A 122,203-nucleotide genomic window follows, 5' to 3' on the forward strand; every position below is an offset into this window, starting at 1 on the left:
AAAAAAAAAAAATTTGTTTTTTCAGAGGGAAGAAGTAAAGCAGGAGGAAAAACACGACTAATCAGGAAAATAGTTTGAATAAAACAGGGGTAAAAGTAAATCAGTGCAAAAATAAAACATCAAGGAATGTGTCTGGTCCCAGAGCTGAGTGTACCCACCCCCAGGTGTGTGCCCAGTCCCGGGGGTGTGTGTGTGTGTCCATCCCCAGGTGTGTGCCCATCCCCAGGTGTGTGCCAGTCCCGGGGGTGTGTGTGTGTGTGTCCATCTCCAGGTGTGTGCCCAGTCCCGGGGGTGTGTGTGTGTGTGTCCATCTCCAGGTGTGTGCCCAGTCCCGGGGGTGTGTGTGTGTGTCCATCCCCAGGTGTGTGCCCATCCCCAGGTGTGTGCCCAGTCCCGGGGGTGTGTGTGTGTGTGTCCATCTCCAGGTGTGTGCCCAGTCCCGGGGGTGTGTGTGTGTGTCCATCTCCAGGTGTGTGCCCATCCCCAGGTGTGTTAACCCCCCCGGTGCCGGCTCCCCGGGCCCCGGGCAGGCTCGGCCGTGCTGGCCCCGCGGCCCGGCTCAGCGCCAGCTCGGGGTCAGGGCAGTGCCCTCCCGGCCCTCATTAGCCATTAACGAGCCGAGCGGAGCCACCCTGTCCCCGCACCCACCCGCCCACATCCCCAGCCCAGCGTGGGGGTGCTGAGCACTTTCTGGGGGTGCCGAGCCTGGCCAGGGCTTCCTCCCGCACTCCTCCTCCTCACCCTCCTTCAGCGGGCTCTGCTGACTCCTGCATTCCGGGGAGGGTCACAACCAACCTGTCCCCTGTTCAGGGACACTCAGGGGCCTCATCCGCACCCCTGACCGCGGTGCCCGGCTCCACAGAGTCCCCACACGGGCTCTGGGGACATTCCGGGACAGACAGACAGGAGGGGCTCTGATCCCGGGCCACCCCGACCCCATCCCCAAACGCCCCCCAGGCAGCCGGGAGGGCTTGGGGCTGAGCCCTGCTCCTCCTTCACTTCCCCGGGGCTGTTCCCTTAAAATACAAGCTGGGAAAACATCAGCGTGTGGGTTAAAACCCATGGGGAAAGAGCAGATAACGGGTTTTGACCAAAATCACATTGTCTGGCCACAAAACGGCCTCTGGCCACCTCAATCCTGCAGCAGTTCCCGGGCCAAACCCCTGTCCCGGAGCCGCCGTGCCCCGGGAGCCGCGGCCGCGGGGCCTTTCCGCCGCTCCTGCCCCGTCAGCAGCTCTGCGGTGCCCGCGGCGGCGCTGGGGAGGCTTCCAGGGTGGGCAGAGCTCTCCTGGGGCTCCTGCCAGGGGTCTCAGCACCTCGGGGGGGATCTCCGAGTGCTTGGGAGGTTTTGGAGCAACAGGAGGAGCCTGAGATGTCCCAGCCCTGCCAATGTCACAAGCAGCAGAGGTGTGGGGACCCCCGGGACCCCCAGGTGACCGTGGCCTGTGTCACTCCATGCCAGCCCGTGCTTCAGGTCCCGGGAGCCTCTTGCTGATGCTTTCCCCTCCCACCATTCATCTTTTCCCCCACCCCCTGTTCTCATCCCGTCAAAGCACCTTTCTGCAGTGCCAGCACCCACTTGGGACCCCAGGGGGGACTCCCGGGTGCCCCCACATGAGGAGCAGAGGGACCCTCCTGGCCTGAACCCAAGGGCAGGGAGACAGAGTTCAGCTTCTTTCCTGCATTTTCCAGGTGCTTTTACAGCACACAGAGCACCCAGAAAAAGTCAGGGACAAGGGACTGTGGGGTGTAAGTGCAGAGGGAGTGGGGACTGGTGCTCCTCACACCCCCCAGCAGCCCGGCATGCTCCCACCTCTGCCCCCCAGCTCTGCCACAACTTCAAGCTGCCATCATCCAGCTCCAGGCACCCTCTCCTGTGCAGCTGTGGAGCTGCCTGGAGTACCCTGGAGCATCCTGGAGCACCCTGGAGCAGGCCAGGGACTCACTGCCCTCAGCACCCCCAAACCTGGGCACGGTGCCCACCCCTAAGAGCAGCCTCCGGCCTCAAACACCCCTCAAATGTGACCATAATGACAGTGGCACAGATCCAGCAGGATATATATAGGTCCCACTTCCCTGGGAAGGGGATGTGGACCTGGGAAACCCCCGGCTGCTGCTGGGGAGAGGAAGGGCTAGGCTGAGTCAGCTCTCCTCGAGGAATCCTGTTTGTCAGCAAACAAGGCAGCAGCTCAGCCCTGGCACTCGCAGAACGCTCCCAAATCCCCTCCTGCCCTTGCCACCCCCTTGGGTGAGCCATGGGGGCATTCACCCTGCACACCCCATGGGCTGGTAGGGACCCAGGGTGATGTGGGAGGCCCTGGCATCCCCCTGGAGATGTTGGATGTGTGCAGAGGGAGGATGTGGGGCTCCCCTGCTCCTGGAAAGAAGGAAGGGAAGCAGGGGGAGCAGCAGGGGGGGAGGAAATGCCTCTTCCAGGACTGTCACTCTAAGCAAAGTGCTCCAGGAAACTTTGCCTCAAGTGTGTTTGCTTTAAACAGCTGCTTCCCAACCATTCACACAGATTTTGGGGGGGCCCCAGCACCAGAGCTGGTGCCTGGAGGTCTCAGCAATGCCAGCACAGCTGGGGCAGGAAGGGCAGATGAATCCCTCTGTCCTCATTCCAATGACCATGAACTCCCACATGCATCCACAGGGAAGCAGGTCAGGGTAACACTACCAGGAGTCAGCCCCAGTCACCCTCCCAGGGATCCCAGGGCTGAGACAGCTCAGTCCCCCCTTGCATCCCAGACTTGCACCAAGCTACACCTCTCTGTTTATTAATAATATTAAATATACAAGTTGTTTTCCATTATTTTCTTTAAATAGATTTTTAAATGCCTTTGTATAAAATATTTCAGGATTTCATTGTATAAAAAAAAACCCATCCCAAAACCAACAAAAAGCCCCAACCAAACAACAACAACAACAACAACAAAAAAGGCAAAATAAATCCAGCATGGGTAAAGGCAAGTTTTCTCCCCTAGGAGCAGCTCCTCCACAGTGTAAACTGGTGACTTACACCACCAGGAGTTTGGCCCCAGACTCCCTGCTGCATCAGGGCTTTTATCCTGATTTACACCAGTCCCTCGCCCAGGAACCCCCTCCTTCTGCCAGTCATAAATACACACACACACACATATATATATATATAGATAGATAGATAAACCCCCAAATTAATAGTGATGCTTTCTTTAAAAACAGTTGGGTCTGTCCATATTTTCATCCTTCATATAAAAATAATGCTTGAAACTCCCAGAGCAGAGGGGGCCACGCTTCATCCGGGGCTGGAGGGAGCCATTGGATTTTGGGGCATCTCCAGGGCTGGTGTGTCCCAAACCAGGCTCTTCCCAAAGCCTGGGAGTGGGGCTGTGCCAAGAAGCCCCAGGGTGCCCAGCTGGGGCAGTTCCAGCTCTTATACCCACGTGGATCCAATCTTTCCCAGCCCCATTCCCTTCTCCAAAGCGCAGTCACCAAAGAAATGGGATCCCAGCGAGGCCAGCTCGTGGTGAGGACCCTGTGAGGGGCACACGGCCCCCCCAGAACACTTGTGCAGGATAAAGACTTTCATCCGCTCTACTAAAAAATAAAAAATAAGCCCTAAAAACAGGAGGGTGGGGAGGGACTGGGATGGTGCCAAGGGTCACCCCAAACCCAGCCCTGTGCAGGGACATGGGCACGGGTGGGCTTTAAATATTCACAGTGTGAGGGTTTGAGTTGCAAGTCAGGGCTGGGGGTCTCAGGACTGGCCCCCCAGAATTCAGGATGCTCCAGTTGAAGCCTCAGGAAAGGCAGGGTGAAGGGGGCCATGGGTGCTGCTCCAAACCCACTCTGCTGGGATGGGAGAAGAGCCAGAGGATTTGGGGAGCCAATCCCTTCCATCTTCATCCAGCTCTGGCCGTGTCCAAGTGGGATCAGCTTCCATCACCCACATCCAGCACCTCCATGGTCCTGCTCAGCACGGCGGTGTCACACCAGCCCGCAGGCGTGGCTCCAGCCCTTCGCTTCCCAGTGCCCAGGGGTCCCACTCAGGGCACATCCCTCCATCCTTTTGTCCCTGCCAGGCAATTTTTTGCAGTCTCTGGCCACCGGCACGGGGCAAGGGAAGAGGGAGTGTCAGCATCACGGTGGGATCGCGGCGAGGCCGGCGCGTGCCAACCCTCCTTCCGTCCGCATCCGTCCCCCGAGCAGCTTCACATCCTGCCTGGGGCCCTGGGAAAAGGAGGAGAGAGATGAGCAGGAGCTGGGGCTCTGCCAGGGAGGGCAGTGTGGGGAGAAACACACGAAAACCACAGGAAAAAAAATACTATGTATATTAAGAAAGTGCCTGTAATGGATTAACGAGCTGCGAAACCACATGCTGGCAGCGCCGGGGCGCAGACCTGCTCCTGTCTGTGTCTTCCCACCCAGAATTTCCCTGCCCATGGCCAAGGTCAGCACCAATGGGGACACAATATTGTCCTCACAGCTCGGACTGGAGCCCTTCAAGGTCCCACCCAGCCCCTGATCACCTCAGAGATCCTGAGTCTCCAGCTCTGAACATTCCCTTGCTTCCTGCAGCGCCCTGTGACAGAAAGATGGGGGGTTAGAGCAGAGTCACCCAGGGTGGGGGTCCCCAAAGCCCTCTCACTCAGGATGGTGTCACACCCACCTCCTCTCTGGCTCCTCGGGGTCACAGCCTCCATCCTCCAGCGGCCGCTCCAGGACCTGTGTGGAGGGAGGGAAATAAGCCCGGGGGAAGGGGAGGAGGCTGCAGCGGCAGGGTGGCAAATCTCCCAAATAACATTCTCCCACCACTCTCAGCACCACCAGTTAATTGTCCCCCAGTCTCAAAATTATGGGGAAAATGGGGCTCAACCCACACTGGCCAAGAGACAAATGGGGAAACTGAGGCAGGAGAGAATCATGGTGTCCCGGGAGGAGACGAGGTGGGGTCTTACCCTGGATTTATACTTGTAGAAGAGCAGCCCTCCCGTGGCCAGCAGGACGGCCACCACACTGGCCACCGTAATGTAGATGAGGGGCTCCTGGCGGCCCTCCCTGGCGGGCGGCTCCTTCCTGCGCTGCTCTGCGCCCAGAACAAAGCCAGAGTCAAAGCTGGGCCCGGCCCCGCCGCCGTCCTCGGGGCCCCGCAGCCGGCTGAGCCCCCAGCCCCACGCCCTGGCCCTGTCCCTGGGGCTGCCCGGGGCTCGCAGCTCCGGGGCCATCCTGGAGAAGCGGAGCTGTGTGACGGGCTCGGCCGCGGGACGGATCCTGGCTGCGCCGCCCGTGGAGCCAGCGCTGGGCGATGCTGTCGGAGGGGTGGTCCTGAGCCCGCCGGGCTGGTCCGGGAGGATGGAGCCTCCCCACTGCTGGCCTGGATCTTGCGGCAGGTGGCCGGTCCGCCACTCCACCAGCTCTCCATCCCCGCGAAGGACGGGGATGTCACCCAGTGCCAGGCTCAGCATCCCGGCTGGATCCTGGAGGGCTTCGGCACTGCTGCCTGGAGCTGTCTGCTTCATCCCGGGGGCCAACGCCAGCGCTGTGTCACCTAGCCCGGCAGCCAGGACCTCCTCGGTCCCTGAGCCCCCGTCCGTGCTACTGGGGGGCTGAGATGGGGCCTCTAAGTCAGCGAGGGTGGCATGGAGGAGGCTGGAAGGGACCCGGGTGCTAGCGGGTGCCATGTCCCTGCCAGTGGCAGCAGAGAGGGAGGGCTGGGTGGCAGAAGGGAGGGCAGGGGACAGGCAATTGCAGTCAGGATCTGTCCCCACACCTGAAAGAAGGAGAGAGAAGAGACAGCCGTGGGGTCACCAGCCTCCAAGAGGGGCACAGGCAGCAGATCTGAGGTCGGGGGTACTGTCCCCGTCCCTCCCCACAGCCCCGGGCAAGCGGGTCAAACAGCCCCTCAAAAAATGGGAGAGCCAGGGAGAGGCAGGGAACAGGCAGGAGCAGGCAGGGCAGCCTGAGGGTGACAAGCAGCAGGTGGGATGAAGCAAACCCGAGTCACCGGGTCCCCTGAGCTGATGGCAGTGGGTTATTCACAACTTGCAGGAGCCAGAGAGCCACGTTTAAGGTCCCCACGGCACAAGGACAGGGCACAGCTCCAGCACGGGGGTGACAGTGGGACATCTCCTCCATGCAAACACAGCACGGGCGCTCGCGGAAGCGCGGACGGCAACACAGGGCTCCTCCAGCCCGGCAGCAACACTCGCCCCAAAGGCTTGGCCAGGGGAAACTGAGGCACGAGGCAGCTGAAGTGACACAGCCAAGGTCATGCAGCGTGTTGGTGGCACAGCAGTCCCTCCATTTCTCCGTGTTATCCTCCATCTGGCATCAGGACTTTGAGACAGAGCCTGATGCCTTCTTGGTCCCCCTCACCTTCAAATGGCAGCCAGCCCCTTCCCCCCTGACACTGATGCAGAGCTCACTGACACAGGAAAGAGGCCAAGGTGGAGATGTGCCACACCCACAGACACACGACTCTTAAGGTGCTCCATGCAGGCGAGCCCAAGCTCCCCAGACTGGCACAGGTTTACTGGGCAGAGGCCAAGCCTTGGCATCTCACCTGGTGAGGATCCAGCCTTCTTGGGTCCCGGGCACACCCTGCGGTAGACTCGGCTGCAATCCTTCTCAAAAGTCTCCTGCTCCTGCAGCAGACGCTTGATGTCCTGGAAGAAATCCTTCACCAGCACCAGCATCTCGTAGGGGGACGTGGTGAACTCCTTGAAGCACATCTGTGAGAGCTGGAGGAAGCACCAGACTCAGCACCAGCTCCATGACCGCCCAGTGTCACCCCCACAGATACCACAGTGCTCCCAAGGCAGGACCTGCTGGCTCCTCATGGCTCCATGCACACCCCGGCTCTGTTCTGCTCCACAGCCCTGCCCACACACCTACCTTAGCATGCTCTGGACACCCCACTTCACCCCAGGATGCTCTGCACATCTCATTTCACCCCAAGATGCTCTGCACCTCCCATTTCACTCCAGCAAGCTCTGGACACCCCATTTCACACCAAGATGCTCTGGACACCCCATTTCACCCCAGGACACTCTGCACATCCCATTTCACCCCAGCATGTTCTGGACACCCCATTGCACCCCAGCACAGTCTCCATACCCCACTTCACCCCAGAATGCTCTGGACATCCCATTTCACCCCAGCACACTCTGCACGTCCCATTTCTCCCCAAGATGCTCTGGACACCCCATTTCACCCCAGGATGAGGACCCAGGCGCAAAGCCCCAGCGGGCTGGGGTCACTGTACCATTCTCTCCTCATCATCCTCCTCCCTGATGCAGGGGTCCACACTGTCATCGATGCGCTTGTACATCTTGCGCACCGTCTTCATCTTCTGGGCATTGCTTGAGTTCTCCTTGAATTCTATTCTCTCCAGGATCTTGCCCATCAGGGGAAAGGCAGCTTTCACATAGCAGACGGAGTCATTCTGCAAGGACACAGTGACAAAAAGTGACAGCAGTTACCAGATTGGCATCCCACTCTGCCTGGGGGAAACAGAGGCACAGAGGCACCAAATGCCTTTCTACAATCCCACAGGGTTCCCAAAGTGGGACTTGGCAGCCACCTGGCCTAGCAGGATGGGTGCCTCTTGGGCTGTCTCCTGCAAAGGGAGATGAGAGGGGAGACTGGGGATCTGGGAACCTCCTACCATGCCCAGCCAGCCCTGCTGCCTGTCCCCTACTGTCCCCAGCAAGAAACCACTCACCAACTGCATCTTGTCAATGAACTTGAAGGAGACCCTGCCCGGGTGCTGCATTTGGGTGTCAGCCTGGAAGGACAAAGCAGGATGTCACCCCACATCCCCAGGGACAGTGCAGGGGCTGAGCTGCCCCAGATATGCCATGCTCTGGGCATAGGGTGCCTGAGCCCCCCAAATCCACAGGGCTAGCAGGACTTTGCTCCCATTCCTGCTTCAACCCATCCCACACTCCTCCTCCTCACACAGGCACATCCCTAAGGTTGATGCAGTAGCAGGAGTGAGATCAGGATTCCTGCTCCCATCAGGATGTTGCACTCCCCAATTCACAGACCTTCTCCAGCCTTTCCCTGCCTGCTCCCACCCCGCCTCTCTTCCTCCTCCTCCTCCTCCTCTTCCTGCCAGCACCACAGCAGAGCCCAGCCCTTTTTAATTCTCCTCGGGTCTCTCCCGCACCACTCTCTCCTCTAAATCCAGGCTGCAAAAGAGCATCCTGCGGTGCAGGAGGTGGCCGTGACACCAGGGTCACACATTCTCCGGGATCACACAGCGCCGGGGTCCCACACGCAGCGCTGCCGACCGCCCGTGCCACGACCCTTTCCAACGGGAGGAAAACCCATCCGAACCAAACGCTCTCCCTCCGGGCTGCCATCCCAGGCTGGGGGCGCGCGGGCTGGCAGAATTGCCGGCCGGCAATCCTCCTAGCCTGGGATGCCGTCCCGGAAACAATTGCTCCATTATCCTGCAGGCGCTGGAGCGAGGGCCAGCTCCTCGGTCGGCGAGGAGACGGCTGCAATCCCCAGCAGGAAAACCACATCTTCCATTCAAACCTGCTCCGTCCCCTTTCTCCCACAGCCGCGGACCCAATTTTAATCCCTGGGCGGAGAGCAAAGGCTCCGAGGATGTGTTGTGCAGAGAGGGCTCGGGCAGAGGAAGCCGAGCTCGCCCAGAGCGGCTCCTGGCCCCGCAGCTCGGTGGTTAAAGAGGAAGAGGTGAAGCGAGCCCGGACACGGCGGTTACACCGAGCTCGGAGCGCAGCAGCTCTCGCGGACTCGGAGGCGCCGTTCCCGTCTCTCGCCCGCACACCCCTCTTGCTGCAGGCACAATTTAATCTGCGACAACCCTGCAAATCCCTGCGTGCCCCCGATTCCCGCTTCTCCCCTGAACATCCGCGTGATTCCCCGCTCGGAGGTGAGCCAAGGGCCACGGAGAGAGAGATAGGGCCCCGGCAGCTGTATCCCATGGGGCCAGGGCTGGCCGCGCTGCAGGGCGGCTGCCAGCACCCCAGAGCTGCCCACGGGCTACGCGGGATGACGGCCCCATCGCCCTGCCCGATCGGCTCCATCGCCCGGCCGGGCCCCCCTCGCTGCCTGCCACCCACCCACAGCCCCGTTGCCAGCCCAGCTTCCAGGCAAGCAGCTGGACTCAGGAATGCAGCCGGATTCCTCTGCTTAACCCCTGCGCAGCCGCCCAGAAAGCACCGCAGCCCGCAGCGCCGGCCCCTCCACTGCTTCCCCCGCCCCCCTGCACCCATCCAGCCTCACTCCTGTCCCCTTCCCGGCCTCGCTCCTGCTTCCGTCTTCTCTCGTTCCTCCTGGCGTCACTTTTCCATGGCCACCCTTGATAAAGGCACGACATCTGTCACCCCCCGGTGCCCATTTGTCCCTTGCGCCCAGGGATGCTCAGCTCCTGGGTACCATCACTTCACTAGGGGAGCTTAAGATCGCCCCATTTCCTTATTTCAGCACTAAAAAAGAGCTGCTTTGTGCCCGTCTGGCCCCAAATGAGCCCCCGTCCCACGGCACAGCCCCGGCAGAGCACTCACCAGCTCCTCCAGCTCGGCCAGGTGCCCCTCCGTGATGATCTGCTGGCAGTAGCTGTTCTGCTCCGTCTCATGGATGCGGAGCAGGAGGAGAAGGAGGCACGGCAGCAGGGAGCAGCGGAGCAGGCACACCTGAGCACGACACGGGAAGAGTTTGAAGCAGGGATCACACACACACACGCCAAGCCCCCGTCCCCTCTCCACCACCCCGCAGCTTGACCACCTCTGTGGTAGCCGGGACTTGGCCACGGTCCAGCAGGATAATCCCACTGTGGTCCTCCAACCCCGTGCCTATCCCCATCCTGCTATTTTTAGGAGCTCCAGGTCAGCAGGGAATTTCCCAAGGCCCAGTGACACAAGCCTGGATGTGGTTCTTGGCCACCTCCACATTCCCGATCCAGCCCCTCTCCCCTCTCCCGCACCATTTCTCCGTCTCTCCTGCAAATCTCCTCCTCCGCCCTGGCTCTCCAGAGCCCATCTGACACACTGACCCACCCATCCCCAAAAATCCTCTTCCCACCCTCCAGACCCCACCAGCTGCACCCGCCGGGCTCTTTCCATGCAGCAGCTTTGGCCTCGTCCCAAATTTCCCTCCCAATCCCCCTGCAAAGAAGCGGGGAGGCCCTGATCCGTGGCGGGACCCCGGTGAGAAATGGGGCTTGTCCCAGCGCCAAGACTTCCGAGGAGGGGTGGAGGGGACCCTCGGGTGGGTGTGCACCCCCACCTCCCGGGGCACCGGCAGGGAGAGGGTGCCTGGGTGATGGGTGGGGGGGAATTTCCCTTGGGTGATATCCAGGAATCCTCCCCTCTTGTGAAACTCCAAGATGCCGCCCGGGCCACCGCCGAGATGTGGCCACGGCTGAACGGAGCCTCACCCCGCCGGGAACGGGCTGGGGACGGGGCTGGAGCCGGGAACGGGGCTGGAGCCGGGACGGGGCTGGAGCCGGGGACCGGGACGGGGCTGGAGCCGGGCTGAGGGTTAGAGCCTCATCGCGCAGGTCCGGGAATGGAGTCGGGGCTGCAGCATCCCCCCGCCGGGGACGGGGCTGGGGCCGGGGACCGGCCGGGGCTGAAGCCGGGGCCTCCCCACGCCGGGTCTGGGAATCGTGACCGGACTGGAGGCGGGAACCGGGAATCGGGAACCGGGAAGCGGGGCTGGAGCCGCGGCTTCACCCCGCGGGTCCGGGGCTGCCCACCACCAACCGAGGCGGAGCTGGAGCATCCCCCGCCGGGAGCCGGGACCCCCGGAGGAGGAGACCCACCACGGGGGCAGGGGACACCCGGGGCCGCCTGTCCGGCGGGGACCCGCACAGGTGGCAGCGGGCGCCGGGTTGAGGGGGTCTCCGCGGCCGCGGGTAGCGGGAGGGGCCGCCGTACCTTGGCTCCGAGGCGGGGCATGGGGGCTGCCGTGGGACCAGGGCCGGGAGGAGCGGGCGAGACGGCGGCAGCGGCGGGGCCGAGCGGGGCCGGGCTGAGCCGCCGCCGCGGCCGCGCTCCCCTTTATAGCGCCGCGGCAGCATGTGGTTTATGAGAAAGCATTGGCGAGCGGCCAGGCCCCGCGGGGCCCGGGCCGGGCCAGCACCGGGAAGGCACCGAGCGGCACCGGCCGGCACTGCTGGGTCCCATGTGCACCGCTCGGGTCCGGGCAGAACCTCTCAGGTCCGATCGGAACCGCTCCGGTCCGATCGGAACCGCTCGGGTTGTACAGTCGGTTCGACTCGCCACCGCTGGACTCGAATCGGCGCCGTTCGGGTCTGGCTGGAGCCGCTCGGTTCCCATCGGATTGGCTCGGCTTTCCCGGAATTGGATCAGCTCGGCACGGCTCGGCCCGGGGCAGCGCGTGTGTGACCCCCCGTTATCACAAACACACGCGGGTGAGCTCAACTGGGCTCACACACACATCTGCACAGATGTGCCAGGGACAGACACCAGCCCTGGATGGCCGCGGTCACCCCAGGCACCGGTAGCCATGGGCACACACACAGCCCTGAGCCTGGCACAGGTGTGTGCACACACACAGCTGTGCATGCATGCACACACCCTCGGAACATGCACGTGTGCTCACACACCCCCGTGTATGTGTATGGTCACCCCTGGGCACTTGTGAACGTGTGAACATACACACAACCCCCCTGGATGTGCAGGGACACCCCTCAGAGCACACACACAGCTCTGGGCCTGGCACATGTGTGTGCTTGCTCATCCCTGGGCACACACACACACACACACAGACACACACACAGACACACAGACACACATGCAGACACACACACAGACACACAGACACACACATGCATACACACACACACACACACAGACACACACACAGACACACACACAGACACACAGACACACACAGACACACAGACACACACACGATGGACACCCATCAGAACGTGCAGGGCTGGATGCATCAGCAAGGGTGTGCATGGACAGATCCATGAGCATTGATCAGCCCACGTGAGCACAGATCCATCTGCATGGATGGACCCACACGTGCACAAGCAGATAGATGCATTTGCAGGGATGTGCATGGACAGACAGCTGCATATGTGTGCATGTTAGATCTGCATGGACATGGACAAATCCCTGTGCATGGATGGGTCCACATGAGCATGGACAGATCTGAGTGCATGGGTGGATCCATGTGTGCATGGACAGATCCATGTTTGCTTAGACAGATCCATGTGTGCATGGACAGATCCATGTTTGCATGGACAGATCCCTGTGTACATGGGATGGACCCATGTGTGCATGGGCAGATCCATGTGTGCATGGACAGATCCACATTTGCATGGACAGATCCCTGTGTGCATGGACGGATCCATGTGTGCATGGGCAGATCCCTGTGTGCATGGACGGATCCATGTGTGCATGACTGGGTCCACGTGTGCATGGCTGGGTCCATTTGTGCACAGATGGATCTCCATGTGCACAAGCAGATCCCTTTGCACAGGTGCAGATGGATCCCTGGACAGATCCGTGCACAGGGATCTGTGAAGGGCTGGATCTGGGGCCAGCAGAGCCATACCACAAGCCCTAACAAGCTCTGGGATTTTCCTCTTTGCTGTCTGTTTCCAGGCGACTGGAAGTGATTAGTGGCCACGAGGTGATCCATGGCAGTGCCAAACACTCGGCACTCTGACTGACTGGAAACCGAAAGCAAACTGCCCCACACACACGGTGGGATGCGGCTGCAACAGGGGATGGTGACAACGGCGGGGCCACGTGTGGGTGACAGCCACCACATCCGAGCATGGAGGGATCAGCAGGATCTGCTCCCCGGGGCCGGAAGCCCTGCTGGGGTTGCAGAAGCTGCTGAGGGGTTTTCTTGGAGCTGAGAGCTGATCCCGAGAGTGGAGAGCTGGGATCAGTGACCTGCTGGAGGAGATGGGGAAGAGCTGGGAAGCAGCTGGAGTTGGAGACAGCAGTGACAGCCCCAAGATAGTATCAGATTTGCACCAGCACCTGGGTGCCACAGGTCTTGTCACCTTCAGTGTCCCTTAGCAACAGCAGCAGATAAATGTCTGAAGGTGCTGAAGGTGACAGGTCGGGAGGGAGGGCGCTGCGTTAGAAATCAGCCATCCTCCCCAGATAACCCCTTTCCCCCCAAAACGCTGAGGCATTACCCTCATTTTTCATCACAAGCTATTCTGGGAGCCTCACAGCTCCCATGGTGGGAGGACACCAGGGTGGACACCAAGGGACAGGGTAGGTGACGCCAGCACCAGGGCTGACTCACGGGGACCCCGTGGCAGCGCGTGAGGCCCTTTCACACCAGCTGAGGCCACGGGCTGCTCATGTCCCACACACTCATTGCCCTCTGCTTTAAAGGGACAAGAAAAGTGTCATATGCTGGGTCATGGGACAAGCTGTAGGGCAGGGACAGGAGAGCAGGACAGAGGGACGGCAGGATGGAGGGACGGGTTAATATTAATCCACTTCATGCATGACAGAGGGCGAGAGCAGCATCCGCCTCTTTTTTTTTTGGCAGGGAAGTGGCTTTTGCCCCTCCTCCCTTCCCAAACCTGCCGAAATCCCTGAGTCACGGGGCAGAAATGGGGCTGGTGGCAGAGGTGACGGAAGTGACAGCTCTTCTGTGCCCACGCTGTAGCCAGAAAAACTGGGGGAGGCAAAATTTAGGGTGGTTTTCCCTCTCCCAGTTGCAAACTGGGACCAACAGCACTGTCACCACACTGGTGACAGCAGCCACCCTCTCCCCCTCAAAGGCACTGCCAGCCAAGGGGGAAAGGTGGAATGAGGCTCTGGGGCTTCCTGGGCATCCTGGGGGTGCCCACGTTTGCTGGCCCCAGCACAGAGGATGCAGGGCTGGAGGCAAGGCAGGGCAGGATGGTCCCTGCTCCAAAGGGCCTGGAGCAGCCACCAGCACCACCCCCCTGCAGCCACAGCTCCACCGTGGCCAGGGCTGGAGCATCCCTCAATTCTCTTGCTTCAGCAATTCCCTCTCTTCCCACCCCCCATGGGAATGAGAGCATATCCCAACCAATCCCTCATTTCAGGAGGCTTTTTCCAGCCTGCAAGCCCCAAAGCAGGGATAAAACCTGTGGCATATCCAATCCCCCCAGCTGCATCCTAGGAGCAGCCTCGGGCTGCCTCTGTGGAGAAAGTTATTTCCAGCAGGAAAATGTTGCAAGGTTTTAATCAGTTCCTTCCCGGTGATTCACCAGAGGGCCAGGATGCTCTCCCACAGTCTCCTGGGTGCTGCAGTTGAGCCAGGACGCCACCAGCCAGATCCAAGCTGCAGCCATGTGTGCCCAGGCTGGAAATCCCCGTGGGAAGGTCCCGAGCCAGTTCCTTCAGGAGTGGAGGAATGTGGGTTGGAAGGCACTTCCCCCCCCCAGCCTGCTGCCAGCGGGGGGGACTCAGGATGTCGTGATGAGGCTGGAGCCTTCATCCCACAGCAAATCCCCCTCTTCCCCTCCTCCATCCATCCATCCCTCCATTGCTGCCTGCTCCACATGGGGACAGAGACAGACAGACACACAGACAGGAACATCCATGGGGACACTGGAACACCCTAGGGGACACTGGAACATTCTACCCAGCTCCCATCGGGGGGGATCTCAGGGTTCCCTGGCAGCAGCCCCCTCCCCACAGGGTCAGCACCCACGGGAGCAGAGCCCTGGCTGATGCAGGCCCAGGAATTCAGCCAGGCTGGGAGCGAGGGAACCGCAGGGTCAGGCTGTGTCCGGCGCCTGCAGAGAAAGTCCCTGCTCAGAGTTATCATAACCCGGGCTCCTCGACCACAGAGGCTCTCGGGAGACCTCCCACCACCCCAGCACGTGCTCGGGGGTCCTGGGGCACTGATAAAGCCCAGCCCTGGGGTCAGGGAGGGGCGCCCATGTTGGGGGGTGGGGGTGCCAGGTGGTGAGGAGGGACCAAAGACGGGTGACAGCCCCGTGTGGGTCACCGGCATGTCCCCAGTGCTCGTGGCTGTGGCTGAGTCACGTCAGGCTCCAGCTCCACTCCTCCCTCCACCGAGGAATGTGGCAGGGCCAGAGCCAAAAACCTTCCAAACCTTCCCAGGCAGCTGCTCACGGGCACCCGCAGGGTCTGGGGGAGACACGGGGCAGGAGGTGCCAGCAGCTGCGGGTTCAGGGTGGCAGCGAGACGATGCCCACCCTGGGGCAATGTCCGTGTGCTCCTGCTCTGGGGGACTCCCCAGCATCCCCAGCACACCCTGAACGAGGGTGCTGGGGGGCCACAGTGCCCAGTGTGCCCCATTCCCTGCTGGCCTCACCCAGAGCTCACAGTGTGGGGGCAGCCCTGGCTCAGCCAAGAGGGTCCTGACCCATGGCCAGGGTCCAGGGGCTGTGCCAGGATCAGCTGGGCACAAGTGGGGGCAGCCTGGGAAACAGCTTGGGAATGCCCCAGGGAAGCCAGGCCCCAGCACCACCTGCGGGCTTCCTGTCTGTCACTGTGGCCAGGAACAAGGTGACATCCAAACCCTTCCTGGGATGCCACAGCCCTCTGACCGTGTGATGGACTGTCCCTGACCTCAGCACGTGTCCGAGGGACTAAATCCCACTTTAACCCCACAAACTGGGAATGTGACCCTCACACATGTCCAGCTGCAGGCTGATGGGGTGACAGCCCTGTGCCACCCCCCGACACGGGGCTGGGGTGGCTGTTTGGAGCCATCGAGGCTGGGCCACGGAGCGGCAGAGCCCGGGGCCAGAACAGAGGAGCTGTTTGTGCTCCCGCCGGGGCCGGTTGTTTATCGGCAGCCGGAGCTGTTTACATCAGCCGCTGGCCCCGGGCTCCGCACGGACACCCAGACGTGGGGCCGGCCCCGGCTGCTCCCCGCGGTCCCCAGGTGCCGGCGGGGCTTTGCTGGGAAGGAGGGGAAGCAGGGATGAGGCTGAGGCTGAGTCACGGCCTTATCTTGCTCCACACCCGACAGCAGGATCCAGCCCCGGAACTGCTGAGCTCCTTTCCCTGCTTGCCCCCATCCTTGAAAGCTGCAGGACCCCCAGCCCTAAGGGACAGCCTTGCCAGCCAAAGGGACGCCTTGGGAGACAAGGAGTGTTCTCACAGGGCACGGTGGGGCTTATGCACATCATCTTCTGGAGGGGGACAAAGATGGACAGACAGACAAGGAAGGTGACGAAGATGGACAGACAGAGGATTGGACAGACCCTCAGGAGTGTATAATCTCCATCATCCCATTCCCTGACCCCTGAAGGGCAGCTGGGGGTTAATGGGGACAGGGGGGGACAGCAGTGCCTTGCTTGCTGGAGAAGGAGACCTTGCCTCTCAAAAGGAAGCAGCTCCTGCCAGGAATTCGAGGCATTACTCAGCTGGCAGCCATAGATCAGCTGTTTGGCTGCTTGGAGCCTGTTTTTCATTAGCAGCAGCAATTTTAGCACCGTAGAGCTGCCTCCTCCCTCCTGCCAACAGCTCCAGGATGGCCCTGGAGAGCAGGAGCTCTACCTGGCAGGTGGGATGCCACAGCAGGTCAGGGATGCCAGGAGTGGTTTATCCCTGATAAGCCTTGACTGTGGGAGCTCTCCGTGGCTCACCTGAATCCAGCCCAATCCCGTGGCAGGGATGAAGTTCAGGAGGGTTTTTGGAGGGATGGTTGTTTGGAGGAAGCTGGTTGTGGCTCCATACCTGCGTTCATCCCTTTCCTGTGAGAGAGATGAAGTTAGGGTTGGTTTTTGGAGGAATGGAACTCATAGGGGAGCTGCCAATGGCTCCACACCTGGATCCATCCCTTTCCCAACATAGGGATGAATTTCAAGCAGGTTTTTGAAGAGATGGAGCTCCTGGGGGAGCTCCCAGGACACACACGCTGTGCCCTCAGCTATGCTGGCAGCCCTGGCTGGGGCCAAGTGGTTCATTTTGGGAGAAAACGAGAGATTTTGAATTTTCAAATGCTGATGGGAGGAGGGTGGTGATTAGGGGGTGAAGAGGTGTTTGGGGGCTCACAAAGCTCTCTCCAACCTCTCACTTGTCCAGCTTGGGAAGGGTCAGGAACTCAGCTTTATTAAAATAATCTTTTCACCTCTGAAAAGCCAAATGATTGTGATACAAATATCAACTCCATCCCCCTGCTCCCAGGCAGCCTAGGTACCATGGGAAGGGACACATGAGGATGGAGCAGGGACAGAGCTGTGCCGGCATCTCCCGGTGCAAACCCCGCAGCTCCTGCCGCTCCCACGCTCCCGGCCAGGGCTGATGCTAAATCCAGCCTTTCCCATCTCCCTCACAGCTGGACAAGGAGCTCCCATCCCCATCTCAGTGGCCTCATCTTCACTCCCAGGGGACATTCCCCATTCTCTTCCCCCTGCTCATCACAATTCCAGCCCATGCCAGAATGGAGCTGAGCAGCTTGCAGGAATGGGGTGAAATGGCTCCAGCTGCTTGCGTGTGATTGGAGACTCGAATTTTGGTGTTTGCTGCTTTCTCCAAGAGAAGGAATGGTCCTTCCAGCAGGTGAGCTGCATCCCTGCTCCTCCAAGGATCAAAAGCTCCGTCCAGCCCTGGGTGGTATCGGTGCTGTGGGTGCAAAGGAGTGGTTTGAGGACTGCTGAAACGTTCTGCTCATGCAAAACTGGTAAGAAATAGGGTCCCACAGCAGTGTGGAGGGGGCTGCAGTGATGTTTAGGGCAGTGATGTCTCGGGATAACCAGGATCATCCCGCTCCCGGCTGATAGCAGCGTGTGTGCCCGGAGGCTGCTCTTGCACCTACGCCAAGAGCATTGGATCATCCCTGGGACAGCACAAACAACCTTCAGGCACCACCAGAAAAACACAGGCTGATGCATCTTGGCATGTGCTGCTGCGCCTCCGCCCATCATCCCGCCCGGCAGCCCTGCAGCCCCCGGCAGAACGGCTCCTCTGGCCCCTCAGAGCCCTCGGAGCAGCCTGCCACCCCAGCGGGGGGAAACGGTGCCCAGAGAGGCTGAAGAGCACAAAAACATGATAGAAAAGCTGCCTGGGCTGTTGTGGCCCCAGAGAGTGAGCAATGCTCAGGGGACCCTCAGCTGGACCCTGAGTGTGGGGCATCTTCCATGCACTGGCAGGGGGAGGATGCAGGAGTGGGGTCAGGCTGCATCCTCCCCTGCATCCAAGGGCATCTGAGCCATGGAGAGTCAGCAGCTCCCAGAACTATTCCTCACACCCAGAGGAATGTAATGAATCAAGGGTCCCCAAGGATCTTGCAAAGGTTCAAGTTTAGGGCCTGAGATGAGCCAGACAAGTCCCAGCTGAACAAGGAGAGCGTGAGGCAGAGCCATGACACCCCAAACCCATTTCCAGTCATGGGGAAGGGGTTCCACAGTGCTCCCCTGCCGAGCACCGCTGCAGAGTCGATCTGCTGCTGCCACCCCCACTTCAGCACTCATAATTAAGAAAAATCCATCAGAATTTCATCCCATGGCTGCTGCTGCCACATCTGGAAGCCAGTGTGGGCTGCTCGTAGCTGTGCAGGATTTCCAAGGAACCACAGGAGTTTTCCATCCTCTTTTCATTAGCGCGTGGTTCCCGCCCCAGAGCTCCAAGAAGGGCCAGCAGCCCCACACTCAGCCAGGAATGTCGGGCCTGAGAGGTCCCCAAGCAACCATGGGCTATTAAAATTCATGATGTCCCCGTGGCTGGGCTGTGCCATCCCCTGGGTACAGCTCAGCTCCTGCTGGAGGTGGTGGCATAGCAATGGGGCCCTGGATCCTGTCAGTGAGTGATCCTGCTTCCCAAAAGACAGCCCCAGGATGGCACTCGGCAGTGGGCATTGCCCCACGTCCTCTGAGGCTGTGCCACACCCCGGGGCTGAGGCTCCACAGCCTCTCCCCGAGGACTGTCCGTGTCAGCCCTGCCTCGGGGGCAGCCCCTGCAGAGAGCACACTGCCACCCGACAGGTGGGACAAACCCCCAGCAGCTCCTGACTCTCAGGCCCGGCCACCGACCAGGTCCCCGCTGCTGTCCCCGTGTCCCCGAGCCCCGGGCAGCCCTGCTGATGGAGCCGCAGCTGCTCGGCCACATCTGGGGCTGATTTTCAGCCGCGGCCGCCGGGTGGCTGAAACCGCGCTGGGAGCCCGAGGGCTGCCTCAGGATGTGGTGGCTTGACCGGGAGGAAAGTGGAGCTGGAGGGGCAGTGGGGGCCCGAAACTCCCCCCGCACCCCGCGCTGGCCAGAACCGGCTGTGGCCCTGGGGACGCGATTACGCCGAGCCCGAGGCATGTCCTGCGGCCAGCCCAGCGCTCCATGACCTCACCACCACGTGCCTGCGACGAGGAAGGAAAAGAGGAAACTCTACTTTTTTTTCAAGAATAACTCTTTCCTGAGCTTTTCCTGGGGGTGAGAGTGTGACCCGTGGCCAGCACCACTCACCTTTTCCACGAGAGCATCACTCTGGGGTGACGGCCGAGCCTCCCAGCCCACACACATCCCAGGATGAGGGGATGGACACCAGGAGCTGCAATCCACCTCCCTAAATGTCCCTCAGCCTTGTCCCCAGCAGCACAGCCACCCTTGTCATGGGAGGGGGTGTCACCCACGGGTGCTGCACCCCCCACCCACTGCACATCCTGGGTGCCTGTGGAGAACTTGAGTCCTTCACTGGGAAATTTGGACAGAGGAAGTTGTTGTCTGTTATGGCCAGGCCATAAACACATCGAAACTGTCTGTGGTTTCCACATGGGTCACATCCTCCTTGTCCCACCCCTGTGGGACATGTCCCCAGCGCTCAGAGCCACTGGTTGAACCCCCATCCCTCGCCAGGGCTGCAACCACCAGGATGCAGGAAGGGAAATGGGAATTAAAAATAATGAAAATATTTAGAAGGGCACAGGCCTGGAATGGAGCCCACCCCAGGGATGCAGCCCAGCTCCAACTCTAGGGCTGGATCCCACCTCCAACCCCAGGATGCAAAAGTTCCACCTGGCTGCAGCAGAGACCAGGATGGGATTTGGAGCAGAGACTCCCAGGTTATCCCAAGCAGCTGTGAAAAAGCAGGACATGAGCTGGGATCCACTCCCTGGGAAAAGCCCAAACCACCAGAGCTGCTGGTTCCTGCTGCCCTGTGCCAGCTCTGCTGGACAGGACAGCCCAGGATGGTTTGGCTTCCCTGGCAGCCCTTCTGTGCCACTGAGGTTCCTGATCCCACAGCAGCACCTTCACTCTGGCATGAGGAAAACCAAGCCAATCCCAGGAAAGCAGGAGACATTGGCACAGGATCACCCCAGGATACAGATTGAAAAAGAACACATTTAATCCATACCCAGGAGCTGATGGCTCCTCCATGTGCAGGGAATGAGCAGGACCTGAGCTCATTGCAATAGAGATGGATTACAATTGGATTAGGATTGGGATAAGAACCCAACAGCCTCCCTTCACGTTTTCAAACCTTTCTGCTGAGCCAGGGGGGCAATTTTGTCCTCCCTGGTATCAGGACCAATGCTGGTTTTTGGCTTCTTTTTCCTGCCTCTGTCGAGGTCAGGACTGAAGGCACTTGAGATGATAGTTCATGTTTGGACTCAGGTGTTTATTATTTCTTATCAGTAAAACAGACTCACTACTGTGAGCTCAACAGTCTCATTAGCAAGGCACAAAAAGGCCAACAATCTCTTGTTACAAGGTCTTTTAAGGCTAAACTATCCAATTAAGAAATGACACCTAAATTATTTTCAGTTTTAACCCAATAATTAATCACTCAAAGTTGGCAATGCAGACTTTTCTGTCCAATTACACAAAACTACCCAAACCCATGGAGAAGAAGGTGAAGAAGAAGGTGGAGAAGAAAGTAAAGAAGAAGGTGAAGGAGAAGGAGCAGCCTCTGCCCTAAAACCTCCCTCTTGCCCCATGTATATTGCTAAATTCCAAAACCTTAAACTCTTGAATTTTCCACGTTGTGATATCACACACTTCCATTCAAACTCCACACCCACAATCCCAGTTCTATCATTCCATTTTGGAAGCTTCTCCACGACCTCAGGTCAATGCAGTGTTCTCTTGGGGGGCATATCAGTTTCTCTGGGTCTGGGCTGAAGGCACCTGAGATGATAGCTCATGTTCAGACTCAAGTATTTATTATTATTTATCAGTAAAACACTCTCACTACTGTGAGTTCAGCAGCTTTTCATTAGAAGGCACAAAATGGCCAACAATCTCTTGTTCCAAGGCCTTTTAAAACTAAACTATCCAATTAAGAACTGACACCTGGATTATTTTCCCTTTTAACCCAATAACTGATCCCACAGAGCTGCAATGGGGACTTTTCTGCCCAATTACAAAATGCCACCCAAACCCATGGAGAGGAAGGTGAAGAAGAAAAACCAACCACTACCCTAAAACCTCCACCTTGCCCCATGTATATTGCTATATTCCAAAACCTTAAACTCTAAGTTTTCCACCCTGTGATATCACACACTTCCATTCAAACTCCACACCCACAATCCCAGTTCTATCATTCCATTCTGGAAGCTTCTCCACGGCCTCAGGTCAATGCAGTGTTCTCCTGGGGGTCAGTGTCTGTCAGCACAGAAAGTCTGAAATTCTCAGCATCCATAACCCTTGGCAGCTGGATCCCCTCATCTCCCAGGGACCAGCAAGGGCAGGATGCAGCTGGGCATCACCAGAGCATTTCTCCCTTGGGAAAGAAAAACCAGATGCAGGGGGATGAATTTGGCCTTCCCCAGGAAGGGGCTAGATTTGGAGGTGCCCAGGCAGGTGCATGACATGCCAGAGTCACAGCCCACCCTCACAGCCCCAGGATGCTGCTTTTGGGTTGTTTTCCCCCAATCTTCACACATTCCAGCTGGGCTGGGAATGTTTGGCTGAAGGAGGAACATGGGACCTGCCAGGGGTCACAGGACCTTCTGGTCTCCTGCCCCCCACCGCAAGGGGAGACCCATGGAACCTCCCCAGCAAGGAACAGCACTGGGTACCCCAATCCCAAAGCATCATCGTTAATGGGGCACCCTCATTAATGGGACACCCTCATTAATGGGACACCCCAATCTCAGGGCACCCTCATTAATTGGACACCCCAATCTTAGGGCACCCTCATTAATGGTGGGACGCCCCAATCTTAGGGGATCCTCATTAATGTGGTGTGGGAAATTGATTTGTAGGGAATTCTCAAAGCCTGACAGAGGGCTCACAGTGTGCATCTGTATGCAAACCTTGAGATAAGAAATGTTGACTGAGAAATGCCAAGAAACACTTATAAGGCATTCTTATAATTAAGAAATAGCTGGCTTCTAATTGAAATGGTATGAATTATAACATCTGTAGTGCCTCATCCTTCACATGTGACTAAAAATGGAATAGAAGTTTTTAAAACACCTCTCAGTTGCTCCATCTCTGGGTCAGAAAATGGCTTAATCTGACAATGGGGCATCCACATAAATTAGTCACCTCTTCCTTGGGGTGCCCTCATCTTTAAGGCACCCCCATTACAGGGGCACCCTTGTTTTTAGGGGCATCCCACCTCCATGACACCCTCAGTAAGAGGGCACCCTCATTAATGGGACAGCACCATTAATTGGGGACCTTTGCTTCTGTGCTACCCTGGTTTTCAGGGAGTCCATATTAATGGGGTGTCCTCATCTCTGGGGCACCCTCATTAATGAGGCAGCCATGTAATTGGGGACCCTCACTTCTGGAGTGTCCCCTTGTCTCCAAAACACCCTCATTAATGGGGCACCCCCATCTCTGGGCACCCCTATTAACCAGGCACCTTTATTAATAGGGGAGGCTGATTGTGGGGCCCTCCCAGGACACCCCCTTCCCCTGGGAGCCCCACAAGTGCTGCACCCCCACAGAGCATCCCATGGGAATGGGGCTGGGCACCCCAAAGGCAGACAGAGCTGTGCAAGGCATGCAGGGCACCCATCACCTCTCTGCCCCCCAACTGTGGTTTGGAGAAAAAAAGGAGGAAAATTTGAGTTTTCCTCCTCTGTAAGAATGAAACTGAGGGAAGGAGAAGCAGATCTGGGTCCTGGAGCTGTTGCTGGACTTTCCTCCCTGGGGAAGGATTTTATTCAGCTGATACAAACGATATCTGGGGCTTTTTTGATTCTGGTTTCCTCCCGGCAACGGGTGGAGATGAGTCAGAAATCCAAAATAAAGATAAATAAGTTTAAAAATAAAGGGAAGCAGAGGCACAACTCCCATCCCACTTGTAAATAAATGCCGGAGCTGCTGGATGGAGCTGCAGAGGCTGGAGGCAGAGCAGGAACGAGGGCTGGGTGGTGTCCCAGGACAGCTCCGGAGGGATTTTGGGTGCTCGGTGATGCCGGGCTGCATTCCCCGCTCCCTGCAGGCCGCACCGAGTGCGCTCCTCAAGGGGAATGCCCTGCCTGGATTACCGTTAATAATCCAGGATTTTGGACCCTGGAGCTGCAGTTTGGCACCGTGCCGCCTTTGCTCAGGCTGGAAAGGAGCCGGCTCTTCCCGGGATTCGGCGAGGCTTAACCCCCGCGTGTCCCTCAACATTCCAACGCCACCGGACACTTCCACGGCCCTGGGCGGGTGGTCCCGGCAGGGATTGGGGAGCAGCCAGCATGGCTTGGCCAGACACCCCGCCCGGCGCTGCTCCTCATCCTCACCGCCACCACAAACCCCATCCAAACCCCGCTGTCCCCGCGGGGCTCTGCTGAGTGACCCCGGGGCCGCCTCCACCGCTGGATCCCCAGCCAACATCTGGGCAGCGCCTCTCGCAGCTTCCTAATTAAGGGATTCATTAAAACACCTCCCTCCCGGGGAGAGGGGGTGTCGGCGCGGGGGCCGTGCGGCACCTCCAGTGACGCTCTTTGCAGCCCCAAAATTCCCACCACGGCCGTCGGCGCTGGATTTTGGCAGCAGCAGCCGCTTACTCAGCCTGGAAGTGAGCCGGCTCTTCCCGGGGCAGAGCCCTCGCCCCTCCGGTTGGCCGGGCTCCGGCTCAGATCCATCCCTCCGGCTCAGATCCATCCCTCCGGCTCAGATCCATCCCTCCGGCTCAGATCCATCCCTCCGGCTCAGATCCATCCCTCCTGCTCAGATCCACCCCTCCGGTTCAAACCCACCTTCCCGGAGCCCCTTCTCTCCCGTGGGTGCCCCCTGGGTGCTGCAGGGTCCTGGGCACCTGAGATCCCCGATTCCAGTGGTGGAGCCAGGTGGATCCTGCTCCTCCCTGGAGCATTGGGATGTTGCTGGAGAATTAAATGCAAAAGAGGGGGAAAACCCCAGTAAAACAAAAGAAAACAGCTCTAAGGGTGACGGCAGGGATGGTGCTGCATGGAGCATCCATAGGGAATAGGGTCCAGGATGCCGTGGGGAAAGGATCTCCTGTCCCTCTGCCCCATGGACATGGGTCCTTGTAGTTCCACCCCCTAGAAGCTAGAAACAGGTTGTATTTTATTTTATTTCATTTCATTTCATTTCATTTCATTTCATTTCATTTCATTTCATTTCATTTCATTTCATTATTCTATTCTGTTCTATTCCATTCTATTCCATTCTATTTCCTTTTAATTAAATTAGTTAATTAAATAAATTTAATTTCACTTTGTTATCCTTTATTTAATTTTATTTATCTTTTCTATTAAATTTATTTTCATTATGTTATGTTATTTTATTTATTTCATTTTATCTTATTTATCTAATTTCTTTTTTATTTCATGTACTTAATTTTATCTTTCTTCATTTCACTTCCTTAATTTTATTTTATTTTATTTAAATGGCAGCAATTGCTCAAATTCAGCCTCTAGACCCAGAAATTCCTTTTTTAAGAGTGGGGGTGTCTCTGAGTCCAGACCATCATGGCTGCTGCCCTCAGCCCTTCACTGAAGGGCCCCACGAGAATCCTGCAGGGGCTGAATCCTGATTCTGATCCCACATCCTCACTCCCACCTCCAGTGCCCGACCCTGGGATGGCTCAAGGACTGTCCTGGGTGGGAAGATGGGGTTTGGGGGTGTTCTATCATCATCTGTCAGAGCTGGGGCAGTTCTCTGCAGTTCTCTGCAGCCTTTGCCCACTGCATTCCCAGAGGAGCAGCTTTCTCCTGCCCTGCATTCCCAGAGGGAGAGCAGGCCCATCTCCAGCAGCCCTGGAGCTCCAGAGGAAAACTCCCCCCTTGTGCAGGATCCCTGCTCCAGCAGAACCACAGCTGGCACTGCAGGAGGGCTGAGCCCCCCTGGGATGGGGCTGTGCCACCACCCTGAGCCCCCCTGGGATGGGACTGTGCCACCACCCTGAGCCCCCCTGGGGTGGGACTGTGCCACCACCCTGAGCCACCCTGGAATGGGACTGTGCCACCACCCTGAGCCACCCTGGGATGGGACTGTGCCACCACCCTGAGCCCCCCGGGGATGGGACTGTGCCACCATGGGATGGGACTGTGCCACCACCCTGACACACAGGGACCAGGGCCTGTTCTGACTCTGGCAGTGCTTTGGTTTTGTACTATTTTATTTGTATTTTTAATTTTCCTAATAAAGAGTTGTTATTCCTGCTCCCATATCTTTGCCTGAGAGCCCCTTAATTTCAAAATTAGAACAATTCAGAGGGATGGGGTTTGCATTTTCCATTTCAGGGGAGGCCCCTGCCTTCCCCAGCAGACACCTGGCTGTTCAAACCAAGACAGGGACCCTCAGCTCTCTCCTGGCCCCTGGCCCAGCCTTGGCCAAGGCATCTCCAACCAGAGCAGCTGGAGGGCTGAGGAAGAGGAGGCACCAGCTCAGGTCCTGTGTTCCCCCAGCTCAGCTGGTAGAGCATGGGACCCTTCATCTGAGGGCTGTGGGTCGCACGTTGGGCGCCAGCTGTAAGGTTGAGCTGGCTGCAGTTCGGGTCCAACCCAGCTAGCCATGGACCTGAGCCCTTACAATGTCACACAGGACAAAAGCAAAGGATGGGAGGTGCTCTTCTTCTCGGGACCAAAGTCCTAGTTTATTCCTAGAGAGGAGTCACCTCTGTTTTATTCCTAGATAGGAGTCACCTGTTTTATTCCTAGAGAGGAGTCACCTGTTTTATTCCTAGATAGGAGTCACCTGTTTTATTCCTAGATAGGAGTCACCTCTGTTTTATTCCTAGATAGGAGTCACCTCTGTTTTATTCCTAGATAGGAGTCACCTGTTTTATTCCTAGAGAGGAGTCAGCTCGGGATTCAGGCGACGTCCCAGGAAAAGAGGGGGGGAATGCCTCATTTTTAAGAGATTTTAAGCTCGGGGGAGTGGGGGATGCCAGAAGAGAACCACAGCCAGTGGGATAAAGGTGAGGAAGGGGCGAGGGGAGGGGTAAACCTGGGACAAACCATTACCATCAGGGCTTTTGGGAGGAAAGGGGAAATGGGACAGACCATGTACCAAACACACAGTGCAAAAAACAACAACTAAATAAACTGTTTAGTGCAATACAACACCCCAGGACCACCTACATCCTGCAGAACAACAAGGATCCCCCTGGGAAGCTGCTGGGAGCATCTCAGGAGGCATCAGCCACATCCCAGCTCCATGGACCTTGGCCTTCAATCTTTCCTGTCCCTCAAAAGCCACTTTGAGACTGACCAGGACTGGGGGATGTCCAGGTGACAATTTCCCCCATCCCAGGGGATGCAGATTCCTCTGGCCCCTCCTGACCAGGGAATGGGCACTCCCAGGATGAGTTGTTTCTCAAACCATCCATGAATCACCCAGCATCTTCCAAACCAGGGTGAAAAGTCCCAGGATTTGTGTTGGATTCAGGCTGGAGATGCTGCCTGGGGCTGGCAAACCACAGACAAAGCCAAAGTGAGCATCCATGACTCCAGAGGTTAGATAATCTTCTTCAAAAAATTCACATTTTGGACCGTTTTTGGACCTAATCAACCTGGACAGAAAATGGTCCTGGATATTCACATCATCCAAGGGCACAACCCTCCTGATGTCCAGCACTGGCTGGAATAGGATGGGTTCCTCCTCCTGCTCAGCTTCCCACAGGAGCCAAACAATAGGGAAGGTCAAACACTTCCCATTCCTAATATTTATCTGTTGAATTCTGTTTCCTGGCAGGAGTCAGTTGCTTTTTGGAGGGGAAAATACAGCTGTTTGTGTCCCAGTAAGCCTGGACCATGCTGGAAGCAATGCTGGGAGGCCTGAGACACCTGGACTCCCATCCTGTGACTTTGGGGGGGGGTCCAGGGGTGAGAGGTGGCACCTGAGGGCAGGAGCAGCAGTTGCAGTTTTGCTATAACGTGTCACATGCAGATTCTCGTGCTTCTTTTCTGCCAAGGTCAGGAGAAAGTGTGTGAGATGGTATTTCTTGTTGGGACTCAGATTTTTATCAGCTCTTATCTCTGTCCCAGTCTCACAAGCCCAGAGTTCTACAGCACTTCACTCTAACAAACTAAAAATGGAGCCCTGTCTCTCTCTCTCTACAAGGCCTTTTAAGGATAAACTGTCCAATCAAGAAATGATAAATTAATTATTTTTACTTTTAACTCAATAACCAACCACCCATGCCCACAATGTGGACTTTTTTATCTGATTACATAAAACCACCCAAACCCATGGAGAAGAAGGTGAAGAAGAAGGAGCAGCCTCTGCCTTAAAACCTCCATCTTGCTTTATATATATATTACTATATTCCAAAACCTTAAACTCCAAGTTTTCCACCCTGTGATATCACACATTTCTGTTCAAACTCCACACCCACAATCCCAGTTCTGTCATTCCATTCTGGAAGCTTCTCCACAGCCTCAGGTCACTGCAGTGTTCTCCTGGGGGTCAGTGTCTGTCAGCACAGAAAGTCTGAAACTCTCAGCACCCAGGGTTCCAGCAGTCACAGTGCTCCTCACCCTGTCCAAACAGCCCCCAAAGCCCTCCTGGGAGCCCTGTGACTTTCTGCAACCCCGTCCTGCCCAGCTCCCACCCGAGGGAGGAAGGACCCACAGACGGCTCCGATGACGTGGCAGGGGGAACCTCCCACCCCAGCTCCTGGGAAGCTCCTCCGTGGGCTCTCCCCGCTCCACACCCCACTGACAGCACCTGCTCCCCCTTTCACAACTTCCTCCAGAGCTTCTCCCTCGAGTGCAACACCCCTGACCCGTGCTGGGTGTCACGTTCTGCACCCATCCCCCTCCCAGGGACCTCGTGGGGGTTCCTGTGGGAACCCTGGGTGCTGAGAATTTGAGACTTTCTGTGCCAGGCACTGACCCCCAGGAGAACACTGCACTGACCCGAGGCCGTGGAGAAGCTTCCAAAATGGAATGATAGAACTGGGATTGTGGGTGTGGAGTTTGAATAGAAGTGTGTGATATCACAGGGTGGAAAACTTGGAGTTTGAGGTTTTAGAATACAGAAATAGATAAAACAAGATGGAGGTTTTAGGGCAGAGGCTGCTCCTTCTTCTTCACCTTCTACTTCACCTTCTACTTCACCTTCTTCTCCATGGATTTGGATGGTTTTGTGTAATCAGATTAAAAAGTCCACATTGTGGGCATGGGTGGTTGGTTATTGGGTTAAAAGTAAAAATAATTTAGGTGTCATTTCTTGATTGGACAGTTTATCCTTAAAAGGCCTTGTAGAGAGAGAGAGCCAGGGCTCCATTTTTAGTTTGTTAGAGTGAAGTGCTGTAGAACTCTGGGCTTGTGAGACTGGGACAGAGATAAGAGCTGATAAACATCTGAGTCCCAACAAGAAATACCATCTCACACACTTACTCCTGACCTTGGCAGAAAAGAAGCAAAGATTCTGGAGGTTCCAAACCCAATCCCATCGCCCACGGGGTCTCCAGGAATGCTGACTCAGCAGCACATTCCCATGGGAAGGGAGCCCACCCATTCCACCCCACCACAGCATCACCCTCCTGGCTGCAGCCTCCACAGCCCAACCAGCTCAGGGCCACGAGGCCCGGCCTTCATCCACCTTCATCCTCCTCCCTGGAAAGATGCTGTGGAAATGTTTGCGGTTTATTTTTCCCCTGGAAAATCTACCACTTGCACCCTTGATCCCATTCTGCTCCCCATCATGGCCACAAGCTCAGTGTCCTTGGGTTTGTCCGTGGGGATGTTGGGTTTGGGTCTGAGCAGCTCCAGGTGATCCATCCAGCCAAGGAACTCACCTCATTTTATTCCACGGAAGAGTTGGGATCCTGAGCTTTGCTGAGCACCTTTTGTGCCATTCCAAGACCCCACTCAGATCCCAGGATGGAGGATTTGGGGCTCATCCCTGAATTTTGGGGGATTTAGAGTTGGATGAACATTCCAAGGCTCAGATCCCACTACCAGGGAGGTGCTGCTCTGGCAGAGCAGGTCAGGAATCCTTTGGATTAGGTTTGCCCCTACGTGTGGAAATGATGAGGAGGAGGGAAGGGCTGGGAAGCAGGGTGGAAGGGTAAAGAAGATAGCAGCTCTTCCATGAGGGAATTCATGCCAAATGCCAAAACTGGAGGAGAAAAAGGCAATTTCTAGCTTTCCTTCTAGCTTTCTTTCTAGCTTTCTGGGCTCACTTGTGTCCCAGCACATCAGGGGATCTCCAGCATGTCCCATGCTGGAGAGGAACATGGAATAACTGTGGAGCTGTGACCTCCCTGCCCTCCCTCCCTGCCCTCTCCCACCCAGCCATGGCTCCCAGCCCTTGCTTACCCCAACATCCAACCTTCCCCTGGCTCCTGGAGCGTGGGAAACGTGGGAAACACCTCCAAACCCTCTGAGGATCCTCAGGGGCTTGGCCACCCCTGAGCAGGATTTAACCTGCTCATTTGCATGTCCTCATCACCTCTAATTAAATCTGTGTGGTGCCACAGTCCTTTCAGCCCCCACTGCCCCTGGAAATCCCCAGCCTGTGCTGCCAGGATGATGGATGGTGGGAAGAAAACAGGATGGGTCCCACACACACGTTGTTTTTCCCTCTTCACACTAAAAATAAGAAGGTTGGTGCAGGTTTGTGGCCAGAGCCATGGGGCTGTGGAGGAAAACCAGCTCTTTCTGTGGCCATAGGGCTCCTGGCCTGTCCCTGGCCTGGGATCGTAGCCCAGGATCACCCAAGTGATGGGTCCCCAACGCTCTGCAGCACAGACAGCTCCCTCACTGAAATCCAAAACAATTCTATTTCAACCTCCTCAATACAAAAAACCGATGGTGTGAAGGTCACGGGACTCCAGCCAGGAGCCACGAGCTGTGTCCAGCTGTGCACACCCCTGGCTGAGCCAGACATGGGCACGTCACTGCCGGAGTCCCCCAGATGTCACCCACTCAGCACCTCCATCACCCTTTGGAAATGGGAGAGGGGAAACAAATCAGCCTCCAAGGATGTCACTGTGGGGTTGGGGAGCCAAAGGGTTAAAAAAGCCCCAGGGACTTTGTCCTGTTGCTCTGAAGAGATGGGGTCAGCAGCACCCTGGGAAAAGCAGGATCAGCAATAGCCATGTGGGCCAGGAGCCCCAGGGCTACAGAGCCCACAGGGCTGAGACCCCGAGGGATTCTCTTGGGGTGACCCCAAGGGTGCTCCCAGGGAATGAGGGGTTCCCTGGCAGCACTGAGATGGGACCTTCAGGAATGGGAGAGGAGATGCAGCACCCAGTGACAGCCACCATGAAGGGACCATCGGGGTGACAGGGACCAGCAGGGCTTTGGGGACCTAGCAGGTGACAGGGACTAGCAGGGTGATGAGGCTGGCACAGGGATGGGGACCAGTAGAGGGACAAGGGTGACAGGGACCAGCAGGGGACTGTGCCAGGGTGACCATGCCAGGGTGACCGTGCCAGGGTGACCATAGACCAGGGAGACAATGCCAAGGTAACTGTGCCAGGCTGGCCGTGCCAGGATAGCAATGCCAAGGTGACAATAGACCAGGGTGATCATGCCAGGGTGACCATGCCAGGGTGTCTGTGCCAGGGCGGCCGTGCCAGGATGACAATGCCAGGGTGACCATGCCAAGGTGACTGTGCCAAGGTGACCACAGACCAGAGTGGCCATGCCAGGATGACAATGCCAAGGTGGCCATGCCAAGGTGGCCATGGACCAGGGGCAGACCAAGCAAGACATGGAGGCAGGATGACAGCAAGGTGTCACCGAGCATCCTCTGTCTTCTCCTGTGTCACCCCAAAACAGGGTGTGAGCCCAGCAGCTGTGGCAGTGGGACATTGGCTTGCCACTGCCACCACCAAGGAGTCCCCGTGGAGGGCAGGACTTGTGGATTTGTGCATCTCTGGGAGGCACCACCCTGGGCTGTGCTTCGTGCCTTGCCATCTGTGCCATGCCACGCCACTGGTCTTGCCCAGGGACTCTGATCCAACAGCTTCCCAGCCCCTGAGGGGTTAAACGTCCCCAGCCATCCCCAAATGACGAAGAGACGCTGGTCCCCAGCAATTAGGTGACAGATCCGGGTACACCGCAGCCCGGGCTGGTGACGTGAGGACGGATCCAGGCTGGCTGGCGGTTTGTCCCTGGCTGGCACCCAGCCCCCGGAGCCACAGCTGCTTCCCGGCCCCGCGGCCTCGTGGCACCTGGCCGGGAGCGATGTGTCACCGGGAATTCCAGAGCCTGCTGCCTCTGTGGTGCCCCTGTGCCTGGCGACCCCCCAGAACGCCCCGTGCTTTCTCTGGGGTGGGCATCATCGGGTGTCCCCAGCGGAGCACGGTGATGTCCCCACAGCTGTCCCCTGCTGGGTGCGGAGTGCCCTCCCCAGGAGCAGAGCAGGGCCGCAGGTTGAGGCCATTCCCCTCCCTAAAGCAGCTGCGCTTTGGGGTCAATTCACAGATTTTGCACATTTTGATGCTGGCGGTTTCAAAATCTGAAAAGGGAAAAGATTTCTGAGTCTCCAGGAGGCTCCGAGCGCCTCCCTGGCTCTTCCCAAGGGGTTTGGTGTCCCCTGGGGACTTCCCGAGCCTAGGGAAGGGCGAGGGCTGCCGGGCTGGGGGTGTGCAGGGAATTGTTGCCTCTGGCTGGGAATTGAGGAGAAAAACAATAAAAAGGGGGTTTGGAGTGAATCTGCAGCCAAGGCCGCTCCCAGTTTACCCAGTGGGGTGACTGGGAGGAGCTGGGACGGGGCGGGGCGAGCTCTGTCCCTGCCGGGGGTGGGAACGGACGGGCCGCGCTCTTGCCGTGCCCTGGCTGCTGCCGGGGGGGTTCGCAGCAGTAAATCGGGGGGAGGGCTTGGCTTTTGAGGGGATGTAACCCGAAATCTCCCACGGGGACCACAGGCGGCCCTTTGTGCCACCCTGCCCCGAGAAGTGTCACCCAAACATCCCCAGCGCCAGGCTGGTGTCAGAGACGCTGGCAGGACCCGGGACCCTGCACATCTGGGGCTCTGCATCTGGGGGTGTCACATCTGGTGGGGTCGCACGGATGGGGAGTGGGCTGCACAAATCGGGAGATCGATCACACATCTGGGGGGGTGCCACACACCTGAGGATCCCCATGCAGGGATCGTGGCTGCACCGCTGGGGGAAGCTGCACATCTGGGGGGTCCCACATCTGGTGCTCCCTCCATGCGGGTCGCACCTCTGGGGGGGGGTGACACACCTGGGGGTACACACCTGGGGGTGACACACCTGGGGGCTGGCACACCGGGTGGGGGGGACACACCTGGGGGTGGCACATCTGGGGTGGGGGGGGGAGGTTTGTGACACAGCGGGGGCCGCGGGCACGTGCTGCCCCCTCGTGGCCGAAAAGGGGACTGCACCCTGCCCCCCCCCTTCCCCCCGGCCCGGGAAACTGAGGCACGACCGGCACCCCTTCCCCGCCCCCTTGGGGGGAATTCACAGCTCCTCAATACCTGATCCCCTCGGTTCTGCCCGTGCGTGGCTGCCGGCCGTCCCCGAACACTCCCCGAGGGGGTCGCCTGCTCCGTGTCACACTGGGGGATGCAGAACGCCAGGGTCCCCCGTGGTGGGGTCAGTTTGGTTCACAAACCTGGGGAAAAAAAGGTGAGCAGGGATGTGACAGCCTAGGGGACTGAGGAGCACAAATGGGACCCTCGGAGACACAGCTGATCCATGACCGCCTAAGTTGCACCAGAGAAGCGAAAAGGCTTAAAATGAACCCAAACCTCACAACCCTGTGCTGGGACAGGTTGTTCAGTGGGTCACTCCAACCCCACAGACACGATCCCTGGCCACCCCGTGTCCCCCCGGCCACCCCGTGTCCCCCCAGCCAAGCTGACCCCAGAGCTCTACATCCATCCTTCACCCAAATCCTGGACCCTCACCCCGGATCCGGCCCCTTCCTGGGTACAAACCACCCTGGGAGGATTTGCCTGGCAGTGACAGCTTTGGGGTGAGCCCAGGATCAGCCCGCGCCAAGGGCGCAGAGTCCTGCGGGTGGCAGGTCCCTGCCGGGCGGGACGTCACGGCCACCCAGCCCAGGGGCGGGGGACCTTGGGCTGGGGACAGCCCGGGCCACGTTCCCCGCTGGGTGCTCCGGGGCCAGCCCGCCCTGCTTCGGGGTGGGGGACCAGGGTGGTTGCGGAGGTGGTGGCGGTGCCAGCTGCTTGTGTCCCCAGCGTCCCTCCCCCGCTTTAACGAGAGGGCAAAGAGCAGCTGGGTGCGGTGCCGACGACAAGCCCTGTCCCCTGCCCTGTCACCCTCCGCAGTCACGGCCCGAGCAGCAGAGCCAGCACCGAGGTGAGCGGGAACACCCCGGGGCAGCGATCCCATCTCGGGACATGGTGGGGACAGGGCACCCCCGAGGAGCCGGGATGGAGCGGGGGGACTGGGGAGGGAGGGTCGGGGCGGTCCCGGTGGCCACCAGAGCCACGGCACCGCCCGGGATGGGGGGTTGGGGACACATTGGGGGTGACACAAGGACCATGCCCAGGATCCCACAGCAGGATCGAGACGCTCTGGCTGCTCCCCGGCAGGATGGGAGACCCCTTCGGCCGCTGGGGCAGCAGCCCCTCCCGGTGAGCGGCCACCCTGGGGATCCCCGAGGGCTGGAGGGGACAGGGGGCAGGGCGTGTAAGTACCCCTCTGTCCGTCCAGGAGCGAATATGACGACAGGACCCCGCTCCGACGTTCCAACAGCTTTGTCCGCCTCACCGGGAAGAGCATCTACAGTGAGTGAGGGCTGCACCCCAAAAACCCCTTCAGCCCCCCCCGCTACCGCCCCCAGCTTGTCCCTGTCACCTCACCTTGCCTGTGCCCTCAGACCAGCGCAAGGACTACGGGCAGACCCTGCTCAAGCTCCAGAACGATTTCCAGCACCACGTTGAGGTAGAAACCCCACAAAGTCCCCCGCGCCCCCCACCCTTACCAGGGGCCCTTGTGACACCGTGTGACACCGTGTGACACCGTGTCCCCCCCCCAGCACCTGCTCACGATGCACCTGGAGCGGGAGCTCCGCAGCGCCGAGGATTGCCTGGGGCGCCTGAAGGAGCTGGAGGAGCAGGGGCGGATCTGGGGCCAGGATGTCATCCTGGAGGTCAAGGACCAGGAGCTGGTGCTGAGCGATGTGGAGAGCAAGGTACCCCCCGGCCCGGGCACCCCCAAAGCCTGGCACCCTCTGGCCATGGAACCCCTGAATCCTGGTGCCCCCCGAGCAGGGCACCCCCAAAGCCCAGCACCCCTCAACCAAGGCACCCCTTGAATCTCAGTACCCGCCGGCCAGGGCACCCCCAAACCCCGGTACCCCCTGGCCAGGGCATCCCCTGAATCCTGGCACCCCCCTGGCTATGGGAACCCCCAAATCCGGGTACTCCCTGGCTATGGAACCCCCCAAATCCCGGTACTCCTTGGCTATAGAAACCCCCAAATTCTGGTGCCCCCTGGCCAGGGTATTCCCTGTCTCCTGGCACCCCTGGCTATGGAACCCCCCAAATCCCGGTATTCCCTGGCTATGGGAACCCCCAAATCCCGGCCGCCCCCTGTCCAGGTATCCCCAAACCCCAGTCGATCCCACTGCCCCCCACCCTGGCAGCTCATACAGCCCTGGCACCCCCAATCTGGGCACCCCCCCAGCCTGGCACCCACACCCCTTCCCCACTCCCAGACTCAGCCCCCAAACTCTGCTATCCCCCTCCTCTGCCACCTCACACCCCACAATCCCACCTGCACCCCTTTAACCCTTTCCTAGCCACTGATACCCCGTTTTCCGCCTTGCAGGAGGAGCTGGAGGCGTTCCCGCTGGGAAGCGTGAAGGGCTGCTCCGCCGGGCTGGACAACGCGGTGCTGGCCGTCAGCGTGCAGGAGAGGAACCCGCCGAGAACCAGCGTGCTGCTCTTCCAGTGCGAGCGGCTGGGGGTGAGCCCTGAGGAGGGAAAAACGGGGGGCAGCCGCCGGGATGGGGTCTGATGGCAGCGGCTTCGTTCCAGGCAGAGACGCTCAGGAACAGCCTGGAGAAGGTGTTGAGGCAGAGGAAGGAGGAGCAGAGCAATCACTACGGGCACAGGTATGGGGGGTAAGTGGCTCTGCGGCCCCTCCCTGGAGACAGCTCGGCTGGGCCCCCAAGTCTCGCTCCCCAAAGTTGTGGTGAGTCTGCCGGTGGGGTCTCCTTGTGGTCCCACAGAGCCCCAAAGCCCCCCAAATTCCCCCCTGCCTGTGGGCACATACCCCCACCTGAGGGGTGAGGGGGGGCCCTTTTTCCCAGTGCCTCAGTTCCTGGCTCAGGCCCCCCATCCTGCCCCCCCCCCATGAACACAACCCCCCCACCCCATCCAGGGGCTCAGCCTCCTTCCCATCCCTCCTACTCCATCCCCATGGGCCCTACCCCCGCACCCCATCCACGGGCTCTGTTCCCCCTTCCCATCCCCTCTTCCTCATACCCGTGGGCACAGACCCCCCCCCACGGCACCCACGAGCTCGGTGTCCCCTCATCCCCTCGGGCACAGAGTGTCCCCCACCCTATTTCCCATCACTGGCCTCAGACCCCCTTCCCCTCCTCCCTCCTCCCCCACACCCACAGACCCCGCACCCCACTCTCGGAACCAGCCCCGCTCCTGCCCAACACCCACACCCAAACCCCTCTCCCTCTACCCCCGCACAGCCCCCCCGGGCTCAGCTCACCCTCTCCTTCCCCTCCCCTCCCCGCTGGTCCCGGAGCAGTCCGGACACGCCACCGAGCCCGGCCCCCCCGTACGGGGCCCCGGAGCGCTGGGCAGAGCCCCCCGAGCCCGACCCCCACCCGCCCCCCCGGCGTGGGCTGATCTCCTCGGACTACCGTGAGTCTGGGCCTGGGGAGGGAGGGACCGCGCCGTGCCTCAGTTTCCCCGGGAGCAGGGATGACGCTGGGGATGTCGCCAGGTGCGCCGGAGCCCCCGCAGGTGCCCCGGAGCCGAGCCCCCGTCCAGGCCGCGTCCGAGGCGGACCGGGATGTTGTAAGTCCCGACCGGACCGACCCTTCACGGGTGGGGTCACCGCGGCTCCCACCCAGCACCCACCGCCCCCCTGCACCCACAGGAGATCCTCAACCACGTCCTGGGCGACCTGGAGCGCTTCGTGGGCCAGCTGAAGACAACGCTGAGCTCGGCCAGCACGAAGAAGAAGCTGAAGAAGTCAGGTCGGAAGGGAGGGGAGGGTCCCTGGGGGGCTGCTCGGGGTTCTGCTGTGCCCAGCCCGGTGCCAGCCCCAGCTGTGCCCCTCCAGCGCTGCCCCCAAAGGATGGGTACACGGATTTCTTCCAGAAGGTGAAATACGCCCTCAACCTCCTGGTAGGTGCCGTCGGGCTGGAGGAGGCGGCTGGGGGTGGGGGTATGTGGGGAAGGGGCTAAATGGGAATAGGGGGGGCTGCGAGGGTGGGGGGACTCTGTGGGAACAGGGTGGGGTGTGGGGATGGGGAATTGCATGAGAATGTGGGGAGTGGGGCTGTGGGGGGATGGGGGCTGTGGGGTCAGGAATGGGGGGCTGTGTGGGGTGGGGGAGGTGTGGGTGAGCTGAGGGGTTCTGTGGGGATGGAGGGGCCATATGGGGACAAGGGTCTGTGTAGGGATCAGAGGTGTGGGTGGGCTGGGGGGCTCCGCGGGACTGGGGGGGGGGGGGGGGGCTGTGTGAGGATAGGGGGGCTCCGTGGGGACACCTTCCCCCCCCGCCCCCCAGGGACGGAGCCACCGCTACGTGACGGACCCGGATCCCCCCGAGCTGCTGCGCCTCATCTTCTCAGCTCTGTCCTTCGTGAGTGCCCCTAGAGCGGGTCCCATGCCCAAAATGTGTGACACGGGTGGGGATCACCCCTCTTTGCCCCATCCTGGGGGGCTGCTCCATCTCGGTCCCCTGCAGGTCCTTGGCCACTGCCCCAGCCCCGGGCTGGCCGCGGCCGTGCAGAGCCCGCTGCTGCTGCCCGAGGCGCTGCAGTTCCTCGAGGAGAACCTGGGCGATGACGACTATGGCGTCTGGAAGAGCCTCGGCACCGCCTGGAACAAGTCCAGGTGGGGTCCAGCCCCCCGACACCGAGAAGGGGGCTCTGGATTTGAGGGGGTGTCCCAGCGCCCACCGCGGTGCCCTCCCCAATGTTGTAGGGCCGAGTACCCCAACAGTGACCGGGTGCCCGCGTACACACCGTTTTTTTCGGACGGGTGGCTGCCCCCCGTGATGGAGCAGGAGCGTCGCGGGGGCCTCCAGGACACCCCAGCGCCTGCTTCAGTTTCCCCAGCTCACTCGCGACACCCTTCCCGGTCCCTGCCCCCCGCACAGGCACCGGCCACCGGCTGGAGGGACCAAGAGTGAGTGTCCCCCTTTCCCTACGCCTGCGGAGGGTCGGAGCAGGATCTGGGCACTGATGCAGCCCCTCTCCACCCGCAGATCCCGGCTCCCTGCCCAGGGGCTGGTCCGAGCCCTGTACGACTTCCAGGCCAGGAACTCGCAGGAGCTGAGCGTCAGGAAGGGGGACACGCTGCAGGTGGGAGCGGGGCGGCCCCTCCATGGGTGGGGGCGCAGTGGTGACCCCGCGGCCCTGCCCTCCAGCTGCCCCCCTTGTCACCTCCCCAGGTCTTGGACCAGCAGAGGAAGTGGTGGCTGGTGCAGGACGAGCGGGGGGACAGGGGCCACGTCCCTGGCAACATCCTGGAGCCCCTCCCGGAGCCGGGGCACAGCGCCAGACAGGTGAGAGACCCCTCTCCTCTCCCTTCCCCGCTCCCCTCATCAGGAGGGGGTGGCCGGTGGCTACCGCGCTTTGTCCCCCGCTCCAGGACAGTCCCCCCACCCTGCACCCCAACTCCTCGCCGGCAGAGGTGACGGCCTGGCTGATGGACAAGGGCTTCTCGCGGATGTAGGTGGTCCCTTGAGTCCCCTCCCCCTCAAAGCCCGCGTGGGTCCATTTGGGGCTGGGGGCAAGCCCGGCTCACCCCTGGCGCCCCCCGCAGCACGGTGCGGACCCTGGGGGTGCTGCGGGGACACGAGCTGCTGCAGATGAGCCCGGCCGAGCTGCGAGGTGTCTGTCCCGAGGAGTGGCGCAGGGTCCTCTTCAAGCTGTCCCCCATCAGGACATCCCTGGGGGTGAGGCACTCCCACCCCCGTACCCCCACCCCATCTCGGGACCCTCGGCCCCACGCCCCCTGCCCACCCCCGGGGCTGGCCTTGCGGGAGCCCCACCGCCCACCCTGTCTCCGGCCCAGGGTGTCCCTGGGGGTGTGGGACCCCCGGCCCCCTCCTCACTCCTGGGGGTGAGGGAACCCCGCCCCCCAAGCCACGCCCCAGCCTGGGCTGGCCATGGGGGGGAGGGACCCTCTTCCCCACGCCCCTTCCCCTCGCCCCCCCACTCCTCCCATCCCCTTCTCTGCAGATCGGTCCCAGGGACTGAGCCACCGAGGTGACGCCGATGTCCCCATCACGTCCCTGCCCCGGATGCAGCACCCTGAGAACGGCTGGACTTGGGGGCAAACCCACCCCCCAACATCCTGCCTGGCCCCCCAAGGCAGAGAACCCCCCCCCCAAGAGAACCTTGAAATCAGAGAACGGCCCCCCAAAAGAAGGAGGGGGGCAGGCACCCCCTCGGCAGGCTCGGGCGCTGTGAGGGAACTTTGCATCCCCAAAATGTAAAGCAATTGATGTGGAAAATAAAAGTGACAGCAGTGAAGTGTGCAGAGTCTGGGAGGGCACCCCGGGGGCAGGGAGAGGGCCAAGGAGAACAGGGGAATAGGGATAAGGCAGGGAGAGGGCCAAGGGGAATAGGGGAATAGGGAGAGGGCCAACGGCAGGGAGGGGGACCCAGCATTTCACCCCCCGCAGCAGCCAAGGCACACTCCCGGTCCCCATCTCTGCGAGCTGATGGCAGCGAGTGGCCCCAGGGGACAGGGCTGTCCCCAGCCCACCCCACTCAGCACCCTGGGTGGGTGGCAGGGCACCAACGCTCCTTCCCCCGGCCTTTGACAGGGCTGCCTCATTAGAGCTCATTAGGAATGTGCTAATGAGAGCGGGGGCGGGAAGAAGGGGGGCTCGGGCTCCTTCCCAGGGCAAGAGGGAGGGCCCTGGGAACAGCACCGGGCTGAGCTCCTGCCCCAAACCAACCCAGCCATGCCAGGACTGGGCCCATGGGGCAGGGACCCCCTCACCCCACAGCCACCAACCCCCAGCCACGGGTAGGGGCCACCTCAGTGCCCCCCAACAGCACAAGGCTTGTGGGGGCTCAGGGTGCCATATCTAAAAAGCACTTTATTGTCTTGGGAGGCGTCATGCCAGTGGTGTTGTCCCCCCCTAAGGACGGAGAGTGCTGGAGGGGCTGGGTTAGGACTCCCCCCACCCTATGAGCCCCATGCTGAGCTCCTACACCTTCTTGTTGCCCCACTTGGCCATCTTGTTGTTGATGGGCATCTTCTGGAAACGGCTGGACTTCAAGTAAGCAGCCACCTTCTCCAGAGCCTGGGGACACACACAGAGGGTCAGGGGTGCCTCCACCGTGGCAGCCCCCACCCAGGGGTGACCTCGGGGTGCCCCTGCTCACCCCAAAGTGCTCCATGAAGTCCTTGAGGTTCTTGAAGGGCTCCAGGCACTTGGGCTCAAAGATGCGGTTCTGATCCAGCACGTCGAACATGAGGAAGTCCACGAAGGTCAGCTGGGGACATCAGGGGGACACAGTGAGGAAAAACCCCCTCCCCAGCCCCTCAGCCCCCTTGGGAGTCCTGGCAGTACCTTCTCCCCTGCAAACCACTTTCTGTCCCCCAAGAAGTTGGAGAAGAGCTTCAGCTTCCCTGGGAGCTGCTCCAGGTAGCCCGGCTTGAGCTTCTCCTGAGGGAGGAAGGAAGGGGTGAGGACGGGCAGCCCCAGCCTGCCACCCTGGGGAGCACCCTCCCAATCTGGGGTCCCCAATGCTGGCACGGGGTCCCCCAGCCTGCAGGACACTCACAAAGTCAGGGTTGTAGCAGACCATGACAAGGCTCATGCGGAAATCCATGATCTGGTTCTCCAGCATGTCCACACGCAGGGTCTCCTCCTCTGTCTCACCACCTGCACAGGGGGGTCAGCACTGGGGGCCCAAACCCTCCGTGACCCCATCCCTGCTGCTCCAAACCCTCCCTGACTCCAGCTCTGATGCTGGCTGTGGGTCCCTTTAAACTCCAACCCCATGCTCACCCCCACTCCAACCTGCACCCCAATCCAGCCCCAACCCCAAACCAAGCCCAGCTGAACCCCAATTCAATTCCAACCCTACTCCAATCCCATTCCCAACCCTACTCCAATTCCAGCTCCCAACCCAACCCTAAGAAAAACCCTACTTCAACCCCAAATTTAATCCAACCCCAACCCCACTGAACCCTAATCTAATTCCAATCCCACCTCCAACCCCCACTCTAAGCCCAACTCCAGCCCCACTGCAATCCCAAATTTAATCCAACTCCAAGCCAAACTCCAGCCCCTCTCCTAGCCCACTCACACATCTTGTGCTTGCGGGCGATGTAGCGCAGGATGGCGTTGCTCTGGGTCAGTTTGGTGGGGCCATCGATGAAGTAGGGCAGCTGGAGGGGACAGAGGGACATGGAGACACCGGGACAGCGAGACACCCCCAGCCCCCCCAGCTCCAGACACCTACGTTGGGAAAGTCCAGCCCCAGCTTCTCCTTCTCGTTGATCCATTGGCTCTTATCGTAGTCGGGAGCTGGAAGGGAAGGGGAGGGTTGGGCGATGTTGTGTCCACCCCAAAAACCCCAAAAGAGGTTGAGGGTGGTGTGGGGACCCTCTGACCCCCCTCACCTTCCCCACAGCTGTAGAGTTTGTCCTCATAGGGTGTCTCTGTGTACTCCAGGAGCAGGCGGATGGCGTGGGCGAGCTGGGGAGTGGGATCGGTGAGACACCCCAAAAACACCCCCCAAATGTGAGCCTGCAACTGGCTCACTCATGGGGAAACTGAGGCACAGGGAAGGACAAACTGCACCCCCTTCCCAGCACCCCAAGTTAGCACCCCCTGGCACAGGGGGATCCCCCCCCAAAAGCAACATCCTCCCACCCCCAAATGCAGCAGGACCCCACAATTCATCCCAGACGATTCCCAACAGATCAAGGAGACCTCCCAGAGCTTCCCCAAAAGACCTGAGAGTCCTCTCCAGACCCCCCAAACACCAGAGGGGCTCCCACAGCTCCTCCCAAGATTAGGAGGACAGCCCAAGACCCCCCAAAACACCAGAAGGACCCCCACAGACTCACCGCAGCCCCCCCAAGACTAATGAGGGGGCCTCATTAGAGCTCATTAGGAATGTGCTAATGAGGAGTGGGGGCAGAGGAGGGGCCAGAGCCGCCTCCCCAAAAGACCAGAGGGACCCCAACAACCTGTCCAAAGACACAGGAGACCCCCAAAGACCCCCCGCAAACCCCCAGAAGCTGGGGGAGACCCCCGGAGACCCCCCAAAAGTCCAAAGGGACCTCCCGCAGCCCCCCACAAGATCAGTGGGACCCCCCACAGACCCCTCGCGGTCCCCTAAAAGCTCAGTGGGATTCCCAGAGCGCCCCCAAGCCAAAAGAGAACCCCAGAGCCCCCACAAGCCCCCACCAGAGTACAGTGGAACCGCCACAGGCCCCACCCACAAAACCAAAAGGGACCCCACAAACCCCCCTGAACATTCCCCAAAGACCAAAGGGACCCCCGAAACCCCCCAAAAATCTGGGGGGAACACCAAAGGACCCCTTAAATTCCCCAAAAAGCGCAGGGGACCCCCGAACCCCCTCTGGGGTACGCGCAGCCCCTGCCCCGCGCGGGGGTGTCCCCCGGGCCTGGCGGGTCCCCACTCACCCCGCGGATGTCCCAGTACCCCAACACCGCCATGGCTGCGCGCGCGATCGCTGCCCCACCCCCACTCGTGAGACGGCCGCGCCCCGGATGGAGGCGTGGCATGGGCGAGGCTGGGGGGTGGGGTAGGAAACAAAGGGGCGGGGCTAAGGGCGGGGCTTTGGTCATACGAGGGCGGGGCTTTGGGCAGGACAGGGGCGGGGCATAGCTGGACGGGGCCCCACGGGAGTCCCCCTTCTCCCGGGGTTCCGTCTTATCCCGGAGGTGCCCCTTATCCCGAAGATCCGACTCATCCCGAGGATCCCCCTTATTCGGGTGGTCCCTCTTACCCCGGGACTTCCCCTTAACCCAGGGGTGCTCTTTATCCTGGGGGGACTTCCCCTTATCCCAGAACTCCCCCTTATCCCGGGACTCTGCGACCCCCCAAGCTCAGCGGGGTCCCCCTTAGCAGGGGGTTCTGTGCCTCCCGCCTGCCCGCACGGAACCCCCTTATCCCGTGGGCTCCACAACCCCACAAACCCCATGGGGTTCCCCGAAACCCGAGAGTTCTGCATCCCTCCCATCACCATGGGAACCCCCTTGTCAGGAGGGTTCTGTGACCACCCCGACCTCCACGGGTCCCCCTTATTCTGGGGTGTCTGAGGCCACCCCAAGTTCGATGGGGGTCTCCCTTAACAGGGGCTTCTCTGACCCTCCTCATGCCCGTGGCTTTGTGACCCCCTAAATTCCATGGGGTCTTCCCTGTTCGAGGGGTTCTGTGACACAGCCCCATCCATCCCCACGGGACCACTTTATTCCGGGGGCAATGCAACCCCACCAACTCCATGGGGTCCCCTTGTTCTGGGGCTCTGCAGCCCCTTCAATTCCTTTCAATTCCTCTGCAGCCCCTTTCAGTTCCTTTTGGGTTCCTACTTTTCCTTGGGGAAATTTGCAACCCCCCCAAACTCCATGGGAACCCCCTTATTCTGGGAGCCATGGGTCCCTCTGTGACCCACTCCCCCCCAAGCTTCATCGAGGTCCCCCCCTTTCAATCTCCTCAGCTGCAGGGGGTGTCTCTATTCTGGGGTGGGGATAGGGACCCCACCTTGCTTCCCAGAGCCTCCACGGGGTCCCCCTTATCCTGGGGATGCCCCCAGGAATGGCTTCCCCCATCCCAGACCCAGGAGGGTCCAACATCCCCCCCAGGGGTTACCCCACAAATGAGGGGTTCCCTCAGCTCCCACCGCAGCCCCTCGGCAGCTCAGTGCACCCAACACAGCACAGACAACAGGGGAGCCCCCGAGGTTTATTGAGGAGTCTGGGGGTGGCCTAGGAGGGTGCAGGAGGCTTCAGCCCCTCACTCCTTGGTGTTGCACCACTTGGCCGTGCGCCAGAAAATCGGGGTTTTCATGAAGCGCCCCGAGCGCATGTAGGCAGAAATCTTGACCAGAGCCTGGGGGACAGGGACACGTGGGGACAGTGGAGACACCATGGGGACAGGGGTGGGGACATCGGGGTGGCTGGGATGGGGAGAGGGACAAGTGGGCACACCGAGGTGTTTGGGACAGGGATTGGGATACCATGGGATCAGGGACGGGGCCACTGGAGTGTCTGAGATGGGGACAGGGACACGGGCCCACTGGGATGTCTGGGATGGGGAGAGGGACACTGGGGTGTTTGGGGACAGGGATGGGGACACTGAGGTAGCTGGGATGGGCACTGGGATGGGGACCCACAGCAGTGGAGGGATGTGGGCATTTGGGGTGTCCCCCTCACTGCCCCAGGACAGCCGGTGACCCCTCCCAGGACAGATAGGGGAGAACGCTGCCCCTTAGAGGGGTCAAGGTCCTTTTATAGGGGGGGATAAAGGGTTCAAGGTCTTTTTATTGGGGGGGATAAAGGGTTCAAGGTCCTTTTATTGGGGAGGATAAAGGTGACACCCCCCGAGCTGACAGGAGAGGGTGGGGGCGGCAGTGGCCAGACACACTGCCAGTGGGGGCGTCCCCCCCTTTCTGACACAGCAGGAACGAGGGGGCTGGGGGCGTGAATGGGGGCATTTGAGGGTCACACCACCTTGGTCCCTTCACCTGGGCAAGGGGCAGTACTGGAGCTCCTGGTAGGGGGTCTCCGTGTACTCCAGCAGCAGGCGGATGGTGTGGACCAGCTTGGGGGCACAGCACCCACTTTTGGCACCCCAAAGCCCTCCTGGACCTCTCCCCCACACCCCAGGTTCCCTAGCACTGCCACGTGGCTCTGGGACTTTCAACCCCCCCACTCCCATGCCCACCCCAATCCCCACTGTGCCACTGCCCCCCCTCGATGCCACTCACCCCACGGATGTCCCAGTAGCCCAGTGTGACCACCATGGTGTCACCTGCCCAAGGCTCTGTCAGAACGAGGACTGCAGCGGACCAAGGCAGGACCGGGGCAGGACCCTCTCCTGTCCCCTCCCCGTGGCGTCAGCGCTGCAGGCACGGTGCCATGGCATACTGCCAGCACTGCCACTGCCACCACTGCCACTCAGAACCTGACCCCTGACCCTCCCACAACACCTTGGGGACACCCAAACCCAGGGCATGAGGGGACACACAACCCCCTTCTGTGCCTCAGTTTCCCTCTGGAGCTGCGCTCCCTCCCTCCCCTCACTTCAACTCGTGTTTTACATAAATACTTTTATTTTTCATGCTCAGTTAGGTTTTTTTTCTCAAAAGTTTGTTGTTTTTATGGTCGCCACCAGGTTTTCCCAGGAATGCCGGCTCCAGATGCAGATGAGCAGCACTGGGATGGGAGACTGCAGGATAGAGGGGGCAATGCCCCACCGGGATGGGAGAAGCCTGGTCCAACCCAATCTGGGCCACAAAGAAACATCTCCTGGGAGTGTTGTGGACAGGGACACATGTCACCTGCTCCCCTTTCCCTTCATGCGCGAGGTGGTGATGAGGAAACATTCCCTATCCCACCCCTTGCCTTCCTCCCTGCAGTGATGAGGACGGAGTGTCGCACGTCCCAGCTAGTTGGTGACATTTGGGGGGTGACAGTCCCCCTCTTTCGGGGCTCCGCAGAATCCCAGCTACCAGTGGAGGCGCAGCACAGAACAGAAGGCCACAGCAGCAGCATGGGCCTGGGGTGGCACTGGGTTACTTCATCTGATGGGAAACTCCCCACGTCTCAGGGTCCCAAGAAATGAGCAGGGGAAAACAACAGCCTCTAAAGGGGGGCAGGTCTCAAGGGAGGATACAATGTTCAACTAATCAAAAGCACTGGGGGTGGAACACAAGGCAGGAAATACAAGGGAGGAAAACTGCTTGGGACAGGAAGGGGTTAACAACTGGATGTGGGAGGAAGGGGTTTGAAATGTGGCAGAAAAGTAGCTAAGTAGCAAAACGAGAAGACACCTGGCTCAAGTGAACAACAAAGGCAGGTCTGTGTCCCTCCAAAATCAGGGGGAGAAAAACCCCAAAAGGACAAATCAAACAATAACCTTCAAAATAAAAACACACTGCAACAGGAAGGAAAAACATAAAAGGATAAAATAAAACAACGCAATACACTAGAACAACACTGACAGAGTCAGAACTCAACCTGACACCGTGTTGGTCAGGGTGCTGGTAGCAGTCCAGTTGGAAAAGTGGCTGCAGTCTTCCTCAAGTGTCAGGTGTGGTTCTGTTGGAGCAGGGGGCTCCTGTAGAAAAAGGGTGTATTCTTCCTCCGCAGATCTGTGGAAGTAGAAGCAGCTGCTGCTCCCCTGGGGAATCCAGTCAGAAGCCGTGCTGGGGTGTCAGAATCTCCAGATTATATCTGGGTAGCAATGCTTGGCTCCTCCCTCTGGGCGGAGCGTCTTCCAGTGGGATGTTATAGTTCTTATCAGTCATGCAGTGTCATTCAATAGCCTGTTATCAGCAGATGTCCCCTGCCTAGGGAGGAGTGATTGTGATCACTCAGGGAGAGAGATAAGGAGAATTGCCCACTTGACACCAGACAACTGCCATACAGATGGTAATAGAATGCATCATGCCTTGCAATCTGGAACAGACACCCATTATAGCTGTGATTTAAAGAGTTGTATCTCAACTTTCACCAACCCAGGTGGGGGGTGGATAGAAAAAAAAAACCAACTCCCTGCAGCTGGCAGCCTGACAAAATTAGAGAAAAAAACTCTCAGCTCTGCAGGTGAGCCTAAAAAAACATAGGTAGGGAAACACCCCTCCTCCCGAAGAGGGGAGGAAAACAAGAAAAGGTTACACTTACCAGTCCAGATGTAGAATGGGAAGGAAGGGGTTTCTGGGATGATGTCTTCCACCTGAAACTGACCCTTGAGGGTGCTTCAAGAGCTACCAGTTTTCATCCACAGAAAGACCCACTCAATAAAACTGACTGTGTTCTTACTGAGGTAACGTGTGGGCCACAGGCTTTCATGAGCAGTCTGAAAGAATGTCTGAGCCCCATCCGTGAGCTCTGGAGGTTGACTCAGTGCCACGCGTTGGGCGCCAAAATGCCTCTGTCCCTCTGGGACCCTCTCAGGATCCCCCAGCCAGGCCCAAGTCGGCAGACACGGGGGGAGCAACCCCGACACAGCCGACTGTGGGGAGACACTCTCTCGTGCCCCGAGGGTGCTGAGGGCAGCTGGGCCAGTCGCCTTTGCAGCAGAGGAGACACCAGAGACATCGGTGGAAGGTAAAGGGCCGACTCTTAGCAGGGGTTAACCCAAGGTTTTAGTCAGGAGCTCTGGGGAGCTCCGGCACCTCAGGGGGCCTCCTGCTGAGAGCCCCGGGAGATGTGCCAAGGTTACATTTAAAGGGAGGTCGAAACCAGAAGTAGATAACATTTTACCAACCAATAAATGACCCAAAGGGATGGGTACTGGGCGATAGACATTTAGGATAGCGCATAAGGCAAGTCTCCCGGGGCTGACCCCTGGACCCTGGCGAATGACTTGACGTCTTGAACTGAAGCTTCTAGATGAAGAAGATGGGATGCTGACTGATTGACAGAGAGCCATGGTGGGCATCTGGGGATGATCCCAACAAGGCAGAGGAATTACAGACGTAAAGGGAAAGTGGGGAAAGTCTGGGGTAAATTATTTGGGAAAACTAGAGGGATACAAAAACCAAACTACTTCAAAGTATTACAAAACATAAAAACACACTACAATAGCAGGAATGGGGGAATTGGGAATATTCCATGTCCTTACCGCCGGCGGTGCTTGAGCACCCTCATGTTGGCATACATGTAGTACAGGTAGTAGGAGTAGGGTGGGTTGTCCTCCTCCACCCAGTTGCCTGTCCAATCTGAAGCCAGGGGAGACCCCGGAGACCCCCCAAAAGCCCAAAGGGACATCCCTCAGCCCCCCACAAGATCAGCGGGACCCCCCACAGACCCCTCGTTGTCCCCTAAAAGCTCAGTGGGATTCCCAGAGCCCCCCCAAGCCAAAAGGGACCCCCAGAGCCCCCACCAGCCCCTACCAGAATTCAGGGGAACTGCCACAGCCCCCACCCACAAAACCAAAAGGGACCCCACAAACCCCCCTGAACATTCCTCAAAGACCAAAGGGACCCTCCAAAACCCCCCAAAAAACTGGGGAGAACCCCGAAGGACCAATTAAGTTCCCCCAAAAAGCACAGGGGACTCCCGAACCCCTCTCTCGGGTACACGCAGCCCCTGCCCTGCATGGAGCTGTCCCTTGGGGCTGGCGGGTGTCCCCCGGGGGTGGCAGGTGCCCAATCACCCCGCGGATGTCCCGGTACCCCAACATCGCCATGGCTATGCGATCGCTGCCCCAGCCCACTCGTGAGACGGCTGCGCCCTGATGGGGGCGTGGCATGGGGGCTTGGAGGTGGGGCTTAACTGGGTGGGGCTAAGGGCGGGGCTTTGGCCGGGACAGGGACGGGGCATAACTGGACGGGGCCCCACGGGGGTCCCCCTTCTCCCGGGGTTCCGTCTTATCCTGGGGGTGCCCCTTATCCCGGGGATCCGACTCATCTCGGGGATCCCCCTTATTCCGGGGGTCCCTCTTACCCCAGGACTTCCCCCTAACCCAGGGGTGCTCTTTATCCTGGGGGGACTTTCCCACATCCCAGGACTTCCCCTTATCCCGGGACTCTGCGACCCCCAAGGTCAGCGGGGTCCCCCTTAGCAGGGGGTTCTGTGCCTCCCTCCTGCCCGCACGGAACTCCCTTATCCCGTGGGCTCCACAACCCCCCAAACCCCATGGGGTTCCCCGAAACCCGAGAGTTCTGCATCCCTCCCATCACCATGGGAACCCCCTTGTCGGGAGGGTGCTGTGACCGCCCCGACCTCCATGGGTCCCCCTAATTCTGGAGTGTCTGAGGCCACCCCAAGTTCGATGGGGGTCTCCCTTAACAGGGGCTTCTCTGACCCTCCTCATGCCCGTGGCTTTGTGACTCCCTAAATTCCATGGGGTCTTCCCTGTCCAAGGGGTTCTGTGACATGGCCCCGTCCATCCCCACAGGATCACTTTATTCCGGGGGCACTGCAACCCCACCAATTCTATGGGGTCCCCTTGTTCTGGTGCTCTGCAGCCCCTTCAATTCCTTTCAATTCCTTTCAATTCCTCTGCAGCCCCTTTCAATTCTTTTTGGGTTCCTCCTTTTCCTTGGGGAAATTTGCAATCCCTCGAAACTCCTTGGGAGCCCTCTTATTCTGGGAGTCATGTGTCCTTCTGTGACCCCCCACTCAAGCTTCATCGAGGTCCCCCCCCTTCAATCCTTTCAGGAATGGCTCCCCCCATCCCAGACCCAGGAGGGTCCAACATCCCCCCCAGGGGTTACCCCACAAATGAGGGGTTCCCTCAGCTCTCACCGCAGCCCCTCGGCAGCGCAGTGCACCCAACACAGCACAGACAAGGGGGAGCCCCCGAGGTTTATTGGGGAGTCTGGGGGTGACCTGGGGGTCGCGTGGTGGGGGAGGGTTCAGCCCCTCACTCCTTGGTGTTGCACCACTTGGCCGTGCGCCAGAAAACCGGGGTTTTCATGAAGCGCCCCGAGCGCATGTAGGCAGAAATCTTGTCCAGAGCCTGGGGGACAGGGACACGTGGGGACAGTGGAGACACCATGGGGGCAGGGGTGGGGACACAGGGGTGGCTGGGATGGGGACAGGGACATGTGGGGACACCGGGGTGTTTGGGACAGGGATTGGGATACCATGGGATCAGGGACGGGGCCACTGGGGTGTCTGAGATGGGGACAGGGACACTGGCATGTTGGGGACAGGGACAGGCCCACAGGGATGTCTGTGATGGGGAGAGGGACACTGGGGTGTTTGGGGACAGGGATGTGGACACTGGGGTGGCTGGAATGGGAACAGGGACACCAGGGCATTTGGGACAGGGAAGGGGATACCAGGGTCAGGGATGGGGACACTGAGGTGGCTGGGATGGGCACAGGGATGGGGACACTGGGGTGTCTGGGATGGGGACAGGGACATGTGGGGACAGTGGAGACATCACAGGGGCAGGGGTGGGGACACCAGGGAGGCTGGGATGGGGACAAGGATGGGGACACTGGAGAGTCTGGTATAGGGGCACTGGGCTGTGTGGGATAGGAACAGGGACACTGGGGTTTTGGGGACGGGGATGAGAACACTATGAGGTCAGGGATGGGGCCACTGAGGTGTCTGAGATGGGGACAGGGACACGAGAGTGTTTGGGACAGGGATGGGGCCACTGGGATGTCTGGGGTGGGGACAGTGAGATGGCTGGGATGGGGACAGGGACATGGGGGTGTTTGGGACAGGGATGGGACACCAGGGCGTCAGGATGGGGGCAGAGATGGAACCTGGGGTGTCAGGAATTGTGACAGGGACACTGGGATGTCAGTGATGGGGACACCGGGGTGTTAGGGACAGGGATTGGGACAGCAGGGGTCAGGGCTGGGGTCACAGGGGTGGCAGGAATGGGATGGAGACAGAAACAACAGGGATTTAAGGGCAAGACTTGGGATGGGACAAGGACACAGCACTGAGGTGTCAGGAATGGTGATGGGCACAGCGAGAATGGGGGATGGGGACACCGAGTGACAGGGACCGAGATGGGGCCGGGACACCGCGGTGGCCCCGGGCTGTCCCCGGCCTCACTCACCTCGAAGCGCTGCAGGAACTGGGCCAGGTTTCCCTGCTGCTCGAGACACTCAGGCGCAAACATGCGCTGGTGGTCCAGCACGTCGTAGGCAAGGAAGTCCACGAAGGTGAGCTGGTGGAGGGGCACGGGGGGTCAGACCCCACAGGGACTCCCCAAAAACCCCCCCAGCATCCCCCACCTACCTTCTGCCCTGCAAACCAGGGCCGGGAGCCCAGGAACCGCGACAGCTCCTGCAGCTTCTTGGGCAGCTGCTCCAGGAACGCCGGCTTCAGCTTCTCCTGCACGGCAAGGGGGGCACAGTTCGGGGGGCTGCTCCCCCCAGCCCCCCCAGAACTCAGGGGCATCACCCCAAGTGCAGCCAGGCCAGGGATGTGCCCCTGTGCCAGTGGTGGCTCAGCCCCCGTGTCCCACGTTGGGGGATGTCTCTGACATACTTTATGAAAAATCCCTTTGCCAGGATTTTTTCTCTCCTGAGAAGCTGAGAGGCCTCGGAAACGAAATGTAAACAATAATTATCTGGTTGCTTGGAATGTGGCAGGTGCATCTTTGATTGGTCTCATGTGGATTGTTTCCACTCAATGACCAATCACAGGTCCAGCTGTGTCAGGACTCTGGTCAGTCACAAGATTTTATGATGATTCTTGTCTAGCCTTCTGATGAAATCCTTTCTCTTTCTTTAGTGTAGTTTTAGTATATCATTTTCTTTTAATATAATATATATCATAAAATAAGAAATCAGCCTTCTGAAACATGGAGTCAACCTTCTCTTCTCTTCCCTCGTCCTGGGGACGCCCAAACACCACCACAGGGGGATCCCCTGGGGGCTGGGGGGTATCTGTCTCCACGTGACCCTCCCGGGGGTACTCACAAAGTCAGGGCTGTAGCAGATCCGGGCAAAATTCATTCTCAAATCCATGAGATGGTTTTCCAGGACATCCACACGCTGCTTCTCCTCCTCTGTCTCACCACCTGCGGGATGCGGAGGTGTCAGCCCATGTGAAAAATGCGTGTTTTATTTTGGGATTTTCACAAATATTAAAATGAATATTATATGTGTTATGGTAGAAAGTTATGCTGTATTAATTTTTTCAAGTAGTGTCTTAAATATAGTTTAGGTTATAACATAACATAACATTACAGTAGTGTATATTTTAGGTTAAAATAGAAATCATGTATGTGAGATATTTTTTTAAGAAAGGAAGGAGGTACTTGCACCAGATAGCAGCCACAGGCCACCTAAATCTTTAAGAGAAAGGGAATTTATTGCTCCCTTATCAAAAGAAACGAACTTCTTCCTGCTTCATTCAGCCCTGATGATGCCGTCAAGATACAGAAGAAGAAGCTGACACTGCCCAGACAGAATCCTGTGTTTGAATGGAATTTGTGCATCATGGATGAGGTGTGTTGTAAAAAAGCCACAGGGGCCAGCTTCTTAGCTGGATAGCTGATTCCCAGTAGGGTCAGAGTCCCAGGCAAGCAGTATTAAGGCCGAATATCTCAGCCCTCAGGGGGCTGGGTGCCTGAGCCCGAACTGCTGCAGAGCCGTGGCCACCTTAGCAGGCTTAGTGATTGTCAGCTCTTAGTGATATCAGCTCTTTTATGGTTTCAGCTCTTAGCTTGCCAAGAGGCTTTGGCTGATCGTGGCTTTCAGAAGAGCAGACGAGAGAAAGAGAAGGCGGCATCTGCTTTTCCACGATGGATTTTTCTGAGGGATTTGTGAAGGGTCCAATTGTAAGGATTAGGGAAACTAGCCTATGGAGTCACAGAAAGATAAACAGGCCAGGAGGATCAGATTGAAGACTTCTGGTTCAATTCCTATGACTTGGCATTTCCTTATCTGTAAACTTCCGTTCTCCACAGGGCGGGGCAGTAGCTGGCCCCGTGTCTGCTACAGTGCATGAATATGCAATAGGCTGTGGCTTTTAAGCCAATGCCTATTGCTAATGTGGGTCCTTTTTCAGGCTTATTTTGCCCAGAAAAAGGTACCCGTACTGTCCGTAACTCTTTGTTTCTATTGTCTTGTATTGTCCTAGTCCAAATTGTCCGAATTATTATTACTCTAATTATATTACTATTTTTATAACCGTTTTATTATCATTAAACTTTTACCATTTTAAAAAACAAGTCATTGGCGTTTTTCACAGCCCACGACCCACAAACCCCGGGACCCCCCACTCACACATGTTGTGCTTGCGGGCGATGTAGCGCAGGATGGCGTTGCTCTGGGTCAGCTTGGTGGTGCCGTCAATGAGGTATGGGAGCTGGGGGTGCCAGGGCTGGGGGTCAGACCCGGAGACACCCCCTCACACCGCCCCAAAACACACACCCCCCCCATCACCTACGTTGGGGAAGTCGAGCCCCAGTTTCTCCTTCTCGTTGGTCCAGTCGCTCGGGTCATAGTCAGGGGCTGGGGGGGCAGAGAGTTTGGGGGGGGGCCTCCACCAGACCTTCTGCCCCACTCGTGGCACCCACAGCAGTGGGGGGATGCGGGCATTGGGGGTGTCCTCCCCCCTCGCCCCGGGAGAGCCGGTGACCCCTCCCAGGACAGATAAGAGAGAACGTTGCCCCTGAGAGGACTCAAGGTCCTTTTATTGGGGGGACAAAGGTGATCCACCCCGAGCTGGAAGAAGGGGGTGGGGGCAAAAGTGTCGGGACGCGCTGCCAAGTCGGGGCGTCCCCCCCTTTCTGAAACAGCAGGAACGAGGGGGCTGGGGGTGAGGGTGGGGGGATTTGGGGGTCACACCCCCTCACCCCCCCTTTACCTGGGCCAGGGCGGTACTGGCGCTCCTGGTAGGGGGTCTCCGTGTACTCCAGCAGCAGGCGGATGCCGTGGGCCAGCTGGGGGGCACAGCACCCACTTTTGGCACCCCAAAGCCCTCCTGGACCTCCTTCCAACACCCTGGCATCCTCAGCATCCCCACATCGCTCTGGGACTTCCAGCCCCCCACAACCGTGCCCAACCCCTGTCCCCAATGTGCCACTGCCCCCCCTCGATGCCACTCACCCCACGGATGTCCCAGTAGCCCAGTGTAACCACCATGGTGTCACCTGCCCAAGGCTCTGTCAGAACAAGGACTGCAGCGGACCAAGGCAGGACCGGGGCAGGACCCTCTCCTGTCCCCTCCCCCGAGGCGTCAGCGCTGCAGGCACGGAGCCAGGGCATCCTGCCAGCACTGCCACTGCCACCTCCGCCGCCCAGAACCCGCCCCCTGACCCTCCCACATCACCTTGGGGACACCCAAACCCAGGGCATGAGGGGACACACAAGCCCCTTCTGTGCCTCAGTTTCCCTCTGGGGCTGCGCTCCCTCCCTCTCCTCACTTCAACTTGTGTTTTACTTAAATACTTTTATTTTTCATGCTCAGTTAGGTTTTTTTTTCTCAAAAGTTTGTTGTTTTTATGGTCGCTGTCAGCTTTTCCCAGGAATGCCGGCTCTAGATGCAGATGAGCAGCACTGGGATGGGAGACTGCAGGATAGAGGGGGCAATGCCGCACCAGGATGGGAGAAGCCTGGTCCAGCCCGATCTGGGCCACAAAGAATCATCTCCTGGGAGTGTTGTGGACAAGGACACATGTCACCTGCTCCCCTTTCCCTTCATGCACGAGGTGGTGGTGAGGAAACATTCCCCATCTCACCCCTTGCCTTCCTCCCTGCAGTGATGAGGATGGAGTGTCGCACGTCCCAGCTAGATGGTGACATTTGGGGGGCGACAGTCCCCCTCTTTCGGGGCTCCGCAGAATCTTTATCTGATGGTAAACTCCCCACGTCTCAGGGTCCCAAACTATAGGAATATAATCCCAATCTTGCTGAGTGGAACGTGCCTGGGCTCGTCCGGCCCTAGAGCTAGGCCAAAGGTAGCAGCTGGAGATGTTTCACCTCAGAGACACCTTTGGCTGGCTGGCAGTTGCAATTAGGCACTTGGAATGAGTCCATGCATGGTAGAAACTCAGTTTACCTCTAGTGGAAAAAGTTCAGGCGATGGTGAAGAGAAAGAGAACGGATACCGCTGGAGGTTTAAATGCAGAGTTTATTCCAGGGCGACAGAACTCTGAATCTCGGCAACAGCTCCAACAGAAAAACGACTGCATGATTTCAGTGCCTTTTAAGCTCACAGGGAGGGGGGAGGGAAAGGAGAGGTGAGCCACCAACCAGGTGGGAGGGGGAGGGTCTCAAGGGACAATGATACCTGGACAGGCCAATGACCCCAGGTCTGAGAAGCATCTTTTGAACTTCTGCCAATCACATGACGCCCTTACAGGAATGTGGAACTTGATAGACAGCAGTTAGGAAGAAGGCAAGTGGGAAGGGGGAGGGGAAGGAAGTTGGCATACCTGAGGGACAGGATCACACTGCAACATCTCCCCCTAGTTTTTTTTAAAAAGAAGAGGACTGGGTTAGTGGTGCAGAATGTTTGCCAAACCAAGGTTGGTAAATTGGCTCTCCCTCTGCAGGAGGGTCAGTGTTTTCCACTGAGGCTTCTATGTCATCTGTTGGAGCACTAAGGGCTTCCAAATGGTAAACTTCAGGAGCTGGAGGTGAGCTTGAAATCAACTTGAGAACCATGCGTTTGATTAGTCTAAAAACAAGTCTAACAACTACAGTAACCATAACTAAAATAAACAGTACTAAAACCACAGTTTTCAGAGTAGACCTCAACCAGCCCGAGAGTCCCCAGCCTTTGAACAATCCACTCAGCCAGTCGTCAGTTTCTCTCTTGATGCATGTTCGCTTTGGGCTGAGGGACTATCCAGGAGATCACTGGAGGAATGATCGCCAGTAGGACAAGGAGCAGGCTCGGTCTCATGGCGTCTCGAGACTGCGCACAAACAGCGGGATCTACACTGGTGAAAGGAAACTTAAGACAAACATATTACAAACTATTCCAGATAGGAGGCCTAAATGGAATTTCTTCCAGAGAACGCATGCGGCATTTTCTTCTCCAGGCAGCATTAGCAACCTGGGGCGCTTCTGTAGATTTCTCTGAGACTTTGGGAACATAGGGCTTTACCCATTTGGAAGGGATCCACCTTAAACCAGAGGGGGTGGACACAAAGGCGTATCCACGTCCCCAAGTAACCAATTTGTAAGGTCCCACCGTTCTCCAAGTCTCAGGGTCCTTTACTAAAACTGGAGGCTTTTCTTTCATCAACATATGACTGCTCCCCCCAAAGTGGCGTAGGATGGGCGGATTCAGGCTGTCAAAAGAACAATTCAGAAAATTGATTGTGAACAGTGCCCTGGACAACCGGATGTGGGGAGGTTCCACTTTCAGAACCTGATGTTGCTGATCCAAGACTCTTTTGATGTCACAGTGAGTCCTTTCTATGGCTTGACCCGTAGGGGAGTAGGGGTTGCCAGTTTTGTGCCCTACTCCCCATTGCTGCAGGAAGCTCCCGAATTCCTTGGATTTGTAAACAGGTCCATTATCAGTTTTCAACTCCTTGGGGATGCCCATGAAAGAAAAGGCTTGTAAGAGGTGCTTAATGGCATTGATAGATGATTCTCCTGTGTGGGCAGAAGCATAGACCGCTCCAGAAAAGGTATCTACATTAACATGAACATATTTCTGCCGTCCAAATGACTGTATATGTGTAACATCAGTTTGCCACAGTTCACAACTGTTCAATCCCCTTGGGTTTGCTCCTGTACTCACTGTAGGGAGTGCATGTTGTTAGCAATTTGGGCATGTGTCTACAATCACTTTGGCCTGTTCTCGAGTGATGTGAAACTGACGAACTAGGCCAGGTGCATTTTGGTGGAAAAGCTGGTGGCTGATTTTTGCCTGTTCAAAAACATTTGGGAGAGTGGCCATCTCTGCAGGCGCAGCGAGAGCATCTGCCCTTCTGTTGCCTTCAGCGATAAACCCTGGCAAGTTGGTGTGTGACCTGACGTGCATCACATAAAATGGTTGCTCTCGGTGGGTGACTAACTTTACAAGTTTTGAGAGCAATTCAAAAAGTGCGATGTTAGACACTTCTTGCAGTATTGCTTGATCTGCCCTGGATATTACTCCTGCCACATATGCAGAATCTGTAATCAAATTGAATGGTTCTGAGAACTTTTCAAAAGCTCTAACAATTGCAGCCAATTCCGCAACTTGAGGTGAACCTTCCACCTCAGCAATGTCCGTCTCCCACTGCTGGGTTTGAGGATCTTTCCAAGTCATAACAGACTTGTGAGACCTCCCGGATGCATCTATAAAGACAGTCAGAGCCTTTTTTAAAGGTCTCCTACTTAGAGCACTTCTCAATTTCAGAGTGAATTGAACATCTTGTTCGAACATTTTGTGGGCAGGCCTCTGGACAGAAATTTGTCCTGAGTAGGAATCCAGAGCAAACTGCAACACTTCATTTTCTTGAAAAAAATTGTTCCAATATTTGCATAGTATTTTGGCCCGATTTTAACTCAATTGGAATGTGAATGCACTCAAAGTCACGTCCTGCTAGCTCCCTGATCTGGGTCCTTGCTTTCCGGATCAGTTCTGCTACCAGCTCTTGAGGCTTTGTCATTTCTTGGACCTTTTGTGACTGAGGAAAACCCATTCTATGATCAAGAGAGGGTCCCTCTGGTCTTGGTCCTTTTTTGGTGTATCCTTTGCCTTAGGTGTTTGTTCTTCTTCCCACTGGAAAATGATTCCATGGAGGTATGGCAACTTACCTAAGATGATAAATTTGAATGGCAGGTCAGGCCGACATTGGTGGGCCTGTCTTGTGGACATTGCAAATCTGAACCTTTTCTAGAGCTTTCCGTGCCTCTGGGGTAAGAGACTTAGGAGCACCCGGGTCCTCTCTCCCTTTCAATAAATCGAAAAGAGGGGCAAGGTCTTTGTTTGTCAGACCTAGCCATGGCCTTACCCAGTTTAAAGACCCAGACAACTTGTGGACATCCGCAAGGGTCTTGATCTTTGGATTTATTTCTAATTTTTGAGGAACAATGGTCCTATTTCCAATTTTTAGGCCCAAATATTTCGAAGGTGGTGTCTTTTGAATTTTCTGTTCTTGGAGCTCAAACCCTGCAACAATCAATGCATCGATCGTTAGGTCAAGCGCATGTGTGAGTAAATCATCATTGGAGGCACACACAAGGATATCATCTATATAATGATAGATGATGGCCTTTCCTGCAGCTGCACGCACTGGGGAAAGCAGGGAGGAGACATACTGTTGGCAGATTGCTGGCGAGACCTTTAGTCCTTGAGGAGGAACAGTCCAATGGTATCTTTTCATAGGGGCTTCCATGTTGATGGTAGGGACCGAAAATGCGAAACGCGGTGCGTCGTCAGGGTGTAGTGGAATTTGGGAAAAACAATCTTTTCTATCAATAACAGCTAATGCCCAATCTTGGGGAAGCATAGTTGGGGATGGCATACCAGGTTGGGGAGAACCCATATCTTCAATGACATCATTAATTCGTCAGAGGTCGTGGAGGAGCCCAAATCTTTTTTTGTCAGCTTTCTGAATGACAAACACAGGAGAGTTCCACGGGGACATGGTCTCCACAATGTGACCCTTTTTTTTAATTGCTCTTCCACTAGCTCCTCGAGCGCCTTTATTTTTTGTTTACTGAGCGGCCATTGTTTCACTTCAACTGGTTCATCTGTTTTACACTTCAGTTTATGAGCGGGGTGCTGTTCAATGACCGCTGTACAAAAATCCTGTGAAGAGTCTGGAATATCAATTGTGACACCCCACTGGGCCATTAAATCTCTCCCTAACAATGGTTCTGAATAATCTAACACAAATGGACAGATTATTTGCCAAGTGTCCGTTTGGGCCCTCAATTTGGGTGACGCTCTTGGATCGTTTTGCCAATTGCAGACCTCCTACACCTTGAACGTGACCGGCAATGTCTTGAAAAGGCCAATGTGCTGGCCAGTCTTGTGCTGGGATTACTGTGCAGTTTGCACCCATGTCTACAAGCATTTCAATGCGTTTAGACTCCTCACCCCCACTGACATTACACCAGATTTTGGGTTTGTCTTTCCCAATAACTTGAACCTGGGCGACTGTAGGCCCTTGTTTCTCGGTGCCTTCAGGTAAACACAGCACACGGATAGCTTGAGCAACAATTTGTCCTTTGGGAAGAAACAGGGATGGGTGAAAACGGTGCAGCCCGAGAACGAATTGCTCAGGATCTGATGTTGCCATTCCTGGAGCAATTTCAATCTCTTGTGGTGTGTCTTTGGTGTCCCCAACAACGATGTACTTACAGCGAATTTGGTGCCAGGTACCCTCCTGTTCTGGATTGACAGAGACAAAATGCCAGTTAGTGTCTTTCAGGGGGAGTGATTCTGTCAGCTGCAACCTGTAAGGCTCATTGACAGAAGATGTGGTTAACACGGGTTCACTTAAATCATAACAAAGGTTATTTTGTTTCACTTGCAACAATGGACCAGCAGACGTGGTCTTTGGAGCATCTGCTTCACTTACAGAAATAGTAACATCACCGAGCACTTGGTTTATTTTGTTTCCCTCATTCCCTTGGCCTGCTCTTTTTGTGTCTGTGCGCTTGGCAGGCTGGCGCTCCCTTTTCAGTTTTTGTGTTGTTGTTGACTCTCTGGGAGTGCTTGTAGTTCTCCTCCCCTGCTATTTCTAAATTCATCAAATTGCTTTTTCAGGGGCCACTGGCTATGCCAGTGCCCAAGGCTGTTGCAACAGGCATGGCTTTGTGAGGTCAACCATTGTTGGTCTTCGCTGCTGCCCAGGGTGCTGCTGTTCTGAGGGAATGGGCGCAGGGCTGGCAACAGCGACAAGCTGAGGGAGTCTTGGCAGCAGCCTTGATCTGGTGTCTTCAGCAACACTCATCAGAGGCACTTTCCTGTTACAGACTAGAAGCATATCTTTTAGTGTAGGTGGGGGTTCTAGGGGAAGACTCAAAATTGCCGCTCGACACTGTTCATTTGCATTTGTAAATGCCATTTCCTCTAAAACCTCTTCCCTTGCATTTTCTTTTTTAACTTGTATTTCAATAGCCCTAGTTAACCTTTCTACAAATTTCAAAAAAGGCTCTGATGGTAGCTGCTTGATTTTACTATAAGGCTCAAAAGGCCCCTAGGGTTTGAGGGGAAAAAATGCCTTTTCAGCTGCATCTTTCATTTTCTCAAGTGTTTCTACAGGAATTAGTGTAGCTTGGATTGAGGGTAAAGACCATTGGCCCTCACTGGAGAGATGCTCAATGGTAATTGGCAAGCCATTGGTATCTTTCGCTGTGTTTGGATCAGCCTGCAAGCATGGGAGGGCTTCTTTTAGCAGTTGTTTCCATGCTAATTCCCGTAATTTGAATTCTGTAGAGGTCATGAGGCATGAGAAAAGCTGTTTTAAATCATGTGGGACTACTACAGTCCTACTCAGTTCAGAATTTAAAAGGCCACGGAAATATGGACTGTGTGGGCCATACTCTTTATGAGATTTACAGATTTCCTTAATGAATTGTCGTCCAAAAGAGCTCCAACTAGCAGTTGGGGCTGCTCCCCCTTGTGCTGCAGGCTGATACGTAACAGGAGCGAATTACAAAGTGGGACCCTGAATTGGGTCTGCAGTTTCCTGCCCATTATCACTTGAATCGGAAGCTTTGGGAACACCGATACGACTGTGGGGAGAAGCAGTGGGCGTGCTCCCACCGTGGGAACCGGGGAGGGGATGGGGAAACAATGGGCACAGGGGGCAGAGACAGGGGGCTGGCAGGGGGCGGGGACACCATGGGAACAGGGGGCAGGGACACCATGGGAACAGAAGGCAGGGATGCCTGGTGATGTCACATCAGCAGACGCCCCCTGGGAGGAGTAGAGGGGCGGAGCTGAGGGTACAGCAGGTAAGGGGGGGAAGGGAAGGTGTCGTGAGGAGCAGAAGGGGAGGGGGATGGGGGAGGAATTTTGGGATACTTAGGAGGATCTTGGGAAGAAGACGACCAGGTATGGGAAGGTGCCACGTGGCATCCTCCATCTTGTGGACCCCCTAGGACTGGGGGCCATTTTGGGGATCACTGCTCTCCAAAAAGCTAACATGTGCTCTGGGACTCAGAGCAGGGGATGCAGGGTTTTGAGAGAGATTCTACGCAGTCTGGCCAGGACTTTGTGGAGAAAGGGATTTAGGCATTTTAAAATGCTCAGGAAGTCGACTTTTCTGAGCATTAGCAGAGTGTGCACGCTTTAAAATACCAAGTTTTGGGGTAAGAGGTTCAGAAGTAGGAGTAGAGGTAGGGAGAGCAGAGGTATATTGCTTGTATTTTGGCTTTTTCTCCAATTCCTTTTGTTTGAGCAAGGCTGTTCGAACTTGTAAGCTCCAGAACACAAATTTATCTGAAGTTACATCTCCAGACTGTCCCAAGGTTAACAATTCATTTTCTACTTTATCCCAAAAATGAATATCATGGACTTCTTCAGGAGAAATTTGTGGGAAGTGTAGAAAAAGCCACCTTATAAACGGCTTCAATTTACCTTTAGAGAACTTAACATTACCACTGACTAAAATTCCAACAATATGATAATACACTCCTTTTTGTGCTGTGCTTAAATTTGAGCCCATTTTAGATGTAAAAGGCGCAATACACAAAGTCCCACAGACCAAAAACAAAGCCAAATCAACTACCGATTTCTAAAAAATCCACAGATCAGAAGCGATAACAAGCAGACGTTAGCTTTTCACAACACAGCTGCGTACACTGCTTTTAAAATTGCTGCGGCAGCACCTCTTAATTGGGAACTGCCCTGCCGCTGTGGAGGATAGACAAAGCCACCCCTGCCAGCTCCACAGGGCGAAGCCAAAACTCGGGCCGCCCCGCGCAGCGTGTAGAGAGCGAGAAAGTACCCCCCACGCGCCGTGATGCAAAAACCACCCCCCTGCACCGAGAGAGAGCAGCTCCCCCTGCTCCACGTGTAGAGAGCTCCCCTGCACTGCACCAAGAGAAAGCAGCACCCCCCGCACCGAGGGAACCCCCCCAAACCGAGAGAGCTGAGCTTGCCTCAGTGCCAAGCCAGTGGGGAAGGGCAGGGAGAGCTCTCCTGCTCCTCCACCGGCGCCGCAAATTATAAAAGCGGCAAAAACATGCAGCAGTGAGCTATGTCTAACAGGATATCGCTCCCGCTCCGCAGGGCTGTGCAGCCTAAATGCAAGACCAAAAAGGAACAGTACATACAGCAGAGACTGTTGTTTTGGTGTTTTTGTTTGTTTGTTTGTTTGGTCTTTTATTTTTGTTAGGTTTTTTTTGGTTTTTTTGAGCAAGAGCAAAAAAGAACAGTACTCATGGCAGAGACTGTTTTTTGTGGTTCTACCCCCTCTAAAGAGCAGAAATACTCACCAAAATCGGAGTTGTTGCTGGCAAGGTCAGGCAGGATGTCTCTTCACCAAAACAGGACCCCCAAGGGCAGGAGGGGGCTCCCTGATTCTCCCCTGGAAAAATGCTCACCAGAAAGGAGCTGCACTTTCCACGGGCGCCGAGCAGTCCGCGAGACTTCTTGCAGATTCAGTCTCAAAATCTCTACTGAGGGCAATGCAGCCAAAGCTCGTTGAGTGGGGGCTCGGCTGCCTTGAAGCTTTTCCGAGGTTGTGAGATTACTTCTTGGGGCTGCAGATTCAATCAGCCTCAAGTTTGGGCGCCAAATATAGGAATATAATCCCAATCTTGCTGAGTGGAACGTGCCTGGGCTCGTCCAGCCCTAGAGCTAGACCAAAGGTAGCAGCTGGAGATGTTTCACCTCAGAGACACCTTTGGCTGGCTGGCAGTTGCAGTTAAGCACTTGGAATGAGTCCATGCGTGGTAGAAAGTCAGTTTACCTCTAGTGGAAAAAGTTCAGGCGATGGTGAAGAGAAAGAGAACGGATACCGGTGGAGGTTTAAATGCAGAGTTTATTCCAGGGCAACAGAACTCTGAATCTCGGCAACAGCTCCAACAGAAAAAAGACGGCATGATTTCAGTGCCTTTTAAGCTCACAGGGAGGGGGGAGGGAAAGGAGAGGTGAGCCACCAACCAGGTGGGAGGGGGAGGGTATCAGGGGACAATGACACCTGGACAGGCCAATGACCCCAGGTCTGAGAAGCATCTTTTGAACTTCTGCCAATCACATGACGCCCTTACAGGAATGTGGAACTTGACAGACAGCAGTTAGGAAGAAGGCAAGTGGGCAGGGGGAGGGGAAGGAAGTTGGCATACCTGAGGGACAGGATCACACCGCAACACCAAGCCACGAGCAGGGGGAAAACAACAGCTTATAAAGGGGGACAGGTCTCAAGGGAGGATACAACGTTCAACTAATCAAAAGCACTGGGGGTGGAACACAAGGCAGGAAATACAAGGGAGGAAAACTGCTTGGGACAGGAGGGGTTAACAACTGGATGTGGGAGGAAGGGGTTTGAAATGGGGCAGAAAAGTAGCTAAGTAGAAAAGAGAAGACACCTGGCTCAAGTGAACAACAAAGGCAGGTCTGTGTCCCTCCAAAATCAGGGGGAGAAAAACCCCAAAAGGACAAATCAAACAATAACCTTCAAAATAAAAACACACTGCAACAGGAAGGAAAAACATAAAAGGATAAAATAAAACAATGCAATACACTAGAACAACACTGACAGAATCAGAACTCAACCTGACACCGTGTTGGTCAGGGTGCTGGTAGCAGTCCAGTTGGAAAAGTGGCTGCAGTCTTCCTCAAGTGTCAGGTGTGGTTCTGTTGGAGCAGGGGGCTCCTGTAGAAAAAGGGTGTATTCTTCCTCCGCAGATCTGTGGAAGTAGAAGCAGCTGCTGCTCCCCTGGGGAATCCAGTCAGAAGCCGTGCTGGGGTGTCAGAATCTCCAGATTATATCTGGGTAGCAATGCTCGGCTCCTCCCTCTGGGCGGAGCGTCTCCCAATGGGATGTTATAGTTCTTATCAGTCATGCAGTGTCATTCAATAGCCTGTTATCAGCAGATGTTCCCTGCCTAGGGAGGAGTGATTGTGATCACTCAGGGAGAGAGATAAGGAGAATTGCACAATTGACACCAGACAACTGCCATACAGATGGTAATAGAATGCATCATGCCTTGCAATCTGGAACAGACACCCATTGTAGCTATGATTTAAAGAGTTGTATCTCAACTTTCACCAACCCAGGTGGGGGGGTGGAGAGAAATAAAAAACAACCCCCTACAGCTGGCAGCCTGATAAAAATAGAGAAAGGAAGCCCTTGGCTCTCTGCGGTGAGCCAAAAAACATAGGGAGGGAAACACCCCTCCTCCCGAAGAGGGGAGAGAAACAAGAAAAGGTTACACTTACCAATCCAGATGTAGAACAGGAAGGATGGGGTTTCTGGGATGATGTCTTCCACCTGAAACTGACCCTTGAGGGTGCTTCAAGAGCTACCAGTTTTCATCCACAGAAAGACCCACTCAATAAAACTGACTGTGTTCTTACTGAGGTAACGTGTGGGCCACAGGCTTTCATGAGCAGTCTGAAAGAATGTCTGAGCCCCATCCGTGAGCTCTGGAGGTCGACTCAGTGCCACGCGTTGGGCGCCAAAATGCCTCTGTCCCTCTGGGACCCTCTCAGGATCCCCCAGCCAGGCCCAAGTCGGCAGACACGGGGGGAGCAACCCCTACACAGCCGACTGTGGGGAGACACTCTCTCGTGCCCCGAGGGTGCTGAGGGCAGCTGGGCCAGTCGCCTTTGCAGCAGAGGAGACACCAGAGACATCGGTGGAAGGTAAAGGGCCGACTCTTAGCAGGGGTTAACCCAAGGTTTTATTCAGGAGCTCTGGGGAGCTCCGGCACCTCAGGGGGCCTCCTGAGGCTGAGAGCCCCGGGAGATGTGCCAAGGTTACATTTAAAGGGAGGTCGAAACCAGAAGTAGATAACATTTTACCAACCAATAAATGACCCAAAGGGATGGGTACTGGGTGATAGACATTTAGGACAGCGCATAAGGCAAGCATCCCAGGGCTGACCCCTGGCCTCTGGCTAATCACCAACGTCTTGAACTGAAGCTTCTAGATGAAGAAGATGGGATGCTGACTGATTGACAAAGAGCCATGGTGGGCATCTGGGGATGATCCTAACAAGGCAGAGGAATTACAGAAGTAAAGGGAAAGTGGGGAGAGTCTTGGGTAAATTATTTGGGAAAACTAGTGGAATAAAAAAACTAAACTACTTCAAAGTATTACAAAACATAAAAACACACTACAACACCAGGGACTTAACTGGCTGGGGCTAAGGACAGGTCTTTGGGTGGGATGGGGCAGGTCTTTGGGTGGGAGAGGGGTGGGGCTTAACTGGACGGGGCCCCACTGGAGTCCCCCTTCTCCCGGGGTTCCATCTTATCCCAGGGGTGCCCCTTATCCCAAGGATCCTCCTCATCTCGGGGATCCCCCTTATTCGGGTGGTCCCTCTTACCCCAGGACTTCTCCTTAACACAGGGGTGCTATTTATCCTGGGGGGACTTTCCCACATCCTAGGACTTCCCCTTTATCCCGGGGCTCTGCGACCACACAAGTTCAGTGGGGTCCCGCTTAGGAGGGGGTTCTGTGCCTCCCTCCTGCCCACACAGAACCCCCTTATCCCGTGGGCTCCACAACCCCACAAACCCCATGGGGTTCCCCGAATCCTGAGAGATCTGCATCCCTCCCATCACCATGGGAACCCCCTTGTCGGGAGGGTTCTGTGACCACCCCGAACTCCATGGGGTCCCCCTTATTCTGGGGTGTCTGAGTCGACCCCAAGTTCGATGGGGGTCCCCGTTAACAAGGGGTTCTCTGACCCTCCTCATGCCCGTGGCTTTGTGACCACCTAAAATCCATGGGGTCCTCCCTGTCCGAGGGGTTCTGTGACACAGCCCCATCCATCCCCACAGGACCACATTATTCCGGGGCAATGCAGCCCCACCAAGTCCATGGGAACCCCCTTGTTCTGGGGCTCTGCAGCCTCTTCAATTCCTTTCAATTCCTCTGCAGCCCCTTTCAATTCCTTTTGGGTTCCTCCTTTTCCTTGCAACCCTCCATACTCCATGGGAACCCTCTTATCCTGGGAGCCATGGGTCCCTCTGTGACCCCCCCCCTCAAACATCATTGAGGTCCCCCCCTTTCAATCTCCTCAGCTGCAGGGGGTGTCTCTAACCCGGGGTGGGGATAGGGACCCCACCTTGCTCCCCAAAGCCTCCACGGGGTCCCCCTTATCCTAGGGATGCCCCCAGGAATGGCTCCCCCCATCCCAGACCCAGGAGGGTCCAATATCCCCCCCCCAGGGTTTACCCCACAAATGAGGGGTTCCCTCAGCTCCCACCGCAGCCCCTCAGCAGCACAGTGCACCCAACACAGCACAGACAACGGGGAGCCCCCGAGGTTTATTGGGGAGTCTGGGGAGCACAGGGGGGTTCAGCCCCTCACTCCTTGGTGTTGCACCACTTGGCCGTGCGCAAGAAAATTGGGGTTCTCATGAAGCGCCCCGAGCGCATGTAGGCAGAGACCTTGTCCAGAGCCTGGGGGACAGGGACACGTGGGGACAGTGGAGACACCACGGGGGCAGGGGTGGGGACACCGGGGTGGCTGGGATGGGGACAGGGACACGTGAGGACACCGGGGTGTTTGGGACAGTGATTGGGATACCATGGGATCAGGGATGGGGCCACTGGTGTGTCTGAGATGGGGACAGGGACACGGGTGTGTTGGGGAAAGGGACAGGCCCACTGGGATGTCTTTGGTGGGTATAGGGACACTGGGGTGGCTGGAATGGGGACAGGGATACCAAGGCATTTGGGACAAGGAAGGGGACACCAGGGTCAGGGATGGGGACACTGAGGTGGCTGGGATGGGCACAGGGATGGGGACAATGGGATGCTGGAGTAGGGGCACTGGGTTGTCTGGGATAGGAAAAGGGACACTCTGGTATTGGGGACAGGGATGAGAACACCATGATGTCAGGGATGGGGCCACTGAGGTGTCTGAGATGGGGACAGGGACACAGGAGTGTTTGGGACAGGGATGGGGCCACTGGGATGTCTGGGATGGGGACAGGGACATGGGGGTGTTTAGGAAAGGGATGGGACACCAGGGGGTCAGGATCGGGACAGAGATTGACCTTGGGGTGTCAGGAATTGGGACAGGGACATTGGGATGTAAGTGATGGGGACACCGGGGTGTTAGGGACAGGGATTGGGACAGCAGGGGTCAGGGCTGGGGTCACAGGGGGGGCAGGAATGGGATGGAGACAGAAACACCAGGGATTTAAGGGCAAGACTTGGGATGGGACAAGGACACAGCACTGAAGTGTCAGGAATGGTGACGGGCACAGCGAGAATGGGGGATGGGGACACCGAGTGATAGGGACCGAGATGGGGCCGGGACACCACGGTGGCCCCGGGCTGTCCCCGGCCTCACTCACCTCGAAGCGCTGCAGGAACTGGGCCAGGTTTCCCTGCTGCTCGAGACACTCAGGCGCAAACATGCGCTGGTGGTCCAACACGTCGTAGGCCAGGAAGTCCACGAAGGTGAGCTGGTGGAGGGGCACGGGGGGTCAGACCCCACAGGGACTCCCCAAAACCCCCCCAGCATCCCCCACCTACCTTCTGCCCTGCAAACCAGGGCCGGGAGCCCAGGAACCGCGACAGCTCCTGCAGCTTCTTGGGCAGCTGCTCCAGGAATGCCGGCTTCAGCTTCTCCTGCATAGCAAGGTGGGCACAGTTCGGGGGGCTGCTCCCCCCAGCCCCCCCAGAACTCAGGGGTATCACCCCAAGTGCAGCCAGGCCAGGGATGTGCCCCTGTGCCAGTGGCAGCTCAGTCCCCATGTCCCACGTTGGGGGATGTCTCTGACATACTTTATGAAAAATCCCTTTGCCAGGATTTTTTCTCTCCTGAGAAGCTGAGAGGCCTCAGAAACGAAATGTAAACAATAATTATCTGATTGCTTGGAATGTGGCAGGTGCATCTTTGATTGGTCTCATGTGGATTGTTTCTACTCGATGACCAATCACAGGTCCAGCTGTGTTGGGACTCTGGTAAGTCACAAGATTTTATGATGATTCTTGTCTAGCCTTCTGATGAAATCCTTTCTCTTTCTTTTGTGTAGTTTTAGTATATCATTTTCTTTTAATATAATATATATCATAAAATAAGAAATCAGCCTTCTGAAACATGGAGTCAGGATTCTCCTCTCTTCCCTCGTCCTGGGGACGCCCAAACACCACCACAGGGGGATCCCCCGGGGGCTGGGGGGGTATCTGTCTCCACGTGACCCTCCCGGGGGTACTCACAAAGTCAGGGCTAAAGCAGAGCCGGACAAAATTCATTCTCAAATCCATGAGATGGTTTTCCAGGACATCCACACGCTGCTTCTCCTCCTCTGTCTCACCACCTGCGGGATGGGGAGGTGTCAGCCCATGTGAAAAATGCGTGTTTTATGATTGGATTTTCACAAATATTAAAATGAATATTATATGTGTTATGGTAGAAAGTTATGCTGTATTAATTTTTTCAAGTAGTGTCCTAAATATAGCTTAGGTTATAACAAAACATACATTACGGTAATTTATAGTTTAGTTTTAAATAGAAACCATGTATGTGCGATATTATTTTAAGAAAGGAAGGAGGTACTCTCACCAGATAGCAGCCACAGGCTACCTAAATCTTTTAGAGAATGGAAATTTATTGCCGCCCTTTCAAAAGAAACAAATTTCTTCCTGCTTCTTTCAGCCCTGAAGATGCAGTCAGGATACAGAGGAAGAAGCTGACACTGACCAGACAGAATCCTGTGTTTGAATGGACTTTGTGCATCATGGATGAGGTGTATGAATATGCAACAGGCTGTGGCTTTTAAGGCATAATCTTCAGTTAACGTGGGTCCTTTTTTGGGCTTATTTTGCCTGGAAAAAGGTACCTGGACTGTCTGTAACTCTTTGTTTCTATTGTCTTGTATTGTCCGAGTCCAAATTTTCCAAATTATTATTACTCTAATTATATTACTATTTTTATAACCATTTTATTATCATTAAACTTTTACCATTTTAAAGAACAAGTGATTGGCGTTTTTCACAGCCCACCACCCACAAACCCCGGGACCCCCCACTCACACATGTTGTGCTTGCGGGCGATGTAGCGCAGGATGGCGTTGCTCTGGGTCAGCTTGGTGGTGCCGTCGATGAGGTATGGGAGCTGGGGGTGCCAGGGCTGGGGATCAGCCCCAGAGACCCCCCTCACCCCCCCCCAACACCACCCCCCAACCCCCCCCCATCACCTACGTTGGGGAAGTCGAGCCCCAGTTTCTCCTTCTCGTTGGTCCATTCGCTCGGGTCATAGTCAGGGGCTGGGGGGCAGAGAGTTTGGGGGGAGGCTCCCCAAAACCTTTTGCCCCACTCATGGAAGCCACAGCAGTAGGGGAATGCGGACATTGGGGCTGTGCCCCCCCCTCACCCCGGGAGAGTCGGTGACCCCTCCCGGGACAGATAAGGGAGAACGTTGCCCCTGAGAGGGATCAAGGTCCTTTTGCTGGGAGGGACAAAGGTGACCCCCCCCCCCCCGAGCTGAGAGGAGGGGGTTGGGGCGGCGGTGGCCGGACACACTGCCAAGTAGGGGTGTCCCCCCCTTTCTGACACAGCAGGAACGAGGGGGCTGGGGGCGTGGGTGGGGGGATTTGGGGGTCACACCCCCTTGTCCCCCCTTTACCTGGGCCAGGGCGGTACTGGCGCTCCTGGTAGGGGGTCTCCGTGTACTCCAGCAGCAGGCGGATGGCGTGGGCCAGCTGCGGGGCACAGCACCCACTGTTGGCACCCCAAAGTCCCCCCGGACCTCTCCCCCAAACCCCGGGATCCATAGCACCGCCACGTGGCTCTGGGGCCTCCAGCACACCCACACCCGTGCCCACCCCAATCCCCACCGTGCCACTGCCCCCCCTCGATGCCACTCACCCCACGGATGTCCCAGTAGCCCAGTGTGACCACCATGGTGACACCCGCCCGAGGCTCTGTCAGAACGAGGACTGCAGCGGACCAAGGCAGGACCGGGGCAGGACCCTCTCCTGTCCCCTCCCCGTGGCGTCAGCGCTGCAGGCGCGGTGCCAGGGCAACCTGCCAGCGGTTCCGCCACCACCGCCGCTCTGATCCCGCCCCTGACCCTCCCACATCACCTTGGGGAACACCCAAACCCAAGGCAAAAGGGGACACACAACTCCCTTCTGTGCCTCAGTTTCCCTCTGGGGCTGCGCTCCCTGCCTCCCCTCACTCCAACTCGTATTTTACTTAAATACTTTTATTTTTCATGCTCAGTTAGGGTTTTTTTCCTCAAAAGTTTGTTGTTTTTATAGTCGCCATCAGGTTTTCCCAGGAATGCCGGCTCCAGATGCAGATGAGCAGCACTGGGATGGGAGACTGCAGGATAGAGGGGGCAATGCCCCACCGGGATGGGAGAAGCCTGGTCCAGCCCGATCTGGGCCACAAAGAAACATATCCTGGGAGTGTTGGGGACAGGGACACATGTCACCTGCTCCCCTTTCCCTTCATCCCTGAGGTGGTGGTGATGAAACATTCCCTATCCCACCCCTTGCCTTCCTCCCTGTGACGATGAGGATGGAGCATCCCCCACCAGGCACCATCTCCCTGTGCTCTGGGCCACTGTGTCCCCACCGACAGCAGAGACCTCAGGTCTGGGTTCCTTTGGTTGTCCCCACGTGGTGGAAGAGCAGGCTGAGAGGGCACCAGGGTTAAAGAGCATCTGGACCCAGGTGGGGCTGGACTGGGACTCCCACACTGCCACCACAGCAGCACTCAGGACCCCAACTTGTCACTGCATCTTCAGCTTGGGAGGTAAATCCAGAACCCCCTGGCTGTGTCCTCCCCTATGTCACCTCCTTGTGCCAGCAGGGCCCAAGCCAGCAAGGAGACACCAGTTAAAAACTACAGAAAAAGACAAAAAAAACCACCCATAAAACAACCAAACCAAGATGAAACGGAGAGGACTCAACAAACCCCATGCCCTGCAGCGGCACCAGGACAGCAGCAGGAGCAGCCCCTCCCCAGGGCAGGAGCGGGTGGGGGGACGGCAGCGGAGCCCTGGAGGGCTCAGGGGGGATCTAGGGGTCAGTGGGTGCCCAGGGAGATGGTGAGCACGTCCTCCTCCTGGATGGGCTCCAGCTCGGCGCTCTGCACCGCCTGCGTGATGAGCGTCAGCTCCTGGCACAGCGTCTCGAAGCGGTAGCTGACGCGGATGTCAGGGACGTTGGTGCGGCGGATGTCGTTCCCCTCCGGACCCTCCTTCAGGTAGTTGGGACCCAGCCAGTAGCTCTTCACCTGGGGGAGGGGGGACAGGGCCCCCTGGCTGCCCCAGTGCTCCCAGGGCACGTGGGGGGGGAACGGGAATGGGCAAATGGGAATGGGGGAGCTGGGGGTGATTGGGAACTGGGAATGTGGGAATGGGCAACTGGGTGTGAATGGGAATTGGGAATGGGGGAATGGGCAATTGGGTATGAATGGGAATTGGGAATGAGGGAACTGGCAGTGGGAATGGACAGCTGGGTGTGAATGGACAAATGGAAAGGAGGGAACTGGGAGTGGGAATGGGCAAATGTGGGCATTGGGGATGGGAATGGAGGAATGGGGAGTGGAGGCAAATGGGAATTGGGAAGGAGGTTGAGCAAATGAATGGGAGAATGGGGAAATGGGGGAATGGGAGCAAATGGGAATTAGGAATAGGCAAACTGCAGAATTGGGAATCAGGGAATTGGCCTCACCTTGTGGGAGAAGCCGCTCATAAGGACACTGTTCCGGGCCAGCTCACACATATCGCAGGAGCTGAGCTTCCACACCTGGGTGGCGATGCTGTACTCCTCCATCAGCGGCTCCTGGGGACAGACACCCCTCAGCTCCCACCACGCAGACCCCTCAGGCAGGACAGGGGTCCCCACCTCCTCCCCTCCCCTCTACACCATCAGCACCCTCTAGAATCCATTAGTGCTGCCAGTGCCCCCACCTTACCAGCAGCCCCATTGCACCACCAACCCCACCCCACTACCGGCCTCATCCCATTACCCAGCCTGTGCCCACCCCACAGCCCCTCTGGGGAGTCACTGGCTGGTGCCCCCCCAAATGCTCACCTTGGTGAAGTGGAACTGGAGGGGATCATCAGTGGAGAGGGAGACCATGAGCCCCCGCGAGAGGTACTCGGGCAGGGGGTTGCGGTGGTAGCTCAGGAAGAGGCTGTTGTTGCTCAGCGGGGACATGGCAATGCCAATCTGTGCCAGGTAGTACAGGTACTGCAGCACAGGGGCCTGTGGGGCACAGCAGGGTAAGGGGGGGTCCCACCACACCCCTGGCTCCCCCAGACACCCCATCCACGCTCACCTTGCGCAGCAACAACCCGTGGGAGATGTTCTCTGAGACCATGAACCCCGACACGAGGTGGTGGATGGGACCAGCTTCACCACAGTGTGGGCGCAGAACAAAGGTGTGGAAGCCCCTCTTCCTGCAAGGGGTGTCTGACTGTCAGCATCACCCACTGACCTCCCCAGAACCTCCTGAGGGGCACGGGTTCCAGGCCAGGGATGGGGGAACTGGGGATGTTCCATGTCCTTACCGCCGGAGGTGGTTGAGCACCGTCATGTTGGCATACATGTAGTACAGGTAGTAGGAGTAGGGTGGGTTGTCCTCCTCCACCCAGTTGCCTGGCAAAGGGCTATCCAGGTTGAAGATGTGATGCTCTGGTTTGGATTCATCATCCACGCTGTCAAAGCCATCCACCTGCAGGAGAGACAGCCCCAGGGTAGGATGCCCCCCCTCGCTCCAGCTGGGTTTGGGCTAGGGTGTCCCCAGGAACATGACACAGCACTCACGTGCTCCAGGAAGAGGTGCAGCTCTGGGTGCTGGGCTGGGTGGATCGTGGCCTCGTAGAGCGGCAGGAAGATATTCTCCAGCATCTCCTGGAAGTTGGCCAACTGCTTCTTCGTCCGGTAGATGTCACTGCAGGGAACGGACCCCACTCAGAGCCGGCTTTCTCCCTCCCCACCCCACCCCAGCCAGCAGTGGGGTGGCCTGCATCTCCCCAACCCAACTGAGGGTTCCTGTCCTCCCTTCACTCACAAGAGCCGGGGCACCTGCACGAGCCAGCGCACGTTGTTGGAGTGGACACGGTGGCTGACGGCCCAGCGGGCCAGCTTGTCCCACTCATCCCGCGAGCGGCCGTAGATCGACAGACGCAGCTCTGCGTTCTGGTACTTGCTCTCCTCCAGGTCTGCCATCACCTCCTGATGGGAAGGGACAAGAGACAACTGTCACTGCTTGGCCACCAGGAAAGGGACATGAGTTGTACCACCACCACAAGGAGAGGAGGTGGCCCACCTTGATGATGTGGGCAAAGTACTTCCCCGAGACGCGGTTGTCTGTCTTGATGAAGATCTCCCGCAGGATGGACTCCCCGATGGGGTTGTACTTGGCGTTGAACTTGTCAAAGCGGTGGAAGGTGTTGCGGTCCTGAACGTGGGACAGGTGTGACCTGAGAGCCCTCATCACCCACCCCACACCCCATTCACAGCCCCCACCAACCCCCCATGCCTTGGGAAAACTCCCTGGAGAAGATCCCACACCCCAACCAAGAATGGGCTGGGGGCTCCACTCATCCCCAGGGTTTGGGAGCCTCCCATACCGCATGGACATCCAGTGTGTCCACGCTCAGGTCGTAGGCTGTGAGGTTCATTGTCTCAAACACCTCCTTGAGCGTCTGCTCCTTCCCCTTCTCCACATGGACAATTTCATCCAGGTGCTTCTTCATTGCCCGCTTGATGAAGCGCAAGAGATGCTTCTGGTTCATGCAGGACGAGGCATGGATGTGGGTGTCCACCTGCACCAGGGAGGTGATGCTCAGCCCTGAGACCCTCCAAGAGCTCCCCAGTCAAGCCAGGAACCCTCCAGGACCCGGGACTAGCTCAGGATCCCCAGGTACCTTGCGGATGTTGTAGAAGTCGCGGTGAGGCACCTTCTTCTGGGCCGCCAACTCCTTCATCTCATTGAGCAGCACATGCATCTGGAACTTGTTGCTCAGGTACTGCAGCCGGCGGTAGCAGAAGGATTTGCTGCCCAAAACAGGGAAGAGGAGCTCAGTTTGAGGGTGAGGAAGCAGAACATCCAGCCCCAAAAGGCAGGTGCCCCCAGATATGGGAACATGGACTCTTGGACACAGGTGAGGGTGGACGTGGGAACTGCAACAGCACCATGTGCCAGAGTCACTGCCATGTCCTTGGGGCTGTCCCTGGGGTCCTGTCACACCCCTATTATGGGATCCCCCCCAGGGTGGGACCCTCCCGTGGGACCCTTCCCCTTACATGGGCCCATTGATGATCAATGCCATGAGGAAATTCATGTCGGCGATAAACTCCTGCAGGTCGGGGTATGGCAGGTCCAGCTCTGTGCTCCTGGCGGGGGACACACGTGAGAGTCACACAGCCCCCGCAAAAACTCATCACCCCAGTGAGTAGGACCCTCCCCCTCACAAAACTTACTTGTCAGTGATGTCCTGCTTGGTGTAGACATGCACGACACCATCCACCATCTTCAGCCCGAAGCCCAGGTCCGCCGGCATGTTCTGGGGATCCCACATCTCATAGGGGTGCTGCTCAGCAAACGGGGGGTGCACGGGGGCATCTGCAGTCAGGAGATATCCAACATCACCCCAAAAGCTCCTGCAGCACCCCAGCTCAGCACTGAGACCCCCCCACAGTGTGCTCACCAGCAGCCACGGGGGTCTCAGGCACCTCCTCGTAGCCACGGGTCTCCAGGGGCTTCTCGGAGAGCTCCTGCAGGTAGCGGGCCGTGGTCTTGCAGAAGCTCTGGAGGGACAGTCCCATGTACTTCTCCCGCACAAACAGCGCCTTCACCACGCTCTTGGCTGCATCCAGCAGGTCAGTGAAGGGCACCTGGAGAGGGGACACCAAACAAAAAACCACCCCCCAAGCTGGGGTTGGCAGCCTGGAGACCCTTGCCTGGTTACCAGGGGGGTTAGGGGGAGGCTCACCCCACACTTCTCCTCCCCAGAGATGGTGACCCGCTGGAATTCTCGCTCCAGCAGTGCCTCCCGCTCCTTGGGGACATGGTCCACCAGGCTGTCACTCTGCTCCTTCAAGAGCCTGTGGGGACAGATGTGACCAGTGGGACAGTGACAGGTCTGCCCCATTCCCATGTATGCCAACAGTAGCATGAGCCCCACCCCAGGGACTGTGTCCAGCCCTGGGGTGGCAGGATGGTGACACTGTCCCCAGAGATGCCATCACGAGGTTGTGGCAGCTGTGCCACCCACGTCCTTTTTGTGGTGGCATTTTCCCTCTTCCCAAAACACATCCCTCAACCCTGATGAGCACAATGAAAAGTGGGGGGGAGGAGGAAGGGCACAAAGAACAAAAAAACTCACGACAGAGACAGCTCCCAAGCGGAGACAGGAGGGAGGGGGACACACAGCATCAGACCCCCCATCCAGGGGAAGACAGGGCCAGGACAGGGGTCCTGTGCCAGCAGCAGAGCTGAGACCCCCAGCTCACCCCAACCCCCCTCCCCAGGTGCATTCAGTGTCAGTAAGAGTGGCTGGGAGGGACCTCTTGGCTCCATGCTTGGGTGTGCTGGGTCAGAGCGGGGCCAGGCGGGTCCCCGATCCCCCCCGTGGCCCCGGCCGGTGACACCGAGCCGGACACTCACTGTAAGTCCGCAGCACTGTCAATTTTCAGGAAGTCCTGTTTGGCTCTGAGCAAAATGTCGGGCTCAAGTCTGGGGACAAGGAGGCGGCGGTGGAGGGGGGGGACAGCCAGGGGGACGAGGGGGAGAGAAATGGGGGGAGCCGGGGAGAGAAAACACCCCGTTAATGCCAAAACAACAGAAACCAGACAGAAACCAGCCAAAAACTCACTGCAAAGGGGACACCAAGTGCGACACCCACGGGAGAGGGCACACAGAGCTGGCACAGAGACAGCCTCTTGGGGCGGGGAGGTGGCCTGGCCCCGTGCAGGGCTCCCTTCCAGCGATTTGGGGTGTACATAGGGGGAACCCCCCAGGCTTACTTGACGTCCTGGCTGATCTGGCGCTCCAGGCGCTGGCGCCGCTCCTCCAGCTGCTCGATGGGGCTCTCCTCAGGGAACTCGTAGGGAGCCGTGCGCATCTCGTTCTCAGCCAGCGAGCGGCAAAACAGCTCCTGCAGAGCAGCCCTGCTGTGAGCCGAGCCCAGGGCAGCCTTGTGGTGAGCTGAGCCCAGAGCAGCCCAGTCATAAGCTGGGTGCAGCCTCAGCCCTGCCACAGGCTGAGCCCAGAGCAGCCCTGAGTTGTGCCCAGAGCATCCCTGAGCTGAGCCCAGAGCAGTCCTGCATTGAGCTGTGCCCAGAGCAGCCCTGCCATGAGCTGGCTGCAGCCTCAGCCCTGCCATGAACCTCAACCCCTGTGTTGGCAGAGAAAGGCTCACAGGGATTCCCACACTCAGAGCTGAAGAAGTGGGGAGGAAGGAGGGTTTGGGGAGGACAGGAGTGGAGGAAGGATGGAAGGGAGACCTCCCCACTCCCCCAACATATGCTCATCCCTCCAGACCTGGCAAACTCGGTGCCCCAGACCCACCTCAGCGATCTCCTTGTATTTGCCATCCATGGATGTGCGCAGATCCACGGGGAAATGCTTCAGGCTATGGGGGGTCCCGGGCAGGGACCAGGCTGACTGCAGGGGTCGGGCCCCTGGCCCCCCCCGCAGCTCTGCAGGGAGTGGGACAACATCAGCTGGGGGGGGTCTGGACCCCCACCTGGGCAGGAAGGGGTTAATCAGCCCCTCCACAGCCCCCCCTCCCCACCATGGAACTGGGATGCTCTTCCCAATGGGGATGATGGGGAAACTGAGGCAGCTGAAGGGGAAGAGGGCCCCCCCTCTCTAATCCCCCTGGGGCACTGGGTGGGCTGCTGGCTCCACTGGAGGCTCTAAGAAGCCAAAGTGAATGAGGGGCTCAGGGCTGGGCTGCAGGACCCCCATGGCATGGGGGGCACAACACTGGGGTCCCAGCTAGTGCCACCTCCCTGCCCCTCATCCCATCCCATCCTTCCCATCACAGGGGGGCACATCCCCACACTGGGGGGATGGGAGGCCTCCAAACCCACCCCATTGCCCCACACCCCCCTGCTCCCACCAGCACTGGGGCCATCAGGCTGGGGGATGCCCCAGTGCCACCCCAGTGCCAACCCCCTCCTCTGCAACCCCCAACCTACTACAGACCTGCCTGGGGGGCACTGGAAATCAGGTCCTACTGGTAAACTGGGTCCACCAGTAAGAGCCCCTCCACCCAGCACAGCCTGGGGGAAGATCCAGGTCCCCTGACCCCCAAACTTGAGCCTCCACCCCATTTGCTCCCTGCATCACCCCAATGGGAATGGGGGGGCTGGGCTGTGCCACCCAGGGTAGGGATGGCACTGGTGTCATCACATGTGCTGGTGGTGCCTTTCCTGGGGCACCCAGGGTGCCCTGTGCCCCAGGGACATATCCTATGCTGCCCATGTGTGACAGGTGGTGGCCCTGGTGGCACTCCAAGATCCCCCCCCAACACGGGTGCCAGACAGATGACAACCCCAAGGTTCCACCTTGCCCACCCGTGCCACCATCCAGAACACACTGTGCCACCCAGTCAGGACAAAAGTGGGTCACCAGAGCCAGGAGCAGCCCAGTGATGCCCCTAGACCCCCCAGAAATACCAGCCAGGTGACAACCCCGTAGTGCCACCTCACCCCGGTGATGTCACCACGCTCACCCTGTGTCACCACCACCATTTGCCATCCACCCAGAACACACGTGTGCCACCCACGTGTGGGAACAGCCCCAGTGACACCCTGAGACCCTCTCTCAACAGTGCCAGCCGGGTGTCAACCACAAAGTGCCACCTTGCCCACCCAGTGCCGCCGCCACCCCGTGCCAGCAGCCCCGCACGTGTCACCCGAGGTCGCCCCCGCGAAGCCCCCCCCTGCTCCCCCCAAACCGGGCCCGCATCCCCCAGCGCTCCCCCTCCTTCCTCCTCCTCCTCTTCCTCTGCTCTCACTGCGCCACCGAGGCGCTGGCGGGAGGGGACACGCAGGGCCCCCCCCGCCGCTGCCACACCTCCCGGTGCCGGGACACGGTGGTGGCTCCCCCCCCCCCAAACCAAAAACCCCTCTGAACAGCAAGGCGGCATTGTCTCCCCCCCAAAAATGATCCCCCCTACTCGCAGCATCGCCACCCCCCCAGGGACGTGACCTGGCTGTCCCCCTGGGCTGTCCCCTCGGGAGTGGGGGGTATTTGGGGGGGGGTCTCACCTGCGGGGCTGGGGGTCTGCAGGCTACCCCGCTTCTTGAAGGAACACTTGGCCGGGGGGGCAGAGGACATGGCGGCTCCAGGGGGGCCGGGGAGGAGCGGAGGGGCTGATGCTGACGGTGATGATGGTGATGGGGGCGGGGGGTGACGGGGGGCGCCCGGGGGACTCTTACGGCGGCGGGGCCGCAGCGGCCGCTCCCTCCCCTGGTTGATGATTGATGCAGGAACCCGGGAATGGACCAAAGTCCCCGGAGGGGCCCGGCCGGAAACCGGGACGAGGAAGAGGATGGGGCGGGCGGAGGATGTGGCGAGGAGGAGGAGGAGGAGGAAGGAGGTGGCTGCTGCGCTTGGGGGTTGGGGGGGGGGGGGGGAGGCAAGACCCGGGATGGGGCTGTGAGCTACGGGGAGCGGGGCTGTGACAGCCCTGGGCCAGCCGTGACCCCCCCCACGGACAGCCCTGTACCCCCCCGGACAAACGTGACAGCCCCCGGAGGAGCGCCCTGTACCCGTGTGGGGTCAGCCGTGATCCCCAGACAGCCGTGACATCCCCGGGACAGCCACCCCAGGCGGCTCTGTAGCTCTGTGGGACCCCCAGGACAGCCCGAAGCCCCTCCTCGGGGACAGTCGTTACCCCCCGGTTCAGCCCTAACGTCCCCCCCGAGCGGGCATCGTACCCCGCGAGAGATGGGATTGGACCCCCCCAAAGTGACAGCGATGTTTCTAAAATAGCGTAAACCCCCCCCACCCCTGATGTGGACATTATGCCCCCCCCAATACGGACACTGCCCACCCCCGAACAGGCATCGCTCCCCAAAAAGACAGGGTGTACTTCTTCCCCATCCAGAGCCTAGTCCTATCCCAGTGGGAATCCCTGTGCCCCCCAGCGGGCACCGTCACCCCCGGGATGGGCATCCCCCTCCCCAGGGCTGGCGCTGCACCCCCAACAGAGACCGTCACCCCCCTCCCGTTAAACACTGTACCCCCAAAGGCACCGGGTACCTCCGAAATCAGCCACTGCCCCCCAAAATGGGGCATCGCCTCCTCTATGATGATGATCCACCCCCCCCCCCCCCCCCCACCAGATACGGCACCGCACCCCAAAAGGATTCGCACTCCTTCAGCACTCCTCCGCTCACACCCTGCTCGGGCTGTCCTGAGCCCCCCAGGGATGTCCCCAAGGAGCCCCTGCCCCCCCAAGTCCCCCAGCTCACCCCCCAGCCAAAGTAGGGGCCACCCCAGAGGCAGAGCCCGGCCGCGGGGGTGCCGGGGCTGTCACCTGTGCCGGGGGTGTAACTCCGCGCGTCCCTACCTGGGCCGGGGCTCCCGGTGCCGGGGTGGCTCTGGGTGGCTGTCGGGCTGTGTCCCCTCCGAGCGCCCCGAGTGTCCCCTAAGCTGCCACTGGCGCGGGGGGGTATTTTTAGCCGCTGTTAGAGCGGAGGGAATGTCACCCACCCTCCTCTGTGCCCCCCACCCCTTGTCGAGGGGGTGAAGAGACAGCGAGGTGACACCACCCACCAGGGCCACCGCTCTGCCGGGCTGGGAGGGCACAACAGCCACGGGGGACAGTGGGGACCCCCAGCCTGAATCATGTCCCCTACCCAGCACTGTCCACACACCGCGGGGAGGGGGGGTGGTGTCTGGTATTTTAATTGGACCCCCCTCATTAGCGCCGAGTTCATTAGAGGCTCAGAAAGGGCTTTGTGTCCGCGGGGACAGCGGGAACAGAGTGTCCCCAAGCAACGGCGCTGGCAGCGAATATGCACCCGGTGGGACGTGGGGACACTGGTGCGGGGACATGGAGCCCCCAGTGGCCCTGTGAAGTGCAGGGATTTAGGACACATTAAACCCAAACATCGGGGACCTGCAGGACTTGTGGGGGTCCCGAAGCCCACCCCGGGCGGGGTCTCCCCCTGCGGTGCCCACCTAAAGCCAGCCTCGCAGGAGAAAGGGGGAGGCACCCACCTGTCCCCCAGGGTTTGGGGGGACCTGCTGGGCTGGGGGATGGGCTGAAGGGGGGGGTGCTGAGCCCAGGAAGAGGAGGAGGAGGAAGACTGAGCCACGATCCCATTAAAGAGCTTAGGCAGTGGGAGGGTGGCACCCAGCAGGGCAGGATTAGGGGGCCTCGTTACCCACCCCGGGGTAATTAGCTCCCTTTTCCCTGCAGGAGGAATCCCCCAGTGCCACCGTCCCCCGCCATCACTCCCCTGCCACCACCCTGGCCCCTGTCACCACCCGGTCCCCTGCCACCGCTCTGGAGCACCCAGAGGTGGGGGACACACACAACCAGGGATTGATCCCATCCTCAGTGCCCCTCAAAAACGGGATCACAGCCCACAGACAGGAGGGACTCCCCAAAATTATCCCTACTTCCCAAGTCCCCTCAGGGGACCAGTCCCCACGGGCAGGGGGTGTCACACTGATGTTCCCCCTTATGTAAAGCCCCCTGCCACCTCCCTGAGATGCTCCATCCTTTTTTTTCTCCCTGAGCCCTAATCTTTGCCATCTTGGGCTAATTGGATTTCCTGGGTCACATGGCAAGATAAAAAGTCCCCAAATCCCACGGTCAAAAAAAATCAGGTTATCCATGGGGAATTAAGGGAGAGAGCGGGGGGCAGCCAGCAGCGAGGACCCACCGAAGAGTTCTGCCAGCTTGGGGCACCCCAACATCAGGTGTGGGGTACCTGGCTCTCCTTTTTTTTGAATTTCTGGTTCATCTCTCAGTGCCCACCTCGTTCCCGAGGTGTGCGTGTTATCTTCTTGAAGAGCTGGAAAAGCCTGGGGACCTAGAGGAGCTTGTGGAGTTATTGGAGGAGGAGGAGAACGAAGCCATGGGGAGCGGGGCTAGTGCCGAGGACAAGGAGATGGCCAAGAGGTCCAAGGAGCTGGAGAAGAAGCTCCAGGAGGATGCAGATAAGGAGGCCAAGACGGTCAAGCTGCTGCTGCTTGGTAAGGCTGGAGGGGATGTCCCCTGGAGATGTCCCTGTGTTCCCACTCCGTTGAGGCTGAGGGGATGTGGGGATGGGGAGGGGGACAGGGAACCCATGACCCCCTGGGGTCCTCCTGCCCTGGCTCTGGTACCCTTTGGACAAGCCACCATCAGCCTGGAAAGGTTGTCCTGCCACCAAGACATTATCCCTAGGAAGGGTTGGATGTGGCATTGGTTCTTGGGGACGACAGGCACGGAGGGGACAGTGGAGGGATGGGGAAGGGGCCAAGACCCTGGGTCCTACCGAGGACGCGCCACATCTCAGGGGGGTCAGCAAGAACCTGGGGAGCTTCTGCCACCAGCACCCCGAAACCTGCTGGTGGTGCCAGGCAGGAGGAGATGGTTCTTGGGGGTCCCTTCGCACCCCACGGGGCTAGGGGGTGACCCTGTGGGGCAGGGGGTGACTCCATGGGGCAGGGGCCAGCAGTGGGGCCTTATCCAGGTGGGGGGGGCTGGGGTCAAGGCGATTAACACCCTAATTCTAAGCAGCTTCCTGTGCTGCCCTAAGCCGCTTACGGCCCCAAAGGCATCGCCAGGCACTGCCCATGGTGGGCGGGAGGTGTGGGACCTGGGGGACCTGCACCCAGGGGGTTCCCACCACCCAGAGGTTCCCGAGCTGTGGTCCCACACTGGATGCAAGGGATGACAGGAGTGTGGGGATGATGGCAGTGGTGGGAAAAGGCCAGGCTGGGTAGGCAGGGGATGTGTGGGGGACAGTGGCTTTGGTCTCCATGGGGTGCTCATCACTGTGGCAACAGGCCCTGATGGGCACTAAGGTGTCCCTCCCACCCTTTTCCAGGGGCTGGAGAGTCAGGGAAGAGCACCATCGTGAAGCAGATGAAGTGAGTATGGCCTGAGCCAGACTGGGGTGGGGGAGGCCACAAGGACGAGCCACCAGCTCTTGGACATGGGGTGGCTGGACCCTGAGTCACCCTCCATGTCAGCTGGTGGTGGCACCTGTGATTCCCAGTGTGGGGTGGTGATTCCTGGTTGAGGGGATGTCCTGGCTTGGGGCTGAGGCCACTGTACCTGCCAGGATCATCCACCAGGATGGTTACACGGAGGAGGAGTGCATGGAGTTCAAGTCCATTATCTACGGGAACATCCTCCAGTCCATCTTGGCCATCATCCGCGCCATGTCCACGCTGGGCATCGACTATGCCGAGTCCTCCTGCGCGGTCAGTCCGGGGTTGTCCCTGTCCCCCCAGCCCCATGGTGTGGGGCCAGGGCAGCCCCCAGAACCAGGCTCCACAGCAGCCCCATGTTGTCCCCCCAGTCCTGAGGGCACTGTGGGGGGACAGGGGCCATGGCAGGGTTGGTGATGAAGGTCCCTCTTGCAGGATGAAGGCCGGCTGCTCTTCAACCTGGCTGACTCCATCGAGGAGGGCACGATGCCCCCCGAGCTGGTTGCCTGCATCAAGAAGCTGTGGAAGGATGGGGGGGTTCAGGCGTGCTTTGACCGCGCTGCCGAGTATCAGCTCAACGACTCAGCTGCGTAGTGAGTGGGGACATGGCGGGCACAACAGGGACCAGCCTGGGGACCCCCTGACAGCTCACGGCCAGCTCCAACCCAGCCTGACAAAATCCATCTCATCCCTGCTCCTGGGAATACCCTGAGTCTGCATTCTTCATCCCACCAGTGTCATCATCCATCCCACCAGTACCATTTCCCAACCCCACCAGTATTGTTCTCCATCCCACCAATGCCCTTCTCCATCCCATCAGTGCTCTCCCCCCATCCCACTGCTGCCATGCTCCATTCCATTAGTGCTGTCCTACATCCATCCATCCCACCGGTGCCATCCCCATCCCAAGAGTGCCACTGACCTGCAGCCCCACCAACCTTGATGTCCCTCAGCTCCCCTAGGGATGTCACTGCCCTGGAGTCCCAGTGTTTGGCAGAGCTGAGCCCCACAACCATCCCCAAAAATCAAGGGGGCAGACATGGGCAGCAGGTCACATCCCTTCCTGTCCCCCCAGTTACCTGAACCAGCTGGACAGGATCACAGCCCCCAACTACCTCCCCAACGAGCAGGATGTGTTGCGATCCCGAGTGAAGACCACAGGGATCATCGAGACCAAGTTCTCTGTCAAAGACCTGAATTTCAGGTGGGTGGGAGCCTCCCCCACCTCCACGACCACTCCTCCATGATTTCCCCCCAGCCCTGATGGTGGGGAGGGATTCTGGGGTGACCCTGACACTCAAGGGAGCACCAGTGCCCTCCAACAGACAGTGATTCCTGTCCCCTGAGGATGTGGCACTGGAACCATCAGATGGGGGGGTGTCAGGACCAGGTGAGTGTGTCTCTCATCCTTGTCCCCTCCCCAGGATGTTCGATGTGGGAGGGCAGCGCTCAGAGCGGAAGAAGTGGATCCACTGCTTCGAGGGGGTGACCTGCATCATCTTCTGCGGGGCCCTGAGCGCCTATGACATGGTGCTGGTGGAGGATGACGAAGTGGTGGGTCGGGGTCCTGGAGGCATGGGGAGCTAAGGGGGAGAGGAACTGAGAGCTCTGAGGGGAATCAGAAGAGGGAGGAACAGCACTCTGTACTGTCAGATGCTCTGGGTGATCCAGGAAAGGTGTGGGAGATGTGGGATGGATCTGGTTCCCACCCAGGTACAGTGCACTGGGTAAAGCTGTTTGCACTTCCTCTGGGTCATGAATCCATGGCTCTGCCTATGAGGAAACCCCCAAGTTTGCTCCTGAGCAGATCCTGAGATCCACCAGAGAATGGCCACACAGCCAGTCAGCGGGAGCAAAGCTAAAGGGAAGGGCAGGAAGAGCCAGGAACCCACTGGGATGGAGGAAAATCTGGTCCTGAGGCACCACGTGCCTCGCTGTGCCCTCCAAGATGAGCAGAGGGGATAAGGAGGGGCAGCTCCCACCCTCCCAGTGTGGGGGCACAAGGACATGAACCAAAGTGTGTCCAGTGAAGGATGCACCAGCAGAGCCCTGGAAAAGCAGCTCAGAGGACACAGATCCAGAGAGAAGGAACATAGAAGCTCCATAATGGGTTTTTCTTTGAAGAGAGGAGAAAAGGGTTGAAGATGAGAAGAGCAGGACTGCTTTCTTCCCTGGCATCTCCTCCATGTTCAATGGCTGCTCCTTGGGATCCAAATACCTTCTGAAGCTGGATCAGGGTCAGGATCTGACATCCCTGGGCCCTGCCATAGCCAGGCAGGAGCTGACAGCCTTTTCTCAGCCATGTGCAGGAGAGCATCCTTCCCATGGGAGCCCTTGGGAGAGGCTGGAATGCTCATCCAGCACAGGACAGGGCAAGACTTGGGCAGAGTCAGTGCTCTGCATACAGAAAAGCTGCTGTGATGGGAAGCTAGATGAGGGAAAACCATCCCTGGAGAACCCACCTGCTGCCCACAAAGATGGAAGATCCCCCTTATATCAAGAAACCCCCCACAATGGACTTGGCTCTGCCTAGATGGATCCTCATCCCCTCAGGATGACCCAGCAGCAAACTAAGAACTCGACATCTGCTTTAAAACTGGAGATTTCCTTCTCCCAGCTTCTTCCTGAAGCTGTGGATAATGGCCAGAAGCCACAGTCCAACATGAGCATCCCCCTGACGACTGGAATGGCGCTCACCGAGCACCTTCCTCGCAGGCTGTAAGGTTTCCATGGATAATTTGCTCAGTGAAATCACTACAATCCTTCATTTCTGACAATCCCAGGAGGGACTGGAACCAGTCCCTACCCTGAGCATCACGTGGATTTATCTGTGATTTTGGGTAGGCAGGAGAGACTGGGCAGGCAGCAGGACCAGCTGCTGCTGCAGCAAACAGGGAAAAGCTCTTTTTTTGGGAATGGGGGCTTGGGAGTGGGCTGAAGTGGCCCAAAGGGGGTGTCAATCCATGATGATCTGCTTCCCTGCAGAACCGGATGCATGAATCCCTGCACCTATTCAACAGTATATGCAACCACAAGTTCTTTGCCGCCACCTCCATCATCCTCTTCCTCAACAAGAAGGACCTTTTTGAGGAAAAAATCAAGAAAGTCCATCTCAGCATCTGCTTCCCAGAGTATGATGGTGAGTCCAGACCCCTCCTGGCCTTACCCCTCCTCCTTGAGACCCCCCAAACCAGGGGCTGGGGAGTTGTGTGGTCCCAGCAAAGATGCAGCAACTTGGGTTTGGGATATGTTGTGATAGGGTTGGGGAAGGGAGATGAGGATGATGAGAGCAGGCTCTATCCCAAAAAAAGGCTGGGGAAGGGGATGAGGATGAGTAGAAGCAGCTCTATCCTACTCTGGGAGGTGGTGAGTCAAATCCTGGGAGGCTGGAGCTGAGGAGAGGATGGATGTGGCCTCAGGAAGGTGTTTGGAAGAACAGAAATGGGGTAAAAAGGAGTTCTGTGCTACACATGGTCAGCACCCCACCCTTTTCCTCCAACACCCGCCCCCATGGGAGCAGCTTGGAAGCATTCCCCCCCTCTGCAGGTCCAAACACATTTGAGGATGCAGGGAATTACATCAAGACCCAGTTCCTGGATCTCAACATGCGGAAGGACGTGAAGGAGATCTACAGCCACATGACCTGTGCCACAGACACACAGAACGTCAAGTTCGTCTTCGACGCCGTCACAGACGTAATCATCAAAGAGAACCTCAAGGACTGCGGCCTCTTCTGAGCACCAGCAGGTATGGGAGAGGCTGGAGCCAGAAGAGAGGGGCAGGAGAGGGCAGGAGGGTGGTCAGAGCTGGATCCATCCCAAAAAGGGCTGGGGTAGGGGACGGGGATGAGCAGAGCTGGCTCCATCCCAAAAAGGGCTGGGAAAGGGGAGGAGGATAAAGATGATCAGAGCTGGATCTCTCTGAAAAACGGGCTGGGGAAGGGGACTGGGATGAAAATTATCAGAGTTGGCTTCATCCCAGAAAAGACTGGAGTGAGGAAGAGCAGAGCCAGATCCATCCCAGAAAAAGGGCTGGGGAAGGGGTAAGACTGATCAGAGTTGGTTCCATTCCAGAAAAAGCTTGGGAAGGGGAAAAGGAAGAGCAGAGTTGGCTCCATCACAAAAAAAGGGCTGGGGAAGGGGAGGGATATGAACATGATCAAACCTGGATCCCTCCCATAGAGGGCTGGGAAAGGACGACAGGGATGAGAAACAGTAGAGTTGGCTCCATCCCCAAAAAAGGGCTGGGGAAGAAGGAAGAGGAAAGGGATGATCAGAAGCAACTCCATCCCCAAAAGAAAGGGCTGGGGTAGGGGATAAGGATGATCAGAACCAGCTCAATTCCCAAAAAAGGGCTGGGGAAAGGAGAAGAGGATGAAAAAAAGCAGAGCCAGCTCCACCCCCCCCCCCCCCCAAAAAAAGTCTGGGGAAGGGGCTGGAGATAAGGATGAGCAGAGTCAGCACCATCCCAAAAAGAAGAGCTGGGGAGGAGGATGAACAGAACTGGCTCTATTCCCATAAAAAGGGCTGGGAGGGGGATAAGGATGATCAGAGCTGGCTCCATCCTGCTTTGTGGGGTGGTGGGATGTAGGTCCCCCTGGTTTTGCCATCAAGTCCTGGAAATCCTAGGAGTAGGGGAGGGGAGGATGGACTGGGAGCAGTGGGGAGGGGGAAGTCTGGGGTCCCATCAGCCCAGGGACATGGTCACATCCCTGTGCTGAGCTCCCATGGGATTCAGTCCCATCCCACAGTGGGGTGGGCTCAGACAGACAATTCCCACCCCTGCACGTGGAGTGATGAAAACAGATTTCCAAATCCTCCACCTGAGCTAAAGGGAATAATTTTATTTCTCTACAGTTGCAATTCCAGCCCAGCCTCAGTGGATAGGAATATCCCAAGGCACACTCTGCTGCTCCCAGCCTTTTAGTTCATCCTAAAACTTTAATTAGGGTTTATCACCCTAATTAGGGTTTATCATCCTAAATCTTGCACTAATTCCAAGCAGCAGCAGGAATTCCATCCTCTCTCCCCACTTTCCAAGCAGCTCCCAGCCAGTGGCTCTGGCACTTTGCTTTTCAGGGAACATCTGGTGCTTCCTTTATCGTTGAATATTTTAGAAAAGCAAGAAAAAGCTACAAAAAGAAACCAAAACATCAACCAAAAAAAAAACCTCAAGCAGGTTCCCTGCAGGCAGGAGGCACCAAAAGGTGACACTTGGAAGGGGGGGAGGGAGGGGATGCTCCATCCTCATCACCACAGAGGAAGGCAAAGGGATGAAGTGACACATGTCCCTGAACCCCACTTGAGTTTTTCCCTTGTTTCCATAAAATTGCTCCTCTAAGCCCTTCCCTGGGTGTGTTTAACTCCCTGCTCTCTCTCCCTCCCTCCCAGAAGAAGAAAACATTCCCATCTCACCGTTCTGCTGAGCAGAGCCAAAGGAAGAACCAACCCTCACCACACATCACTCGCTCCCACTTTTTCTATGACCTGCCCAAATCTGCCTCCTTCCAAACCCAAATCTGGAAGGGGCTGAAGCTCAACTTCCTGCTCCCTTTCATGGCCATTTCCTCTTTTTTTTCCCAAGGAAGAACCCCTGTTCTCAGCGTTTTACAGGAGGTTGGACACCAGAGAGCACAGCAGAAATAGGGATATTGAGGGAATTTGGGAGGTAGGATAGACATGGCCCCCTTGCCCATCCCTCTGCAGCCCATTCCTGTCCTTGATCGAAGCTGGATTAATCCAGGATGGAATTTCTGGGGAAGGTGGAGGCTGTGTTACCCCCAAGTCGCTCCTGGGAACCAACCTCAGTTCCTCAGTGTTTCCTGGGAACCAACCTCAGCCCTTGGCAGGACAAATCAGGGTTTGTGGGGTTGTTTTGGGCCCTAAATGGAGGGAATTTCTCAGGCAGGAGGGGCTGGGGAAGGGAATCCCAACTCCAGCTCAGCAATGGGCTGGATAAAGAGGAAATGGTTACTTGAAAGATTTTCATTCTGCTACTTAGAGCTGCATTTGCTCTGTTTGTAAATAATCCATAGATGAGCCCTGTATCCATCCTCTCCCTGTTTCCTGCAGAGATCTCCCATCGAGCTTCATTTAACTGTAGGAAAACACAATAAAGGAATATGCATGACGTGGCCGTTCTTCCTTTCTCCCACTTCCACTTTGCTCCATTCCTGTGTTCCAGAGCTTGGATCAAAGGATATTTCACCTGCTTTGCATCCATTCTGGGGGTGTATGGATCTCTGGATCTCACCTGGATAACCCTATGGCCACTGCTGGGCTCCTGGGGGGTGGGATGGGGGTCACCATGCCAAAACCATGCCAGCGCCCCTGGATGAGATGAAGCTCCTGGATGAGTTTAAAGGATGAGTTATCCCATGCAGGATGGCTGGAAGGGAATTGTCAAACAGACACAGCTCCAGACAGCTTGGAAAAGATTCCAGAACAAGGAATCTCCTTCAGGGCTCCCCCTGCCAGCACACACCAGCCTCCCTGAGGAATTTATCCTGGATTTCTAAGCAAGTGTTCTCAGAGCAGTCCCACCTCCATCCCACAGAAGTGCCCAGAGCAGAATTCCCAAGGGGCTCACAGCAGCCAGTGACATCTGGGCTACAAATAAGCATTAATTATCCATCTGCCAATAATCCCATGGGCAATGGGATTCCTGGCATGTTCCAACTGTGCCAGCACGACTCAAGTCTTTGGGAGCAGCACACCACCACCAGTGGTGGGTGATAAAGCACAAGGAATCTCCCTGTCCAGATAATTCCACCCAATTCCTGTCAAAGCTCTTCCTCTCCTTCTCCAGCAAAGCACAAAATCTGGGAACACTCCTGGAAAAAGGAAGAATAAAGTGGAGAAAAGGCTACAATCTTTACTCACCATTTTAATACTGCCAACAAGTCTAACAGATCCAACTGTACACATGACAAACTGGGAGGAGTCTGGATGCAATCATGGATCAGCAAAGGAATGTAGGACTGGTTAGGGATGGCACTAGAGGGAAACGGGGATTTGGCACCACACAGACAAAGTAAAGGCATGCTCAGGACAGGGCTGGGCAGGGAGGGCCATGGGAAAGGCAGCACTGAATAATGCACCGTTTTCATCCCAAAAAATGCACAGGAATCAGTGGTTTGGGAGCTGGGAAGCAGCAGATTTCCCCCCAGCGAGGGCTCAGCTCCTGTCCCCACCAAGCTAGGATTATGCTGAGCACAAATCCCTTCCCATAAAACTGGCATAAAACTGGGCGCAAACCCCCAACAGAACCCAAACCCTCCTTCTGCTGCAGGAGCCTTTCCCAAAGCTTGGGGGGAGCGGGATGGTAACAAATCACACATGGAAATAAAGCCGAAGCTCTAAGGATCCCTTGGTAGCTGCAGAAATATTAAATCCTGGTCATAGCAAGTGTTAAAAACAAGGAATTCCTGCTAAGAGGAATATTTTCTGCAGGATCTGCTCACATGTGCATAGTTAAGTGATTTTTTTTTGTTGCTTTTTTTAATTATTATTATTTTTAAAACAAGGTTTGCAAATAAAGAAATAAAGTTTAGTAAAGTTATAGTTTTCTCGATGGAAAAAAAAAAATAACCTTAAAAACAGACTAGTGGTGGCTTGTTAACCAAAGGAAGAGAGAAAGCTACATATCCAGGGTTTGGAATCCGGCTGGAATCCACCGCACATCCCGGAGATCACGCCGTCCAACGATGCCAGGAAGATCTACTCCCACTACGTGGCTTCACTGTGCCCTAATTCCACATCCCACAGCAATAAAAGGTCCCTAAGACAGAAGATTGTGCTAAAGAATTCCAGGATTCCACATGTTCTCTGCTCCTGGGTCATGCTCGTCGCTGTCCCCACGAGGCAGCAAGAGGCTGGGGCTCACCAGGCAGAAACACTGGGAAGGAAACCAGGAATGTAGAGGGGAGCAGAGAGAGCCCTTCCCTGCAGGACACCCAGAGCTGGATTTACCTCTCAGTAGAGCCCACATTCCTTGAGGTTGTTTTTGATGATGACGTCGGTGACGGCGTCGAAGACGAACTGGACGTTCTTGGTGTCGGTGGCGCAGGTGAAGTGGGTGTAGATCTCCTTGGTGTCCTTCCTCCGGTTCAGATCCTCAAACTGGCACTGGATGTAGGCGGCTGCCTCCTCGTACGTGTTGGAGCCTGCAAAGGAGAAGATCCCTGGCTTTGCCCAACGGCTCACGGGAGCTTTTAAGTCCATATTAAGCTGCTTGCAACCATCTGCCTTATCCAGCTACAAATCCAAATCCATCATTAACTCCTTCTGGGAGACCTGAAGTCTATTCTCTGGGCAGTGACCTCGGACACGGGATCCAGGGATTGCTATGTGCTGGGACAGCCAGGCTCCAGAGAGAGTAACAAATCATGGGAGTCATGGGCTGGAAGGGACCTTCAATCTCATCTCGTTCCACCCCCTGGCAGGAATAGGGACACCTTACACTACACCAGGTTGCTCCTGTCCAGCCTAGCCTCAAGCACTTCCAGGGACAGGGAATCCACAGCTTCTTTGGCAATCACAAAAATCAACAGGTTTGAAGAGATTTGAAGGATTTTTTAAACCTGTAAATGCCTCGAGCATTGCCCAGGTAAAACCTTCCACCTGTGTGGAACCACAGCAGGGATGAGTTCTGGAACAATCCACGCTGAACACGGACACTCCAGGGTGAACAGGAGCCAGAGCAAGACATGGTTAAGTTCCACAGCTTCCAAAATTGAATTTGAATGGAATTATTGTCCCAGTTAGGTGTGGAAACCTAGGTGAGGAAGTGACCTTGATTTGCTGGAGTGCAACACTTTATTCCAGGGAAGGACAAAGGTTGTTCCCAACCACAGCTCTTCCAAGAAAACAAGCACCAGCCAACTGAACAGGCCAGAACTGTTCAGGAGGCAGAGGGAAGGAATTGGGGGAAAAGTTTGTAACTGATCCTGGGTTGTGCAAGGCTCTGACTCACTCATTGCTGGCCCAGTGACACAGATGATCCCAGTGATCCCAGCCTACCTGTGTACTCTGGGTAGCAGATCGTTAATGGGCTCTTCTTAATCTTCTCCTCAAACAGGTCTTTCTTGTTCAGGAAGAGGATGATAGAAGTGTCTGTGAACCATTTGTTGTTACAGATGCTGTCAAACAGTTTCATGCTCTCATGCATCCGGTTCTGGAAAAGGAAATCCAACGGGGGAGATGTTAGGGAAGGGTGTGATGGGGGACAGAGGCTCTGCTGCACAGCCCAGACTCAAAATTAAGATGTCACTGCCACATCCTCACTGCCATTGCCCCAGGAGGAGCACAGGGGAACAGTTCACCTCCTTCTGCTCCTTCCTGGAGTGACTCACATGTAGAGAACAAAGCATGAGAAAGAACTCCAGGCACCTCCCAGCCACCAGGAAGGTGAAAACCCCATGGATGGGTTGTATTTATCACTTGTGGGGGCAAGATTCTACTGGCTTATCCAAAGAGTGCTTGTCCTTGCAGCTCTCCAATTTAATGGGAGGAGTGTCACCACATTTCTCTTCACAGAGAAAAGCAAGGCACAATTTTTCCCAAGAATATTTCTGGGTTTCACATTCTCTGAACCTCAGAGAAAGAAAAAACAATTCTTATCATTTGCTGTGCCTGTGTTTGTGCAAAAGTAGAATGCAATGTGGAGATTGTTTACCCACAGTGATGGTGTTTTGTTTCCTTGGTCTATCAGGGCCAGGTGTGTGTGTGTGTGTGTGTGTGTGTGTGAGGACTGTTGGGTGACAGTCATGAGATTCAGTGCAGTTGTGCAGAGTCGAGTGCTTGGCAGATTCAGTTTAGATGTAATGTAACATAGTGTAATACAGTATAGAATAACACAGTATAATGAAGTAATTAATTAGCCTTCTGATTAGATGGAGTCAGATGAATCATTCTCTCCCCTTTGTCGGGGGACCCTGCAAATTCTACAGGAGGAGTATGGCAGGAACATCCCAGCCTGATGCAGGATGGAGCTAGGATGCTCCCAGCTCCCTTCCCTGCAGCCATAAACCCCACAACACGCACCATCTCCTCGTCCTCAGCCAACACCAGGTCGTAGTCACTCAGGGCCACGCAGAAGATGATGGCTGTCACCCCCTCGAAGCAGTGGATCCACTTCTTCCGCTCCGAGCGCTGCCCTCCCACGTCGAACATCCTGGCAGAGGCAGGAGAAGTGGCTCAGGAGCTGGGCACACCCCTCCTGCCTGGCCCCCATGGTGCTCCCAAGGATGGGGAGGCTGAGCAGGGTTTGGGAACACACAGGGTTTCAGGAGCTTCCCTCAGGAGAGGGGGTTTTAAAATTTCCTTCTTGGGAGAGGGGATTTTAAATCAGTATTCTCTATTTTCTTTCAGGCTAGGGTGGATAGAGCTTGCAGCAACCTGGGCTAGTGGAAAGTGTCCCTGCCTGTCTGGTTCCAGCTGTCCCTGGATGAGATTTCATATCCCTTCCAAGCCAAACCATTCCATGAGTCTGGTTTTCAGCAGGAAGAACTGGAAGTCACCATCCAGAGCTCTGCTGATTTTGTTCTCTTTCCTACTTCCTTAGCAACAACTCATTTGCTTGACTGGACTCCAAACACTTTCTCATAGCACCTCAGGGAAATGGATTATTGGGAACACACTACCTGCAAGTTCCTGCTGGGACCCAGGAAAAGATTAAGGGGGTTAAGAAATAATTTCATTTATTAAAAATAATCTGAGGTACTGAAGGTTAAAGGCTGAGCAGTTGCTTATGGAATTTCTGTATAAATTGAATTCGTTTCTAATTAAATAGGAATTTGTGTCACAGGTAGTTCCAGCCCCCCTGCTCATCCAAATATTTTGATGAGAGCCCAGGATTGGGATTTAATTAAATCAAGTTAATATCTGAGTTATTAAGTCATAGATATTGATTGTTCCCAGAGCAGACAAGGAGCTGTCCAAGGCAGGATTTAATGATCCCAAACTAACTCCCACCTTCTATTTAACCCTCTGGTCTAGAAGGAAAGATGGAAATCTCTGTGAGAATCCAGGATATTTCCATGGCTTGAATCATTTGCCATTAGCACAGAAAGACTAATGAAGGAAGAGCATCCCTGACACCTCAGCTCATCCCAGTTCCAGTCACTGAGGCTTCCCCATCCCATTATTAATGTCTGAGATGGAATATCACAGCAGAGCTGGCAGCACCAGGGTTTCTGATGGATTAATGCTTCCCTTTGTGGAGCAAATCCCTCTGGGACAGCACCTCGTGTCTGGGGCCCTGCACATGATCAATGGCTCTGGGCAGGATCAGGAAGGAGGGTGGAGATGATTAAAGAACACACTGGAGATGCTAATCCTGATCCATCATCATGGGAAGACAAGTTATTCCCTGGCTGGACCAGAAGCTGCATAAATAAATTGATGATACCAAGTATTTTGGCATTTTTGTTTAAAATGTTCTTAAATTGCACAGTTTGGAAGCCAAAATGTTGTTCTCCCAACAACTGTGCAAAAGTTTCCTTCTCCAGAGAAGACCACAGAGATGCTCCAAGGACTGGAGCCCCTCTGCTCTGGATCTAGGAAAGCTGGGAAGGAGAAGGCTCCAGAGAGACCTGAGAGTCCTTTCCAGTGCCTGCAGGGGCTCCAGGAGAGCTGGAGAGAGATTTGGGACAAGGGCCTGGAGGGACAGAACAAGTTGAATGGCTTCCCACTGCCTGAGGGGAGGGTTAGGTGGGATATTGGGAATAAATCCTTCCCTGTGAGGGTGGTGAGGTCCTGGCACAGGGTGTCCAGAGCAGCTGTGGCTGCCCCATCCCTCAAGTGTCCAAGGCCAGGCTGGACAGGCTGTGGAGCCACCTGGGATAGCTGAAGGCATCCCTACCCCGGCAAGGTGGTGGGACCGAATAAGATTTAAGGTCCCATCCAATCCAAACCAACCTGGGATCCTGTTAAAACCCTTGGATTTTAGAAGCACCACTTGGATTTTGCTGCAACTCCATCAAAGTGTTTCACAGCCCATTTGTAAACAAGCCAACACACGATTTTTAGGAATGTGAGCAGGAAAGATTCCAAACCACTGACACAGACAGAGGGAGGGGACTGAGCCACAGGCACTGCACTGTCCTACACCCTCCAGCACAGGAATGCTGTGAGGCTCCAGCTCTTTGTCAGGAGCACACGTGGGATCTGAAGCAAGGAATTCCTAAGCAGCAGGAAGGGAAGCTACAGGGATCCAAGGTGAGGGAGGAGGGATGCAGCCTCAGCCTACAGAGGCCACGGGAGCCACTCTGAGGTTAGAGGAAGCTCGTTAGTGACATGTAAAGGGACACTGCCAGGAGCAGGCTGGATCCGCAGAGGGGACAGGGAAGTCCCAGCCCCTGCAGTGCCAGGCACAGGCTGGCAATTCCCAGAGGAACACATGGAGCACACCATGCATCCCAGAGCCACAGCCTGGCTACGGACACAGCTCAGTTCCTCTGCTCTGAGGAAAGGGTTAAACTCAAACTCAAACTCCAGTCAGCGTCCTTTTAGTATTATTGTTGGGATTGGATCCTGGAAACGAGCAGTCAGTACCTGTGTCTGCGATTCCAACATAAAAGCAGCTGAAAAGAACAGAAGGCAAATCAAAGTCAAACTGGTCTCTCCAGTGAACGATGCCAGCAGAGAGGATAACGGAGGGAAGGAGGACAGTTAAACCAGGAGCAAGTGTGGGACGTGCGCCCAGTGCAGGGCACGGGCACAGCCTTTCACTCACTTGAAATAAAGGTCCTTGAAGGTGAAGTGAGTCTCCACAATTCCTGTAGTTTTCACTCTGGTCCGCAGCACATCCTGCTGAGTGGGAATGTAGGTCGGCTGGGATATTCTATCCAAGTCATTTAGGTAACTAAACCAGAAGAGACAACACAAGAGGCTTTTTTTAGTCGGCTGCCTCACCATGAATCTTTTATAAACTGCAGAACAAAGCACAGAATTTATTTATCTCCCTCACACAGCACAGCCCTCGAAGCAAACAACCCCCTGGGGCTGTCTTGAGGGATGTTTTGGGGGTTTGGGGATTTCAACCCCTCCCTGGATGACCTTGGAGGTAGAGCTGGTGGAGCTGAGCTGGCTGGGGAGGGTAGGGAGGGAATGCAGAGCTGTGCCAGGGCTGGATCTCCCAGGGCAATCCACAGTCAAGGTCTCTCGCTTCAAAGCACAAGGCAATAAATCCAAGGGTTTGCTGTTAAAGGGCAGGGATGCATCAAGGGAGCTGGGAGGGAGGGATGAAGCCTTAAAAACCACCCCAAACCAGGCAGATCCAGTCACTTCCTTCCCCAACAAGCTGACTCTGAGGATACAGCCCTGGAAGAAGCCACATCCTTGCAGAAATTTTCCCATCAAGACCTCAACTAATTCCAGCCCCAAGCACATTCCTTTTGGAGTTCAGCTCTCAGGCACACCAGCACGAGGTACAGATGATTCCCAGCAGGATCAGAAATCCCACTCCAGCCAGCAACACCTCTGAGCTTGTCTTCTCTCCTGCTCTCGCAAAGATGAGATCCACAGCTCTGCAGGGACGGCACAGGCTGTGTTCTTTCTTGGGAGCAGGTTTTAATCACCCCAGCCCTGTGTCACTGGGAGGGTTCAGGGGCTCTGACAGGTGTAATAAACCCTCCCAAATCACACATTATTATCACAGATCCCTTGTCAGCCAGGAATTGCTTCTTCCCATGTGCCTGGAAGCTGTGCAAGGAACCCCAGCAACACATCCCTCCTCCAACAGCTCCAGCATCACCCTGGCCAGGACTTGCAGAGCCCTGCCCTGTTTCCAAACCCCAGATCCCAGTGATCTGCCAGGACCTGCCCAGTGCCACGGGGCTTTTCCCACAGAGCTGGGATCTGAGAGTGGATTTAGTCCAGGAAGAGACAGTCCTTTCATCCCTCTCTCAGCTCCAGAAGGATGGCAGTTTGTGAGCTGCTGTGTGACCAGGCCTGGGCCTGGCTTTAGTTTCAGTTTGATGATTTGGAAGGTATTTACCTTCCTCAGCTTCTACCAAATAATATTTCTGCTGAGGCAGTAACATGCCCAGATTTTTTTCTCCTCTCTCCTTCCTACCAGTGTAAGTTTAGCTGAGACACAGTGTATCAAAAGCCAGTGGGAATGCTAAGAACTGACCCAGCAGCTCCTCAAAGCCTGGCTTTGATACAGGTCACACCACTGATATGATAAATCATGGAATTGTTTGTGCTGAAAAGTCCCTTAAGATAGAGCCCCACTCTTATCCCAGCACTGCCAAGCCCAAGCTGAAGCTGTAAAGCACCTGCTCCCAACAGCCACTTGGAACAATGGGCACTCAAAGTGGTATAATTCCTAATTAAGGCTTTGGGAGCAGCCAGGGAGGAGGGAACGGAGCTGGCAAACAAACTCAATCAGGGAATAAAGCATATCATATTCAGTGGTGCTGCCTGAAACAATAAACTGTGCCAGACTAATTCCAGGGAGACCTAAAGGGCAAATCCCATGGAAATATAAGGAGTTGGAAAACCCAGCGAAGGGGATTTCTGGGAAACCCAGGAAGTCCTGCCAAGTGTGGGCAGAGGAAGCAGCTGTGCCCTCCCAAAAATCCAGGCTGTGGAGCCCAGCTAGTGCCACTTTTATTTCAGATTAAGGGGAACTTGAAAAGGAGCTTCCAAAAAGCTGGAAAAGCAGTCTGAATCTCTTTGTTCCCAGTGGCTCCTGGTCCCAGTGCCACAGCCAGAGACACCCCTCACAACCAGCTCTGAGAGCAAACACTGACCTTGCTGTGTCTCCCCTCATCCCGTGCACTTCCAATCCCTTCCCACCACCTCCTTCACCTCCATCAGGCTGAGGCTGCACCCTTCCTTCCCCACCTGGGATCCCTGTGTTTACAGAGCCAGCTATTCCTCATCCTTCAACATCACAAGCTTCCAAAAAGCCAACTTGGGTTTGTTTTCCTTCTTTTTTCACGCTTAAAATGAGGCCTTAAGTACAAAAAAAGTGCTGATCAAGCCTAGAGTGTCACTTGTTTGCCCTGCTGACTCTCCAAGCATTTCTGGGACATCTTGTGCCAGGCTGGCAAAAGGCCAGTGTGTGCAGAGATCACTGAATCCCAGAATTCCAGGATGGTTTAGATGGGAAGATGTGGGAAACGGATTTATAGAAAATTCTTAAAGCCCGGCAGAAGGCTCACATAGTATGTATCTGTAAGTAAATTTTGAGATAAGAAATGTTAACTTAGAAATGCCATGGAACAAGATAAACATTGTTGAGAGAGAAATGGAACTAGAAATAAGTTTCAAAGGATGGCTCTGTAAATAAGATTAGATATTTTAGAGAAATAAAACTATAAAAGATACATTACAGTAGGACTTACAAGGGGTAATTTTAAATGATTGGTTTTAAGGTATTTTAGAGTATGGTGTGGCTAAAGTTGATAAGCTAAGAAATGTTTATAATGTTTTGTAATTAGAAAATAGTTGGTTTCTGATGGGAACGGTGTGAATTATAACATTTCTATTGTCTCACCCTTCACATAAGACTGAAAATAGAAGTTTTTGAAACACCTCTCAGTTACCCCATCTCTGGGTCAGAAAAGGGCATAATCTGACAGGAAGAGACCTTAAAGCCCACCCTCATCCCACCCCTGCCATGGGCAGAGACACCTTCCACTGTCCCAGGCTGCTCCAAGCCCTGTCCAGCCTGGCATTGGACACTCCCAGGGATGGGGCAGCCACAGCTGCTCTGGGCACCCTGTGCCAGGGCCTGCCCACCCTCCTAGGGAACAAATCCTTCCCAATATCCCATCTATCACTGCCCTCTGGCAGTGGGAAGCCATTCCCCTTGTCCTGTCACTCCAGGCCCTTGTCCAAAGCCCCTCCCAGCTCTAGGAACTTGAAGGAGCTCTCAGGTCTCCCTGGCGCCTTCTCTTCTTCAGGCTGTACATCCCCAGCCCTCTGATCCCACTGGATTGGAGTTCTGATCAGGAAACATCCCAGTCCTGTCTCATCCCACACCCAGACAGCTCCAGGAAGCACAGAGGGCAGGACAGGGATGCTGGGAAATGAACAAGAGAGATAACAGAGGTCCCCTCCTCATCCTGCTCACAGCAAATTGCAATGGTGATTTTCCTTACAGTTCACTCCTTTTGGTTCTGAGAAGAAGGATTTCAAAGCCACAAATGGCTCTGAAAGTCCTTAAGGGGGGAGGGAGGAAGAGGAGGCTGGGAAAAAGAGGAAGGGGGAAAAGAGGGGTGGGGAAAAAAGCAGCAGAAGAGGAGGGGTGGGAAAAAAAGAGGGAGAGAAAAGGAGGAGAAGGAAAAACCTCACTTAGAAATAATCTAGGTTTTATCCAGCATCTTGTCAGGGAATTTGGGCCAGAAGTGGCATTTGGGAACACGAGGAGATGTGCAGGACTAGAGGAAGGTTGATCAGGACTGTGCTAATTGCCCATGAGACTGCAGATAATTACCTACAGCTTCCACAGGCTGGGATCTGCCTGAAATCCAGGAAAAGTATGAAAACTAGGAACAAAAACACTTTAAAACATTATGTGCTTGGTGACATCTCCAAGTATCTTGAAAATCTGGAGAGGTGTGAAATGGAAATATCCTTCACATTCACCCTGCTGCACCCCAAACAGGGGTTTAGAGGGGATATTGGGAAGGAATTCCTATCTGTGAGTGTGGTGAAGCCCTGGAATGGAATGCTCAGAGAAGCTGTGACTGTCCCATCCCTGGAAGTGTCCAAAGCCAGGATGGACAGGGCTTGAAGCACTCTGGGATAGTGGAAGGTGTCCCTGCCATGGGGGTGGAACAAGATGAGCTTTAATTTAGTCCCTTAATTCTGGGATTCCATGATTCTGGAGCCAGGCTGAGAGAGCTGGGAATATTCAGCCTGGAGAAGAGAAGGCTCCAGGGATGGAGACCTCAGAGCTTCTTCCAGAACCTAAAGGGGCTCCAGGAGAGCTGGAGAGGATCTTTGGACAAGAGCATGGACAGACAGGACACAGGGAATGGCTTCCCACTACCAGAGGGCAGGGATAGATGGGATATTGGGAAGGAATTCTTCCCTGTCAGGGTGGGCAGGCCCTGGCACAGTGTGCCCAGAGCAGCTGTGGCTGCCCCTGGATCACTGGGAGTGTCCAAGGCCAGGCTGGACAGGGCTTGGAGCACCCTGGGAAGGTGTACAAGGTGTCCCTGCCCATGGAATCAGATGGGATTTAAGTTCCTTCCCTTCCCCCAGTGTGCACAGAGGTCCCAAATGCTTCTCCACAGCCCCGGCTGGAGGCAGGAGCTGGAGCCACAGATTCATTGCTCACATCAGAGGGAAAGACAAATAGGAAGTAGCAAAAAGGCAAGTTAAAAAAATAAATGTTTGCAGCATTCCACAAAACCCAGGGTAGCTGCAGGGGACCTTAGCAGATGGTGCTGGGAAAAGCACTGAGCATTTCCACATCAACAGCTTGGACCAGGAGCTACTCAAGTGTTCTTAAAAAAAAAAAAAAAAAAGAAGAAAACATAGAAAACACCACGATTCCAGGAAAGATTACTAGGATTAGTGTTATTCTCCACCTCCTCTCCTCCCATACCAACTCCAGCCTGCCAGGGCAGTGCTCTGACAGGCAGGAGCTCTGCCTGCACAAGGAAGAAGTTCCATGATGCAGGAAACAGCAGAAAGGGGAGTTTTTGGAACAAATCTATGCTGAAATGCTTGGCTCTCTGCCACAGCAGCCTTGCTCTTGATGCTACCTGATTTTTCACAGGCAGCTACTTGTCTGCTCCTCTCTTCCTCCATTCCACATGTCTCAGCCCCAGAATCTGATGTGGAGCCAGAACTGGTCTGGAATCCCAGCAGAGAACTGGATTTCAGCTGGAAAACCAGCAAATGGGGCACAGATTTAACAGCTGCTCACATTGAGGTTCCAGCGCTGTTTGTAGGAGGTAATGAAAGGAACAGGGAAGTGAAATTCCAAGAGAAGTGAGACAAAGCCTGTGTCATCCCACCACAAAAAGGGGTGCAGGACATCCATCCTTGGTTGGGCACTTGAACAGCTCCCCAAGGAATGGCCACAGCCCCAAGGCTGGCAGAGCTCAAGGAGTGTTTGGACAATGCTCTCATCCATGGAAAAAAATCCCCCCCAAACACAGGATGGGATTTTGGGATGTCCTGTGCAAGGCCAGGAGTTGGACTTGATGATTCTTGTGGGTCCCTCCCAGCTCAGGATATTCCATGATCTAAGCATGGACAAGGAAATTAACCAAGGAACACCAGAGATAAGGCAGGTGAGGAGCCATGTGTGGAGGGAGAGGAAAATCCTGGGAATTCTGCAAGTCCTGTGGAAGAACCAGCCCTTATAGTGGGGTGAATCTGCCATGAAGAAATCAAAGCACTGCTGGGTGTTTCCCAACTGTGGAGCTGCCAAGCTGCAGATGCATCAGAACACCAAGTTGGTTTGCTGCAACTTCCTGTGGTTTTGGGACAGGAAGTTGAATTTTCTGGGGCACTTCTCAGGAAATGCCTGGGTGGCTCATCCCAAGTGTAACATCCCCATCCCAGGCTGTGCCAGCTTCTCATAGCAGCCAGACCCGGACCTGGACACAGGTGGGTGGCAAATATCCAGGAACAGGAAGAACCCTCCAAAATCCCACCTTGGAAGGCAGCTGGGTCAAGCAGGTACCTATAAAAGCAGGGTAACACCCTCTTTTCTCAATCTGCTCCATTTCTCCAGCTGCCTTCATCTTCCTCCTCTTCAAAAGCCATCCAGAAACACACCCAGGTTGCTCCTTCAGCTACATTCCTGCTCTCTGCCCAAGTCCTTAAGTTTTCTTCCCCACTTCTTCCCATCTTTCCATTCAATCATTCTTTCCTCTCCCCCTCCTCATCAATCTCTTTCCTCCTTTGGAACCTGAATTTCTTCCTTTCCTGCTGCAAAGACATGCACAAATCAAAAAAAAACTCCCACCAGCCCTTCCCTTGATCCAAACCCCTGCCAAGGTGCTGCAAATTAAGAAGGGTTCTGCCTTATTTTCAAGCTCAAATATGCTCTGAACAGAAAAGCCCTGCAGGCAGTGAGCTGTGGTACAGCTAAAACTTCTCCACAAAGCTCTTCCCAACCCATTTTTCAAAGGTTTTTTTCCCAAGCTTAAATTAAAACTCATTTTTTCCAAGCTTAAAGTAAGATGAGTTTTCAGCTGCAAATGCTAAAATCACCTTTCAGGGTGTCAAATATTTGTTGCAGAGAGACAAAAATGTGAGTTTAAAAAAAAAAGAGGAAAAAACCAACAACTGTTTTGCTCATCAAAGGAACAGTTTTCCCTTCCTGCACCAACCTGCACTTGGAAAAAGATGAGGCATTTCATCAAAAATTCCATTAGCAGCCTGTTTATCTACTTGGAACCTTCCAGTTGTTCAGCAGCTGTCCTGATTTTAGGACCAGGACAAGATTTTAGAATCAGAACAGTTTAGAGGTAGCATTACCTGTGAGGTGCCAGACACAGGGACAAGAGGAGAAGGAAAGCTGTAAGGAGAAAACTGAGAATATTGACCTGCCAGGTAAGGGCATCCCATTTTGCAAATAGATGAATGTCAGGAAAGTGGCAGTTTTATAATTTAAGAGTGCTGCTCTCCTTTGCAGGGACAATGGAGTTGACAGAGCCAAGCACCTGCTACTTCAACAGAATCCCAGAATCACTGGGCTTGGAAAAGACCTCCAGGATCCAACCCCTGACCTTGTCACCAGAGCAGAACAGAGCACTGAGTGCCATGTCCAGTTGGTCCATGAACATTTCCAGGGATGGGAACTCCACCACCTCACCTGGCAGCCCCCGCCAAGGCCTGGCCATGGAGAAATTCCTCCTGATGTCCAACCTGAACCTTCCCTGGCACAGCTTGAGGCTGTTTCCCCTCATCCTGTCCCTGCTCCCTGGAGCAGAAACCGACCCCCTCGGCTGTCCCCTCCTGTCAGGAGTTGTGCAGAGCCAGGAGGTCCCCCCGAGCCTCCTTTTCTCCAGGCTGAGCCCCTTTCCCAGCTCCCTCAGCCCCTCCAGGTGCTGCAGCCCTTTCCCCAGCTCTGTTCCCTTCCCTGGACATGGTCGAGGCCCCCAGCATCCTTCTTGTCCTGAGAAACCCAAAAGCAACCCCAGGATTGGAGGTGAGGCCTCAGCAGTGCCAAGAACAGAGGGACAAACACTGCCCAGGGCCTGTTGGACACACTGTTCCTGACCCAAGCCAGGTGCCACTGGCCTCTTGGCCCCCTGGGCACACCTGGGCTTATGTTCACCTTAGCACAAGATGCCAAGTTTCTTCCATGAAACCAGCAAGTTTGTCAAAAATCACATTTTTCAAAATTAGATTAAATACCTGGCTGTGAGGGTGGGGAGGCCCTGGCACAGGCTGCCCAGAGGAGCTGTGGCTGTGCCATCCCTGGAAGTGTTTAGAGCCAGATTAGATGGGGCCTGGAGCAGCCTGGGATAGTGGAAGGTGTTCAGGCCCATGGCAGGGGGTGGAATGAGATCTTGAAGGTCCCTTCCAGCCCAAACCACTCCAGGATTAAGTTCACCAAGGCACAAAACAAGGAATGTGGGGTTTTCCCCAATGCTCCATAGGAAAAAGACAAACAGCCCTCCATCCCCAGTGTCACCCAGTCAGACCAGTGTAGACAGGACCTTCCCACCCAGTCCCACCCCACTCCAGCCACACTGGCCCCTCCTGGACCATTGTGGGAGCTGGGAAGAGCCCAGGAGCTGCTGTTGGTTCCTTACTAGGATGCAGAATCGTTCAGCTGGTATTCCCTGGATCTGCTGAAGCAGGCCTGCACTCCAGGGTCTCTCCAGAGGCGTTTGATGACTCCAGCCAGCTCAGCTGTCATCATTCCCTCCTCCGTGCTGCCAGCCAGCACGAACAGCTGCCGGGCATCATCCTGCACGACAGGAACACATCTTTGGGACAACCACCCACCAACAGCAACACCTCTGCATTAATTAATCACTGCTCTAATTAATCACAGCCCAGTCCATCCAGCTTTCTCCCAAAAGTCACGCAGTTGTTAACCTCGTGCAGCCAGAGAGGGAATTTCTGGGGAGGAAGCTCCAGGTTGGGGGGTGAAATGCCCTGATCAGGGATGGCCACAGCACTTCCATGGGGATCACAGCTCTGAAGTCACCACCCCCACCAAAACCATGGGAATTTAGTCATTTGCTGCCATGTTTCAAGGAAAGGTGGCAATGCTGATGTGCCACTACAGCCCAATGAACTGACCTAGAGGTTTTACTTGGAAAACCTCTGTTGGTGTGGCACAGCACCGGGAAAAGGAAAAAAAAAGTGAGTTCTGAGAGGTGATGGGACCAAGGCTTTGAGGATTTGTCTTTTGCTGCCAGAGCTGTCAGAAGTGAGGGAGACTGATTCCTCAATAAAACATTTCACCAGGAGATAGGACGGACTGATCAGGATCTGAGCATGAAAAATCCCCCTCAGAAGCCAGAGCAGGATCACACTCCAGACCAGGTTATCCAGTGGTTTAGGAGAGGGAACCCCACATTGCCCTATAGCCCCCTCTGCTTTTATTCCTGCCCTTGTCAGGTAGGAATAAAAGGTCCAGACCTGTCAGATCCTTCTGGGACCTGTGAGAGACCTTCCACTACCCCAGCATTCTCCTCCTAACACCAGTTCTTCTCCCCTGAGCCCCACACCCTGCACGTGCCAAGCTCAGGGTGCTGATCCCAAATCCACCTTATCGAGGTGTTAACAGCCAAATGCAGAGGGACCCCAGTTCTGCACCTCTGGAGGTCACTCCATGGTTCAATGCATTTGGCCTTTTCCTGGGAAGGCATGGCAAGGATTTTTTCCTCTGGGATGGTGAAAATTCAGGGCAGTCAGCTCCAGTGAAGCCACCCCAGCATGTGCAGGTAACTGAGAAAGGACCTGTATTCAGCATCTTCCCTGTTCCAGCTCCAACTCAGCTTCAACAAGCACCAAGAATGGTGGAAGAGAACTCCAGGAAGATTTGAAGCAGCAGCTGAACAACAGCTTGGGTGAACATGTGAGTGAAGATGTGCCCTTTGGCCAGGACTTGGAATCATAAATCCAAAATAAATACCATAAATTCAAACTATCTGGGGCTGGATCAACTGCAGCACGAGGCAGAACAGTCACAGTGCAGCCCTGTCTGACACAATTCCTTTCTCCTGCACATTTCCAGGAATCCCTAGTTCCCCCTCTGTGTCCTTCTCACCACCACCACAACCATCAAGGTTTCCTGACTTCCAGCTCAAAGTGCTGGACATGAATGCAAGAAACAGGCCAGGGAAGGAGCAGAGCTAGAGGGAAGGGGAAAAGCAGGGCCTCAAACCTCCCAAAACTTCAAACTCAAAATTCCCAAAAATTCAAATAATTTAGAGAAAGATCTGGGTTGGTGGTTTTTTTTTTTTTTTTTTTTTGAGCATTCAAACTACTAAAGGTTCTTACCCAGAACCTCAGTAAAATATTGATATTTTGTACTGACAATACACTAAAGTTTTTTTGCTACTTTATCTTGACAAAAACATATTCTGGCCCAGACTAAAATTCCAGGATTCATTAACAAGTTCAGACTAAGGAAATAAATGCAATACTCACTGCTCTGGCAACTTCCCCAAAGTCTATCTTTAGCCTTCCCATGGCTCTGATGATGGCGATGATGGATTGGATGGTGTTGCTGTACACAACCACTTTATACTGTTTGCATTCCTCCTCTGAGTAGCCATCCTCATGGATAATCCTGGAAGGAAACCAGCTTATTATTCCCAGGCCAAACCAGAAGGGCATCACACATTTTTTATCCCACAAAAACAAAGGTGGCAGCCTGCACTCACTTACTTCATCTGCTTCACAATGGTGCTTTTCCCAGACTCTCCAGCACCTGAAAAGCACAAAAACCATCCAGTTAACCACATGAAACTGAAAGGAAAAGCAGGATGTGCTTTTTCCAGTTCCCACAGAGGAGTTGATGGGATTTGGAGTAGGATATTCCTTGTGCATTGCTGCTGGTAGTAGAGTTCCACTGGACTGTCCTGTCACATCCTTCCTGGATTTTATTTACAGATGCCAACAGTCACCACGAGTTCAATGGCTAAAAAACCCTGGAATTTCTCAATTTCCAGAGATCAGCAAGGGCAGCCAACTGGGAGGCAGGTCTGAAGAGCTGGGATGAGGATTTATCCAACAGAGCAGCTCCCATCCCTCACTCCAGGCCAAGACAGACAAAGTGCATCAGCACCACCAGATGCTGCCACCATTACTGAGCTGGGCAGGAAAGGCCTTGAACAACCAGGTGGGAAGTGACCCCTGGCACAGGGTGAAATCTCAGAGCTGCAGGCACATCTGCATACCAACAGCCTTCCTTCAAGGAATGCCAAGAATACCTGGCTTCCAAACCTCTGCAGGGCTGGGGGGGGGGGGGGGGGGGCAATTATCCCTGGCGGGGGTCAGTTATGCCTAGACAGGGGTCAGTTATCCATGAGGGAGGTCACTCATCCCTGGGGGTGGGTCAGTTATCCCTAGACAGGGCTCAGTTATCCCTTGAAGAAGGGGCAGTTATCCTGGGGAGGTCAATTACCCCTTGAAGCAAGGTCAGTTATTCCTGACTGCAAAACCCAGCAAGTTCCCTGGTTTTCCTATTTTTTGTCCCAGATCCCAGAACACTCCCAAACCAAGTCCCTCCTGCATGGCTCAGGGCAGTGGAGAGCTGGGATTGCAAACCATCAGTTCTCCTGGTTTGTGGAGCTTAGCAGAGCTCTCCACATGCCTGTCCCAGCCAGGAGTGTGCCAAAGGCAGGCCCAATGCTCCTGAAGTCAGCAGAACTCCAGAACTTCACCTCGTGTGGCAGCAGGAGCTCAGCTCAGCTGGCTCTGCCATCACCTGAGGGCTCCTTGGCCTCCAGACTCCCCCAGCTACAGAGCTGGGCTGGCTGTAGGCAAGGAATGATGTTGGACCTGCTTGGATTTGGACAGATGACTCAGGTGAGCCCGGATGGAATAAATCACCCACAGAATTCCAGGATGGTCTGGGTTGGAAGGGTCCTTAAATCCCATCCTATTCCACCTCCTGCTACAGGCAGGGACACCTTCACTGTCCCAGTTTTCTCCAAGCCCCATCCAACCTGGCCTTGGATGCATCCAGGGATCCAGGGGCAGCCACAGCTGCTCTGGGCAAACTGGGCCAGGGCCTCCCCACCCCCACAGGGGAGAATTCCTTCCCAATATCCCATCTATCCCTGCCCCTTGTCAGTGGGAAGCCATTCCCTGTGTCCTGTCACTCCAGGCCTTTGTCCAAAGTTCCTGTCCAGCTCTCCTGAAGCCCCTTTAGACCTCAGGTCTCCCTGGATCCTTCCCTCCTCCAGGGTGAACATTCCCAGCTCTCCCAGAGCAGCTCAGTGTTTATGGTCAGGTGTGAAAACATTAACAGTCTGTGGACTCAGCACTTCCACCCTGGGAGGACACAAATCCTTTTTATTTCCCACGCCCACCCTCCACATTCCCAGGATCCAAGTGCTGGGATTTCAAATTTGGTGCCCCCAAACAGCCCTGAATCCAGACTGAGAAGGGACTTTTGACATGACCTGTCTGCTTTTGCCTTCTCAGCATCATTTACTGTTGTTTCCTCCTTAGATTACCCCAAAATAATCTCCTGCCACAGCCAAGCTGTTCTACCTGTCACCAACACCATCAGATCCAGCCCTCCCAATACAGCACTAATTCCAACCAGATTCCTTTAACCCCTTCCTCTCTCAACCCCAAACACTGCCTGGTAGAGCAGGAATTCCTCTCTCCAAGGTTAATCACACCTTACTACAGAGGGGGAAAGTAGGAACCCACATCCTCTGAACTCTCTCCTCACCAACACACTACCCCAGACTGGCTCCTCAGCCATGGCCAAGCAGTGAGCTGTTATTCCTAAAGAAGTTTTTCCTGTTGTTCCAGGTTCTCTCTCTCAGGCAAGAGCCACCCAGACAAGGTACCTCATTAACACTCACTGAAAAACATCTTCCCTCCAGCTGCAGCTCTGGAATGGAAGGCTGAAGCTCCTGCTGGGATGGTCCAGGAGATGGGCAATGCCACGGGGAAAAAAGGGATTAACACTGCCCATGTCTAGTCTGACACAGAGGAACACCTTCCTGCTGACAAAAAGAGGATTAGATGGGATATTGGGAAGAAATTTCTAGAGGGTGATGAGACCCTGGCACAGCCTTCCCAGAGAAGCTGTGGCTCCCTCATCCCTGGAAACAACCAGGTTCATTGGAAGGTGTCTCTGCCCATGGCAGGGGGTTAGATGAGCTTGAAGGTCCCTTCCCACCCAAACAATCCTGGATTCCATGATTCTGGAGCCAGGCTGGGAGAGCTGTTGGTATCCAGCCTGGAGAAGGCTCTGGGGAGACCTTAGAGCCCTTTCCAGTGCCTAAAGGGGCTCCAGGAGAGCTGGAGAGGAGCTTTGGACAAGGCCCTGGAAGGACAGGATGAGGGAGGATGGCTTCCCACTGCCAGATGTCAGGGATATTGGGAAGGAATTGTTCTCTGTGATGGTGGCAAGCCCATGGCACAGTGTGCCCAGAGCAGCTGTGGCTGCCCCATTCCTGGGAGTGTCCAAGGCCAGGCTGGACAGGGCTTGGAGCAGCCTGGGCTGGTAGAAGGTGTCCCTGCCATGGCAGGGGGTGGAATGCAATGCCTGGAAGGTTCTCTCACTCCACTCCAGCCAATCATTCCCATTTTACTCTTCCTTTCTGGAACTGATTTCAACATCTCTAGGTCTCACTCCTGTCCTTTGATGCTTCTCTAAACACCTGCAGATGTTCACATCAGAGAAGTTGCTATTCCCCTCTTCCCAACCCACTGGAAAGGGTTTGCCTGAAGGGATCCATATTGGACCAACTCAGGAGCTTTTATCCTGCACCCTTCGTTTCCACTTCTGGGGACTTCCATGTGCTGTTTATAGCCAGTGTGGCTGAATCCTTCAGTAGGGGAATAACGAGTGGCAATCTGAATGCTACTAAAACACTGCTTCAGCCTACAGCAAACTGATGCTCCACACTAGAAATTCACATCAAGAGTGGATAGAGTTACATTGGAATTCTTACAGATTCCTCAGGCAAAGCCTTCAACTCTGGGACCTTAGACAGGGACTAGATGGGGAGCCAGGAAGACCTCAAAGATCAGGAGATGTGAGAGTGGATTCAAACCCATGGAAACCAGGGTGTTCATGGGACATTTCTGCCTGTCTAAGTAGAAGCAAACCTTTCTCCTCTGCTCCCATGAGCACAGCCAGACAGGGATCACATTCTGCCACAAGAAACCAGGGCTGAGCTCAGCGTGAATGTTGTAACCCCATGGAAAAACTGCTTCAGAAGCCTTAACTTCCCTTTTCCCAAAATAGCAGTGAGGAACCTCTTCATCCCACCCTGGACACAAAGAGCAGCTCATCTGTTACAGGGACTGCCCCACTCCATGGACACACCGGGCAAGAATTCCACAATGTCCCTGTCCTCAATGCACCCTTTCAGAAGCATTCAACCATTCCCTCTGGAAATCAGATGGAGCCAGAAGGCATCACAGCTTCTGAAAACCCCCACACCTCACCCAGCAACATGCCAGACCACACCTGTGACATCCCAGTAACAACATCCCAGTAACATCCCACAGGTTCTTAGGGAAAAGCTCAGCATCTAAGTGCTGGAATTCCATCTCCAAGGGTGGCAATCCCTGTACCCGTTCCTACAGCCAGATCCTACAGCTAGATCCCTTCTCCCTCCTGAGCAGGAGCAAACTGATTCAGCTTTCCAGCTGTATCAGAGCTGGCCCCTGGGAAAGCAAAGGATACACAGGGAGGAAATTATCATCCAACCATTTCCCCCAAGAAAGCCAGAGGATTTCCTGGAGCAGCAGATGGCAAGCAACTTGGCATGGCCATGTGCTGGAGATTACAGGGAAAAGAGCAACAAAACACAGCTTGGACTGGGGATTCGAAGAGAGAAATTCTACACAACCCTTAATTTTTGCTTTAGAAATTCTCCAAGGAGGTAGGTCAGACTCCCTACATCTTCCAGATATAAGCATCCAGTTTCCTGCTCCAGAAGGTCCTAAAAGTCCTGTTTTCAGTGGTATTTTTCCCTGAAGTTGTATCAAAACTGCATTAAACTGTACTTCAGGAAAGGAATTCTACACACATAATTAAGGGGAAAAGCCCTGGAACATCTGCAAGTTTCTGAAGAGAAACCAGGTCACTGCTGAAACAAATCCTTCCAGGGACGGAACAGGGATGCACCGGAAAATCCATTAAAGTACAAATGAGGAAGACAAAACTGAAGGGCCTGACACAGGCATGTAGCTTGGACCTCCAGCAGCAGCCAGTTCAGAAACTTTGCAGGGATTTGGTAGGAACTCCACTAGCCCACTCCTGAAGTGCTGCAGCCTTTGGTGAGCTCCCAGATCCAGGGGCATTTCAGAGTCAACAGCTTGGGAATAACCCCAGGAGTTCACTTGAAGCTCCAGAGGTGAGTTACAGACCTGGGAATGTGACAGGACCCTCCATATGAGGAGCAGACTCGAAGCCATGCTGGATCATCTGGCTGTGGTTACAGTTCCCAAATGGAACCAGCTCCCCTCAGACAGGCTGAAAGGGGCCCAAACAAACAGCTCAACCAAGTTGGGAGGAGTCCAGATCCAAAAATATCCACTGGCATGAGATCCACTGGAAGTGTGGAGCAGGAGCTGTTCAAATCACCCTAAATCCCAAAGGGCATTTCCCTGATAAACACATTTTCTTTATTTAACACTCACCCCACCCCACAAGGAATATGGACACCTCCCTCCCCTTACCCACCAACACCCTCCTTAGCTTTCCACAGCACTGCACTCCTGGATTGTATTCCATGAGGAATATCTCCCCAACAGCCTCCAGCATCCCACGGACCTGTGCAGCCACAGCTGGGGAAAGCTGAAGTATCAAATCCTCAGCATCTTCACCACTTCCCTCCTTCCAACTTCATCGTTTGGAATGCAGATCCCAACATCCTGACCTTCCTAGTGCTGCCTTCCTTGGTAACACAGATCCCATATGCCCTTCTTGAGGTTTTTTTAATTTCAGTGGACACCTAGAAAACTCTTGGATACCGCAGAATCAAATGCAGCAAGAGAACTGCACTGGAAATCAGGAGAAAGGGAAAAACACCAGAGAAAGGAGCAGTAGTGTTGTACCACCAGGCTTGAAAAAAACCAGCTATTGTTGGAAAAGTCAACAGGAACCAGGAGAGATTAGGCTGACACGCCTAGTTCCACGAGAATGATGGGAAAAACAGTATGTTTAAATAAAACAGGGCACATGGGCTGGCTACAGCCTCACTGCAGAGGGAACAGGAGCCACTGGCACAGGATAAACCATTGGAGGCTGTCACTGCCTCCAGAGGAGAAAAAGTTGAAGGCTTGGGTAAGGAATGGCATATTGGAAACAGGAGCAACACAAACCCTGAGATCACAGCAGTGAAATTCCAAGCACTGCTGGGCCTGCTGAAGCACATGGGCTGAAGCTGATGAGGCATTTCCCACCAAAAGGGACATGCACAGGAAGAGCAGCAGCCCCGATGGAAGATGCAGAATCAAAGGAGGAATCCTGGGATGGTTTGGGTTGGAAAGGACCTAAAATCCCACCCCATTCCACAACCTGCCATGGGCAGAGATACCTTCACTACCCCAGGTTGCTCCAATCCCTGTCCAACATGGCCTCAGACACACCGAGGGATGGGGCAGCCACAGCTGCTCTGGGCAAACTGGGCCAGGGCCTCCCCAGCCTGACAGGAGCAATTCCTTCCCAATATCCCATGTAACCCTGTCCTCTGGCAGTGGGAAGCCATTCCCTCTCACCCTGTCCCTCCACGCTCTTGTCCAAAGCCCCTCTCCAGATGTCCTGGAGCCCCTTCAGGCACAGTAAGGGGGTCTAAGATCTCCCTGGAGATCTCTTCTCTCTTCTCCAGGCTGAGCATTCCCAGTTCTCCCAGACTGGCTTCAGAACAGAGGGGTTTTCCTTTTTGCCTTGAAACTATTGGAGCCTCAACCCTGTTTTAACAAAACAACTGCTTTAAAGCTTAGAAACATCCTATGACCACTGAGAAGGTTGAAATATCTCCAGGAATTCTGCACCATTCCTGGGAAATATCAGGCTGTAGGAACCTGTCCCTGTCCCCTACACCCAGACCTGAGTGACCACTGAGTCACCAGGAACCTCCAGCAGACCCAGATACCTTCAAGATCAGAGAAACAGCAGCTCCCTGAAGCTTCCCCAGCAGGATTCCTACAGCAGATCCCACAAGGAAGGACACTTGGAGCAGCAGCCACTGCTGGGACAACATCTGGAGACCAACACCCCATCACAGAAATTCCTTAAGGAGTTGGTGAAAGAGCTACAAACCAGCAGCAAGCACCCTCTGCTGCACCCCTGAAAGTTTTTCAGGCCAGGCAGGATGGGGCTTGGAGCAACCTGGTCTAGTGGAAGGTGCCTCTGCCCATGGCAGGGGATGGAATGGGATAAGCTTTAAAATCCCTTCCAGCCCAAATCATCCAGGGATTTTATAAGCACAGACCTCAAATTTGAGTTTGTTTTCCCAGCTCTTTGATCTCCCCCAGGAGTGTTTTGAAGGAATTATGGCTGCTGTTGACCAGCATGGTTGGAGACCCCCATGGAGAGAGGCCTTGTGTGGCTCTTGGCTGAACATCAAACCACCATCTCCAGCCTCCTGGGCACCCACAGCTCCTCATGCACACACAGGGGATTACAGAATCATGGAATGCTTTGGGTTGGGAGGGGCTATAAAGCTCTTCCCATTCCACCCCTGCCATGGGACAACTTCCACTAACCCAGGTTGCTCTGAGCCTTGTCCAACCTGGCCTGGAACACTTCCAGGGGTGGAGACCTCAGAGCCCCTTCCAGAGCCTAAATGGGCTCCAGGAAAGCTGGAGAGGGACTTTGGACAAGGGTTGGAGGGACAGGACAAGGGAGAATGACTTCCCATTGCTAGAGGGCAGGGTTAGGTGGGATACTGGGGAGGAATTCTTCCCTGTCAGGGTGGTGATGTCATGGCACAGTGTGCCCAGAGCAGCTGTGGCTGCCCCTGGATCACTGGGAGTGTCCAAGGCCAGGCTGGATAGGGCTTGGAGCAGCCTGGGATAGTGGAAGTGTCCCTGCCCACGGAATGATATGAGCCTTAATGTCCAGTCCAACTCAATCCATTTCAGGATTTCATGATAAACAGATGTGCTTGGAGATATGGGATAAAAAGGCCAAGTCTGGTGTCTCTGGATCCAAGTCTGCATGGCGACAGCAGAGAAACAGCCAAGCAAGGCCTGTAAAACAGGAGCTGGATGGTAAAGCAACAGATAACTTAGAAAGAGAGGGAACATTGGGAAGACCTGGGCTTGGAAAAGATATTTCTTAGTTCTCCTGATTGTCAAGAGTCACCTTGTGCTGGGCCCGTTTTTAAAAGTCAAACACCCTCTGAATTTCCTGCAGGAACAACAATCCTGAGCTGTTCCAAACATGCAGCCAGGCTCTCCCTGCCCAGCAGCTCCTGCTGAGGGATAAACTCATTCCCCAAACACTGGGAGCTTGCAGGGATGGAGACCCCAAAGCACTGAGCTTCAGGAGGCCAACCCTGTGTCCCAGCATTTGGTGTTTGTTTCTAAAGCTGACCCAGGCAGCACCACCCTGGTAACCAGAGAAGGTTAAAGGATGCACTGAAGTGACCAAACACCAACTGGGAAAACATGAAACAAGAGCCAGGCATTGGATCCCCAGGAACAAAGGAGACAGCACAGGGATCACCACAAAGAGCGTGCTGGAAAAATAATCAGCATCTGTCCCTCACTGCAGCACCAAACCCCATCTAAGGCATGAATTCCATTTTTCTATCCCACTTCTGCAGGGAGCAAGTGCTGCATCCCAGGAGGAGCAGGCACAGCTCTGCTCACTCCAAACTTCCAGAAGATTAGATCCATTATCTAATTAAAAAATTCCTCTTTACAGCTCCCTCTGCTCTGCTGAGAAGAGTTATTTCAATGCACTGCCTCAGAATTTAATGAAACTTGAATCATATCCAGAGGGCTCTTGGAGCATAGATGGAATCACAATTCCTCAACCAAGCTGTCTGCTGGAAATTGTCCATCCCCAAATCCCAGGGCTGGGCATGGACACTCACCCCTGTGTCCTGACAAGAGTATATGATGTACACACAACACAGGGGGCAGAAGAATTCCCATACCACAGCTGGAAAATGGCAGTGTGCAGAAAAGAGGGCACCTGACCCTGGTGCAACAAATTCTCTTTTCCAGGAGATTAAATAAATCATGGCTGATTTCCTGAAAAACCCGAGGGGTTCAGGCACTCTGGAGATAAGGAACATTTTGCCTGTCCTGCACGTGGTTTTGGTGGGAAAAAGGCAGAACAGAAAGTCAAGGGGAAGGTATACAGAGACTCAATGGAAAGGTGGGAGAACATGGGTGGAAGCTGCAGCTCCCACACCTGAGGACAGGGAAATTCCAGCCTCCACTGCAGCTGTGGCAAGACCTCCACAGAGCTCAAAGCCCAGAGAAGAGCTGCATCTTCAAAGAGATCTGACCTGCTGTCAAATGAATTATAATCATGGAATTGTTGAGGTTGGAAAAGCCCTCTGAGATCGAGTCCAACCATGTCCCAGCACTGCCATGTCCACCCCTAATCCATGTCCCAGATGCCACATCCACATCTTTTTTGAGCATTTCCAGGGATGAAGACTTCACCACTGCCCTGGGCAGCCCGTGCCAGGGCTGTACAATCTTTGTCATGAAGAAATTTTTCCTCATATTCAACCCAAACCTTCCCTGGTGCAATCTGGCCTGAGGCAGGTCCTTGTGAACCGTGTGAAGAGAATCCTCCCATGGCCATGAGTCACCAGGAACCTCCAGCAGACCCAGATACCTTCAAGATCAGAGAAACAGCAGCTCCCTGAAGCTTCCCCAGCAGGATTCCTACAGCAGATCCCACAAGGAAGGACACTTGGAGCAGCAGCCACTGCTGGGACAACATCTGGAGACCAACACCCATCACAGAGCTTCGTATCACCATTCCAAGGGCATCCAGTAGCTCCAGAGCCAAGGAGCAGCCAGGTCTGACCACAGGTGGATCCTCTGGAACAGGGATCCAAGGCATAGCTGCTGAGCTCTGAGAAAAGCCACTTCAATTAACAACATTATTAACTGCAGCACCAGCTCTGCCAGGGTTTGCATCCCCAGAAAACACTTTCCTACCTTAAACCAAAACAGAAGTAAAACAGTGCTGAAGAAGCCTTGGGGAATTCAGGAAAGAAAAAAGATTGGAAAAATCAGTGTCAGGAAAAAGCTGAGGGCTCTTGGTGTAGTGGAGGAGAGTGAATTATGCAAATTAAGGTTATTTTAAAACAAATTTATGCTTTTAATTGTCTCTGCATTAATTAGCAGCATCACTTCAACGTAATTACACAGCATACCCAAACTCAGGGAAGCAGTCCAGGCTGGATAAAGGGTGTTTTGGGCAAAAACAGTCCAACCTTGGTGCATCCACAGAGCCAGAGCCACAAAATCACCACTGACAGGGATTTGGGAATGGGACAACTCTGGAATCCAGCTTCACCACTCGGGGTCACACAGACCCCTGAACAACATGCCAGACCTTGGCAAAGGCACTGCAAGCAGAGTGAAGGATCTGGGTTAGCTCCTAACCAAGCAGGAAGAGCTCCAGCACCCTCCTCCATTTGGCTGGAAAAATCTGCCAGGTTTCCCCACCAGCAGAACCCTGTGTGTGCCTGTTGAGGAGCCTTTTCCAGAGGGCAAATGGGAGGAGGAAAATGGGACTGAGGGCTCCTGGGCCATTCCCAGCTTGCTCCCAGCCTCCCAGGAGCTTCAGCTGCTGTTCCAGAGAGTGAATCCACTGTTGCCATCACTCCAACCATGCCAGTGCCAATGCCAGCAGAGCTGCTGGTGGCATTCTAGCATGGAACAATAATTACATCCCACAGGGTTGTAACAACCAGGGTCAGTAATTATTCAATACTCAGGTTTCATTTGTTTTATAAAATATCCCCAGAACTTAGAATTGCTCAACAAATTTCAGAGTTGTGAAAGGGAAACACAAGTGAGGGACTTGAAATCCCTGAGGAGAAGCTCCAAGATTAACTTTATCCCAGCAATCCTGCAGTTATCCAGGTGCTGGGGCCACTTCCCCCAGCATGTGAGCCCTCTCCCAGGTGGAAGGTGCTGCAAAAGTCAAGCCAAAGCTCCCAGAAGAAGGGAACACAACTGGAATTCTCTCTCCTTCCTCCCCTGCTCAAGAGAAGATAAGAAGGAGAGAAAGGAAAACACACCCAAACCCTGATCTGGGGATTTCTGACATCCTGTCCTCTCCTAAATCTCCTGATTTTTGGGGTATTTGACTTCCTTTCCTCTCCTCAGATCTTCCACTTCTGGCTGGATTTTTACTTCCTCTTTTCTCCCCAAATCTCCCAATTTTCAATGTCTTTACCTTCCTCTCTTTCTTCTCTTCCTAAATCTCCTGATTTCAGGTGTATTTTACTTCCTCTCCTCTCCCACATATCTCCTGATTTTCATGTGTATTTAATTCCTCTTCCAAATCTCCTGATCTGGGCTGTATTTCACTTCTCCACTCCCAAATTTCACTGTATTTGCATTTTCTCCCTCTCCTCTTCCAACCCTCCAGATTCTGGGTCCATCCCCAGCCTCCTCAGAGCCCAGCTGGGAAGGATCCAGCTCCCTCTCCACAGGCACAGCCCTTTCCCTGCTCATCACAACTCTGCAGATTTCAAACTGGGGCAGCTCTTTTAATGGAGCTGGGAAGGATGTGTGGACTCCAAACTTCAGGAAAAATTCTTTCTTTTTTCACCAACCCTGTCTGAGAGGGGCAGAAACCACTCAGGGAATTACAAGAGACCCTGCAGATCCAGACAGTTTTATGTGGGATAAAAAACCCATTCTCAAACCATGCAAAAATCCTCATGGGCTTTTCCATCTGCTTCTAGTGCCTCAGAGAAAGGATGTTCCCACTGCAGATAATTTCTCCTGGGAATCCCCTGCTCTGCTTTACCTGCACATCAAGAAGGATGTGTGTGGGGAGATTCCAGCATATCCTGGTATTCCCAGGAAATACCACACTCAGCTTTCAAACCAGGAAATATCTGAGAGAGATTTGCAAGTGACAACCAGGTGCAAACCTGACCTGGCATCAGGTAGATCGAGAGGGAGGTCCAGATCAACATTCCAATTACTCCTAAAAAGCTCCTCACCTGCAGACACACCAGGAAGTGCAGGAATTTTCCTGCCATCCAAAGACAACAGTAACCCAAAATCAGCTGCTGCTCTGAGTTCTAAAGCCTCGCCTGGTTTTTAACACATTCCAACTGATGACTGTTTGATTTTTGGGATACTCCCCCCATTCCATGTTTGCTGATAAGACCTATCTCGGCCTCGAAGCCTTGGGAGCTTTGGAAAAAATGTCATACAAAAATATGAGGAAAGAATTATTCCATTCCAGGGAATGTGCAAGTGTTGCTTATTAACACCAAAACAAACACCTGGAGAACAAAGGATTCTCCTGACACACAGCCAAGAGCTTTTCCATGGACACAGCAAGTACAAAGCTCGGAGCAGCTAGTGCAGGGAGTGAAGAAAAAAGGCTAAATGGGAAAGAAAAAGGATTCCTGGAGCAGGATGGTTCCTTCACACATCCTGCTCTAACAGGACCCACTCAGTGCTGCTGTTCAGATCCTCACAGACTCCATCTGTCTCCTCCGAGACAGAAAAATCAGGATAACCAAAAATATATACCCAGACCTTGAAAAGAGAAATCAGCATGAGCAGATGGTTCATCAGCCCCGAGTGGTGCTCATAAAATTGTGAGGATTTGAGCAGAACTCCAGAGTCCTACACTGGTTTGGCTTAGAAGCTCATCCCAGTCCATCCCCTGCCATGTGCAGGGGCACCTTCCACTATCCCAGGGTGCTCCAAGCCCTGTCCAACCTGGCCTGGGACACTACCAGGGATGGGGCAGCCATAGCTGCTCTGGGCACCCTGTGCCAGGGCATGCCCACCCTCACAAGGAGGGATTTCTCCCCAGTACCCAGCTTCTCCCCAGTATCTCATCTCATTCTGCTCCCCCAGCCTTCAGGGAGGGCAGCTTGTGCCTCCCCCGAGCTCCCATCATCACTTCCAAGAACTCCAAAACACAGACCAAACACAGCAAAACTCTGCTGAAGGGGAAATCCTTTTTACCGTTTTATCCCCTCTCCCTGACCGGGAATTTCATTCCAGCCCCAGCATTCCCTCCCTTCCATGCCCGGACCCAGGCACGAGCCGTGCCTCTGCCAGGCTTGGCCCAGTCCCATCCGGGAGGGAGCACGGGGACTTCCGTCAGGACACGGAGGGAACATTCCACCGGGAAAAGCCCATGGGCCACATCCCAGGACAGCCCAGAACACCCTCGCCCCCACTAGGATGGGATGAGCCGTGCCCTCTCCCTCGGAAGGGGACCAGGGGAACCTCGGCACCACCTCAGCACCCGGGGATCCCTCGCGATCCACCTCAGCCCCCCTAGGGATTCCTCGGGATCCACCTCAGTCCCCCTAGGGATTCTTCGGGAATCTCTTCAGCTCTGCCAGGGATCCCTCGGGATCCACCTCAGCCCATCCAGGGATCCCTCGGGATCCACCTCAGCCCTCCCGGGGATCCCTCGGGAATCTCTTCAGCCCATCCAGGGATCCCTCGGGAATCTCTTCAACTCCGCCAGGAATCTCTCGGGATCCACCTCAGCCCATCCAGGGATCCCTCGGGAATCTCTTCAGCTCCGCCAGGGATCCCTCGGCATCCACCTCAGCCCTGCCGAGGATCCCTCGGGACCCTCCTCAGCCCATCCATGGATCCCCCCACTTCTCCATTCCCAAACTCTTTCCTGAGGGCGGAGGCCCCCTTTGCCCCCCCCCAGAATCCCTCCGGAGCCCGGAAGACCGCATTCCGCTCTCCCCCCGGCCCCTCCTCACCGAGCAGCAGCAGCTTCACCTCCTTGGCTGCCTTCTCGCCGTCTTCCCGTAGGTTGCGGTCGATCATTTTACTCCTCTCCACCGCCGCCTTATCCTCGGCGCTCAGCGTGCACCCCATGGCGGCGGCGGGGGCGGCCGGGCGGCCGAGGGCGGGGGTACCGAGAGCGGGACCGGGACCGGGACAGGGCCGGGACCGGGATCGGAATCGGGGCCGCAGCTGCCTCGGCCCGGGCGGCTCCTGAGGCGGCGCCGGATTTCCTGTCCTGGCCGCAAGGCACGCCGGGAAATGAAGTCTCGCGGGGTGATAGAGTGAGTACTTCCGCCTCGGTAGAGCGGGGCATGATGGGAGGAGCCATCACTTTCCACCACGTTAGAGCAGAGTATGATGGGGCGGGGGGGGGGGGGGGGAAGCGCTTTACTTCCGCCTCGATAGAGCGAGACATGATGGGAAATACCCTACTTCCGGGCTCTTTTTGGCGGGCATGATGGGAGTTGTAGTCCTCGCGGGGCTCGGTGGGGTCCGTGGTGGCCCTAGCCCCCCCAGTCCGCCCTCATGAAGGGGACCCAGGCTCCGCACCCCCAGAGGGCCGGCCCTCGGGGAAGGGGAGCTGGTTTCCGGGGCTGAGGAGGGGTCTCGGGGCCACGGGGGGATGTAGGGGACACCCTCCGCAGGCAGCCCCCCTCTCCCCGTCCCTCCCTGGCTGTAGAAGGACCACCCATCCTGTGGAGGCCCCAAACACGAGCCCCTCACTCTTATCCCTGGCCCATCACTAGGCCTGTGCCCCCAGTCACTGCCCCCCAGCCATGGGTGCCACGGGACCCTCGATCCCTGCAGTGGTGGCCGTGCTGACTCCCCACAGCATCAACCCAACGAGGGTGGTGGGACCCCCTCAGCCACCTGCGATGGCAAAAATAGGGACCGCCACACCCCGATGAGCATGGTGGGACCTGCAATCCCCCACGGCAGTAAGGACCCCACACACATCAGCAAGAGTTGTAGGACCCCTAGTCCCCTGCTGTGGTGACGGAGACCCCCCCAAACCTCAACGAGTGCTGTGGGACCCCCAATCCCCCACAACAGTGAGAATCACTCCCACTCCAGCAAGTGCCAGGGACCCCCAACTCTCCATGGCTACAGCAAGGAGCCCCCACCCCATCGCCCCAGTGGGCCGTGTGGGCCCCCCAAATCCTCATGGCTGCAATAAGGACCCTCCACCCTCCATGGCAGCGTGGTACCCCCAGCCCAGTAAGCACTGTGGGACCTCCAACCCTCCATGGCGGTGACAAAGCCCCCCTCAACAAGTCACTGTGACCATCTCTCCCCTCAGAGCCACATTTACCCCAAACCCCCCAAACGCTACAGCCCCGCTTTGGCAGAGCCCGCCACGGGCACGAACACCCCGCTGCCCCCTCCCCACTCCATCGCCTCGGCCGTCTCCTCCTCGATCTGCCCCGGGATGCGGAAATCCACAGGGGGCAGGTCCCGCTCAGGGTTGGGGGGCTCTGGTGGGCGCCCGGTGCTCTGGAGGAACTGTAGGAAGTTCTCCTCGATGGAGCCCTCGCGGCTCGGCAGCCGCAGGTCCTCCTCTGGCGGCTGCTTGAAGAAGCAGGTGAGGAGCCGGCCGAGCTCGCCGCGGATCTGCCGGTTGAGGCAGCCGTAGAAGAAGGGGTTGGAGGTGAAGCAGCAGAACCCCAGCCAGGTGACCACAGTCTCGGCCGCCGGCCCAGCCAGGGGCCGAGTGCTCAGCGCTGTGTACAGCTGGAAGGAGAAGTAGGGCAACCAGCAGAAGAGAAACTGGCCGCCCACGGCCAGCAGCACGGCGGCCGCCTTGCCCCCACCAAACATCCTCTGTGGGGTGGTCCGAGGAGCCCCCGAGGTGGTGACCATGGTGGAGCGGCTGCTGAGCGACGCCGAGCGCCGCCGCGGCGTCTCCATCCAGGTGGGCGGCGGGCCGTGGTGCATGGCCGCCACTCGCGCCACCTTGAACATGCCACAGTAGACCACGACGATGATGAGGAGCGGCAGGACGAAGTAGAAGGCGGCGAAGAAGACCACAAAGACCTTGCAGGACGGCCCGCGGCTCCACTGCAAGGAGCAGCCGTGAGCGCCGGGCGCCGGCGGTCGGTCGGGGGACAGCCAGCCCAGCACGGGCACCAGCGAGGTGGCCACGGCCTTGAGCCACACGCCAGCCAGTACTCCGGCCACCAGCCCCGCGGTCATGCGCACCTCATAGCGCAGCGGGTGCACCACGTAGTAGTAGCGCTCCACGTTGACGGTGGAGATGGAGAGGATGCACATGGAGGTGAGGCACACGCTGAGGAACAGGTACACGCGGCACACGGCCTCGCCCAGCCCCGGGCTCTCAAACACGGCCGAGCCAGACAGCATCTCCAGCGGCATCAGCGTGAGGGCTGCCAGGAAATCCACCAGGCACAGGTGGAACACGAAGACGAACTTGCGCAGCGCCGGCGTCTTGGCGATGACCGTCATGACGGCGGCGTTGCCCACGATGGCCGTGAGGTCCAGCAGCACCATGAAGAACAATCCCACGGACTTGGAGGCAGTGTCCTTGAGCTTGGCCTCGGCGGTGCTGTTGGGGGGCCGGGCCCCTCCTCTAGAGCCGTTCCAGCCCCAGGGCGAGGGCAGGAAGGGCTCCATCCAGCGCAGCGTGGCCAGGCATCGCCAGAGGGTCACATCCTTGGTGGTCCGAGGGTGGGGGGGCACTCAGAGTACCCAAAGGTGCACCCCAGCCCTGCTCATGTCCCCACTGCTCAGCCAGGGGGTACCTGGGGGAGGTGAAGCTGTCACTGGAGAGGGCAGGATCCTGGAGGACCCCTGAGCGCTGAGCTGGACCCCCAGTTGCAGCCCCCAGGTACCTGGGAGGAGCTGGAGCTGTCAGAAAAGGGGGAGAGACTCTGAAGGGACCCCTGAGAGCTGAGCAGGGCCCCCAGTTGCAGCCCCCCCAGTACCTGGGGTGAAGGTGGAGCTGTCATGGTGGAGAGATGCGGGGGGGATCCCTGAGAGCCCGGGGGGGCTCACAGGTCACCTCTGACAGCCATGGCAGAGGCCACAGCTGTGCTGGGGGGAATGTGGAGTTGCCATGAGGGGACACAACCCCTGGGGGGACCCCTGAGAGCTGAGCTGGACTCCCACCTGCATCCCACAGATACCTGGCGGCAGATGGAGCTGTCAGAAGAGAGGGGTGACCCTGAGGGGACCCCTGAGAGCCATGGTGGGATCACAGCTGACCCTTGAGTGACACAGGATGGGGCTCAGCCCAGTTGTGACCCCCATCCACAACCCCCAGGCACCTGGGGGAAGGTAGAGCTGCCAGAGGGGACAGAGAGCTCTGGGGGACACCTGAGATCCCAGGCAGGGTTCAGCACAGCTGTGACCCCCCTCACATAGTCCCCATCACCCCCATCCATCTCCATAACCCCCTACATCAAATCCCTTCCCCAACCAAAAGCCTTGTTCCCCCAAAAATGAGCAATTCTGGGGTAAACCCCCCTATTTCCAACGTTTCAACCCAAAACACCCCAGCGGAGCCCCTTGCCCAGAGTGTGGGGACCACACGGGGGGGTCGGGATGGGTGGGGGGTCCTGAGAATGAGGAGAGGGGAGGACCCAGCACCCCCAAGTCCTGGGTTCACCCCTTGTGCTTGGAGGCCTTGTGTGACCCCCCCCACCCCGAGCTCACACCCCCTCCATGGGGATACGAGGGGGATGTGGGGGCTACCCCAGACCCCCCGGGTGTTCCCCACGGGGGCAGGGGTCCCCCCCTGCCCCCCGAGGGAGGGATGATGACAGAATGGGGGTGCAGCCGCGGCTCCCCCCTCCCCTTCTCACTGCCCATGTACCTCACCCAGAGCCCCGGAGCGATGTCACCGGTTGGGGACACCCCTCCCACCCCCGGGGGAGTCTCGCCCACCACCCCGGTATCTCCCCACCTTCCCAGGCCGAGCTCCCGGCGGGGCTGCTCGGCCGCGGCACCTACCCTGGGGGTCCGCATGGAGCCGGCCTGAGGCCGAGGGTCCCCGCTCCGGCCGGGGGAGGGGTCGGGGCCGGGGGGTGTCCCCGGGGTGGCGGGGGATGCTCGGGGCTGGAGCCACTGCGGCGAGGGTTGCTCCGCACCGCCCGGCTGCTGGGTCCTAGTGCCGCCCGCCTCGCCTCGGTACCCCGGGATCGGCCCCCGAGCTCCGGGGCTGCGGGCCCCGCAGTGGGGTGCTCGCTGCTCCCCGAAGCCTGGCTGTGCCCCCCAGTGGGGAGCGGAGGGTGGGACACCCCCGGGTGCAGCCCCGCGTGTTGCTCTGTGCCTCAGTTTCCCCGTTTGCCTCCCGAAAGCGATGGGGAGGGCATGGGGTCGGCGCTGGGGGGGAGAAACCCCTCGGGGAAGGGGAGGGGGATCTCAGGGGCTGTAGTGAGGAGGTGGTCTGGGTGGGAGAGGTGGGAAGGGCGGATGGGGTGCAGATTCACAGTGGGGGGCACAAGATGGGGGTGCGGAGGGTGCTGGGTGACCGCTCAGAGGGGCCGCAAAGCCCCCCCAGCTCTGCCTACCCCCACCCCAGCGCCCTTTTCCTCGCTCCCAGTTCAGCAATGCAGCAAATGAGATGGGGTCCGTGCCCCTCCCCGCCACGCCACGCCACGCCCCGTGCCTCAGTTTCCCCAGGACACGGCTATTCCCTTCCAGGAAGGGGTGCCCATCTTTTCCATCCCTCCAAAATCCTGCTCGGGCTGCGAACTTTCCCCCTGCTGTGCCCTGGACCCATCCAAAGGGTGCCCGGGTGGGATGCGAGGCCGCCAGCTCCCATTCCCGGGATGGGGGTGACAAGTGATCCGTGGGTGACGCGTGTCCCTACGCGTCACGTGACC

The 122,203-nt window shown here is 56.2% G+C and overlaps 9 protein-coding genes and 1 long non-coding RNA gene across 15 annotated transcripts; 2 read left to right on the top strand and 8 right to left on the bottom strand.

Annotated features, from left to right (window-relative positions):
• Positions 1-2,761: 2,761 nt before the first annotated feature.
• CSF1 (colony stimulating factor 1) lies at positions 2,762-11,002 on the bottom strand. Of its 3 annotated transcripts, none has more exons than XM_059867650.1 (9): positions 10,893-11,002; positions 9,519-9,647; positions 7,703-7,765; positions 7,244-7,423; positions 6,542-6,719; positions 4,938-5,065; positions 4,649-4,704; positions 4,509-4,561; positions 2,762-4,209 (listed from the first exon to the last, which is right to left on the bottom strand). In XM_059867650.1, the coding sequence occupies exons 1-8, from the start codon at positions 10,911-10,913 to the stop codon at positions 4,510-4,512; spliced, it is 807 nt and encodes a 268-aa protein (XP_059723633.1). In that variant the 5' UTR covers positions 10,914-11,002; the 3' UTR covers positions 2,762-4,209; position 4,509. The 3 variants fall into 3 exon arrangements, with proteins under 3 accessions (XP_059723633.1, XP_059723631.1, XP_059723632.1); XM_059867648.1 differs by having other exon boundaries at positions 4,938-5,749; XM_059867649.1 differs by lacking the exons at positions 9,519-9,647; positions 10,893-11,002 and adding an exon at positions 9,238-9,473 and having other exon boundaries at positions 4,938-5,749.
• A 22,753-nt stretch (positions 11,003-33,755) lies between these two features.
• On the top strand, positions 33,756-38,909 carry EPS8L3 (EPS8 like 3). The gene is made up of 18 exons (XM_059867946.1): positions 33,756-33,839; positions 33,919-33,992; positions 34,085-34,149; positions 34,244-34,399; positions 35,038-35,175; positions 35,247-35,332; positions 35,977-36,092; positions 36,175-36,248; positions 36,331-36,430; positions 36,517-36,581; positions 36,967-37,041; positions 37,147-37,295; positions 37,386-37,589; positions 37,669-37,765; positions 37,855-37,968; positions 38,055-38,134; positions 38,229-38,361; positions 38,648-38,909. The coding sequence occupies exons 1-18, from the start codon at positions 33,799-33,801 to the stop codon at positions 38,663-38,665; spliced, it is 1,785 nt and encodes a 594-aa protein (XP_059723929.1). The 5' UTR covers positions 33,756-33,798; the 3' UTR covers positions 38,666-38,909.
• Positions 38,910-39,496: 587 nt separating this feature from the next.
• Positions 39,497-44,484, bottom strand: LOC132338158 (glutathione S-transferase Mu 3-like). 2 transcript variants are annotated; one of them, XM_059867424.1, is made up of 8 exons: positions 44,391-44,484; positions 41,052-41,127; positions 40,892-40,956; positions 40,736-40,817; positions 40,208-40,308; positions 39,994-40,089; positions 39,806-39,916; positions 39,497-39,723 (listed from the first exon to the last, which is right to left on the bottom strand). In XM_059867424.1, exons 1-8 carry the CDS (start codon positions 44,424-44,426, stop codon positions 39,628-39,630), a joined length of 663 nt encoding a protein of 220 aa, XP_059723407.1. In that variant the 5' UTR covers positions 44,427-44,484; the 3' UTR covers positions 39,497-39,627. The 2 variants fall into 2 exon arrangements, with proteins under 2 accessions (XP_059723407.1, XP_059723406.1); XM_059867423.1 differs by lacking the exon at positions 44,391-44,484 and adding an exon at positions 42,085-42,240.
• A 233-nt stretch (positions 44,485-44,717) lies between these two features.
• Positions 44,718-47,416, bottom strand: LOC132338395 (uncharacterized). Its single transcript, XR_009489439.1, has 2 exons — positions 47,252-47,416; positions 44,718-47,068 (listed from the first exon to the last, which is right to left on the bottom strand). It is a non-coding gene; the product is annotated as an uncharacterized LOC132338395 (long non-coding RNA).
• Positions 47,417-48,918: 1,502 nt separating this feature from the next.
• Positions 48,919-53,282, bottom strand: LOC132338159 (glutathione S-transferase 2). Its single transcript, XM_059867425.1, has 8 exons — positions 53,160-53,282; positions 52,918-52,993; positions 52,498-52,562; positions 52,335-52,416; positions 51,024-51,124; positions 50,338-50,433; positions 50,156-50,266; positions 48,919-49,093 (listed from the first exon to the last, which is right to left on the bottom strand). Exons 1-8 carry the CDS (start codon positions 53,193-53,195, stop codon positions 48,998-49,000), a joined length of 663 nt encoding a protein of 220 aa, XP_059723408.1. The 5' UTR covers positions 53,196-53,282; the 3' UTR covers positions 48,919-48,997.
• Positions 53,283-65,430: 12,148 nt separating this feature from the next.
• Positions 65,431-69,172, bottom strand: LOC132338161 (glutathione S-transferase 2-like). Its single transcript, XM_059867426.1, has 8 exons — positions 69,013-69,172; positions 68,771-68,846; positions 68,347-68,411; positions 68,179-68,260; positions 67,363-67,463; positions 66,676-66,771; positions 66,495-66,605; positions 65,431-65,592 (listed from the first exon to the last, which is right to left on the bottom strand). The coding sequence occupies exons 1-8, from the start codon at positions 69,046-69,048 to the stop codon at positions 65,497-65,499; spliced, it is 663 nt and encodes a 220-aa protein (XP_059723409.1). The 5' UTR covers positions 69,049-69,172; the 3' UTR covers positions 65,431-65,496.
• Positions 69,173-69,336: 164 nt separating this feature from the next.
• On the bottom strand, positions 69,337-77,651 carry AMPD2 (adenosine monophosphate deaminase 2). Of its 2 annotated transcripts, XM_059867422.1 has the most exons (18): positions 77,388-77,651; positions 75,679-75,809; positions 75,135-75,265; positions 74,776-74,844; positions 74,102-74,213; positions 73,817-74,003; positions 73,590-73,731; positions 73,413-73,502; positions 73,034-73,163; positions 72,737-72,931; positions 72,433-72,564; positions 72,175-72,338; positions 71,928-72,054; positions 71,672-71,835; positions 71,440-71,560; positions 71,193-71,366; positions 70,830-70,940; positions 69,337-70,389 (listed from the first exon to the last, which is right to left on the bottom strand). In XM_059867422.1, the coding sequence occupies exons 1-18, from the start codon at positions 77,455-77,457 to the stop codon at positions 70,180-70,182; spliced, it is 2,460 nt and encodes an 819-aa protein (XP_059723405.1). In that variant the 5' UTR covers positions 77,458-77,651; the 3' UTR covers positions 69,337-70,179. The 2 variants fall into 2 exon arrangements, with proteins under 2 accessions (XP_059723405.1, XP_059723404.1); XM_059867421.1 differs by lacking the exon at positions 74,776-74,844 and having other exon boundaries at positions 77,388-77,549.
• Positions 77,652-79,949: 2,298 nt separating this feature from the next.
• Positions 79,950-87,405, top strand: GNAT2 (G protein subunit alpha transducin 2). Its single transcript, XM_059867480.1, has 9 exons — positions 79,950-80,331; positions 81,171-81,213; positions 81,408-81,549; positions 81,712-81,869; positions 82,352-82,480; positions 82,701-82,830; positions 84,262-84,415; positions 84,823-85,023; positions 86,667-87,405. The coding sequence occupies exons 1-8, from the start codon at positions 80,214-80,216 to the stop codon at positions 85,011-85,013; spliced, it is 1,065 nt and encodes a 354-aa protein (XP_059723463.1). The 5' UTR covers positions 79,950-80,213; the 3' UTR covers positions 85,014-85,023; positions 86,667-87,405.
• Positions 87,406-88,148: 743 nt separating this feature from the next.
• GNAI3 (G protein subunit alpha i3) lies at positions 88,149-117,582 on the bottom strand. 2 transcript variants are annotated; one of them, XM_059867479.1, is made up of 9 exons: positions 117,332-117,582; positions 104,109-104,151; positions 103,869-104,010; positions 102,017-102,174; positions 94,012-94,140; positions 91,320-91,449; positions 90,297-90,450; positions 89,247-89,440; positions 88,149-89,055 (listed from the first exon to the last, which is right to left on the bottom strand). In XM_059867479.1, the coding sequence occupies exons 1-8, from the start codon at positions 117,447-117,449 to the stop codon at positions 89,250-89,252; spliced, it is 1,065 nt and encodes a 354-aa protein (XP_059723462.1). In that variant the 5' UTR covers positions 117,450-117,582; the 3' UTR covers positions 88,149-89,055; positions 89,247-89,249. The 2 variants fall into 2 exon arrangements, with proteins under 2 accessions (XP_059723462.1, XP_059723460.1); XM_059867477.1 differs by having other exon boundaries at positions 88,149-89,172.
• Positions 117,583-118,688: 1,106 nt separating this feature from the next.
• Positions 118,689-120,041, bottom strand: GPR61 (G protein-coupled receptor 61). Its single transcript, XM_059867845.1, has one exon. It carries the CDS (start codon positions 119,988-119,990, stop codon positions 118,689-118,691), a length of 1,302 nt encoding a protein of 433 aa, XP_059723828.1. The 5' UTR covers positions 119,991-120,041.
• Between the last annotated feature and the right edge of the window lie 2,162 nt (positions 120,042-122,203).

Source organism: Haemorhous mexicanus, chromosome 25 (genome assembly GCF_027477595.1).
Source record: "Haemorhous mexicanus isolate bHaeMex1 chromosome 25, bHaeMex1.pri, whole genome shotgun sequence".
NCBI lineage: Eukaryota > Metazoa > Chordata > Aves > Passeriformes > Fringillidae > Haemorhous > Haemorhous mexicanus.

What these genes read in the sequence shown, in the direction of transcription:
- CSF1 (XM_059867648.1), bottom strand. Translation starts at nt 10,913, where the DNA reads ATGCCCCGCCTCGGAGCCAAG. An exon ending in TGCCCCGCCTCGGAGCCAAG is followed by an intron (nt 9,648 to 10,892) that starts GTACGGCGGCCC and finishes TGTCGTGCTCAG; the next exon opens with GTGTGCCTGCTCCGCTGCTC. An exon ending in CCCGAGGAGCCAGAGAGGAG is followed by an intron (nt 4,562 to 4,648) that starts GTGGGTGTGACA and finishes TTTCTGTCACAG; the next exon opens with GGCGCTGCAGGAAGCAAGGG.
- EPS8L3 (XM_059867946.1), top strand. Translation starts at nt 33,799, where the DNA reads ATGGGAGACCCCTTCGGCCGCTGGGGCAGCAGCCCCTCCCG. An exon ending in GCTGATCTCCTCGGACTACC is followed by an intron (nt 36,093 to 36,174) that starts GTGAGTCTGGGC and finishes GGATGTCGCCAG; the next exon opens with GTGCGCCGGAGCCCCCGCAG. An exon ending in ACCGCCTGGAACAAGTCCAG is followed by an intron (nt 37,296 to 37,385) that starts GTGGGGTCCAGC and finishes CCAATGTTGTAG; the next exon opens with GGCCGAGTACCCCAACAGTG.
- LOC132338158 (XM_059867423.1), bottom strand. Translation starts at nt 42,186, where the DNA reads ATGCCACGCCTCCATCCGGGGCGCGGCCGTCTCACGAGTGGGGGTGGG. An exon ending in ACTCTACAGCTGTGGGGAAG is followed by an intron (nt 40,957 to 41,051) that starts GTGAGGGGGGTC and finishes CTTCCCTTCCAG; the next exon opens with CTCCCGACTACGATAAGAGC. An exon ending in ACTTCATGGAGCACTTTGGG is followed by an intron (nt 39,724 to 39,805) that starts GTGAGCAGGGGC and finishes GTGTGTCCCCAG; the next exon opens with GCTCTGGAGAAGGTGGCTGC.
- LOC132338159 (XM_059867425.1), bottom strand. Translation starts at nt 53,195, where the DNA reads ATGGTGGTTACACTGGGCTACTGGGACATCCGTGGG. An exon ending in CCAGTACCGCCCTGGCCCAG is followed by an intron (nt 52,563 to 52,917) that starts GTAAAGGGGGGG and finishes CTGCCCCCCCAG; the next exon opens with CCCCTGACTATGACCCGAGC. An exon ending in CGCCCGCAAGCACAACATGT is followed by an intron (nt 51,125 to 52,334) that starts GTGAGTGGGGGG and finishes CGCATCCCGCAG; the next exon opens with GTGGTGAGACAGAGGAGGAG.
- LOC132338161 (XM_059867426.1), bottom strand. Translation starts at nt 69,048, where the DNA reads ATGGTGGTCACACTGGGCTACTGGGACATCCGTGGG. An exon ending in CCAGTACCGCCCTGGCCCAG is followed by an intron (nt 68,412 to 68,770) that starts GTAAAGGGGGGA and finishes TCTGCCCCCCAG; the next exon opens with CCCCTGACTATGACCCGAGC. An exon ending in CGCCCGCAAGCACAACATGT is followed by an intron (nt 67,464 to 68,178) that starts GTGAGTGGGGGG and finishes CCCATCCCGCAG; the next exon opens with GTGGTGAGACAGAGGAGGAG.
- AMPD2 (XM_059867422.1), bottom strand. Translation starts at nt 77,457, where the DNA reads ATGTCCTCTGCCCCCCCGGCCAAGTGTTCCTTCAAGAAGCGGGGTAGC. An exon ending in TTGATCATCAATGGGCCCAT is followed by an intron (nt 73,164 to 73,412) that starts GTAAGGGGAAGG and finishes TGTTTTGGGCAG; the next exon opens with CAAATCCTTCTGCTACCGCC. An exon ending in ACTTCTACAACATCCGCAAG is followed by an intron (nt 72,932 to 73,033) that starts GTACCTGGGGAT and finishes TCCCTGGTGCAG; the next exon opens with GTGGACACCCACATCCATGC.
- GNAT2 (XM_059867480.1), top strand. Translation starts at nt 80,214, where the DNA reads ATGGGGAGCGGGGCTAGTGCCGAGGACAAGGAGATGGCCAAGAGGTCC. An exon ending in CTCAACGACTCAGCTGCGTA is followed by an intron (nt 81,870 to 82,351) that starts GTGAGTGGGGAC and finishes CTGTCCCCCCAG; the next exon opens with TTACCTGAACCAGCTGGACA. An exon ending in TGGTGGAGGATGACGAAGTG is followed by an intron (nt 82,831 to 84,261) that starts GTGGGTCGGGGT and finishes GCTTCCCTGCAG; the next exon opens with AACCGGATGCATGAATCCCT.
- GNAI3 (XM_059867479.1), bottom strand. Translation starts at nt 117,449, where the DNA reads ATGGGGTGCACGCTGAGCGCCGAGGATAAGGCGGCGGTGGAGAGGAGT. An exon ending in GGTGAAGCTGCTGCTGCTCG is followed by an intron (nt 104,152 to 117,331) that starts GTGAGGAGGGGC and finishes TGTGCTTTTCAG; the next exon opens with GTGCTGGAGAGTCTGGGAAA. An exon ending in CTGCTACCCAGAGTACACAG is followed by an intron (nt 89,441 to 90,296) that starts GTAGGCTGGGAT and finishes TCTCCTTTGCAG; the next exon opens with GCTCCAACACGTACGAGGAG.
- GPR61 (XM_059867845.1), bottom strand. Translation starts at nt 119,990, where the DNA reads ATGGAGCCCTTCCTGCCCTCGCCCTGGGGCTGGAACGGCTCTAGAGGA.